This window comes from Carex rostrata, chromosome 5 (genome assembly GCF_964058835.1).
Source record: "Carex rostrata chromosome 5, lpCarRost1.2, whole genome shotgun sequence".
In the NCBI taxonomy this organism is placed as follows: Eukaryota; Viridiplantae; Streptophyta; class Magnoliopsida; order Poales; family Cyperaceae; genus Carex; species Carex rostrata.
The window spans coordinates 5,412,039-5,513,964 of NC_135922.1; the positions used below are offsets into that span (position 1 = coordinate 5,412,039).

Below are 101,926 nucleotides of genomic sequence, written 5' to 3' on the forward strand. Positions count from 1 at the left end.
CCAATCAAGTCCAAGTCTATTGTAGAAGTATTTGTAGCAACTAGCAAGCACGCAATTCGAGTTGCTTTAGTGAAACATCCTCTATTACTGCCTGTCAGAGACAAGATTTTAAAAGAGAAATATATTAGTTCAAATTTTGTTGGTATTGTTTTACCTTCTTTCATTTTATGTATAAATTTATTGTAGAATGATGAACGTAACAGGAAAATTATGTACCGAGTAAATAAAGAAAAAGATTAGAATAATATTCCTAAGAGAGCCTATGGTATTATGCATAGCGCAGATGAGTCCATACTATGGATCGATATCTCCATGTTTAAAGTCTAAAAAGTCGATCCAAGTAGCTTAACATGATATCCATATTAAAATGTACTTGGAGACCAAATTTTATATTTTTCAGAATTATTTTAGTATTTTTTTATATAGGTTAAGAATCACTACTTTCGAACGGTCCAAAATTCTTTAGCTCAAGTGACTTTCTACCTATCTAAACAAATTGTAAAAAAAAAAAATGTTAAATTTGGTCTCCACATACATTTGAATATGGAGTCATGATGAACAGTTCAAATCGACTGTTTTGACTTTGAAATGGAGATATTGATCCATAGTACGGACCAATCCGTGCTATGCATAGTATCATAGCCTCATTCAAAGAACAATACTAGCATTGGGCTGGTTCTGTTGCATGTGAATCTTTCTATGCAATAATTATAATGGGTATATATGCGAATTGTTCAGCTATAGAGAATAATAAATGATACATTTGTAGTCTACACTTGCCACACTAATGACCACACAATGTTGTAATTATTCTCTGTTGCATGTGAACTGATACAGACTGCTTGATGCATTATTCAATGTTGTAATTTCATCTGGTACAGAGTACTACAAACTGTTTGAACCAAAAAAACAGAATCTAATTTCAATGTTTTGTGGCTTTACCAGCATTAGTAGCGCAATTGGTATTGTACTGGTACGAAGTGGTATGAGAATCCTTGAAGCAATTACCGAATTCCAGTGGTTATTTGGGAATTGCATCTATACATTCTTTACTGAATTAAAGAATGGCATTTAAAATAGAAGTACAATTCAATCAATAGGAAGAATATAAAATTGGGCATTGCTAGTTCATAGGGGCACTGTTTTGAAAACCCAATTTCATTTAATTACCAGCATTCTCTTGCAGTGAAGTAACCCTTTAGCTTGCAAACCTTCCTCGCTACACAACAAACACAAAAATAGATGGAGTACTTTAGAATTTGAATGTACTAGAAGGACCACGATAATTTATTTATTTACTTAGAAGTAACTTTTGAACCGGAATCAATAACTCAGATTCAAAACATTTTATATTTTTTCCAGAACATAGAAAGAAATATTTTAATTTTTCTTATAGCCGCAAAAAATCCTGACTGCAAAATATTAATCCGAGTTATTGGTCGCAGTATTTCTAATAAATTCTATTCTATTGTATTTCATCTAATTTCAAAGAAATATAAAAATATTTCTAATATCTCAACAGAAAAAATAAAAAGTCATAACACCTTCTATTTAATTAAAATAGAAAAATCAAAAATCTTAAATTTAATCTTCGGTTCTGTCGAATGATGTCAAATCAAATAAAAAATTAGAACCGCCATGATTCTCGGTGGTTTGGCCATTTTTAAAATTCCTCAAAAAACGTGGGCAGTTTTGTAATTTTCTATTTAATGTTGGATATTAATAAAAAAATCGACAAAATTACCATTGTTAAGAATTTGTGGATTGATTGTTTTACATAACAGAAATTTTTAATCCCATCCTGATTTTCTATATAGATAAAAAGTAACATTGGTTGTATGGTTGATGGGGATACTTTACTCAAATTTATAATAGCCCACTATTTCCAAATAGCAAATTAAATAATAGAAAGTACCTTGTAGATTATACCGTTCCCTTAACCTAGGGCCAGTGCTATCAAATCTTGATTCATAGTCGTGAACTACCATAATTCTTCCGGGATATATATCCTTGTCTAGATCTCCTAAATTAAGATTTGAAATTTGAAATTTGAAATTTTGATTAAGAATTGGCACCATGACAACTCGAATGTAAGAGTACCGTATGACATGACTACCAAAAAATGTATTTCCTGAGCTGAATGGTATGCGTGGAAAGAAAAAACATAGTAAAAAATATATTCTGGTTCAAACTTTGTATTCGAGTAAAAGAAATAAAGCTTATAAAGTAGATATTGACACTTATCAATTATCTACCAACAATATTATATAATAATAGGAACTTGGAAGTACCTTGTAGAGTATTCCATGTTGCAAGCACCACTCCTTTAATCCAGGGCAATCACGAACCTCAACTTCGCAAGGCTCTGCAGGAAGCAACTCATGCACCAATACTTGCAATTTTGTACAGAATGAAATCTTCAAACTTCTGAGTGAAGGAAGGTTTGTCAACCCCAACAATGAGGTCCAATATGAACCCACCCCTACTCTCATTGTCAATTCAAGAGATGGTTCCATAAATGAGCACAAGTTCTGACAATGATGGATGGAAAGTTTGACCAAGGATTTCAGGTTTTGTACTCCAGGCATAGATACTAGCTGATGGCACTGCCAAATTTCCAACTGTTCAAGTTCTAATGGCAGGGACTCTGTTTTTAAGATCTGCAAACTATCCCACTCTTCAATTTTCAAATACTTTAGCTTGCATAGGCTGTCAATCCATTCTGGAAATGGAATGCCATTGCAACCGTTTATTTCTAGCTTGGTAAGATTAGGGTGAGGCTGGAGACTAGCCATCACCAAAAAACAACTCTGTTCTTCAAGAAATATGTTCTCACCTCTTTTGATGTTTAACTCAAATATATTCTCACCTCTAGTGTCAATCCAGTCTGGGATGCCATATAAAAACCGCTCATTCCAGTTCAGTGCCAAGTGTTCCAATTTATGCATACTCATAAGGTTAGCACATTGGACATCCATTAAATTGGAAATATTTTTCAATCCACTTAGACAGAGTTTTCCGCACATATCATGAAAATCCTTTAACCATCCTATTGTCTTGCATTCGACCAACACCTCTAGTTCTTGAATTTCTACAAATTTGCTCAAGCTAGGTAAACAACTCACACCAGTATCCCAGATTTTCAGAGTTTTAAGATCTGTAAGGCTCCCCATGTCACTAGGAAGCTCTCCAAGAAGCCTGCATTCACTAAGACAGAGTTTCCTCAAGGCCTTTAATTGACAAAGGAAACCAGGCAACACCCGGAGGCCAGAGCAACGTTCAATTCGGAGCTCTTCTAAGTTAACTACATTTCCTATGTTGTTTGGTAACTCATTAATTTCATGGCAACTACTAATAAAGAGTTTCCTCAAGGCCTTTAGTTGACAAAGGGAATCAGGCAACACTGTGAGGTTAGAACAGCGATAAATTATCAACTCTTCCAGGCTAATTAGATTTCCTATGTTGTTTGGTAACTCCTTAATTTTAATGCATGAACAAATAGAGAGTTCCCTCAAGGCCTTGAGTTGGCAAAGGGACTCAGGCAACACCTGGAGGCAATGACAATCAATAGTAATCTCTTCCAATTTAATTAGATTTCCTATTTTTGTTGGCAACACTATGAGAGAACTTCCCTTAAGAGAGAGATTTCGCAAGCTGTAAAGGGAGCATATGCATTCAGGTAACGTTCCAACATTACCAAGTGAAAGATAACGAAGATGTTTCAAATTACCAATGGAGGAAAGAGATTGATCATCTAATTCATTATAAAGGGATTCCATTTGTAGAGCTCTTAATTTGGATGCCATTGAAAAGTCAAAAGTATAGATAAAGTTTTCGATATGTATTATGAGTGTACGCAGAGTAGTGAACTTGTCAGAGGGAATAGGATCTTCTAATATCACATATTTAGCGATATACAGATGATGTAATAAATTAGGAAAAATTGGGAGCTTACTAAACTCAATTGAAAGGCAACCATTTTCTGAATTACGCCGTGCTAAATCGTGAACTATATCATGCAACTTAAACTTCCGGCAAACCAAATCATTCCTCTCATACATGCCTTCTCTTTCAAACAAGGACCTTTGGCACAGCTCCTGTGCATATTCAAAACCAATCTTTTTTGGAGTCTTGTTTCCTCTAGACTCAATAAAACCCTGATACATCCATAATTTCACCAAAGCTTCTGCATCGTACACGTGATCTTTAGGAAACATGGAACAATATAGAAAACAAGACTTCAGGTATGTGGGAAGGCGTGAATAGCTTATTTGAAGAGGTGGAAATATCTCATTGCTAGCATCTGTATCCCATAGCTCGCTTTCCAAAATCTCTCTCCAACTCTCTTCTTCCGCCTCATGCCTCAAAAGGCTAGCAATTGACTTCACAGCCAGGGGCAACATTCCACACTTTTTCATGATTTGCTTCCCAATTCCTACCAACTTCGGGCTCTTATTCTGATCTACGCCACCAAATGCATAATGTTCGAACAATTGCCAACATTGTTCAGTTGACAAACAACCAATTTTGAATGTTGGCTCTGTTTGCATGATTCGTGCGACAGAATCGTTCCTTGTAGTAACTAGAATTTTTGCAAATTTTGCTGACGTAAAAGGAGTCTGAAATGAATCCCAAAAACTCTTCTTCTCATTCCAGACATCATCAAGGACCAAAAGGACCCTTTTCCCACTTATCTCCTCATGAATTTTATCTTGCAAAGCGCCTAAATTTGTAATACCACACACATCTTCTGTAATAGACTCCAGTGATTCTTTGGTGAGCCTTTCAACATTGAAATCGTCTGATACGCATATCCACCCAAATTTATCAAACCGTTGTCGGATTCTTTTATCATTATAGGCAAGTTGTGCAAGGGTTGTCTTGCCAATGCCCCCCATGCCAACAATTGCCACCACGGAAACAACATCACGTTCAGAGGACAATACTTCAATCAGCTTCTCCTTTTCACTCTCTCGCCCAAAGATATTCGACTCAACTACAAAGTGGCTTGTTGGAGCTATTTGCAATTCGTTGTTGTAACGCATGGGCCCATCTCCCTCTGACAATTGAAGTGCTATCCGATCTTTCATAATCTCATCAAATCTGCTCCTTATTTGCTGAATTTGATCAAGCATGCCGTATGGAACCTGGAGAATTATAATTACCTTGAGAATGTATGACCTACTATAATGTTCTTGTACACAAGAACTTTTATCCTTGTAAAATAATTGGTACCATACACTGGTACTTAACAACTGGTTTACATTTTTTCAGAAATGAACCCAATTATTCAATGACAAAACAAACTCAAATCTCAATAAGTTTTAAGTAAACAAATCCAAAGAGGTTGATTTGCCCGCTTCATATAGTCCATAACTAGCATGCAGTACATATTAATACCATGACACAAATATAATGGACTTCCAAAAATAAATATGTTTCCAACTTAAACAATGACTCACAACTTAAAATTCAATACATAAACTAGCATCAAGAGTTCAGTCAAAAGTACAACAAACATCCATTTTCCTTAAAAGGACTTGCACAGCTTTTTCGCGGTCAATGGAATAAAAAATGCTAACAAATGAACTTTATTTTTTTAGGGTTACTGACAAATGAATTTAACCAGGTTGACATATACAGCCATACAGTGATACAGGCTTTGCATTTCATAAGCAATTTCATTTACTCTTTGCAATTCTTGAACAGAAAACCCTTTGCAAAAGTAAATTAAATTAAATTAATTACCTGAATTAGCTTCCTTTTACGAGAATCTTGTGAAGAAGAATCTCTTGCCTCAACTTCTGCCTGTAAGACTTCGTAGTGGTACTGACCCAGTACATCCTCTGCATCATACGCAACACCATTGAGCTCCTTCAACCAAAGCTTGACTGACTTGTCTCTGATCTCCCTCTGCTCAACATCGTACAGCGTGGCTTTGATCCGCTCCAGCATCCCCTTCAGTTTTTTCAATTCAGCCTCAACTTGGTGGTTTTGATCTGCTGGAGGACAGTTGGAAGAAGATGGAGCTTGTGCAGATGCAATGACAGAGGGCAGCAATTTGGTGAGAAGGTTGTTAATCACTCCACCTAGACCCATCATGGTTCTACAATTGCAAACTTTTTTTTCTCTTGTGCTGTTGATATGTAAATGAAACAATAGATATGTTAGAAAAACAAATTATTGGGGAGTCGGAGAAGACTGTGAGTAACTCCGTAAATTAATTATTTCAAATTAAGTCTTTTGGTCGGTGGTGTGCATGTGCTGTCATTATGATCATTGTGACTTTTATGAGTTGACTCCATATTGAAATTAGTGCAAAACAATATTTAAGAAAAAAAAAAAAAACAGTTTATCAATTTAGGGGTGTAAACGTATTCGGAAATATGCATCCAAATCGCCGAAACTTTTTTTTGTTATCATCTCAATTATTCAAAATTAAACAAACCAACGGTAGGGGTGAAAATGGAGCAGATTCGGAGCGGATAATGCTATACTAAATCCTCATCCACATTTCAATGAGCGGATATGAATACGGATACGGATAGTAAACGGATATCAAAATTCAAAACCAAATTCACCTTAAACAGATATAGAGTGAATAATTCACGGATACGGATTCGAATATGGATACAAAACGAATAATTGTCGGATAATATAACTTTAAGATACAAATACTAATTAATAAAATTCAAATATGAAAATGAATAATGTATAGTAATTTATTTAAGTTTACAATTTAAATCTATGCAAAAAAACAAATTAAAACATAAAGGAAATTTCTGCAAAACAAAGTAATTTATTTGGGCCAAACAGCAGCCCAATGTTTAGCACTCAACGTCTCAGCAGCCAACCCATAGAATTCCGGTTTGTATTTCAAAAGAAAAGTTTTCAATGTGTTGGAGTCCTTATAAAAAAAAACCGGGGAAGCTGATTTTTTAACTGGACAAATTTCGAAACTCAGAAAATAGGTTCTGGATTCAGATCTGACTCAGATAATGGGTTATGGATTCTGGTTTGAAATTCCTTTAATGGGTTTTGAATATTGAATATGTTTTAATATTTTTAATTTTAAAACATTGATCCGGATACATACGGATATCCGATCCGTTTATACATTTCTATCCGAATCCGTATCCGTATTTGGATAATATTGCACTCTTTTAAAAATTATCCGGATCCGTATCCGGAATTATCCAGATCCGTTTAATTAGGATTCGGAGTGGATTATCCATGGACAAATTATACGCTCAGTCGGGACAGCATTTTTGACATGGTGTGTATTGAAGAAATGTCCGATTCAGATTTGTACGTAAACAATGATCACATCAGATCCAAACAGATCAAAGAGTTGTATGTACAGCTTGAAATTTGAGCCATATATAGAAATTAAAAGGCATTGAGCGGTGTTCTAAATAATTAAACAATTTTGGATAGACTTTTGAATGCATGGGAATTATACAACTTTGACTGCACGGAAACTGTATAAACTTTATTAAAACTTTCCTTGATCAACTAAAACTTACAATTAATAGCATTTCTAATTTCAAGGAGAGCTTTTATTTTCTTTACTTTAAATATGTATCAAGACCTCTTATGAGGCAGCGTTGTTTAATTGAAAAGTTTGATTGGTTGTTGTTTTATTTTGTTTGTAACTCTTTATGCTTCTCTTTACTACTTAACCGATACGTAAGCTTAACGAGCAAAATCATAACGGGACTACTTTGCATCAGTTTTGTACTAAGTGCACAAATTACTACAAATTATATGCACAATATAATTAACGTTTTTATACTACAAATTATATGGATAACATAATATAACATAACTAAAAATAATTATTTGGTGCGCTTCTTACCAAAAACAAGTATTTAATTTAATGCGCATCCCCAGCTGGCGCATCAAAATATTTGATACGCGGCCCCCAGGATGTGTGGGTGGTAAAATTTGAAATATGAAGTTTTAAATGGTGGTTGTTTAATTTCAAATTATTGAATTATTGGAGTGCTAACTAAAAAATTTTGATCCAAATCCGCTCCGTATTCATTCCAGAAAAATCTATTAAAAAAGACATTATTTATAAAAATGGGTGCCTACAGTGAGTACGTGTTCTCCCAAGAATTTCCAATATTAATATATTTCGTCTATTCATCTAAAAAAGACTAAATTCAATATTAGCATCTTGCCAATATTAAATGTTTGTTTTTATTTTACTTATATAAGAGTTAAGCCTACAACCAATTTGGCAAATAAATACTTGTGTAAGAGTTTGCCATTGCTGCATGCTAAATATAATTAATTACAGCATTTGGATTGTATCATTAATTGTCCGATTGACAATAATTCTAGAGGGAATCATAGAAGCAATGGCAAGCCTTTTTGTGTATCTCTGGGCACTGGGCCCCATTAATTAAAGTATTAATAAAAATTAAGTACACCTCTTATGTTAATTATAAATTAAGTACCCTCGACAATCAAAATCATTGCTCTTAATAAATTAATATAAAAGTAAATTTTCAAGTTAAAAATAATGTCAGAGTAGATCTCGATCTACAGATGAATTTTTTTTGACAATCTTCACAAAAATGGGCAAAATGAAAATTTTCTAATTGTAGACAAAAAAATTCTAGCCTATATATTTTGATAGGCAAGTTATATATCAAATGCATCCACTTCAAAGATTTAAAATCCACTCCAAATGCAGATAATTTTGTGGATTGGGTAATGGAGAAAAAAATTGGGGTCGGTATGTGAATGTGTAATTGAGCGAGGAAGTGGAAATTGGAGGGATGAAGCAAGTAATCTAGTTTTCTAATTTACAGTGGAGTTTAAATAAATAAAAAATTTCATGCATTTGAGTAAGTTGCAAGAAATGTTGGTGAAAATAGGTGTATGGTGCTTTTTCAGTTATGATGTGAGAAAAGAGTATAAAATAGTTTTCAGTTAGTCTACGTCTTTTTTCCAGGCAACCAAAAATGGAAAAAGAAATTAAGTTCCTACAAATTTAGGCTAACTTGGTAAAGCTTGCTATTTCTCAAAATCCCTACAAAGAGAATAGAAAGCTTTTGTAATAATTAAATGGATAGAGATGGTGATAACCTGTGCTTCAAGCAAACAGATTTCAGTACAATCCAGTGAACGAAAGAGGAAATAATTTCAGAAAACAACAACAACAACAACAACAACAAAAAAGGAGCTCAAGAAAAATTCACAGGCAGTTTGGTTAGGAGTAATTGCTGAAATTCATTAAGATCAAAAAGAGAGAACCAAAGGATGCATTTTCTTGCAAGATCGTTGAAAATATAATATAACCGAATTAAGTAGAAATTGTTTGCATGCAAGATTTTGGGTAGAAAAAACTTAAAAATTAGAGGGGGGAAAATACCTGTTTGGGTCTCTGTGGGTTGTTCAACAGTCAATCTCTTAAAAGTGGGTTTTAATTCGTCGGCAGCTGTATCGATCTCTTTGTCTGTTTTGGCTGCATGGATTTGGAACAAGTCTTTTATGAGAATGAGAATGAGATACACATACAGTGGCGAGATGTGGAGAAGAGTGTGAGAGTGAAAGTGGCAAAAGGGAAATTAAATGAAATGAAATGAAACCCACCATTGCCATAAGGTGCAAACCTAGCTCTGATAAGAGAGAGAATGCATAGAGAGAGAAGCATGAGAGCGATGAGGCTGACATTTCCAAACCTCCTTGCCTCTGTCCTCAATGGAGTCCTTGATCCTTTCATTGCTCCTTGCTCCTTGTTCCTTGCTCCTTGCTCCTTGCTCCTTTCTCCTTTCTCCTTTCTCTTCTCACTTAGTTATATCTGTCTCTCTTGGGGTTTATTTTTATTTATATTTATATTGTTTATTTTTAATTTTGGGAAGGTTTGAATGGATCTATTCTATTCTATATTTCTATGGTATGGGTAATGGGTGTAATTAAAATATAGAATAATTAAGTTATGAGTTATTTTAGTATCAAATCAAGCGGTAAAAATATTGAAAAATGAATGTATTAAAATTAACTTAAAAAATCACACATTTAACCGCTTGACTTGATATCCAATAAATTCAAAAGGTTAAAAATTTTACATGTAAATGTACAACTAATGAATTAGATTGGTTTGAACGGTTTGAATTCATCATTTGAAGTCGATTCGATAGATCTTAGAGTTAGTGTTATATAGATTGAAATGACACTGATGTTCCAAACTCCTTTGTATATTCTGATAGGCAAAATTGGGTGAATATTTAAACAGAGGAGTTTTAGTTTCATGCAGTGCAAATAACATGTACAACTCTGTTTTGATTCTATAGTACAAGCGCTGTATGAAGCTAAAATTGTTCTGTTAAAATATTTACCCGTGCATTTCCTGTAACCATTTATGTTGTGGGAAATTGTGAATTGAACCCGCAGCAACACCGTAGCACACGGAAAAGTCGCCGCAAAGTAATCAGAGAAAAATGCTTTTATTCACGTGGTGGGACCTCTGGCTCTGGGTCCGAAGCTACTCTGACGAATAATAGTGCACCACGTGGCCATGACGAGAAAAAAAAATGGAAACATGAGGCGTTGTAAGTGGTAATGTTTGGAAGGCGCCATTTGTGTGGTCAACTATGTAATATAATACAAACTCAAACGAGGAATGGGTTGAGTCATTCGTTGCACGTTGCACATTGCACATTTCCAAACATAAAATATTGCGTGCATATTTTTAGAGTATATCCGTATTGTATGTTTAGGTGCCTTAAAAAACTATAGAAAAATTCGATTTTTTTTTTTTGTTAAATAGAACTTTTTTTAATCATTTTAACGGAACAAACATCTTATGTGGGATTTTTATAAAAATAGCCTCCACCGATCTCTAGAATCAGTGTAACAAGAACATTATTTTCCCACTGTATGGATCGATGGAGCCATTTTTGCACATGATTCTAGTAATAAATGTGAAGTTTATTATAAAAATGGCTCCACCAATCTCTAGGATCAGTGGAAGCTATTTTTATAACAATCCCGCACACCATGCTTGTTCTGTTAAAAAGGTTAAAAAAAGTTTTATTTAAAAAAAAATCGAAAATTCTCCTGTTTATTTAAAAAAAAATTCTATTTCATGTGTATCAATTGTTTTCTCTCTCTCAAAAATCATCATATAGTATTGCAAAATATTTTCTTTGTATAAACCTTTTAATTTTTGTGAGTTGTCATATACTAAACAACATAACAAATTTTATCTTTGCGTTAGATATTAATATGTACTTATTTTTGCGTCTAATATTAATATTAAAGTGATTACCTGACGCTGATAGGCGGCTCCAGAAAATGTTATTTTCATAAAATATTTGTACAAATTAAGTGATTTTTTTTTTTTTGCTGATAAGCTTTGTAATCATCTCATATTTTATAATTGTCAACGATTGTTAAAAAAAGTTACAAATTTAAAAATATTGACAAATGACACCATTTATTTCTTCTTAAATATAAATTTTTAGGTATATACATCTGTTGAAATTAATCTAACTTATTTTTAAACTTAATCTTGAGTTATAAGATAAAAAAAAAAAACCACAACTATATAACTAAAATAATAATTAGACATTGTATCTCTACTTCTTTAACTAACTTTCAAAGAAAAAGAATAATATTAGATATGTTTGCACCAATATCAGGAGATAAGGATGGCAAGGGATCGAGACAAAATTTTAGGAAGTCTCAAGGAGGCCACCATCCCCATTACTTTAATAACATGCTTTTCATAATATAAAGTTAATACCAAACTATTAGGGATAATATTTCAAAAGTGCCTCTGTCAAATCAGTTTATTTATTTATTACCTTGGGATAACAAAAAAAAAAAATTATAGTTGAAACCTCCTGTTAGCTAGTGATCTGTCAAGATTTGGGAGGATATAAATACTTTCATTTTTTTTTCTTTATTTTTATTGCTCTCCAATCATTTGGTTTTTAAGTCAAATGTTGATTTTTTTTTCTTTTTCAAATTACTAACAATTAATAAAGTGTTTATTTATATTTTGGTAAGTGTGTTGGATCAGCTGTCAAGATTATCAAATAAGTTTGTAGTCAATTTAATTTTTATAATTTTTATTTAATAGTATAAACTATTATCTTAATAGTTTAATCAAGATGATCTAAAAAATTATTTGTATAAAAGAGATCTCATTGAAAGTCACAAGATTCATGAATTATATATATAAAGAGAAGGAATGTTAGTTCATGAGAAAATATATTTCATGAAAATCATGTGGTATATGTGCTTCTCTTTATATGCTTCTTTAGCTATTTGCTGTTTTAAGAGAAATTTGCACGCACCTTTATCTCATTTATTCTAAAGTTATTTCACCTTTGTATATAATTTTATTAAAAACAATATCTACTTCTAATTTTATCAGTAGTTATCTCATTTTTTTTTTATATATTAGTAATACTAAATGTATGCATATATGCTAGGAGTCGGAGAGTTCATCTGTACAGATGAAATCTCGGTCGTCTATCAATTAATCATGACCGTTGATCAGTAAGTTAGGCTTTTATACATTTGTTGCATGTTATTAACGGTGGAAAAGTTTATATTTAGTAAAACCGAATCCGTCAAAAACAAATAATTTTTTTTCTTTTCACAAAACAATACTGTCATCCACTACCTCTCTTCTGTCATTCACTATTTCTCTGTCGGTTACCTCTCTGCTGTCATCCACTATCTCCCTGCCGGTGACGTATTGCGTCTTTCGATAAAAAGAATGCGAGTGCATTTTCACATTTCTAATGGTGGGCCGCGAGCATAAAAGAAAAGAAAAAAAAATGAAAGAATATGTAGATTTCACATTTTCTATTAGATCTATTTAATGACTAAGTCTAAATAGTTTTCAAATTTTATATGGTGAAGACACTGTAACTAATTAAAAGCTACTAAGATAAAATCACTGATTCGGTCCCAAAAAAGTATATAGTGTGATCAAACTATTGTGTTTCAGTCTCATCTATGGAATGAAAAAAAGAAATAATTCATCTTTTTTCTGAAATTAATTTTATTTATTTCTAAAAATAAAAATAAAAATTGTGACTGAACTATGTTGATAAGGTCCGTTGATCATGGAAAAAGCTAAAAAAATGTTAGGTATTTGTTTGCTTTAAAATATATGCATGTGGAACAACAATCCTTAAGTTGTGAAAATGATTTAATATTCTGGAAGAATCTATTATCTTTTATGATAATACTCTTAAGGATTGCTTCCTTTAGGTATTTGATGTTTGAAGAGAAATTTGCAAGGCATCTTTATCTTATTTATCTTTAAAGCTGGCAAGGCATCTTTCTCAACAGACAGTAAAAAAAAAAAAAAAATTATACTTACAACTTTCTGTATTTTTGTCTTGAATTAAATCACCAATATTATACTATCACATCATTCCTATAATATTATTTACAATTAGTTAATTTCACTTTTGTATATAATTTTAATAAAACCAATACCTACCTCTAATTTTTTTTAAGGCCAATACCTACCACTAATTTTACCAGTAGTTACTTATCTCATTTTTTTATGTATATTAAAAAAATATAGCCGTAGGTGAAAATTTTCCGACGAGCAAAATTATATTTTTTATACAATTCCATTGTGTTCATGACGAAGCCAATTCAAATTTAAACCATTTTATGTACATAGAGAAAAAAAATTATATGAAAAAATAAAACCGTCAAACTTGATTTATGTTTTTTTTTTTTCTATATGCACATAAAAATTAGGATCATGATAACAATCTCCGTAGGTCTATCCCCGCAAAAAACCTCGCACAAACTGCCAAAAAAGTCATGGGCGGGACCGCTCAAATCATTAATACTCCGCAGAAACTGTTAGTATTTAACTTGAAGCATCAAAGTATTTATCGTGGATTTGCAAAGTATTAATCCCTATGCAATGATCTCTATTTATGACTGAATAAATCAATCCATTAATTGTCCCCGCACAAAATTTTCTCTTTTTTTTTAATTGTCCCCGCACAAAATTTTCTCTGTTTTTTTAATTGTCCCCGCACAACTGGGGACCATTAAATAAACAATCACCTCATAAATACTTGTCAGTTATCCCCGCACAAAATTTCCTTTTTTTTTAATTGTCCCCGCACAACTGGGGACCATTAAATAAACAATCCCATTACCCAATGATAAATACTTCTCACACATAATGATAAATACTTTATGTTACATAGATAAATACTTTATGTTACATAGATAAATACTTTATGTTACATAGATAAAAACTTTTCAGACATAATTGCAATTTTTCAGTAAAACATCAATGATAAATACTCTAAGACATAATAATAAATACTCTATGTTACATAGATAAATACTCTATGTAACAAAGATAAATATTTTATGTTACATAGATAAATACTTCTCAAACATAATTGCACTTACAGTAAAACATCAATGATAAATACTCTCATGTATAATGATAAATATTTTATGTTACATGGATAAATACTTTATGTTACATAGATAAATACTTCTCAAATATAATTGCAACTTACAGTAAACATCAATGATAAATACTCTCAGACATAATGATAAATACTTTATGTTATATGGATAAATACTTTATATTACATGGATAAATACTTCTCAGAAATAACAAATAAATATTTATTAATGGGGATTGTTATTAGATAACAGTATAATTAATGCGGGAATTGTTTTTAAATGAATAATTAATGTGGGAATTGTTATTAGATGAAAGCATAATTAATGCGGGGATTGGTATTAAATGACAGTCTAATTTAATGCGGGGATAAATGAAAATTTTTAGTGAAATAAGTGAGGAGATATATGGCAGTTAAGGAAGAGAGAGAGAGTGCGGGGATAAATGGAGGGACAGAGGTGGGGGGATTAGTATAATTATTCTAAAAATTAATATCTTCTGGTTTCACTTTTATGTGACTCAATAAGTTAAAAAGTTGACATTAAAAATTATTCATATCAGTGTATTTTTGCAAGCTCATGATAACAATCAAAATCAAGTTGAAATGCAATAATCTTTACATGTACATAGAGAAAATAATATAGATCATATCTAACATTTTATTTGGACATTAAAATTTTAAATTTTGAGTTATCAAAATTAAAAAAAATAAAGACATGACGGAGACATTTCAACTCTCCTTATTGTTTTTAGGTTACATCCAAAGAATATAATTTAAGACTTAGAAAGCTAAAAGAGCAACATCATTACTTATTCTTTCGCTTCTATTTGAATTAACCAAACACAAAGAGGAACAATTTTAAACCCCTTGGTGCCGTTCCGCAAGGGCCTCCTTAAGGCTAAAGGAGCCTTCTTTAGCTTACTTAGCTGCTTAATCTTGCTGAACACCGGTTCCTTAGCTTGGATTAAAACAACCTATAGTATAGTGCCAATCCGAGCTCCCTGCACAATTTAAATTTAAATTAGTGTAAGTTGCAAAAATAAGTAAAATACAAAAAAAAAAACAGATTTTATACAGTCCCTATAGTATAGTGCCATTTTTACAAAATACAAAGCCAAGAAAAAATTACTTTAAACCTTAACTGAACTGAAGAACACAGAGTACCATGAAATTTTCAGTATTTTGTATTTATAGAATTAATATTAAATTAATATAGGATTCTAGATGGATTACATGGGCATTTCAATTCGGTAGGAAAGAACCAAAATTTTGTTTCGGTTCTTTCTACCGAATCGAATACCCATGTAATCTGTCTAGAGCCCTGTATTATTTTAATATTATTTCTATAAATAAAAAATTATGTGAAATTATTGGTCATATGGGTCAGATTTGTGCAGTTTATTCAGTGCTGCAATGGAAATTTGCAACATAAAGATGCAGGATATTATTTCATGCATCAAAACTGTAAACCCACAATAATAAAATTTTAAAAGATTGCTTCTTACAAGAGATAATACTCTAATTACTCTCTCTACTAGATAATCGCATGGCTTGAAAAATCCACCATATAATTTGCACCAAGTCATCAGTCTACTATACACATAATTTGTTCCCATTGTATCAGCCCAAAACAATATTCCTCCCCTGATATATACAAAAAATATATATATGATATCGGTTATGGGTCAATATATGGAAAGTAAAACATCAGTAATGCCCTTGTAAAAGAGCAAATTTACAAAACTTGAAGGGTTTTAATAAAAAGTAACCTGTAAGAAGGAAAACTCATGCCCATGATTGATGCAATATCTAGGTCAGGACATTTGACTGAAATACCCTCATCAAGTATCCGGCATGCCTCATTCACAACTGGGAAAAACAGCATCTCTACTATATCCTTATCTGTTAATCCAGCAATCTGTTATTGGGCAAGTGTGAATTGCATTAGAAGGGTAAAATTGGTACTTCTATAAATTTAAAATGAGAATAGTAAATAAATTGGGTAAAATGATATTATGAATTTTAGAGGGGTAATACGTAATTTTGAAGTTTTCGAGGGGTATACATGAAATTCGTCAGCATATTTATACATCTGCCTACTTTTGCTGCTAAAAGCATATCTGTTCAAGGAACGGTTTCAGGAGTGCAACAAGAGGCCAATTTATCACAATTTTGATCACTTCAATTATTTTAGAATCCGTCGGCTCATTGATTTGTTTCACTAATCCATAAAATATTAAACGAAATAAAAAGAATGGAAGAATATGGGTAGAAAGAAAAGAAAACAGTATATGTTAACATGGAAAGATACCATGGAATCAGGGGCAAAACCAGATAGCCTTCTTGATTTTTCAACATATTTTGCAAGTTCAGGATCTATGCTTGCCTTTCTCTTATCATCATAAATGTAAAATCCCTTGCCAGAAGCTTCTGCTGGCAAAATTTATCAATAGACTTTAGTACCAGTTGTACCAGTTATACCAGTTATAACAGTACTGGACTAAATTGGATTTTCTTTAGGGTTTTAATTAGCTTGGTTTATTTTGTAATTATTAAAACACATGGTAGAAGAACATATAAGTACCAGTTCGTTTATCTTGAAGCATAGATGGAATGAGCGAGGAGTTATAGCATCTTTCAGGATAACTCCAGAGGCATTGTGTATCAGTTGCTGCAGCAACACCAAATCCTACCAGATCAACCAGTCTAAAGGCATAAAACAAGAATTAAAAATCAAACTTTGTTTTGAAAGTTCTTCATTGTTTTCAACTAAACTCTCTTCCAGAAAAAGAATAGAACCACAGCTGAATGTGTCACAAGTAATTAGATGACGTGACATTTTTCTTATAAATTTAAAATGAGTTTTAATTGAAAAGTCAATAAATTGATTAAATTTGTAAGTTTTGGAAATTTAGAAAGTTAAATATGATGTTATGAATTTTAGAGGGGGAGATACGTAATTTTAAGGTTTTTGAGGGGTATATATGAAATCCCCCCAATATAAAAAACATCACAATTAGAAAATACCTGAAGGATCCCATGGGCATGCCGAACTCAACCATGGCCCGGTCAATTTGGTACAAATCGACACCGTGATCAATCAGAAGGAAAGCTGCCTGAGTGTAAGGGAAGAACATGCGATTAACAGCAAAACCAGTACAGTTTCTGACAACTATTGGAGTTTTGCGAATTTTTTTGGCCAAGTCGAGCAGGTCGACCACGACCTGAGGAGAGGTGTTGCGGGTGCGAACTATTTCCAAAAGCAGCATCACCTGTGCCGGGCTGTTGATGAAAATGATAAATGATTTTACTGCAGTAAGAACCTGTAGGGATAATAGTAATATTCTTTGTTTAACCAGAGAAGGTGAAATCTATACCTGGTTGGTTTGGACCTGACTTGATAGTGGTTAAGATGAGGTGGGCTACCATGCCTTGGGAAGTAAAGCTCTTGTTTTACTTCCTGCCCTTATTTTGCGATATAAAAGTTCAATCTGTCAATTGGTGACCAAATTTTACATTTTTTGGAACTTTTGACTATTTTTAGAATTTTTGAAAATCATTGTTTCTTTGTGGTCCAAAATTTTCTAATAAACAGTTGACCCAATTAAAACTAAAATAGGTGCAAAGTAGTGAAGGCAGTAAAATCAAGTGTACAATTGATAAACAACCAACTGATTAATGACAAAATGAGTGGTTTCCTGAAAAAATGTGCACCAGCTATGCGATCTTGTGAGGCAGTTCTTTGGCCAATCAAGTCCAAGTCTATTGTAGAAGTATTTGTAGCAAGCACGCAATTCGAGTTGCAGTATTTCTCTAGGTCACAGAATATCTGTTGCTTTAGTGAAACATCTTCTGTTACTGCCTGTCATAGACAAGGTTTTAAAAGAGAAATATATTAGTCCAAATATTTTTGGTATTGATTTACCTTCTTTCATTTTATGCATAAATTTATTGTAGAATGATGAACGTAACAGGAAAATTGTGTACCGAATAAATAAAGAAAAATATTAGAATAATATTCCTCAGAGAGGCTATGGTATTTTGCATAGCATAGATGAGTCTGTACTATGGATCGATATCTCCATGTTTAAAGTCCAAAAAGTCAATCTGAGTAGCTTAACATGATTTCCATATTAAAATATACATGGAGATCAAATTTTACACTTTTCAGAATTATTTTAGTATTTTTTTTATATAGGTTAAGAATCACTACTTTCGAACGGTCCAAAATTCTTTAGCTCAAGTGATTTTCTACCTACCTAAACAAATTGTAAAAAATAAAAAAATAAATAAAAAATGTAAAATTTGGCCTCCACGTACATTTTAATATGGAGTCATGATGAACGGTTTAGATCGACTGTTTTGACTTTGACATGGCGATATTGATCCATAGTACGGACCAATCCATGCTATGCATAGTATCATAGCCTCATTCAAAGAACAATATTAGCATTGGGCTGGTTCTGTTGCATGCGAATATTTCTATGCAATAATTATAATGGGTATATATGCAAATTGTTCAGCTATAAAGAATAATAAATGATACATTTGTAGTCTACACTTGCCACACTAATGACCACACAATGTTGTAATTATTCTCTGTTGCATGTGATCTGATACAGACTGCTTGATGCATTATTCAATGTTGTAATTTCATCTGGTACAGAGTACTACAACTGTTTGAACAGAAAATCAGAATCTAATTTCAATGTTGTGTGGCTTTACCAGCATTAGTAGTGCAATTGGTATTGTACCGGTATATGAAGTGGTATGAGAATTCTTGATGCAATTACCGAATTCCAGTGGTTATTTGGGAATTGCATCTATACATTCTTTACTGAATTAAAGAATGACATTTAAAATAGCAGTACAATTCAATCAATAGTAAAAATATAATATTGGGCATTGCTAGTTCCTAGGGGCACTGTTTTGAAAACCCAATTTTATTTAATTATCAGCATTCTCTTGCAGTGAAATAACCCTTTAGCTTGCAAACCTTCCTCGCTACACAACAAACACAAAAATAGATGGAGTACTTTAGAATTTGAATGTACTAGAAGTACCATGATAATTTATTTATTTACTTAGAAGTGACTTTTGAACCGGGATCAATAACTCAGATCCAAAACATTTTATATTTTTCCAGAACACAGAAAGAAATATTTTATTTTTCTTATAGCCGCAAAAAAATTCTGACTGAAAAATGTTGATCCGAGTTATTAGTCGCAGTCTTTCTAATAAATTATATGATATGGTATTTCATCTATTTTCAAAGAAATATAAAAATATTTCTAATATCTCAACAGAAAAAATAAAAAGTCATAACACCTTCTATTTAATTAAAATAGAAAAATCAGAAATCTTAAATTTAATCTTCGGCTCTGTCGAATGATGTCAAATCAAATAAAAAATTAGAACCGCCATGATTCTCGGTGGTTTGGGCATTTTTAAAATTCCTCAAAAAACGTGGGCAGTTTTGTAATTTTCTATTTAATGTTGGATATTAATAAAAAAAATTGACAAAATTATCATTGTTAAGAATTTCTGGGTTGATTGTTTTACATGATAGAAATTTCTAATCCTATCCTGATTTTCTATATAGATAAAAAGTAATATTGGTTGTATGGTTGATGGGAATACTTTACTCAAATTTATAATAGCCCACTATCTCTAAATAGCAAATTAAATAATAGAAAGTACCTTGTAGTATACGATTCCCTTAACCACTGCGTTCATGAGCCAGTGTTGTCAAATCTTGATTCATAGTCGTGAATTACTCTTGCTGCAGTAAATCTGAGTAACCACTACGTTCATATAAATTTGAGCAAATCATCATCATCATCATCATCATCATCATCATCATCATCATCATCATCATCATCATCAAATTCATAATCATCATAACCATATATATTCTGAATGGTATGCATAGAAAGATTGATTAAGAATTGGCACCAGATCATATAAATTTCATCCGATCGAGGTGGTTTAATTTAGAGGATAAACAAATTGCAACCATGACAACTCGTATGTAAGAGTATCGTATGACATGACTACCAAAAAATGTATTTTCCTAAGCTGAATGGTATGCGTGGAAAGAAAAAAACAAAGTAAAGAAATATATTCTGATTCAAACTTTGTATTTGAGTAAAAGAAATAAAGCTTAGAAAGTAGATATTGACACTTATCAATTATCTACCAACAATATTATATAATAATAGGAACTTGGAAGTACCTCATTGTAGTTTATTCCATGATGCAAGCACCACTCCTTTAATCCAGGGCAACCCCAAACCTCAACTTTGCAAGGCTCTGCAGGAAGCAACTCATGCACCAATACTTGCAATTTTTGACAGTATGAAATCTTCAAACTTCTGAGTGAAGGAAGGTTTGTCAACCCCAACAACGAGGTCCCATATGAACCCACCCCTGCTCTCATTGTCAATTCAAGAGATGGTTCCATAAACGAGCACAAGTTCTTACAATAATGGATGGAAAGTTTGACCAATGATTTCAGGTTTTGTATTCCAGGCATAGATACTAGCTGATCGCACTCATCAATTTCCAACTGTTCAAGTTCTAATGGCAGGGACTCTGCCTTTAAGAACTGCAAACTATAAAAGGAGGTAATTTTCAAATACTTTAGCTTGCATAGGCTGCCAATCCATTCTGGAAATGGAATGCCATGGCAACCTTCTATTTCTAGCTTGGTAAGATTAGGGTGAGGCTGGAGACTAACCATCACCGAAAAACAACTTTGTTCTTCAAGAAATATGTTCTCACCTCTTTCGATGTCTAACTGAAATATATTGTGCAGTCCAGTGCCATAATCATCATCCTCATCCTCATTCCAGTTTAGTGCTAAGTGTTCCAAGTTATGCATACTCATAAGGTTAGCACATTGGACATCCATTAAATTGGAAATATTTTTCAATCCACTTAGACAGAGTGTTCCGCCCATAACAGAAAAATTCTTTAACCATCCTATTCTCTTGCATTCAACCCTCACCTTTAGTTCTTGAATTTCTTCAAATTTGCTCAAGCTAGGTAAACAACTCACACCAGTATGCCAGATTTTCAGAGTTGTAAGATCTGTAAGGCTCCCCATGTCACTAGGAAGCTCTTCAAGAAGCACGCATTCCATAAGACAGAGTTTCCTCAAGGCCTTTAATTGACAAAGGGAACCGGGCAACACCCAGAGGCCAGAACAACATTCAATTTGGAGCTCTTCTAAGCTAATTAGATTTCCTATGTTGTTTGGTAACTCCTTAATTTTATCGCATGAACAAATAGAGAGTTCCCTCAAGGCTGTGAGTTGACAAAGGGAAGCAGGCAACACCCGGAGGCCAGAACAACATTCAATTCGGAGCTCTTCTAAGCTAACTACATTTCCTATGTTGTTTGGTAACTCCTTAATTTCACTGCATTCACCAATACAGAGTTCCCTCAAGGCCTTGAGTTGACAAAGGGAATCAGGCAACACCCTGAGGTCAACACAACAATAAATTCTCAGCTCTTCTAGGCTAATTAGATTTCCCATGTTGTTTGGTAACTCCTTAATTGCACTGCATTGACCAATAATGAGTTCCCTCAAGGCCTTGAGTTGACAAAGGGACTCAGGCAACACCTCGAGTTTATCACAATTATTAATTATCAGGTCTTCCAGGCTAATTAGATTTCCTATGTTGTTTGGTAACTCCTTAATTTTATTGCATAAACGAATAGAGAGTTTCCTCAAGGCCTTGAGTTGACAAAGGGATTCAGGCAACACCTTGAGTTTCTTACATGTAATAATTATCAGCTCTTCTAGGCTAATTAGATTTCCTATGTTGTTTGGTAACTCCTTAATTTTATCGCATGAACAAATAGAGAGTTCCCTCAAGGCCTTGAGTTGACAAAGGGACTCAGGCAACACCTCGAGTTTATCACATTTATTAATTATCAGCTTTTCCAGGCTAATTAGATTTCCTATTTTTCTTGGCAACACTACGAAAGAACTTCCCCTAAGAGAGAGATTTCGCAAGCTGTAAAGGGAGCATATGCATTCAGGTAACGTTTCAAAATTACCAAGTAAAAGATAACGAAGATGTTTCAAATTACCAATGGAGGAAAGAGATTGACCTAATCCATAATCATCGGATTGCATTTCTAGAGCTCTTAATTTTGGTGCCATTGAAAAGTCAAAAGCATCTGAAAAGTTTTCAATAGTTATAATGAGTGTACGCAGAGTAGTGACCCTGTCAGAGGGAATAGGATCTTTTAGTATCACATTTTTAGCGATATACAAATGATGTAGTACATCAGGAAAAATTGGGAGCTTATCACACTCAATTGAAAGGCAACCATCTTCTGAATTCCGTCGTGCTAAATCGTGAACTATATCATGCAACTTAAACTTCCGGCAAACCAAATCATTCCTCTCATACATGCCTTCTCTTTCAAACAAGGACCTTTGGCACAGCTGCTGTGCATATTCAAAACCAATCTTTTCTGGAGTCTTGTTTCCTTTAGACTCAATAAAACCCTGATACATCCATAATTCCACCAAAGCTTCTACATCGTATATGTGATCTTTAGGAAACATGCAACAATATAGAAAACAAGACTTCAGGTAAGTGGGAAGGCGTGCATAGCTTATTTGAAGAGGTGGAAATATCTCATTGCTAGCATCTGTCTCCCATAGCTCGCTTTCCAAAATCTCTCTCCAGCTCTCTTCTTCCCCCTCATGCCTCAAAAGGCTAGCAATTGACTTCACAGCCAGGGGCAACATTCCACACTTTTTCATGATTTGCTTCCCAATTCCTACCAACTTCAGGCTCTTATTCTGATCTACGCGACCAAATGCATAATGTTCGAACAATTGCCAACATTGTTCAGTTGACAAACAACCAATTTTGAATGTTGGCTCTGTTTGCATGATTCGTGCGACAGAATCGTTCCTTGTAGTAACTAGAATTTTTGCAAATTTTGCTGACATAAAAGGAGTCTGAAATGAATCCCAAACACTCTTCTTCTCATTCCAGACATCATCAAGGACCAAAAGGATCCTTTTCCCACTTATCTCCTCACGAATTTTATCTTGCAAAACACTCAAATTTGTGAGATCACACCCCTTTTTTGTAATAGACTCCATGAATTCCTTGGTGAGTCTTTCAACATTGAATTCCTCTGATACGCATATCCACCCAAATTTATCAAACCGTTGTTGGATTCTTTGATCATTATAGGCATGTTGTGCAAGGGTTGTTTTGCCAATGCCCCCCATGCCAACAATTGTCACCACCGAATAAACATCACGTTCAGTGGACAAGACATCAATCAGCTTCTCCTTTTCAGTCTCTCGCCCAAAGATTTTCGACTCAACTACAAAGTGGCTTGTTGGAGCTATTTGCAATTCGTTGTTGTAACGCATGGGCCCATCTCCCTCTGACAATTGAAGTGCTATCCGATCTTTCATAATCTCATGAAATCTGCTCCTTATTTGCTGAATTTGATCAAGCATGCCGTATGGAACCTGGAGAGTTATAATTACCTTGAGAATGTATGACCTACTATAATGTTCTTGTACACAACTAGTTGTATATTACAGGTGTTTGCATTTCATAAGCAATTTCATTATTTACTCTTTGCAATTCTTGAACAGAAAAGCTTTTGCAAAAGGTAATTAAGTTAAATTAAATTAATTACCTGAATTAGCTTCCTTCTACGAGAATCTTGTGAAGAAGCATCTCTTGCCTCAACTTCTGCCCGTAAGAATTCGTAGTGGTACTTATCCAGTACATCCTCTGCATCATACGCAACACCCTTGAGCTCCTTCAACCAAAGCTTCACTGACTTGTCTCTGATCTCCCTCTGCTCGGCATCGTACAGCGTGGTTTTGATCCGCTCCAGCATCCCCATCACTTTTTTCAATTCAGCCTCAACTTGGTGGTTTTGATCTGCTGGAGGACACTTGGAAGAAGACGGAGCTTGTGCAGATGCAATGACAGAGGGCAGCAATTTGGTGCCCAAAGAGAGAAGGTTGTTAATCACTCCACCTAGACCCATGATGGTTCTACAATTGCAAACTCTCTTTTCTCTTGTGCTGTTGATATGAAAATGGAACGATAGATATGTTAGATAGAAAAATAAATTATTGGGGAGTCGGAGAAGGCTGTTAGTCAAGTCAAGAAATGATTGCAAATTACAAAAAATTGAAGTAAAGAAAAGTCAAGTCAAGTCATTATACCCACGCGTTTTCCTCAAAAAAATAAAAAAGTAAAGTAATTATTGCAAATTAAGTCTCCCTTGGTAGGCGGCGTGCATGTGCTGTCTCTTTTGGGGAACATTCTTAGAAAGTGCACCGTCAGTTTTTCTTATAAAACCACTTTGAATTTTAGAGGAATGGAGAGCCTATCTTTCCAGAGAAAATCACAGCCTCACATTGAATTAGTCTCATCGATCCATTAATTACTGTTTGATTTTATAATTTCGATTGTCATATAATCTTACGTATAAAATCATAAAATAAACTATAAGTCTATCCGTTTCAGTATAAGATATAATCTTAACTATTAATACACGCCACAAATCTACCCGTGGAGAATAACGCGTTTCTGCGTTCACATTTCTTTCTTTTCTTCCCCAGCACACGCCTTCCCCAACACACGCCACAAATCAGAAACGGGTTTTCCTCAAAAAAAAAAAAAAATAATAAAGTAATTATTGCAAATTAAGTCTCTCTTGATTGGTGGCGTGCATGTGCAGATGTGCTGTCTCTTTTGGCGCACATTCAATTCTTAGAAAGCGCACTATTTTTTTTTTAAGCTCTATTATGTTTTGTTTAAATTTTTTGGACTAATTAAATTTTTTACTTGTTCTATTCTATTTGTTCTGTGATGATTAGAATTATACGTATAATCTCATTTGATGGTGAAATTATAAAAAATAAAACGTACGTACATGTTCAACAAATAAAATTTTGTACTAAATTTTTACCAAAAAATTATCACAACAAATTATACACATAATCTGAGTAGTGTTTTGTACTAAGTGCGCAAATTATTACAAATTATATGCACAATCTAATCAACATTTTATACTACAAATTATACGCAGAATAGAGTAGAACAAAACTAAAAAAATTATTTGGTGCGCTTCCTAAAAAAAAAAAATTTGGTGCGCTTTCCACCCAAAAAAAATTAATTTGGTGTGCATCCCCAGCTGGCACACCAAAATATTTGGTGCATACCTCTAGGGTACGTGGGGTGGTAAAATTTGAAATATGGAATTTTGGATAGTGGTTGTTTTATTTTAAATTATTAAATTGCTAACTAAAAAAGTTTCAGTCTAAATCCGCTCCGTATTCGTTCTAGAAAAATATATTAAAAAAATATTATTTATAAAAATGAGTGCCTACAATAAGTGTTCTCCTAGGAATTTCCAATATTAATATGTATCGTCTATTCATCTAAAAAAAATACTAAATTCAATATTACTTATTTTATTTATTTATTTTACTTATATAAGAGTTAAGCCTACAACCAATTTGACAAACAAATACTTTCTTTAAGAGTGTCATTGCTACATGCTAAATATAATTAATGACCGCATTTGGATTGTATTATGTACGATTGACAAGTAATTCTAGAGGGAATCATATATAGCAGCAATGGCAAGCCTTTTTGTGTCTCTCTGGGCACTGGGCTCCACTAATTCAGGTATTAATAAAAATTAAGTACCATCCTTAGCTATCACTAGATATGCACCACCTATGTTAATTATAAATTAAGGAGGGTTAAAATGCACCCTCACTTTTGTGTTCCTAATGTGCACACTTTTCTTATATTTTCATTTTTTAAGTTTAAATAGTCGATTCGAACCTTTCAATGTGTTCTTCGTATTAAAATGTGCTTGGAAAATCATCACTTTGAAAATCATCACTCTGCTGAATTTTTTATTATCACTTTGCTGGAGGGGTATTTAAAGATGAGGCAAGAAGGATTTTGAATAAGATATGTGCTAGCTACTTAGTACAATCGCTTATTTTTTTTTAACCGTCCCGCTATATCGCTATAATCGCTATCTAAACCATTGAGTATAATTTAAAGAATATTTATGAAACTTGTAATAATTTTTCATGTTTGTCTTCAAGTATCTTATCTAATACAATCGTATATAATAAATTCTAGTGATATATGTAAAAGTAAGAAATTTGACATGTAAAAAAGGTTATGAAAATAATAATTTTGTAAAGGTAGTAATGCAAATGATATTATATTGTGGACATTCATGCAAAAATAAGTTGCGTGTATGGGAACTTGCAGCTATATTGGCTGGAATGAATCACATGTTGTTTTATTGCAATTTCAAATGGCAAAATAGCAATTATCTTTCCAAAATCAATCCAAAAGAAAAAAAAAATAAGAAAAAAAAATATGTCGACCTTTCAAGACCTGAATCAACACCATGCATGCTTCTACGGGTGCAAACGAATCGACCGAGTCAAAATTACTCCAATTTAAATTTGATTTGAATTAATTTCAAATTAATCGAATTTTTTACGAAATCAATTTCGAATTATTTACAAACTTTTTTTTACGACAAGAGTGATCGTAATCGCTGAAAGCGAGATGTGAAAGTCGTCCAGGATTTTAGAACTGAAAACGAGAGTTACGACTTATGATTGGATGGGCTTATATTTTAACTTTTAAGTCATCAGCGGAAATCAACGGTTCACATTACTTTGAGATTCGAACTACAATATTTCGTTAACCTATTTTGAATGAATAGGATTCAGTTTGAATTTGGTTTGAAATAATTTCGAACTATTTCGAATCAAATTTTTCACGAACTTTTTCGAATCAAACTCGAATAGAATCACGAATTACAAATTTTTTGTGCAGCTCTACATGCTTCCCTTCCATCCTTTTTTCCTTCCTTTTATATTATTATTATTATTATTGGAAATAATTGTTATCCACAGGATAAGAATCTCCAACGTCCTCAATTTTTGTTAACAGTTTACCATCATTCAATATTTTTGGTGGTTTTCAAAGTATCTAATTTCTTCTATTCAATGAGATGTAAACACTTAACAGTTGTTGCTAGGTCAGGGCAATGACTTTAGTTTGCATCTCTCTTGCATTTTTTTTAATCAAAATATGTTTAATGATATACTAAACATTTTTTTTAAAATAAAAAATCTGATTTGTCATGAAACATATTGATTATTTTTTATTTCAGAAATAATATAGATAGGGGGACACCACACAAATTCTCCCCCATCCTAAACTAAATCAATAATTCGGTCCTTACTATTTTTTTTTTTATAAAACAAACATCAATTCAGAGGTATGACAAATTAGTTTTTTAATTTCTATAAAAAAATGTATAGTGAATGTAAAAAAAACAAAGTTCAGTAATAAAGCCTACGGGTAGTTGTGTCAAATAAGAATTTTGATTAATAAAAAAAATTTATGTTTCTGAGCAATTTTGGTGCAACATATTTCAAAGTCAAATTTCTTAATTATCCCTGAAAAGAATGGAGAAGCTTCAGTGCAGCTCAGACCCAGCATCTGCGTTCTTCATCCAGCTGTTCTAAATCTAATCAACCAGCTTTGTATATTCTGATGGTCAAAATTGGGTAAATATTTGAACAGATGAGTTTTAGTTTCATGCAGTGCAAATAACATGTGCAGCTCTGTTTTGATTCTATAGTACAAGCGCTGTATGAAGCTAAAATTGTTCTGTTAAAATCTTTACCCGTGCATTTCCTGTAACCATTTATGTTGTGTCGAATTGTGTATTGAACCCGCAGAAACACCGTAGCACACGGAAATGTCGCCGCAAAGTAATCAGAGAAAATGCTTTTATTCACGTGGTGGGACCTCTGGCTCTGGGTCCTAAGCCACCCTAACGAATAATCGGACACCACGTGTCCATGACGAGAAAAGGGCGCTATTTGTGTGATCAATTATGTAATATAACGCAAACTCAAACGCGGAATGGGTTGAGTCATTCGTTGCACGTTGCACATTTCTTAACATAAAATATTGCATGCATATTTTTAAGGGAAAATCTGTGTTGTCTATTCAAACTTTCAAAATAGTTTATTTTTCATGAACAGATCATAATAGCTAATTTTTCTATATAAACTTAAATTTCTTTTTTCTATATCCTTCTATTTATTTGAATTTTTATTTAATTATTTTAATAAATAAATTAACAAATATATCCTTTCATTTTAAATGGAAGGTCTTTTAAGTCAATTGAATAAGAAATAACATAATTATTGAATAACAAAATCTGTGTTTCATTTCGATAAACTCTTTTGGTATTCAAAATAAAATAGGTACCAATAGCCAAATTCGGACCTGTTAGCCATGGCTAGAGTTCAAGCTCCTTCTTATGTTATTTCTTACTCAATTGAATTAAAAGACCGTCCATTTAAAATGGAAGGATATATTTGTCAATTCATTTATTAAAATAATTAAATAAAAGTCAAATAAATAGAAGGGTATAGAAGAAAGAAATTTAAGTTTTTATGAAGAAATTGGCTATTATGATGTGTTAATGAGGAAATTGACTATTTTGCAGTGTTCTAAATAGCGCGCTATAGCGTTTTTGGACCCTAAACGCTAAACTATACAATTAAAACACGTTATTTGAGCTATAGACGCTATAGCGGTAATAGCGGTCCGCTATAGCGCATAGCGTGTAGCGCAAATAGCGCCCGCTATGCAACATGTTGTTTTTTTTTTTCTTTTCAATTTATATGGGCTTTAAATAAAGGCTCAGATTGGATTTTAACCGTGATTTTTTTTATAATTGACGTACTAAGCTTTATATTAAATTATTAATTATTATTTTGATAAAAAAATTATTAATTATTAAATGAGAGATCCATCAAACGAAATCAAATAAGGAAGCTACAGCGCGCTATGCAACATGAGCTGTTTTTTTTTTTTAATTTATATGGGCTTTAAATAAAGGCTCAGATTAAATAAATTTAAGATATTTTTTGAAGTAACAAAATGATACTTACTATATGGTAGTTTGAATATTTTGAATATATTAAGATAATTAATTATGCCATGATGTCTAGGTTATTTTGAAATTTAAATAGAAAAAAGATAGATTATGTCATGATGCTGAATATATTTTGAATAGAAAAAGATCGATAGTTTATGATATTAGTAATACTATGGATATTTTGAATCGCAATTTGGACTTTGTATTGGTTCAATATGAATACTATAATTTTTTAATCAATTTGATATTATTTATTGTTCTATGAGACTTAGATAATGTTGATATTTAGTACAAATATATGATATAATTTTTATAAAAATAAAAAAACGCTATGTGGCATAGCTTTCGCTATAGCGACGCTATTCGCTATAGCTTTTTTTTTCAGCTTCCCGCTATGACGCGATAAACGCTATTTAGAACCTTGCTATTTTGAAAGTTTAAATGAACACACCGAAAATTTTCTCTATTTTTAAAGTAAATCCATATTATATATTTTGGTGCCTAAAAACACTATAGAAAAATTCTCCTGTTTATTTTAAAAACTTTCTATTCAAGTGTATCAATTGTTTTCTCTCTCTCAAAAATCATCATATAGTATTGCAAAATATTTTCTTTCTATAAACCTGTTTTTATTTTTGTGAGTTGTCATATACTAAACAACATAACAAATTTTATCTTAGCGTTAGATATTAATATGTACTTATTTTTGCGTCCAATATTAATATAAAAATACCTGACGCTGATAGGCGGCTCCAGAAAATGTTCTTTTCATAAAATATTTGTACAAATTAAGTGATTTTTTTTTTTTTTGCTGATAAGCTTTGTAATCATCTCATATTTTATAATTGTCAACAATTGTTAAAAAGAGTTACAAATTTAAAAAAGTTGACAACTAACACCATTTATTTCTTCTTAAATATAAATTTGTAGGTATATACATCTGTTGAAATTAATCTAACTTATTTTTTAAACTTAATCTTGAGTTATAAGATAAAAATAAATAATCACAACGATATAACTAAAATAATAATTAGACATTGTATCTCTACTTCTTTAACTAACTTTCAAAGAGAAATAATCATTAAATGCTAAAATATTAGATATGTTTGCACCAATATTAAGAGATAAGGATGCCAAGGAGACAAAATTTTAGGAAGTCTCAAGGAGGCCACCGCCCCATTACTTTAATAACATGCTTTTCATAATATACAAGTTAATACCAAACTGTTAGGGATAATATTTCAAAAGTGCCTCTGTCAAATCAGTTTATTTATTTATTACCTTGGGATAACAAAAAAAAAAAAATTCTAGTTGAAACCTCCTGTCATGATCTGTCAAGATTTGGGAGGATATAAATACTTTCATTTTTTTTTCTTTATTGCTCTCCAATCATTTGATTTTTAAGTCAAATGTTGATTTTTTTTTTCTTTTTCAAATTACTAACAATTAATAAAGTGTTTATTTATTTATATTTTGGTAAGTGTGTTGGATCAGCTGTCAAGATTATCAAATAAGTTTGTAGTCAATTTAATTTTTATAATTTTTATTTAATAGTATAAACTATTATCTTAATAGTTTAATCAAGATGATCTAAGAAAATTATTTGTATAAAAGAGATCTCATTAAAAGCCACAAGATTCATGAATTATATATATAAAGAGAAGGAATGTTGGTTCATGAAAATCGTGTGGTATATGTGCTTCTCTTTATATGCTTCTTTTAGCTATTTGCTGTTTTAAGAGAAATTTGCACGCACCTTTATCTCATTTATTTTAAAGTTATTTCACCTTTTCTAATTTTATCAGTAGTTATCTCATTTTTTTTATATATTAGCAATACTAAATGTATGCATATATGCTAGGAGTCGGAGAGTTCATCTGTACAGACGAAATCTCTATTGTCCATCAATTAACCATGACCGTTGATCAGTAAATTAGGCTTTTATACATTTGTTGCATGCTATCCACGGTGGAGAAATTTATATTTAGTGAAAACCGGATCCGTCAAAAACAAATAATTTTCTTTTCTTTTCACAAAATACTACTGTCATCCACTACCTCTCTTCTGTCATTCACTATCTCTCTGTCGGTTACCTCTCTGCTGTCATCCACTATCTCCCTGCCGGTAATGTGTCGCATCTTTCGATAAAAAGAACGCTAGTGCGTTTCCACATTTCTAATGGTGGTCCGCGAGCATAAAAGAAAAGAAAAAAAATGAGAGGACCTACAGATTTCATATTTTCTATTAGATCTATTTAATGACTAAGTCTAAATAGTTTTCAAATTTTCTATGGTGAAGACATTGTAACTAATTAAAAGCTACTAAGATAAAATCACTGATTCGGTCCCAAAAAAGTATATAGTGTGATCAAACTATTGTGTTTCAGTCTCATTTATGGAATGAAAAAAAAAAAATTCATCTTTTTTGTGAAATTAATTTTATTTATTTCTAAAAATAAAAATAAAAATTGCAACTGAACTATGCTGATAAGGTCCGTTGACCCTGTAAAAAGCTAAAAGAATGTTAGGTATTTGTTTGCTTAAAAAACGGCCATTTTTATTAATATCCCTGAAAAAAAAGAAAATTTTAAAAATAACCCTGTTCCTCATTTTTTTTTAAATATGCCCTGACCGCCTGGACCAGGGGCGGCCCAAAACACCAAGTGAGGCGCCCCAGGGCCCGGCGGCCCATACCCCAAGTGAGGCGCCACCCCCTGGGGCGCCCCATTAGTAATTTGGATTTTTTTTTTTTTTTTTGAGAAATCTTAGTATTTTGATTTGAATAATTTTGTTGAAAAAAGTGTTGGGTTTATGTATATGTGTATGTCAAAAAATAAAATATTTTGTATATGTGTATGTGTATGCCAAAAAATATAATATTTGATATATTTACGAAGTGATGTCGTAAATTTTTATAACTTTAATTTTTATTTTTATTTCTTTGGTGAACTATATGTATAATATACACACATACACATACACACATGCACATACACATACACATACACATACACATATACACATACATATATACACATACACATACAAAAAAACTCACATATACACATACACATACACATACGCATACGCATACGCATACGCATACGCATACGCATACGCATACGCATACGCATACGCATACGCATACGCATACGCATACGCATACGCATACGCATACGCATACGCATACGCATACGCATACGCATACGCATACGCATACGCATACGCATACGCATACGCATACGCATACGCATACGCATACGCATACGCATACGCATACGCATACGCATACGCATACGCATACGCATACGCATACGCATACGCATACACATACACACATACACATACACATACACATATACCAAATAAATCAATTCGCATAAGCAAAATAGCAAGTTTATCTGCCACCACGTCTGAATAAACCTAACAAACGACTAGTTCTTCTGGTACCAGTGGCAGGTGCGGCATTACTTGTAGAGGCTTGGCTACTAGATGATTGGCTTACAGGAGGAGGGGGTTGTGTTCTACCGGTTGCTTCAGCAACAACTTTGGCATTTTCTCTTTCGTTGTGTTCGTTTATTGCATCTAAATGTAACAATGCAATTCAGTTAGTAATATAATTAAAGCATAAATAAATTTTGTACAATTCTACGTACCTGCCCTGCGCCTGTCGGAAACAGAACGGCGAGCCCGATTTCCCGACGGTCGCCTACCACCCATCTCGTCCATGGTCATTACAATACGCTTGTGTCTCCTCCTTCCCTTTCTTATCCATCCTTCTGAAGGTAATATTCTATCTCCGACATATGCAGGCCACTCATGCTGATCAGGATAAGAATGGAAAGATCCACCCCAAGTGGAAGCAAGGTAATCGGTACGGTACATGTCAGCAACATAGTGATCCTCACAGTAGTTCCTCACTCGGCATACCGCCATCACGTGACTGCAGGGTATGTGACTTAGCTGGGGTCCTTGGCATGTACAGGTTACCGCCCTGGCATCTCCGAATTTAACCACGTACTTGCAAGCCCTCTTGACAAACGCCATAGTGCCGTCTGGTTTACGGGTGGTAGGAACGTACTCATTTGGATTTTGCACTTCGAATTCTGTTCCATCGTTACCCATCGGGATCACGGTCATGGTTGCACCTTTGTCTCTGTGTCGTCTTAGTTTCTCCTCCACCCTTGTTGAAAATGACTGGTTCATCCTTATTAATTCTGCGGCCTTAGCACGCCGTTCCTGAAACCAGGCATTTAACTTGTAGAATGTGTCCTCTACAACTGCAGCCACAGGCAACATCCGGCTCTGCTTGAATACTGCATTCAGCGACTCGGATCCGTTGGTGGTCATAATTCCCCAACGCCAACCTCCATCCCGGGATTGATATATTTTCTCGTATGCTGGATCTTCGTTGACATCTCGGGGATTATTTTTCCCCACCTTCATTAAGTAGAGATTTGCCTTTGGCATGTACTACATAGAAAATAAGGAAATAGAATAATGTAAGTAAACAATTGTAGTAAAAAAAAATTGTTTTCTTAAAGTACAATAATATATGTAAACAATTGAAATGCATGTACCCTTGCAAAACTGCTAGTCATCTCTACCACCCTTCTCGGCTTTTTCTTTCTGCAATTCCATCTAAATGTATCAGTAACCCACGTGTCGCCTCCGGTTGCCTTGGAAAGGTTCTCCGCAACGTGTTGCATACACAACCTGTGCACACACTGGCCAGTACGTGTTGACCAACCGTAATCTTCACGATCAAAAACATATTTTATTCCTTTGTGCTGGTCTGATATCACACAGAAAAACTTCCCTTCCCCAATCACCCGTCTTCTTAAAAACTGCATAAAGAATCCCCAGTTCTCGCCGTCCTCTTTACGAACAATTGCAAACGCCAAAGGCAACAGCTGGTTCTCAGCATCATATGCGCATGCTATGAGTAGTCTCCCCTCGTAACGGCCAGACATGAAGCATGCATCAATGCTGATAACAGGTCTGATGTATGGCACAGCCTGGATACAAGGACCAAAAGCCCATGCTATGCCCTTGAATTGTTTAGCTCCCTCTATTAGTACACCGTCTTTATCAAAAAAAGGGCCATGCCATCGCTCATATACGGTGCCGACATTTGTACTTGCCATGGCCTGGAGCAATGGTGCCAGATAGCCATATGAGTCCTTCCAACTACCAAATATCCTGCAAATCGCAAGTTCACGACCTCTCCACAGCCTGTTGTATTTTGGGATTACATATTTGTATTTGTGTCTGACGGTCATAGCCACCGCCTTGATGCTCATCGATGGATCCAACTTAATGTCCTCCTCAATTGCATCGGCAATTAGTGATGCTGTCAGATTTGAATGGTCTGTCCTTGTGGACGCAGACTTGCATGTATGAGGTGGTTCGCACTTCTTAATCATCCATGCTTCCCCTGAACCCGCAGGGGTTGCAAAAAGGCGGAACTCGCAGTGCGGGTGAGTTGAACAAAGCACAACTAACCTTGTTCGGTCCCTTTTGTGTATTATACATTCCCAGTTGCCGTGAACATGAGTCTCATATATTTTCTTTACAAGCTCGTCTACGCTGGTATAAACTTGCCCTGCGGCAAGTTCTTTGTTGTATACAACACGAGGACCAAAGAAACTAATGTCTGCCTCTTCGAAAGCTGTGGTGTCGTTGAATGTGGCAACCAGATGCTTATTCCCCCGACCTCTAATCGGGAATTTTTCTGCCCTGGACAACCCTGCTACATTTGCATCACCATCTGATAAGTCATCATCTTCCCAAACCCCTTGGTATTCATCCCCCGTTTCCATTTCTCTTTCTGGTACGGCATCAATAGCATCAACATCAACATCAACATCATTTCGATTAACGGGTACCGGTCCTGACTCTGGCATAGTTGGAAATCTAGGGATTATGGGTGTCTGTCTGGGTGGTAGTGGTAACTCTTCAGTATTTTCTGGGGAGTTGTGGTACCCCTGGTTGTCATTACCGGGGCTGTGATACTCCTGGTGGTACCCCTGGTTGTCATAAGGGGATTGCTGGTGGTACTCCTGGTGGTCATAAGGGGAGTGCTGATGGTACCCCTGGTTGTCATAACCTGAAGGTCCAGCCCCAGCCGAACTTGAAGGTCCAGCCCTCGTGCGGGGAACCCTCTTCGAATATATGTCCATTACCGGGACCCCACAAGCTACAAATTGAGTATACACAACTCTCCACAAATTGGCATCTGTTATTGGAAACTTAACAAAGTAAGGTCTACCCCCCCCCCACGTGAGTTGTCAATCCGTGTAGCCAACTCTATTTCATACCTGTTGGGGTTTACAGATGTCTTTTCGTATATTAGCTGCTTCAGTTCCTCAAATGTGGTATTTTCATTAATCTCGAAGCCAAATGCGACTTCTTTCGTGTAATGCACGCCATCTTCATCCCTTTCTAGCTTGCCGCCGACATACAGTGCAACTAACATCTCTTCTTTAACAAACTACATTTTAAAAAAAAAATTTACAAGTATTACATGACATAATAATGGGTACATTAATAAATGACTAATTGAAAAATAAATAAACAAAATTAAAAAAAATTACAATTTTTCTACAGTAGGTGTACAGCAATTGCTACAGTAATTGTACAGTACGCTGCAGTAAATACCAACAATAATGTACAGTACGATACAGTACAGGTCAACAGTAAATGTACAGTACGCTACAGTAAATGTCAACAGTAATGTACAGTACGCTACAGTAAGTGCAACAGTAAATTTGGAACAGTAATTACTAATTATTATAATTATAATTACTAATTATTATAATTAAAAAAACATACCTATTTTCCCCAGTTATCGCCTCCAGAGAAGGTCTGAGATCGGGAAGTGACAGAGGCAGAAAATGCGTTTAAATCACAGGACTAGTGGGGCGCCCCAGGGGGTGGCGCCTCACTTAAGGTATGGGCCGCCGGGCCCTGGGGCGCCTCACTAGCTGTTTTGGGCCGCCCCAGGCCCAGGCGGTCAGGGCATGTATGAAAAAAAATTAGAGAGAGGGGCATTTTTAAAATTTTCTATTTTTTTAAGAATATTAATAAAAATGGCCGCTTAAAAAATATGCACGTGGAACAATCCTAAAGTTGTAAAAAAGATTTTATATTCTAGAAAAATCTTTTATGATAATGCTTTTTAAGGATCGCTTCTTCTAGGTATTTGCTGTTTCAACTTTTAAGAGAAATTTATATGGCATCTTTATCTCATTTATCTTGAAAGTTGGCAAGGCATCTCTCTCAACAAGTAAAAAAATTATAATTACAACTTTCTGTATTTTTGTCTTGAATAAATTCACCAATATTATTATGCTATCACATCATTTCGTTAATATTATTAACAATTAGTTAATTTCACCTTTGTATATAATTTTAATAAAAAACAATACCTACATTTAAATCTATTAGTAGTTTATTTTATGTATCCTCCTCAAAAGTTTCAATATTATGTATTTTTGCTTCAAAAATTTATAATATCGTATTTACCCTTCAAAATTGTAGAATCAGATATTTACCCAATTCATAAATTTATTCATTAATTTTAAATTCATCACCCTTCCAAATTCATAATTCTCATTTTACCCTTATAAGAAAAGCAAGCTTTTACTGTATCTCTATTAAGAGATAAGGATACCAATTACTATTGCTCTCCAATCATTAGGTTTTTAAGTCAAATATGTTTTTTTTTTAAATCACTAACAAGTGTTTATTTATTTATATTTTGGTAAGTGTGTTGGCTCAGCTGTCAAGATTATCAAATAAAGTTTGTAGTCAATTTAATTTATCTTTTATTATTATTTAATAGTAGAAACGATTAGCTCAATAGTTTAATCAATATGATCTAAGAAAATTATTTGTACAAAAGAGATCTCATTAAAAGCCACAAGATTCATGAATTATAAATATAAAGAAAAGGAATATTAATTCATGAAAAGATATATTTCAGGCCAAAAAAAATATATATATAAGTGTGTCTCACACTGGTTCTATCTTGGTTGGGTATATATGCTTCTTTTCTTGATAAACATCATGTTGTTTGTACGAGAATAAAGTATTAAGTATGTCTTATATGATATGCAAGAGACGAGTGAACCGATTGTTTTTTACCCTATACCCTTGTAAGAAAAGCAAGCTTTTACTGTATCTCTATTTTAATTGTTGCCCACCCAGATATTTTAATTCAGAAACAAGATGAATTCTTTTATTTTTAGATAAATGGATGAAATCGAACTAATGGTTCGATTCCTATTGGAGAGAGGCTAGCATGATCAAACTAATTTACTATACTAATGATTACACAATGTGAAAAATTGATGGGGCTAGTTGGCCTCATTCCAATGGTAGACCGGGTGTAAAAACGAAAAGAAAAGAGAGGAGAGGATCTGCAAATTTTACAGTTTTTATTGGAATTGAATCAATAGTTTAGTCTCAGTAGTTTTTGAATTTTCTATGATAAAGACACACTGCAACTAATTAAAAACAACTAGAACAAAAATGATTGATTCCGTCCCAAAAAATATTTAATGTGACAAATCGTTGTGTTTCGGTCTCATCTATGGGATGAAAAAGAGAAACAATTCATCTAGTTTTTGAGAATTTGATTTTTTTTATTTCTAAAAAAAAAAAAGAAACGACTGAACTATGTTGATAAGGTCCGTTGACCCTTGGAAAAAGCTAAAAAAATGTTAGGTATTTGTTGGCTTTAAAAAAATATGCATGTGGAACAATTCAAAAGTTGTAAAAAGAATAGCGCTGTTCCGATCCATCCAAACATATTCAGGAACAACGAGAATAGCGCTGTTCTCGTTATTCCTACAAAAACATGGAATAACAAATGAACTCTCTCAAAGCCTCAATCCCTACAGTAACTATTCTAAATGTTCAATCCAAACAACTTCCGAATAGCTTTGAGTTAGCGCTATTCTTAAATAGTAGCTGTTATTGCTATTCTTAATTTACTATTCTCAACAGTAGTTATTCTCACTATTCTCTAGTGCATCCAAACGCACCCTAAGAATTGCTTCGTGTAGGTATTTGTTGTTTCAACTTTGAAGAGAAATATGCAAGGTATCTTTATCTCATTTATATTGAAAGCTGGCAAGACATCTCTCTCAACAAACAGTACTTACAACTTTCTGTATTTTTATATTGAATTAATTCACCAATATTATTCTAGTGTCACATCATTTCGTTAATATTAATTATAATTAGTTAATTTCACCTTTGTATATATAATTTTAACAAAAACAATACCTAGCTCTAATTGTATCAGTAGTTATCTCATTTTTTTATGTATATTAGAAAAATAGTCGTAGGTGAAACTTTTCCGACGAGAAATTTTTTTTTTTTGACGATACAAAAAAATTGACATTAAAAATTATCCATATCAGTGTATTTTTACAAGCTCATGATAGCAATCAAAATCAAAGTTAAAATGTCATAATCTTTACATATACATAGAGAAAATAATGTAGATAATATCTAACAATTTTATTTGACATTTTAAGTTTTAAATTTTGAGTTATCAAAATTTTGAAAATAGAAACATGGCATTTGAACTCGCCTTATTGTTTGCAGTATATAACTGGGTTACATTTAAAGAGTATCATTTAAGACTTGAAAGCTAAAAGAGCAACAACATTACTTATTCTTTAGCTTCAGCTTGAATTAACCAAACACAAAGAGGAACAATTTTAAACCCCTTATAACTGAGATTTCACCTGATCAATCTGAGCTCCCTGCACAATTTAAATTCAAATTAGTGTAAGTTTAAAAAATAAATTAACAAAAAAAAAGATTTCATCCAGGCCCTATATGATATATCCGTTCCGTATCCGCTTAAGGCGGATATGGTTAATTTTGATTTCTATTTACTATCTGTATCCGTATCCGCTCATCGAAAAACGGATACGGATATGATATTGGCATTATCCGCTCCGAATACGCTCTGTTTACACCCCTACATATATCAGTTATTCTCGATGGATTACATGTGCATTTCAATTCGGTAGAAAAAACCGAAATTTTTATTTGGTGAAAAAACAAAAGTTTCTAAAAGGACGGAAACCTTTTTTTCGGTTCTTTCTACTGAATCAAAATACCCATGTAATCCGTCTAGATTCTCTAGAACCCTATATTATTTTAATATTATTTCTATAAATAAAAAATTCCGTGAAAATATGGGTTATATGGGTCAGATTTGGGCAGTTTTTTAAGGTGTGGCCAGATTTTGTCAGTGCTGCAATGGAAATTTGCAACATAAAGATGCTAGATATTATTTCATGCATCAAAACTATAAACCCATAATAATAAAATTTTAAAAAATTGCTTCTTACAATAGATAATCCTCTAATTGCTCTTTCGCTAGATAATCGCATGGCTTGAAAAATCCACCGTATAATTTGCACCAAGCCATCAGTCTACTATACACATAACTTGCTCCCATTGTATCAGCCCAAAACAATATGCCTCCCCTGATATATACAAAAAATTTATATATGATATCGATTATGGGTCAATATATGAAAAGTAAAACTTCAGTAATGCCATTGTAAAAGAGCAAATTTACAAAGCTTGAGGGGTTTTAATAAAAACTAACCTGTAAGAAGGAAAACCCATGCCCATGATTGATGCAATATCCAGGTCAGGAAATTTGACTGAAATACCCTCATCAAGTATTCGACATGCCTCATTCACAACTGGGAAAAACAGTATCTCTACTATATCCTTTTCTGTTAATCCAGCAATCTGTCATGGGGAGGTGTGTCAATTGCATTAGAAGACGGAACATTTTTCTTACGCAAACGACACATCCTTATTTTCTAATAAAGGGCAAAATTGGTACTTCTATAAATTTAAAATGAGTCTTAATAGAAAAGTCAATAAATTGGGTAAATTTGTGAGTGTTTTAAATTTAGAAGGGTATATATGGAAATACGTAATTTTGAAGTTTTTGAGGGGTATACGTGAAATTCCCCCTTGGCATATTTATACATCTGCCTACTTTTTCTGCTAAAAGCATATCTGTTCATGGAATGATTTCAGGAGTGCTACAAGAAGCCAATTTATCACACTTTTATTCACTTCAATTATTTTAGAATTCACCGACTCATTGATTTGTTTCACTAATCCATAAAATCTTAAACAAAATACAAAGAATGGGAGAATATGGGTAGAAAGAAAAGAAAACAAGTATATGTTAACATTGAAAGATACCATGGAATTGGAGGCAAACAAAGATAGCCTCCTTGATATTTCAACATATTTGTAATCTCAGGATCTCTGCTTGCCTTTCTCTGATCATCATAAATGTAAAAACCCTTGCTAGAAGCTTCTCCTGGCAAAATTTATCAATAGACCTTAGTACCAGTTGTACCAGTTATACCAGTACTGGACTGAACTGGATCTTTTTTAGGGTTTTGATTAGCTCGGTTTATTTTGTAATTATTAAAACATATGGTCGAAGAAAATATAAGTACCAGTTCTTTCATCCTGAAGCATAGATGGAATGAGTGAGGATTTATAGCATCCTTCAGGATAACTCCGAAGGTATTGCGTACCAGTTGCTGCAGTGACACCAAATCCTACCAGTTCAACCAGTCTAAAGACATAACACAAAAATCAATAATCAAACTATATTTGAAAAGTTCTTCATTGTTTACAACTAAACTCTCTTCCATAAAAGGAATAGAATCACAGCTGAATGAGTGTTTGAATCCAATTTGTACAGAATTTTTCTCTGTTTAATAAAATTTGTAGATAAATGCCACTTTGTATGCATCACAAGTAGAGAAATAAATTATTTATCCTCGGAAGCCGATCAATTAGATGACCGAACTGGGTAAATTTGTGTGTTTTGGAAATTTAGAAAGGTAAATATGATATTATGAATTTTAGAGGGGGAGATACGTAATTTTAAGGTTTTTGAGGGGTATATATGAAATTCCCCCAATATAAAAACATCACAATTAGAAAATACCTAAAGGGTCCCATGGGCATGCCGAACTCAACCATGGCCCGGTCAATTCAGTACAAATGGACACCGTGATCAACCAGAATGAAAGTTGCCTGAGTGTAAGGGAAGAACATACGATTGACAGCAAAACCAGTACAGTTTCTGATGACTATCGGAGTTTTGTGAATCTTTTTGGCCAAGTCGAGCAGGTTGACCACGACCTGAGGAGAGGTGTTGCGGGTGCGAACTATTTCCAAAAGCGGCATCACTTGTGCCGAGCTGTAGATGGAAAATGATAAATGATAAATGATATTACTGCCATATTTTGTTAGAGGAGGGATCCAATTACGCTAATTTATGATGACACATCTTGACATTATATTTTTATAAGTTAATTTTGTGATTTTAAAATTCAAACAGACGATCCGAACCGTTCTACATGATCTTCATATAAAAATGTGCTTGGAGACCAAATTTTACATTTTTTGGAATTTTTTTAGTATTTATTAAGATGTGTACAAAATTGTTATTTTTAGGCAATTTTGAATCATTGAAAAACAACATTTTAAAAAAATTCTAAATAAATAGTAATAAATTTCCTAAAATGTAAAATTTGGTCTCCAAGTACATTTTAATAAGGACATCACATTGAATGGTTCGGATTGACTATTTAAACTTTGAGATCGCAATAATAACTTAATAAAAATATGGTGTCAAGATGTGTCACCATAAAATGGTGTAATTGGATCCCTCCTCATTTTGTTATTTCAAAGTTCAAACAGTCGATCCAAACCATTAAATATGATCTCCATATTAATATGTGCTTGGAGATCAACTTTTACATTTTTTTGGAAATTTTTTACTATTTTTAAAAAATTTTGAAAATCAATGTTTTTGTATAGTCCCAAATTTTCTGATAAACAGTGACCCAATCAAAACTAAAATAGGTGCAATGTTGTAAAGGCAGTAAAATCAAGCATACAATTGATGCAGAACCAACTAATTAATGAGAAAAAGAGGCCTTTCCTGAAAAAATGTGCACCAGCAATGCGATCTTGTGAGGCACTTCTTTGGCCAATCAAGTCCAAGTCTATTCTAGAAGGATTTGTAGAAGTCCAAGCAAGCACGCAATTCGACTTGCAGTATTTCTCTAGGTCACAGAATATCTGTTGCTTTAGTGAAACATCCTCTATTACTGTCTGTCAGAGGAGAAAGGTGTAGGTCCGATGTCCATCGGACCTAGTTTGGTTCCGATGGACAGATATACTGTATAATTTGCTTCAGGATTTGTGCGCACGAATATTAAAGCACACGCGAAAGTTCTGGCGCGAATCCTAAAGCCAATCAGACGGTTAGGAAACCCGTTGGAACCAAAAGTAGGTCCGATGCCCATCGGACCTACTCTGTTTCCCTGTCAGAGACAAGGTTTTAAAAGAGAAATATATTAGTCCAATTTTTTTTGGTATCGTTTTACCTTCTTTCATTTTTATGTATAAATTTATTGTAGAATGATGAACGTAACAGGAAAATTATGTCCTGAGTAAATAAAGAAAAATATTAGAATAATATTCCTAAGTGTTACATTCAGAAATTTTAAAACTTGATTAAATTGATAAATCAATCTTTTGGCTTCAATAGAAAGTTAATTAACTAAAACGAAACTAAAATTTTGAAAAATAAATGAATCATAAAATTATGTACATTAAAAATTTAGAGGGTTAAAACATAAAATAAATAGTTGTATTGAGTTCTAATTAGGAGAATAAATATACAAAATTATTGTACCAATAAGATTAATATAAAACTTATGAATTTCATTCAATTATGAATTTTAGATATTTGATTTGATATATATATATATATATATTGTTTGATAATGCATTATTTAGATTTTAAATTGACAAATAAAGGTCCGAAATATACATACGAATTTAATTGTAAAATTTTATGAAAATTCGATTTGAATTTATGAAAGAAACGGAATTAAAACCAATTAAAAGAAACCATAATGAAATGCTGAATTATTGGGACCATCCGATTAAATCTAACACGGATCTTAAAGATTGTAATTTAAAATTTGAAATTTATATCAACCCTTGGATTCCACACAGCACGAATCTCAAAGCAACCCCACTTAATAGCCCCTCTCCCTTCTCTCTTTCTCTCCTCTCCCTCCCTCTACGTGACCAAACAGAACCCCCCCTCTCCATCCGACCCCTTCCCTCTGTCTACGCCAAAACCCAAGAGGGGGCTCCGCCCCCCTCCGCCCTCCCCTCTCCCGTCGCCGGCGAAACCACCAAACCCGCCCCCCTTGCTCTCCTCTCTTCCTCTCTGCCGTGACAGCCCCAAACCCGCCCCCTCTCCTCCCTTTTTCCGCCAAAAACAGGGCCCCACCCCTCCCCTTCCGCTGCTGCCACGGCCAGCAGCCGCTGCCCCCACTCTCTCCTCTCTGTCCTTCTCGGTCTGACCCGCCAGACCCACCAGAGCCCGCCCCTCTCACTCTTTCCCGCTTCTCCTTCTCTCCCATGAAACCCTAGCTTTTAGGGTTGCGGTGTGAGTCGTCTCGGTTTGATTGGTGCTGTCTCGGTGCTTGATTGGTGCTATTATGATGCTTGATAGTGCTCGAGTGAGGTGGCCGCAAGGCGAGACGAAACCCTCGGACCCGATCAATTTCTTTCGACATTTTCTCCTTCGGTTAATTTCTAAAATTCTTGATTTGTGTTTTGATGAATTGAATAATGTCGTAGGAAGTGATTTATTAATTATCAAGTACGGGTTGTTGATTTTCCCGACTCGATCGAATTGTTAGAATAAATTAAGTATAAGGGGCTATGTTGCAAATGATTTTTATTAAGGGTCGGAAATGTAAAAGGTATAGCCATTGTGATTTGTATGAATTAAAGGAGCTAAAATGTAAGAAATGATTTGTTTGAAATGGTGGCCGGCCATATGTGAAATTATATGAATTGGAGTGGATTTATTGGACGTGATTTTAGACTATTAGATTAAAATAAATATAAAGGAAACAAATAATATAATAATTGATAAACCATGTTCTTATTTATAATGATGTATTGTTATTAAATAAATTAAATTGAGGGTTGTTTTGTGCAAAATACAAGCCTTGGGAAATTTTATTTTAAATAAAAGGGTTGAATTGCAAAGTAGACACCAATGTGTGAAATTAGATTAATTGAGGACCAATATGAAAAAGATGTGAATTTATATGGAATGATGGCCGTGACTTTATTGTTGGGCTATACTTGAATTAAAATGAAATAGTTTAAATAACTTTGCCTTTGAATTGGTTTGATTAACGACATGATATATATATATATATATATATATATATATATATATATATATATATATATATATATTTGTGCATACTTGGGTCCAATGCTAGAATGTAAAAGAAACTGAAATTTGATTTAGCTTTTAAATAAGATTATGATAAGGAAAGTATAAAGAAAATAATATCACTCAAGTACGCAGATAAATTGTCGAACAATGATTTAAATTAAGTATACGTATAATATAGGTGTAGGCTCAGTCGAGCCAGATTTCGCGAGGCAATTCGAGACGCCTGATCTTTAAATTAAGCGGTACGCTCGTCATAATAAGGTGCGGGATTCTTGGACTTGTTTGATACTTTATTTTCAGGAATTAAACTGTTTATTCGTTTGTCATGTTGAATGATTGATTGTGGCATATTTTGGAATTCATACTGCATATTGATTCTTGCATAACTGAGAATGAATTGAATTGTTAGGTTAAGATTGATTGGCATGTTGGTACGGCATTTATTTGATTAGTTCTATTAATTGTTCTTGATGTGAATGAATCTGCCAGACCGACCTGTTTAGGTGGCTGGATGAGGTAACGGTGACCTATCCGTTGACCTGTGTTTATGAATTTGCCAGGCCGACCTGTTTAGGTGGCTGGATAGGGTGACGCTGCTGACTTATGCGTTTGACCTGTTAGAATTTGCCAGACCGACCTGTTTAGGTGGCTGGATAGGGTGACGCTGCTGACTTATGCGTTTGACCTGTTAGAATTTGCCAGACCGACCTGTTTAGGTGGCTGGATAGGGTGACGCTGCTGACTTATGCGTTTGACCTGTTATGATTTTGCGAGACTGAGCTGTATGTGTGGCTGTGATATATATTTGCTTGAGATTTAGCAAAGTTGACCTGTATAGGTAACTTTGATTCCGTGTGATTGCATTTGTGTCAAGTTGACCTGTATTGGTGACTTGTAACCGGACCTTAGGAAACAGTTAAGCCAAACAGCAATTGCAGATGGGTGTCTGATAAAGGGTCCAGCGGTTGGCCATCTGTAGGCATCTGTAACCCTACAGATGTGGGTTTGATAACGGTTCAGCTCGAGAGAACATCTGTAATTGCTACAAGCCCAATTGAACTGAGTTAGGAATCGAGTTAAGCCAGAATATATGTTGTGTTTTGAAATCCATATTGAAATTCCGTAAACTGTGTTGCAGGTTGATTTAACTGTTGTCGTGCATTGGCATTCTGTTATTTATGTTTATGAATATATATCTGTTTGAACTGTTATTGGTTTGGGTTTCATTTTTGAATATAGAGTTTGATTGCAAGTCCAATAATTCAAATGTGGCAAATTTCGCACTGAGAATTTATTCTCACCCCCACCCTCCCGATTATTTTCAGGTTTGTTGCTCGGACGCAGCGAGTGAGGATATTGGCAATGCATATAAAAGATCCACTGCCTTGCGTGTATATGTGACGCTTGATTTATACACGCGGCAGGCTGTCAGACCCGGTGGATTTGGGGTGTGACAGTTAAGATGGTATCAGAGCATGAATATGCAGTGCCAATAACTCATTCGCTGTCGAGTGAACGTCTATGAGATCCTATCGTACTATTAGTGTCGTTTATGAATTGATTATCTAGTCTATTAACCTAGTTCTTAATTACTGGCGTGGAACAATAAACTATAGACTGAAATTATGTATAAATAAGTGACTGGTTGATGATAGATTAAATGTTATGATCTTAAGTTATTTTGAATTGATACAAGGTTAAAAACAAAGTTGAAAATTTAGTTTTAGTATTGACCTATTATAGAAATGAAATAACCGTTAAGCAAATGATAAGGGAAGAAATGGGAGTTCAGTTTTGAATGATGCTATAATATGTAGTTAATTTTCTTTGAATACAACATAAGCCTAATATTGTTTTTATTTTTCATTTTTGTTAAAAGCAAACAGAAATAAGGTGATAGATACATGGGCACAAATTAAACGTAGAACATATTGATAACAATATTTTCTCTGTTAACTTGAGCGTGATCGATTTTTATGAAAATATAAAAGTGATTCTTGAAGTGTTAATTAAGGAAAATTTATTTTTATGTTTATACAATTAATTGATTGAGTGAGTGGAATTGAGTTCGTATTTGCATTGGTATGGGACAGTAGTGGCTGTCCGTTAATTGAAAATAGAGTTGTCAAACTAAAGATATAAGTATGCTTATGAATTGTTAAAGTAAATTATTACATATATTGAGAATGAATGTAAACAAAATTTAGTTTTGACGATTACTTATAACTATCAATGACATAGGTATATTTCTATGAAAATATATTATAGACTAGACCGTGTTATAATGGTTGATCTAAATGTAAATAGTAACGTTCTAGTGAATATGTATATAAAAGAAGAGATTGTCAAAGTACAAATACAAGGAAATATATAAATATATTGAAATTGAATCTCTAATGATTAAGCATGAATCGAAAATAATTTAATTATGTGACTCAAAATTTTGATTTCCTTGAATCCATTAGTTTTCTTTTGTGATTGTGAAATCTGTTCAAAATTGTTGCACCGTTTATTGATACTGAGATTAGTCAACATTTGTTTTATTCTTGTTCTCCAGATGTGAATTGAAATCTGTTTAAGATCTAACCATGGAACTTTAAAGTTTTAAAAGTTATTTTATATAGCATTCTTCAAATGGACTTGACATGTTCAAAGAAAAATACTGATATTCCTAGGAATAAATACTGATCATTCTCGTTAACTTTGAAGTGATAGTTTTGTAATGTTAACGGAATTAATCCCTACAAACAAATGGAAAGGAAATTATCTAAGTATATAAAATCATGTAGCTACTGTAGTGTTCACAAATGAATTGATATTATTTAAAATGTGAAAATTCTAAAGTTAATGGAGCAAAGTACTTCTAGTTGGAAACAAATATATATATATATAACGAGTGGTTTATAAAATTCTATGCATATATGCATCAAGAGTGTTATTAGTTGAATATGATTTTTAAGGATTTATTGGTAATAGAGAAATATGGTAATCTATACTGTACTTAATATTTTTGAATAATGGTAAAAGAAAAAGACTAAAGTATTACATGATATGTTAATTAAACCATTATGTTTATATGTCGATTAAGTACGGAATATAAGTATTGACCTTACTATTAAACTATATATGTAAAATTTCAAAATGAAGTATATACCGCTGCTATAGGGTAATAAATTGTTAAAGTAAATTGTTACATGTATAAAAGAAGAGGTAGAGAAAGTTAATAAAAGTTAAGCGAACTTGGCATGTTTCAAGAAAAGAATCTTGATAATTTTGTAGAATGAGAGTTCATCATTATTGCATGATAAGATGAAAATAATTAATGTGTGCATAAGATAATGTGATTATTTAGTGATTCAAATAAATGAACGTACTTAAAACTGTAAAGATTTTTAATATTAGGAAGTTAATTGTTTCTAATTAATATAGAAAAGCAAGGGAATGAGTAATATTAAGTTTTATATTACCTACACATCTAAAGTTTTTATTTTATTTTAGTGATACGAAATTGTTATCGTGTGTACGCAATATATTATAATTCTATAATTGAGATGAACTTGTAATAATAAATTAACAAGTAATTATTTTAGAATAATCTTAATGTTGTGGTACCAGTTAAATAATTCTTGAATAAAATTATAATTCTTGTCGAATGGCAATCATTAGAAATTATTTTGAAAGTTCTTGATAAAAGTTTTCATACAAAATATTACAATCAGAGTAGCGCAGCGGAAGCGTGGTGAATTTATACAATTAATTAAAGTGGTTAAACTATGCACCTAAATTTTTGGTCTGACTATTTTAGAGGAAGAAAGATATTATTTTCTATTTTGAGTTTTTAATTTCGAGGACGAAATTCATTTTTTAGGGGGGAAGAAATGTTACATTCAGAAATTTTAAAACTTGATTAAATTGATAAATCAATCTTTTGGCTTAAATAGAAAGTTAATTAACTAAAACGAAACTAAAATTTTGAAAAATAAATGAATCATAAAATTATGTACATTAAAAATTTAGAGGGTTAAAACATAAAATAAATAGTTGTATTGAGTTCTAATTAGGAGAATAAATATACAAAATTATTGTACCAATAAGATTAATATAAAACTTATGAATTTCATTCAATTATGAATTTTAGATATTTGATTTGATATATATATATATATATATTGTTTGATAATGCATTATTTAGATTTTAAATTGACAAATAAAGGTCCGAAATATACATACGAATTTAATTGTAAAATTTTATGAAAATTCGATTTGAATTTATGAAAGAAACGGAATTAAAACCAATTAAAAGAAACCATAATGAAATGCTGAATTATTGGGACCATCCGATTAAATCTAACACGGATCTTAAAGATTGTAATTTAAAATTTGAAATTTATATCAACCCTTGGATTCCACACAGCACGAATCTCAAAGCAACCCCACTTAATAGCCCCTCTCCCTTCTCTCTTTCTCTCCTCTCCCTCCCTCTACGTGACCAAACAGAACCCCCCCTCTCCATCCGACCCCTTCCCTCTGTCTACGCCAAAACCCAAGAGGGGGCTCCGCCCCCCTCCGCCCTCCCCTCTCCCGTCGCCGGCGAAACCACCAAACCCGCCCCCCTTGCTCTCCTCTCTTCCTCTCTGCCGTGACAGCCCCAAACCCGCCCCCTCTCCTCCCTTTTTCCGCCAAAAACAGGGCCCCACCCCTCCCCTTCCGCTGCTGCCACGGCCAGCAGCCGCTGCCCCCACTCTCTCCTCTCTGTCCTTCTCGGTCTGACCCGCCAGACCCACCAGAGCCCGCCCCTCTCACTCTTTCCCGCTTCTCCTTCTCTCCCATGAAACCCTAGCTTTTAGGGTTGCGGTGTGAGTCGTCTCGGTTTGATTGGTGCTGTCTCGGTGCTTGATTGGTGCTATTATGATGCTTGATAGTGCTCGAGTGAGGTGGCCGCAAGGCGAGACGAAACCCTCGGACCCGATCAATTTCTTTCGACATTTTCTCCTTCGGTTAATTTCTAAAATTCTTGATTTGTGTTTTGATGAATTGAATAATGTCGTAGGAAGTGATTTATTAATTATCAAGTACGGGTTGTTGATTTTCCCGACTCGATCGAATTGTTAGAATAAATTAAGTATAAGGGGCTATGTTGCAAATGATTTTTATTAAGGGTCGGAAATGTAAAAGGTATAGCCATTGTGATTTGTATGAATTAAAGGAGCTAAAATGTAAGAAATGATTTGTTTGAAATGGTGGCCGGCCATATGTGAAATTATATGAATTGGAGTGGATTTATTGGACGTGATTTTAGACTATTAGATTAAAATAAATATAAAGGAAACAAATAATATAATAATTGATAAACCATGTTCTTATTTATAATGATGTATTGTTATTAAATAAATTAAATTGAGGGTTGTTTTGTGCAAAATACAAGCCTTGGGAAATTTTATTTTAAATAAAAGGGTTGAATTGCAAAGTAGACACCAATGTGTGAAATTAGATTAATTGAGGACCAATATGAAAAAGATGTGAATTTATATGGAATGATGGCCGTGACTTTATTGTTGGGCTATACTTGAATTAAAATGAAATAGTTTAAATAACTTTGCCTTTGAATTGGTTTGATTAACGACATGATATATATATATATATATATATATATATATATATATATATATATATATATATATTTGTGCATACTTGGGTCCAATGCTAGAATGTAAAAGAAACTGAAATTTGATTTAGCTTTTAAATAAGATTATGATAAGGAAAGTATAAAGAAAATAATATCACTCAAGTACGCAGATAAATTGTCGAACAATGATTTAAATTAAGTATACGTATAATATAGGTGTAGGCTCAGTCGAGCCAGATTTCGCGAGGCAATTCGAGACGCCTGATCTTTAAATTAAGCGGTACGCTCGTCATAATAAGGTGCGGGATTCTTGGACTTGTTTGATACTTTATTTTCAGGAATTAAACTGTTTATTCGTTTGTCATGTTGAATGATTGATTGTGGCATATTTTGGAATTCATACTGCATATTGATTCTTGCATAACTGAGAATGAATTGAATTGTTAGGTTAAGATTGATTGGCATGTTGGTACGGCATTTATTTGATTAGTTCTATTAATTGTTCTTGATGTGAATGAATCTGCCAGACCGACCTGTTTAGGTGGCTGGATGAGGTAACGGTGACCTATCCGTTGACCTGTGTTTATGAATTTGCCAGGCCGACCTGTTTAGGTGGCTGGATAGGGTGACGCTGCTGACTTATGCGTTTGACCTGTTAGAATTTGCCAGACCGACCTGTTTAGGTGGCTGGATAGGGTGACGCTGCTGACTTATGCGTTTGACCTGTTAGAATTTGCCAGACCGACCTGTTTAGGTGGCTGGATAGGGTGACGCTGCTGACTTATGCGTTTGACCTGTTATGATTTTGCGAGACTGAGCTGTATGTGTGGCTGTGATATATATTTGCTTGAGATTTAGCAAAGTTGACCTGTATAGGTAACTTTGATTCCGTGTGATTGCATTTGTGTCAAGTTGACCTGTATTGGTGACTTGTAACCGGACCTTAGGAAACAGTTAAGCCAAACAGCAATTGCAGATGGGTGTCTGATAAAGGGTCCAGCGGTTGGCCATCTGTAGGCGTCTGTAACCCTACAGATGTGGGTTTGATAACGGTTCAGCTCGAGAGAACATCTGTAATTGCTACAAGCCCAATTGAACTGAGTTAGGAATCGAGTTAAGCCAGAATATATGTTGTGTTTTGAAATCCATATTGAAATTCCGTAAACTGTGTTGCAGGTTGATTTAACTGTTGTCGTGCATTGGCATTCTGTTATTTATGTTTATGAATATATATCTGTTTGAACTGTTATTGGTTTGGGTTTCATTTTTGAATATAGAGTTTGATTGCAAGTCCAATAATTCAAATGTGGCAAATTTCGCACTGAGAATTTATTCTCACCCCCACCCTCCCGATTATTTTCAGGTTTGTTGCTCGGACGCAGCGAGTGAGGATATTGGCAATGCATATAAAAGATCCACTGCCTTGCGTGTATATGTGACGCTTGATTTATACACGCGGCAGGCTGTCAGACCCGGTGGATTTGGGGTGTGACACTAAGAGAGGCTATGGTATTATGCATAGCGCAGATGAGTCTGTACTATGGATTGATATCTCCATGTTTAAAGTCCAAAAAGTCGATCTGAGTAGCTTAACATGATCTCCATATTAAAATGTACTTGGAGACCAATTTTACATTTTTCAGAATTATTTAGTATTTTTTTATATAGGTTAAGAATCACTGCTTTCGAACGGTCCAAAATTCTTTAGCTTAAGTGATTTTCTACCTATCTAAACAAATTGTAAAAAAAATATATACATATATAATTTGGTCTCCACATACATTTTAATATGGAATCATGATGAACGGTTTAGATGGACTGTTTTGACTTTGAAATGGAGATATTGATCCATAGTATGGACCAATCCGTGCTATGCATGGTATCATAGCCTCATTCAAAGAACACTATTAGCATTGGGCTGGTTCTGTTGCATGTGAATCTTTCTATGCAATAATTATAATCGGTATGTATGCAAATTGTTCAGCTATAAAGAATAATAAATGATATATTTGTAGTCTACACTTGCCACACTAATGACCACACAATGTTTGTAATTATTCTCTGTTGCATGTGAACTGATACAGACAGGGGCGGACCCAACATAGATCAGGGGGGGCAGCCGCCCCCCCTGGATTTTGAGTTTTAGTGGTGATTTATCGATACCGATCGACTTTGCCCCTTCTGGAAATTTTTTTGCTCCCCTCTGAATGTTTGATTTGTAATTCGGGTTAAATTTAGTGTTAAAATCAAAATAAATTTCTTGAATTATGATTGGTTATTAGAATTATAAGTTAAAACATTAGAAATTACAAGTCAGATCATTAGAAAATACAAGTCAAAGTATTATTTTTTATCGAGTACCCAATTAGTTAATGGGTTTAAATCCGATAAGCTATTTAAACCCGATTTAATATTTTTTTGCCCCCTAACGAAAATCTTGGCTTCGCCCCTGGATACAGACTGCTTGATCCATTATTCAATGTTGTAATTTCATCTGGTACAGAGTACTACAAACTGTTTGAACAGAAAATCAGAATCTAATTTCAATGTTGTGTGGCTTTATCAGCATTAGTAGCGCAATTGGTATTGTACCGGTACGAAGTGGTATGAGAAATCTTGATGCAATTACCAAATTCCAGTGGTTATTTGGGAATTGCATCTATACATTCTTTACTGAATTAAAGAATGACATTTAAAATAGAAGTAAAATTCAATCAATAGTAAGAATATAATATTGGGCATTGCTAGTTCATAGGGGCACTGTTTTGAAAACCCAATTTCATTTAATTACCAGCATTCTCTTGCAGTGAAGTAACCCTTTAGCTTGCAAACCTTCCTCGCTACACAACAAACACAAAAATAGATGGAGTACTTTAGAATTTGAATGTACTAGAAGGACCACGATAATTTATTTATTTATCCAGAAGTGACTTTTAAACCGGGATCAATAACTCAAATCTAAAACATTTTATATTTTTTTTTATAACACAGAAAGAAATATTTCATTTTTTCTTACAGCAGCAAAAAACCCTGACTGAAAAATGTTGATCCGTGTTATTGGTCGCAGTCTTTCTAATAAATTCTATTCTATAGTATTTCATCTATTTTCAAAGAAATATAAAAATATTTCTAATATTTCAACCGAAAAAATAAAAAATCATAACACCTTCTATTTAATTAAAATAGAAAATCAGAAATCTTAAATTTAATCTTTGGCTCTGTCGAATGATGTCAAATCAAATAAAAAATTAAAACCGGCATGATTCTCGGTGGTTTGGGCATTTTTAAAATTCCTCAAAAAATGTGGGCAGTTTTGTAATTTTCTATTTAATATTGGATATTAATAAAAAAATCGACAAAATTACCATTCTTAAGAATTTCTGGATTGATTGTTTTACATGACAGAAATTTCTAATCCCATCCTGATTTTCTATATAGATAAAAAGTAACATTGGTTGTATGGTTGATGGGAATACTTACTCAAATTTATAATAGCCCACTATTTCCAAATAGCAAATTAAATAATAGGAAGTACCTTGTAGGTAATAGTATTCCATTCCCTTAACCTAGGGCCAGTGTTGTCAAATCTTGATTCATAGTTGTGAATTACTCATCATTATCTTCATCATCATCATCATCATCATTATCTTCATTATCTTCATCATCATCATCATTATTCTGGAGGTTAGGGAACCAGATCATCTCCTCCGGGGCCAGTGAATCTGAGTAACCATTATCTTCATCATTACCATAGGGCCAGGGAATCGGAGCACTACTAGAATCAGATTTTTTTACATGACAAGGAAAATGGCCTTTTGCAAGAAGATACGCTTGCAACAAGCCCAAAAAGGCTATTTTTAAGGAGATACGCTTGCAAATGTACCATTGGAACTGCATTCGTCACAAATACTCAGTATTTGCAAGGCCTCCCTTGAAAATACGCTGTTCTGACCTTTTGCAAGAGATTTGCCTTGCAACAACTACGCATGAAAATACTTTCAGAGTTGGCCCAGTTTGGAGTATTTGCCAGGGAAGCGAAGGTGGGTCCCACCTGACTATTTGCAAGCGTGGAAAACGTGGGTCCTACTTGACTATATGCAAGGCTAACACAAGTGGGTCCCACGTGACTATTAGCAAGACTAGTGGACATGGATCCCACCTGACTATTAGCAAGGCAAGGTAACGTGGGTCCCACATGACTATTAGCATGGGAGATGATTATCTTTTTACATGGTTGATTATTTTCAAGGATATGATTTACATTTTTTGCATGCACTTCAGTTCACACTATTTGCGTGGAAGTAGCAATGGATATATTAACAAGAAGTAGCTGTAAATTATTATGCTTCAATTCTACCACCCTCTCCCTGTACCAATCTGGTACCAGCCCAGTGCTGTTTTACAATTCTCAGTCCCATTCATCAAGATTTACATAAAACACAATGAGAAATGTGTAGAAAGTAACTTACCACCCTCTCCCTGTACCAATCTGGTACCAGCCCAGTGCTGTTTTACAATTCCCAGTCCCATTCATCAAGATTTACATAAAACACAATGAGAAATGTGTAGAAAGTAACTTATAAGCATTGAACCATAGTATAATCATCTTACATAATACCAGATCTTAAAAGTAATAAAACAACATAGCCAATAAAGACTTATACTTTTAAATATACCCAAAATGTACCCACCTATCAAGCATTCACAAAAAGAAATCATCCCCATGAGTTAACAATGTATACCCAAAATGTACCCACCTGTCAAGCATTCACAAAAAGAAATCGTCCCCATGAGTTAACAACGTATACCCAAAATATCACCAAAAGACTTTAACCAAAATACAGACAACCCAACTAGAACCTGCTTGTTCATGTCCTTTTTTGATTGGCCATCCAAGTGTTCATTGCGGCATCATGCACTGCAAACTCCACTCCATTTTGAGAACTCAGCAGTGCTTGGAAAGGCCCTTCCATATTTGGTTGTAAAGGACCAGCAACATCCTATGTAGACCAAATAATACTGTTAAAAACAATAATTATGTAGTTGAAGCATGTCAGAAATTTGTTATTATTGATCATACAGTATTACTACCCATTGTTGTCATACAGTATTATTACCCATTAATGTTGAACCCAATTGTGTTGAACATCTGATTATAACAATTGTACACTTGACTAATTATATGTTCTTTTCATAAGAATTTAATTATTCAACATACGTAGACTAGAAGTACTTACCTGATTGAATTCCATATTCCCTAGAATACCATCTTGGGGTATTTCGGGGCTGCTATATGGTACCTAAGTTTAACATGTGAAAAAACCAAGGTTAGTATTGGCTGTTGTTATTGAAGCATTCATCTCAAGTGTGTACATGTGAAAATCTGTGAACACAACAACCCATTAATTTTAAAATCCCAACATAACCCCGAATTTGCTAAGACTAACCTCTGGAGGAGGCAGTTGATGCCCAACCATTTTGAATAATTGGGAGAACATTAATTGATTTTGTGCTTGCTCTCTTTTCATCTCAGCTAACTCCCCGGTGATACGGCCCTCACGTTCTTGCACGATCGCTAATACTTCTGCCCTAGAGAAGTTCTCCTGCTCCCCAATATTTGTCAACCCAGTTATAGAAGAGGCTATGTGGCTCGACCTTTCTCGGGTGGCTGCTGTTTTCACCTTTTGTTGAAGCAAGCTTCCAAAGCCTAAGACACGGCCATGGCTTGGTCCACCAAGAGCTGTCAGAAATAAGGTGTCGTCATCCAATCCATAATTTGCATGATCAGCCCTCATTTCCTTGACCTTCCTCTATTAGATAATTAAAAGAATGAGAAATGTGTATCATAGTGGAATTAGAGAAGTAAACTAATTTCATGAATAGGCGGAAAAGAGGGCAAAGGCACTATAGCCAAACCACATCTTCATGAAAAAATGGAGAAGGGCTGCACTGCCAACACAAGAGGCAAGCCAACTGTCCAATTTTCTTCTCAGGAATGGGACTGTGGGTTTGGTACCTACGTTACTGACTGGGGGTGTGGTACCTATTTTAGGTACCGATACTTGATCATTTACAAATCTTTTGGTACTTGGTTACCATTGTACTTATAAAATAAAAATGTACACTAGTAAAATTAAACTTACATAAACTTCCTCTTTTCTCGTGCTTGTGAATTGCAAGGAGTTGATGTCATACTCGTGAACCTGCTCACTTGTCTTGTCGGCTGTTGGATTCACCCCCCCATTACCATCACTGTTTTCATTAATTGCAATCGAACTATTCTCGGACGCTTTTATTTGGGCGACAACTGGTGATACTCCATTCTCTCTTGCACAGTGCATATGGATGTAAAGGTCCTCCATGGTTGGCTCCTTCCCATTGTTCAAGTTTGTCTCCAGATGTAACGCAATAATGACAATTAAAGGTTAGATTAGTGGTTAATGTTGAAATAGAGGTAATATTGAAACATAAGTATTAGGAAGTCTACCAGCATCCGAAAATGTTGGTGAGCACTAGCCGATCCAGCGTAGTGGGAGACTGGATTTCCATCGTTCTTGCGGTTTATTTGGTTTTGTTTACTGACCATTTGCCAATCTTCTGTGAAGACTATATCGCAAAGACCTCGCCAATGTTCCGGGGTCGTACACCAATGCGGCACATCGGCCTTCCATGAGGCAAGGTTCCATTTATATTTTGTGATGCGATTCTTCCTTGCTGTACTCAGCTCCGTACAATACCTTTTTCCTGCTATGGCCTCAAGCACTTCACGACAACGGTCAGGATCTTCATCTTTTGCATATCTATATCTCTCCTACACATCCAAAAATTAGGGAGTTAACATCCAATTATACCTGTACAATATTTAGTTAAATCCTACAAGATACATTTACTGCAAGACATTTAAATCATGGATATATAATGCAAGGTCATCAGTTCATCATTTTCTGTCCTTTGTTTGTGAATTATATTCTTAGCATTTGGCTGCAATAATTTTGGATTTCTTTTCATGAAAAGGTTCATTTGGACTTGAATTACTTGTGTGATTTAATTGGTGATTTTATAGCTTCCCTACAGTGTTACCATAGGGCCAGGGAATCGGAGTAACCATTCTGGCCAGTGAATCTTCATCACCATTATCTTCACCATTATCTTCATCATTACCATAGGGCCAGGGAATCGGAGTAACCATTCTGGCCAGTGAATCTTCATCACCATTATCTTCATCATTACCATAGGGAATCAGAGTAACCATTCTAATCGCCTCCTAAATTAAGATTTGAAATTTGAAATTTTGATTAAGAATTGGCACCAGATCATATAAATTTCATCCGAGGTGGTTTAATTTATAGGATAAACAAATTGCAACCATGACAACTCATATGTAAGAGTACCGTATGACATGACTACCAAAAAATGTATTTCCTGAGCTGAATGGTATGCGTGGAAAGAAAAAACATAGTAAAGAAATATATTCTGATTCAAACTTTGTATTCGAGTAAAAGAAATAAAGCTTAGAAAGTAGATATTGACACTTATCAATTATCTACCAACAATATTATATAATAATAGGAACTTGGAAGTACCTTGTAGAATATTTCATGTTGCAAGCACCACTCCTCTAATCCAGGGCAATTCCAAACGTCAACTTTGCAAGGCTCTGCAGGAAGCAACTCATGCACCAATACTTGCAATTTTTTACAGTCTGAAATATTCAAACTTCTGAGTGAAGGAAGGTTTCTCAAGCCCAACAATGAGGTCCCATATGAACCCACCCTTGCTCTCATTGTAAATTCAAGAGATGGTTCCATAAACGAGTACAAGTTCTGACAATCATAGATGGAAAGTTTGACCAAGGATTTCAGGTTTTGTATTCCAGGAATAGATGCTAGCTGATAGCAATGACAAATTTCCAACTGTTCAAGTTGTAATGGTAGGGACTCTGCTTTTAAGAACTGCAAACTATCAAAGGAGGTAATTTTCAAATACTTTAGCTTGCATAGCCTGCCAATCCATTCTGGAAATGGAATGCCATTGCAACCTTCTATTTCTAGCATGGTAAGATTAGGGTGAGGCTGGAGACCAACCATCACTGAAAAACAACTTTGTTCTTCAAGAAATATGTTCTCACATCTTTTGATGATTAACTGAAATATACTGTGTAGTCTAGTGCCAATCAATTTTGGCACACCATCTCTTTTCCAATTGAAATCGTCATTCCAGTTTAATGCCAAGTGTTCCAAGTTATGCATATTCATAAAGTTAGCACATTGGACATCCATTAAATTGGAAATATTTTTCAATCCACTTAGACAGAGTTTTCCGCCCAGATCACGAAAATCCTTTAACCATCCTATTGTCTTGCATTCGACCAACACCTCTAGTTCTTGAATTTCTACAAATTTGCTCAAGCTAGGTAAACAACTCACACCAGTATCCCAGATTTTCAGAGTTTTAAGATCTGTAAGGCTCCCCATGTCACTAGGAAGCTCTCCAAGGAGTACGCATTCAATAAGACAGAGTTTCCTCAAGGCCTTTAATTGACAACAGAAACCAGGCAACACCTGGAGGCTAGAACAACGTTCAATTTGGAGCTCTTCTAAGCTAACTACATTTCCTATGTTGTTTGGTAACTCCTTAATTCAATAGCAACGACTAATAGAGAGTTTCCTCAAGGCCTTGAGTTGACAAAGGGAATCAGGCAACACCGTGAGGTCATAACAGCTATCAATTATCAACTCTTCCAGGCTAATTAGATTTCCTATGTTGTTTGGTAACTCCTTAATTTTAAAGCATGAACAAATAGAGAGCTCCCTCAAGGCCTTGAGTTGACAAAGGGACTCAGGCAACACCTCGAGTCTACCACATTCAAAAATTATCAGCTCTTCCAGGCTAATTAGATTTCTAATTTTTGTTGGCAACACAGAGAGACAATTTCCCTCAAGAGAGAGATATCGCAAGCTGTAAAGGGAGCATATGCATTCAGGTAACGTTTCAACATTACCAAGTGAAAGATAACGAAGATGTTTCAAATTACCAATGGAGGAAAGAGATGGATGAACTTCACGATAAAGATAAGGGGGTTCCATTTGTAGAGCTCTTAATTTTGGTGCCATTTGTAGAACTTCATCACGATAAAGGTTTTTGGTAATGAGTGTACGCAGAGTAGCGACCTTGTCAGAGGGAATAAGATCTTTTAGTCTCCCATATGTAGCGATATACAAATGATGTAGTACATTAGGAAAAATTGGGAGCTTACTAAACGTAATTGAAAGGCAACTATTTTCTGAATTACGTCGTGCTAAATCGTGAACTATATCATGCAACTTAAACTTCTGGCAAACCAAATCATTCCTCTCATACATGCCTTCTCTTTCAAACAAGGACCTTTGGCACAGCTGCTGTGCATATTCAAAACCAATCTTTTTTGGAGTCTTGTTTCCTTTAGACTTAATAAAACCCTGATACATCCATAATTTCACCAAACCTTTTACATCATAGACGTGATCTTTAGGAAACATGGAACAATATAGAAAACAAGACTTCAGGTATGTGGGAAGGCGTGCATAGCTTATTTGAAGAGGTGGAAATATCTCATTGCTAGCATCTGACTCCCATAGCTCGCTTTCCAAAATATCTCTCCAACTCTCTTCTTCTGCCTCATGCCTCAAAAGGCTAGCAATTGACTTCACAGCCAGGGGCAACATTCCACAATTTTTCATGATTTGCTTCCCAATTCCTACCAACTCTGGGCTCTTATTCTGATCTACGCCACCAAATGCATAATGTTCGAACAATTGCCAACATTGTTCAGTTGACAAACAACCAATTTTGAATGTTGGCTCTGTTTGCATGATTCGTGCGACAGAATCGTTCCTTGTAGTAACTAGAATTTTTGCAAATTTTGCTGACATAAAAGGAGTCTGAAATGAATCCCAAAAACTCTTCTTCTCATTCCAGACATCATCAAGGACCAAAAGGACCCTTTTCCCACTTATTACCCTCAAAAGTTTCTCTTGCAAAGTGCCTAAATTTGTAATACCACACACATTTTCTGTAATAGACTCCAGTGATTCTTTGGTGAGCCTTTCAACATTGAAATCCTCTGATACGCATATCCACCCAAATTTATCAAACCGTTGTTGGATTCTTTGATCATTATAGGCAAGTTGTGCAAGGGTTGTTTTCCCAATTCCCCCCATGCCAACAATTGTCACCACCGAAACAACATCACGTTCAGAGGACAATACTTCAATCAGCTTCTCCTTTTCACTCTCTCGCCCAAAGATATTTGACTCAACTACAAAGGGGCCTACTGGAGCTATTTGCAATTCGTTGTTGCAACGCATGGGCCCATCTCCCTCTGACAATTGAAGTGCTATCCGATCTTTCATAATCTCATCAAATCTGCTCCTTATTTGCTGAATTTGATCAAGCATGCCGTATGGAACCTGGAGAGTTATAATTACCTTGAGAATGTATGACCTACTATAATGTTCTTGTTCACAACTAGTTGTATATTACAGGTCTTTGCTACATATTTGCAGCTTGGAATGAGGTTTTATATGGACTCATCAAATTTCTGATGGCATGCCATATGTCCAGCTGGTACTTTGTACTTGTATATGGTTCTAGCTCGACCTGATAGTGAGACTATGGGTAAATGTGCATTTCAGAATGCAATAGACTATGAAATGCTTATATACAATGGAATAAATACTATGAGCCCATTTCATTACTGAAATGCTTAAATACAGTGTATCTAGATCAACTAATAATAAAAGAAGGCCCTGTAAACAAAACTCAACCCAGCAAAACTCAGAATGGAACCTACAACCTCTGTGACTCAAGAACTTTTATTCCTTGTAAAATAATTGGTAACATACACTGGTACTTAACAACTGATATACAATTTTTCTGAAATGAACCCAATTATTCAATTACACAACAAACTTAAATCTCAATAAGTTTTAAGTAAACAAATCCAAAGTGGTCGATTGACCCGCTTCATATAGTCCACAACCAGCATGCAGTACATATTAATACCATGACACAAATAGAATGGACTTCCAAAAAATGAATATGTTTCCAACTTAAACAATGACTCACAACTTAAAATCATAGTAGGAATTATCGGTATCGGGATCGGGAACGGTCCCGGCCGATACCGATATGGGATCGGGGTATCGGATCAGTATCGGCTCAGGATCGGCCTAGGAACGGGTTTTTTTTTTTTCTTTATGATTTGCTACGTGAGGATCGGCTCAGGATCGGATCGGGGTAGGCCGATACCGATCCGTATTGGCCGATCCGGATCGGTATCGGCCGATAATTCCTACTATGCTTAAAATTCAATACATAAACCAGCATCAAGAGTTCAGTAAAAAGTAGAACAAACATCCTTTTTCCTTAAAAGGACTTGCACAGCTTTTTGGCGGTCTTGGAATAAAAAAACTGCTAACAAATGGACTTTATTTTTTTAGGGCTACTGACAAATGAATTTATAGTTTTTTTAGGGCTACTGACAACTGATACAGGCTTTGCATTTCATAAGCAATTCCATTATTTACTCTTTGCAATTCTTGAACAGAAAACCCTTTGCAAAAGCAAATTAAATTCAATTAAATTAATTACCTGAATTAGCTTCCTTTTACGAGAATCTTGTGAAGAAGCATCACTTGCCTCAACTTCTGCCCGTAAGACTTCGTAGTGGTACTCATCCAGTACATCCTCTGCATCATACGCAACACCCTTGAGCTCCTTCAACCAAAGCTTGACTGACTTGTCTCTGATCTCTCTCTGCTCGGCATCGTACAGCGTGGCCTTGATCCGCTCCAGCATCCCCATCATTTTTTTCAATTCAGCCTCAATTTGGTGGTTTTGATCTGTTGGAGGACACTTGGAAGAAGACGGAGCTTGTGCAGATGCAATGACAAAGGGCAGCAATTTGGTGCCCAATAGAGAGAGAAGGTTGTTAATCACTCCACCTAGATCCATGGATCTACAATTGCAAACTCTTTTTTCTCTTGTGCTGTTGATATGAAAATGAAACCATAGATATGTTAGATAGAAAAACAAATTATGTCGACCTTTCAAGACCTGAACCAACACCATACTTCTTACATCTCTTTTTCCTTCCAGTTATTATTATTATTATTATTTGAATTATTATTCTTGGAAATAATTGTTGTCCACAGGATAAGAATCTCCAACGTCCTCAATTTTTGTTAACAGTTTGCCATCATTCAATATATTTGGTGGTTTTAAAAGTATCTAATTTCTTCTATTCAATGAGATGTTGACAGTTGTTGCTAGGTCAGGGCAATGACTTTAGCTTTGCATCTCTTTTGCGTTTTTTTAATCAAAATATGTTTAATGATATACTAAACATTTTTTTATTTTTTAAAAAATAAAAAAATCTGATTTGTCACTGAAACATACACTACTAGAATTCACTCTTTTTTCATGCTCCCAAAAATGGCTTTTTCCAAGAGATTATCCTTGAAAAAAGCCCAAAAATCGCCATTTTCAAGCGCTACCCTTGAAAATACTACCGTTGATAATACCCTCCTTGGAAATAGTCAGTATTTCCAAGGGGACCGTTGGAAATACTCTTTTCTAGCTTTTTTCAAGAGACTACCCTTGAAAAAAGGGCCGTTGAAAATACTTTCAAATTTGGCCACTGTCTACATTATTTTCAAGGGAAGCATCGTGGAGCCCACCAGATTATTTTCAAGGGGAGCATCGTGGAGCCCACCAGATTATTTTCAAGGGGAGGGAACATGGGTCCCACTTGAACATTTCCAAGGGTGACACCCCTGGGACCCACTTGAGTATTTTCAAGGGCAGTTTATGGAGGACCCACCCCAGCAAATTCATGGCCAACAAAAATGGGCCCCACCTGGTCAGATGTTGGTGCTATTATTTGAATGGATTCATGTATTTTTTTCATGGATATACCTCTAGAAATACTAGCCTCCTTTTTTTTGTACCAAAATGTTTTCATTGGATAATTCTCCATGTACCAACCCAATATTCCTTTACAATCCCCAATTTACATTCAAACTGATAACACATCTTACAAATCAATAGAAAACACATTGAGAAAAGAGATTGCAAAGCATTTAATAAGCATAAATAATTAATATAGTATAATCAACACATTGTATCAAAAGAAGATGAAAAACCCTTTACAACACAGTATTGTGCGCTTGCACACTACTAATATACTCAAAATATACTCACTATGCTATGAGTTAACAAAAATTCACATAATAAGTTACCACCTAGTTTGTTGATATGCTAAAAGTTGTAAATTCACCAAAATGTGCACTTTCGGATACTAAAAGGTCTGGTTCAAGTTGAAGGTAGATTGCCACCTACAATATTAAGAAAACATCCATGTGAAATTATCAAGTCTGACACCTACAATATTAAGAAAATAAATCATGAGAATTATTAGTTTGGAAATGCATTTTGCAAAAATGTAATAAGTTACTAAAAATTGTACTCTACCTTGCTGCAGACATAATAAAATCTTGAATGTAAAGTACATATTGGTACCTAGGACTAACATGGCCATACCATTGTAAATAGACAGTAGATTGAGAGTGAGTCTATGATACTATGCATATTACGATTTGGCACCGTGCTACGGCTCTATATTCAAGTTTTCAAATCCTAATGGTCGATCCGAACCGTTCATCTTGTTCTCCATATTAATATGTGTTTGGAGACCAAATTTTACACGTTTTGAAATTTTTTTACTAATTTTTTAGATATTTAGAAAATCACTTGATCTGAAAATTCTGAACCATCCAAAAACATTAATTATTTATGATTCGTAATATATATAAGCACTTGACACAAAATTTGAATTGAGCTTTAACAAGTACACATATATATACCTGTGTTGGGTGGTGACATATCAGTACAACTTACGGTATTGCCTCTTTGTTTTACCCATTTATTTGAATTTGGGGTTTTCTTATCCACATTACAAGGTTTCGTTGCTGCATAACAAATGTATACTAAAATTAGCAAATTTGAATAAAAGTATAGGTTAATGAAGCCAAGATTTATCTTACTTCACACTGATAGCCTGATATCAATTGTATCTGCGCGCTATTATTACACAATGTCTCACCATAGTTCGTATAAGCACCACTTCATTTATTTGAAATGCAAAAAGGAAACAATGAGCAATTAATGTCTAAATTAAATGTTTATATAACTTGAAATAGCATATTTTTCAAATAAAGTTTGAAGTACCCGAATCATGTGCCATACACATATCTGTGCATCTCTAGAAAATACAGGTGTCATTATCTCTATGAACCTATGGATTAATTAGTTAATTGCCAAAGCTTAGATCCAAAAAAAATATAAAGGGCCATACGAGAGTTAAATGTCAGTCAGTTTTCAACAAGTTGAATTTATATCAAGATAACTAAAAGCAACTTGATATAAATCACCAAATTGAGAACTTGATACAGGAGTTAAATACCAGGAAGTGAGAACTTGATCTGGAAATCACCAAATTGAAATAGCATGAACTTGTGTAGCACCAACTCCTGTGTCAAATTGTTCTTTTGCTAATCCCACTACCTTTCCTGAAACAAAAATTCACCAATTGTGACTTAGTCACTGATAAAAAAAATGCTATAACAGTTGTAGTTGTAAAAATGTATGAATGAAAGCCAAAAATTAAAAATTAGGTGCTATAACAGAGATAATTAAACAAACACAAACCTGGATTGGATGTTAATGGCCTTAGGGTAGAGGACGCTTTGAGATTTGTGCCTCAAGAAATTAAACGATTGCCCACCTTCCTCCTCGGTGCTGCTCATTTTCCCCACTATTATACTGGAGTCAAAATTGCAATTATATATATAAAAGTAAACTTGTAATTGTATAAATAAAAGCAAACTTCAGCTGTAATGAATTATTGTGATCCTATTATTTTAAAAAGTTCAAAAAAATAATGCTATTGTTTGATGTAACTAATAAAAAAGTCAGCACCAAATAGCAATTTGTTTAGAGTTTAAAACTGTTGTAAATCCTCAATTTGAAACTATATTTATCCTGATATTTATAAATTATTTGAAACTTATGTGGTGTTTGTATCACATGGTCCATTTGGATTTATGATAATCTATTGACTTTCTATACCGTTTCATATGAAGATTAAAATTTTACCAGTGGGAAAGATATTAGAGAGGAGTAGAGACCAACAATAGTGAAGGAGGAGTTTGTACTTCTTACTGATCCTGCTGAAATTGATGTTGAGAAAAAAAAATTGAGCATTTAGATTAGATTTACAATTGGAAGATACAATATTGATGGAGAAATTCTGAGATCATAGGAATTTAAGATTTGGACAAATATCCCCCCCCCCCCCCCCCCCCCCCCCCCTCTGTATAACTATGCTGTGCAAAAATTATGATACTTAGAAGCCATTGAACTTTGTAGAAATCAACATTCAAATGTAACTTCCTCATAAAAAAAAAAAAAAAATTCACAGTGGTATGAGACTGATAACACTCTTAAAAATGGTGGAACATAGAGGTTGTTACTTTGTAGAAATCATGATTTTCAAATGACATAAGCCAGATATTGTAACCTATATTCTTAAAAAAGAGTTGTGCCGGAAAGGTGATATTGAGAAGGCATCATCTTTTTTGGATGTGATGTGATCTACAAAAGGCATGTACCTATAAGCTGAAAAACTAAAAATAGTAATTTACGTACCAGACATGTATCTTTCTTGCACAAGAAACCGCTCTAACCAACAGTCATAATTTACCGACAATTCAATTTAAGGCCTAATCGCTCGATTTCAAACAACATGGAGAAGGAGAAATAACTTAGAAAAAAGTCAATTTACCGGATAGGTTCCAACTTCGGCTCGGCAAGGCTTCACGGTGCCAAGACGGTCTCGATTGGTCTCCTCCGCCTTGCTTCTGAGGCCGTTAACTGAGGACCCAATGAAACCCTAACTGGGTTTGAGTAGTTAATGGAGAAATGAGGGGACCGCATACTGCAAAATCGCACAAGAAAGAGAGACTGAGAGGGAAGGGAGACCGATCTAGGTTACTCTCTCGTGCTTGCTTTGTGGGCTACGGGGTAGATTTGAATTTGGGTGCGGCTTCTATTTGGGAGAAGTTGAAGAAGGCGGTTTCAAAATTCAATTTGTGTTGCTTGGAGAGTACAGGGAGGAGAGATTTCGCTAAGTCCAGGAGAAATAGAAAGGAAAGATATTGTATTTATTGGGAGTATTCATGTGCTCTAAGGTAGCATAATATTTCTGTTTAGATCAGAGTCGTCTGATCATCATTACGCACTAATATTAAAGAACTATATGCATCGTCTGGCGTCGGATCTAAAGAGAAATACTATGTTACCTCAGAGAAATAAACTCCCTACCCACAAATTCTAAAATGAAGATATCGAGACCATTCATTATCTATCGAACGGCTCAGAGTTTGATATTTACTGATTAGCTAATGAATGTACAACAAATAATATAAAAAATATTTTAAAATTATTTACATCTCCTATGACCAAATTATACTTATAATTTTCAATTTGATAAACTTTTGTTATTATTTGCCTCTTCGAATTTAACAAATATTTGCGGACTGTTCATTTTCATGTGCATAATCGACGGTCAATCTGCAGTGAAATGATTCCAAATTTATTTTGAAAATGATCAAGAAAAAACATTGAACAAAACCAACGTAAAAATTATGAAATTTGATTGTGTCTGAGTTTCTATCCAATGTGAAGTATGTATGGCCCTTCGATCTTCCGATATTCCGTCGGCTTGATGGATAGATAAATAAAAATAAAATTTCATCAAACTTTGCTGCAGGAAAATAAATTCAGTGCTCTTTAATTTCAACGGTTCCGATCGACCAACAGACGAGGTGTTTACGTGCGCCTTCATTAATTCACGATGCAAGAGTTTATGTTCTATGTTTCACAAACTCTTGCATCGTGAGTTAATGAAGGCGCACGTAAACACGTCATCTGTTGGTCGATCAGAACCGTTGAAATTAAAGAGCACTGAATTTATTTTCCTGCAGCAAAGTTTGATGAAATTTTATTTTTATTTATCTATCCATCAAGCCAACGAAATATCAAAAGATCGAAGGGCCATACACACTTCAAATCTGAACCGTTTGATTCAAATTAAGATGCGTGCACTCTACTTCAAAATCCATGAGTGAATGATCAATTTTCGTGCACACATATCTTAATACAGATCGGACGGTGTAGCAGCTTATTGGACTCAAAAACTCTGTTCTCTTTTTCCCTACCTTAGCGTCGGCATAAGTTGTGAACTTGTGATAGCTGTTTTCTGCTTTTAGCAGCATGTGCTTGCCCAAATTCTAGCGGGAGTCTTCCCGCTAATTTATTGCCAAAATCCCCTCTTACGTTGAAGTACCAAAAAAATCTATGTGTTGTCCGCTTCAATTTATTTTTAATGAAAGGCAAACATCTAAACCCTCTTCTCCTCAATATTTCCTCTTCTCAAATACTCTATAAGCGGGAAGAAAGCCGATCGTCGGAAATGCCAAAGCAAACCCGATCATCGAAGGGCAAACCGTACCCATCGGAGAAATTCTCAAGCAAACCGAGAACCTTCTAAGACACTGGTACGTAGAATGGTCTAATATGTGCGGTAGAACCCTAAACCGTAATTAAGCATTATAGCATTAGAAATTAGAAATTGGTCTAATTCGGTTGCTTTATGCCATTCAACTCTTAATGAGCACCGATCTGCTCTTTTTGAGATTGGCTCATTAATTAACTCGTTTAATTGGGGATAAGCTGATGTCAGTCAATTCAATTCAAATGCATATTGTACAACACGTGTATAACCAATGTTAAACCAGCGAGCACCATATGTTTGTTGAAATTCCCAACTGAAGCTCATATATATTTTTGTCACAACAACTGTTTGCTGAAATACTTAACCCTTGTTGTTATTTATTTGATTATCATCTGACTAATAATTTTGCTGAATGCATGATGTAGACAGTACCTTTCAGACTTCTGGAAAAACCAAAGGACGACTTTAGTCTAGAATTGTAAGCAAGGTTTTGTTACTTTGTAATTGTTGAGAGTAAGACTGTAAGAATATGTGTTCATCTATATGAGTGCCCAATGATATTTACTAGTGCAAAAGCAACCCCATATATGCTGAGTTGGCAAAGAGAATCAAAGGGTAGATAACAAGCATTCAGCATGTTATCTACCCTTGAAATTAATTGGATATAGGAATTAGCATGTTTATAATACCATAAACTCAAAAAATTAAAAGTATATCAGGTCCATGCTAAGTTTTCAGAATGAAAGAGACTAAAACCGGTACTAAAGAACGGGTGCCGATACTGACACGGACCTTGGGCAATTTTACTAAAAAACTCAAAATATTAGAGTTAAATTGTGGTATAAGCAATGGGACTTAATTCATTTATTATATTTCATGGATTGCATTTTAGTAATTATTTTATATGCTTTGGGCAATGTAAAGAGATCAAGGTTTCTTGCTATCACAATTTAGGTAGAGGCAACATCTAATGGAAGGTCTCGACTGGCAAGGTGCTTTCAAAGACATTCGTGTTTCAGTTAACTGGCTCAAGGCTAATGGCTCATCCAAGGTAATTATTTTTCACCATTTTCAGATATATCCCCATAAGCTTGCATATTTTATGTTTTTTTCTCTTTAAAACAAATTTTCCATTCTTCAGTAAAATTTCCCTTCTTTTAGACATAAATTTGGATTAATGCTTCTTGTATGCCAACTAATATTTTTTGGGGGCTTCTTGTTTGTACTCCTTTGGTTGAGAGGGTCATATACAGTACCTGAAATCGGGGGCTTGCCTTGTAAGATCTGATGTACTGGTTTAGGATTCGGAGGTGCCAGTTCTGGTCGATTTTGCGGCCCCACCGAGGTGTTGGTTTCAATTAATTTCAACCAGAACATAAAATTGATTGGTAATATCTAATATGGACCATTATTAGAAGTAAATTTCTGTGTTACATATATATTACCACATGGTGCTACCATACATGAAGTTACTGTTAATAATGGTTGATATAGCCCCATCAATTTTATAGTGTCACATGGTGCCACCTCACAAAATCAAAATATAGATTTCATATCTCTTGGTGTAGCCATAATTTTTTTTAATTATTCTTTAATGAAATTTACTCTTGATTATGCAACCAGGAAAATGGGTTTTGAAGATGCAAGTCAATGCCCACAATTTGGCAAATTGGTCCTTGATTATTTGAGAAAGACAAACGGGCCGGTATGAAGAGAATATTTGCATATTTTGAGAGGAGCCAAATGCTGAGGCTTTCTATGTAAAACTTATGGAAGAGTTAGAAAAATGCATAGTTGGGTAGTTTGCATACCACCGGGATCAAGCCACTTTTATGATTAGCTAGGTAATTGATTGTATTGGTCCCTTTATAATTTTTTTTTATTGTCTAGGCCTATCATTAGTATCATTATGTAAATCTGCCGTCATCAGTATCATTGGTGCCAAACATCTCAATATATATATGTGTGTGTGTGTGTCTATATATATATATACACATATACATATATAGATTATGGTTTACCAAGTTATATTGAATTATAATTTACCTTTATTTCAGATTCGAAACATCCATGAAGAGATAACTGTATTGCCAAAATGCCTAAGGATAGTACCGAGCTTGACATACTGTTGCCATGGGTACCTACGGCGTCTTGAGTGCTGTAGCTCCCAGCTCGCAAATAATGCTTAATTTGTTCCAAAATAATCGGATGGAAATGTTAAATTGTCATTACTAGTGATACTTTTGAGAAAATAAAATCATGTAAAATATGAACTTGCAAGGTCATCACTTCATTTTGAGTGAAGTTATGAAGTGGGGGCTAAAGGGAGGTATAAATTTTGTTTTTAAACAAACTATACAAATCACTCAGATCTTTTTTTTATCACAATTTTTTGTATCTTAATTAATAAGATTGGTTTTATTTCAAGGATTAAAATTTAAGTTTTCATTCTAATGTTTCAGTTTATTTCAATTAAATGCTGCTTGCTGTGATTTACTTTTGTTGAACATTGAAACTGGTATCTCAAATAATAAAAAATGTTTCTGTCACTAGGAGTTAAACTTTTCCAACGGTAGCCTCATGAAAATATTATATCTAACTATAAAATAATATAAACTGAATCAATAAAATATTTTCAAGAGTGTGCTCCAGCATTTTCATGGGCCTCAGCATAAAATAATATAAACTGAATCAACAAAATATTTTCAAGAGTATTTTGCTCCAGCATTTCCATGAGCCCCACTATAAAATAATATAAACAGACTTACCAAAACATTTCCAAGGGTAGTCCCTTGAAAATAATATGGGCTATCAATAAAATATAGCATTCGTTCTGTTTAGCGGATCATGGGTCGTGCAAAAGTATTTCCAAGGGTGGATAACAAGCATTTTCAAGGGTTGGCATCAGGGATTTCCATGCGCTACTATTTTCAAGGGACTACCCTTGAAAATAGTTAAATGTGTCAGCAAACTCGATTTTATTTCCAAGAGCCCTTCTTACCCTTGAAAATACAGATGCTACCCTTGAAAAAAACGGAAATTCTAGTAGTGATATTGATAGGGGACACCACACAGATTCTCCCCCCATTCTGAACTAATTAATCATTGATACGGTCAACACAGACGTTCAGAGCGAATCAATAATTCAGTCCTTACTATTTAAAAAAAAAAAAAACATCAATTCAGTATTATGACAAATTAATTTTTTTAATTTCTATAAAAAAATGTATAATGAATGTAAAAAAAAAAAGTTCATTATTTAAGCCTACGGGCAGTTTTGTAAAATAAGAATTTTGATTAATAAAAAAAATTGATGTTTCTGAGCAATTTTGGTGCAACATATTTCAAAGTCAATTCCTTAATTACCCCTGAAAAGGGGGCCAGAACCCAGCTTCTGCGTTCTTCATCCAGCTGTTGTAAATCTAATCAATCAGCTTTGTATATTCTGATGGGCAAAATTGGATAAATATTTGAACAGAGGAGTTTTGGTTTCATGCAGCGCAAATAACAAGTACAGCTCTGTTTTGATTCTATAGTACATGCGCTGTATGAAGCCCAAATTCTTCTGTTAAAATCTTTACCCGTTCATTTCCTGTAACCATTTATGTTGTGTGAAATTGTGAATTCAACCCGCAGCAACACTGTAGCACACGGAAATGTCGCCGCAAAGTAATCAGAGAAAATGCTTTCATTCACGTGGTGGGACCTCTGGCTCTGGGTTCTAAAGCTACTCTGACGAATAATAGTGCACCACGTGGCCATGACCGAAAGAAAAAAAAGGAAATATGACGCGTTGTAAGTTGTAACGTTTGGAAGGCGCTATTTGTGTGGTCAACTATGTAATATAATGCAAACTCAAACGCGAAATGGGTTGAGTCATTCGTTGCACGTTGCACATTTTTTTTTTTTTGGTTCTTACGTGGCCCGTAGGCCTACAAAATTTCTTCCAAGTTAAACACTGGTTCACTAGATCCCCTTCTGTCGCAACCATATAATTTCCCTTGCTTAGCTAACCTATGAGCTAACATCAGGTTATGCTCTTCCCTGTTACAATGAACTGTTATCAAATTATGGTTTTCTTGCGTCTGAATCTTCCAAGCCAACCATATATCTTCGTAGGATCTCCAATCTGTGATGTCTGGTAAACGGTTCTTTAGAGCTAATACCATTTCCATAGAATATGAGTATAGGACCCCTTCCCCGTGTGCAATTTCCGCCAACAACTTGTAGCCAGCAACCACTGCCTTGGCTTCAGCTTGTACCGAGTTGACTGCTTGGATTGCACTTGAAATCCAACAGACTATGGATCCTTCCCGCATCACACATGCCCCAATTCCGGCTTTCCCTCCCTGGTCCCATGCCCCATCCACATAACATTCATATCGAGATACGTGGTTTAGAGAGTGTTCTCGTTGCACTCGGTGATCAGCTGAGCTGTCGCTTGGCCTTGGGACTTTTGGAATACCTGCAGCGATTGTGCTATACTTGCAAGAGTCACTCTCCTTATTGAAAAATGCTTTACATGCCCCCACTGTTTGCACCTTTGCACCATGCACTGCTTCATTCCTCATACGCCAAATTGCCCACAAATTACACACAAAGGAAGTGAGCTCAGGTTCTGACAATACCTGGGCCATTTGCAGAATCGTTTCCTTAAAACCCAGAACCATGTTTTCAGTCCTCAATGGTACCACTGAAACTAGCCATGCCCTTCTTGCAAAGTCGCAATGAAAAAGAGCATGCATGATTGACTCCGGTTCTAGTCTGCAAATAGGGCATAATGGGGACAAGTGTCTCATTCTTGCTGCCAGTACATTCATTACAGGGAGAGCACCATGGACCCCTCTCCAGAGGAAAAGCCTCAACTTTGGAGCTAACTTAGCACCTGACCACACCCATTCCCAGAATTTCTTATCGGGGAAATTGGTTAAGCCTCCTCTCAGGAGCTGATAAGCCTTTTTGACCGAAAATTTTCCGTTTTTGGAGAAAGTGAATATCAGGGTGTCTGTTGCCGGGCTTGGGGAAGGTTTCACTGTTTCTAGAGTAGCTATCATGAGTGCCCGGCTGAAACCAAGCAGTTGTTGGAGAGCCTCAAAATCCCAATTTCTTGATATCAGGTCTATTAAGGAAGCCACAGTGATCCGCCTTTGCACAGCCATGGTTGCCCTAAGTTCCTGCCAACCCGGGAACCATGGCTGTGAGTACACTGGGATTCTTTCACCACTTCCAATTTTCCAGGCAATGTGCAGAGATAAGAGTGGTCTGAGTTCCATAATTTGCTTCCAAAGCTTTGAGCACCTGTTTCTTCTTTGAGTTGTCCATAGAGCACCTCTCGGAAAATACTTAGCCCGTATGATGCCAGCCCATTGAGCTTCCTCCCCCATCGCCAACCGCCAAATTGTTTTGAGAACCAGAGCCTTGTTTGTTTCTTGGAGACTCCTAAGCCCTAGCCCTCCCATACCCTTTGGAGTAGTGACCGTATCCCATGCCACATATGCTAAAGATCTTCTATCATGCTTACCACCCCAAAAGAAGTTTCTTGCTATGGCCGTCAATTTGACAATCACTTTTTTCGGGATAAGAATCGTACCCATCGCATAAATTGGCAGACTGTCCAGCACCGATTTGATAAGCACCAACCTCCCAGCATGTGTTAAGAAGTTTGCTTTCCAATGGTTTAATCTCTTCTCAAATGTCTCGACCAAATAATCAAAAGCTTTGGTACCTTCCACTGAAATTGGGAAACCCAGATATCTCTCTTCTGATCCCGCTTCACTGATTTGCATTCTGATCCCGCTTCACTGATTTGCATTCTATTCATCAGAATAGCCTTCTGATCCCGTTGCACATTTCCTAACATAAAATATTACATGCATATTTTTAAAGGAAATTTTTTTGGTGTGTCCATTCAAACAGTCAATTTTTCCATTAATATATCATAATAGTCAACTTTTTTATATAAACTTAAATTTCTTTCATCTATACCCTTCTATTTATTTGACTTTTTTTTAATTATTTTAATAAATAAATTGACAAATATACCCTACCATTTTAAATGATAGAATAAGACAAAACTTGAACTCTAGCCATGACTAACGAGTCCGAATTTGATTATTGGATCCTATTTTATTTTGAATACCAAAAGAGTTTATCGAAATGAAACAAAATCTCTACATAAGATGTTTCATTTCGATAAACTCTTTTGGTATTCAAAATAAAATAAGACCCAATATCCAAATTCGGATCGTTAGTCATGGCTGAGTTCAAGCTCCTTCTTCTTATGTTATTTCTTATTCAATTGAGTTAAAAGACCCTCCATTTAAAATGGAAGGGCATATTTGTCAATTCATGTATTAAAATAATTAAATAAAAAGTCAAATAAATAGAAGGGTATACAAGAAAGAAATTTAAATTTATATGGAGAAATTGACTATTTTAAAAGTTTGAATGGCACACCGGAATTTTTTTTTTTAAAGTAAATCCATATTATATGTTTAGGTGCCTAAAAACACTATAGAAAAATTTTCCTGTTTATTTTAAAAAATTTCTATTCAAGTGTATCAATCGTTTTCTCTCTCAAAAAATCATCATATAGGATTGCAAAATATTTTCTTTTGTATAAACCTTTTTATTTTTGTGAGTTGTCATATACTAAACAACATAACAAATTTTATCTTTGCGTTAGATATTAATATGTACTTATTTTTGCGTCTAATATTAATATAAAAGTGATTACCTGATGCTGATAGGCGGCTCCAGAAAATGTTCTTTTCATAAAATATTTGTACAAATTAAGTGATTTTTTTGCTATAAGCTTTGTAATTAATCATCTCATATTTTATAATTGTCAACAATTGTTAAAAAAAGTTACAAATTAAAAAAAAATGACAACTGACACCATTTATTTCTTCTTAAATATAAATTTGTAGGTATATACATCTGTTGAAATTAATCTAACTTATTTTTTAAACTTAATCATGAGTTATAAGAAAAAAAATTCACAACGGTATAACTAAAATAATAATTAGACCTTGTATCTCTACTTTAACTAACTTTCAAAGAGAAAGAATCATTAAATGCTAAATTATTAGATATGTTTGCACCAATATTAAGAGATAAGGATGCTAAGGGAGACAAAATTTTAGGAAGTCTCAAGGAGGCCACCGCCCCATTACTATGACAATATGCTTTTCATAATATACAAGTTAATACCAAACTGTTAGAGATAATATATTTTGAAAAGTGCCTCTGTCAAATCAGTTTATTTATTTATTTATTTATTTATGACCTTGGATAACAAAAAAAAAATTATAGTTGAAACCTCCTGTCAGTGATCTGTCAAGATTTGGGAGGATATAAATATCATAGTATGAATTATCAGTATCCGTATCCGTATCGGCCGATATTTCCTACTATGATAAATACTTTCATTTTTTTTCTTTATTGCTCTCCAATCATTTGGTTTTTAAGTCAAATGTTGATTATTTTTTAAAATCACTAACAATTAATAAAGTGTTTATTTATTTATATTTTGGTAAGTACGCTTGGATCAGCTGTCAAGATTATCAAATAAGTTTGTAGTCAATTTAATTTATCTTTTATTATTATTTAATAGCAGAAACGATTAGCTGAATAGTTTAATCAAGATGATCTAATAAAATTATTTGTATAAAAGAGATCTCATTAAAAGCCACAAGATTTATGAATTATATATATAAAGAGAAGGAATTATGTGCTTCTCTTTATATGCTTCATTTAGGTATTTGCTGTTTTAAGTGAAATTTGCAACACATCTTTGAATCTGCTGAAATTCCCTTTATTCCAAAGAGAATTTCAGAATCCCTGCAATCCCTCTCTCTCCATATTTCTCTCCTCTCTCTCTTCTTTCTCTCTCATCAAAGAGTTAATGAGAGAGAAAGAAAAGAGAGGAGAGAGATAGAGAGAGAGGATTGTAGGGACTCTAAAATTTCCTTTGAAATTTCAACGGATCTAAATTCCTCATTTATTCTAAAGTTATTTTACCTTTGTATATAATTTTAATAAAAACAATACATACTTCTAATTTTATCAGTAGTTATATCATTTTTTTTTATATATCAGTAATACTAAATGTATGCATATATGCTAGGAGTCAGGGGAGTTCATCTGTTCAGATGAAGTCTCAATCGTCCATTAATTAATCAGGATCATTGATCAGTAAATTAGGCTTTTATACATGCGTTACATGTTGTCAACCGTGGAGAAGTTTATATTTAGTGAAAACCGGTCAGAAAAAAAGAAATTTATTTTTTCACAAAACACTACTGTCATTCACTACCTCTCTACTGTCATTCACTATCTCTCTGTCGGTTACCTCTCTACTGTCATCCATTATCTCTCTGCCGGTGACGTGTCACGTCTTCCAATAAGAAAACGCTAGTGCGTTCTCACATTTTCAATGGTGGGCCGGGAGCATAAAAGAAAAAAAAATAAGAGGACCTGCAGATTTCGCATTTTCTATTAGATCTATTTAATGACTTAGTCTCAATAGTTTTTAAATTTTTTATGGTGAAGACACACTGTAACTAATTTTTTATGGTGAAGACACCACTGATTCGCTCCCAAAAAATATATAGTGTGATCAAACTATTGTGTTATAGTCTCATCCATGGAATGAAATAAAGAAATAATTCATCTTTTTTCTGAAATTAATTTTATTTATTTCTAAAAATAAAAATAAAAATTGCGACTGAACTATGTTGATAAGGTCCGTTTACCCTGGAAAAAGCTAAAAGAATGTTAGGTATTTGTTTGCTTTAAAAAATAAGCATGAGGAACAATTCGAAAGTTGTAAAAAGGATTTTATATTATAGAATAATCTTTTATGATAATACTTTTTAAGGATAGCTTTTTTTAGGTATTTGCTGTTTCAACTTTTAAGAGAAATTTGCATGCCATTTTTATCTCATTTATCTTGAAAGTTGTTGAGGCATCTCTTTCAAGTTTCAACAGAGTAAAAAAATTAAACTTATAACTTTCTGCATTTTTGTCTTGAATAAATTCACCAATATTATTATACTATCACATCATTTCATTAATATTATTTACAATTAGTTCATTTCACCTTTGTATATAATTTTAATAAAAACAATACCTACATTTAATTCTACCAGTAGTTAATTTCACGTATCCTCCTCAAAAGTTTCAATATTACGTATTTTTTCTTCAAAAATTTATAATATCTTATTTACCTTTCAAAATTGTAGAATCAGATATTTACCCAATTCATCAATTTATTCATTAATTTCAAATTCACCCCCCTTTCAAATTAATTCATAATTCTCATTTTACCTTTGTAAGAAAAGCAAGCTGTTACTGTATCTCTACTAAGAGATCGATAAGGATACCAATTACCAAGGAGACAATTATAGGAAGTCTCAGAGAGGCCACCGCCCCATTAGTATAATAATATGCTTTTCATAATATATAAGTTATATGATGTTGATTATTACAATACAAGTAATAAATCCTAGTTGATACTCAATTCGGTTGCAAGTGTATAACCTTGTCAAGTAGTACTTAGGGATCGTCTCCACATGGACAAGTTGGAATATTAACTCTAACCTAACAATTTAATTTAGTAAAAGAAAGTAAAAAGGTTTTGTGTTTGTTCAAGTGGTTTGGTTTCGATTAAAATGAATTAAACTAAAGTCTTTAAAGCAAAATTAGGTTTTTAACAAGAATGAGAAATTAGGGTTTCTTAGGGTTCCTCTCCACAAATGTCATGACTAATTGGTTTATAGATTTTGTTCTTATATTTATGAAGGCACAGTTGGATGTTGTAGGTACAAAGTGATATCTCTATATTAATACCATCTTTAAATTAGAATAAACGTCACCTCTCGGTACTTGGCTACTCTAATCTAAAGTCATTAAGTTATTACTGTCCCAATTGATCTAGAAAACTATCTTTCACCTCTCGGTACTTAACACAATTTTCTAAACTATTAGGTAAAGCCCGTATAAGACAAGCGTCACCTCTCGGTAGTTAGCCTATCAAATACTCTATTCCTTATGGTCTGGACCTAATATTCAATTTCTCAATTGCAAATACCAAATCCTAGGGTTTCATGTGATTTCGATTAAGTCTTCACAATCAATTAAAATAAAGAATAGATCATAACAAAGAACAAGAATATATAAAATAAAACCAACTAAATCATAACAAAAGTTTCAAGTACAGCCCTAATCAACCCTAGAAAAGCCTTTAGCCAGTCATGGCTAAAGCACAAATGAAATCAAAAGAATAAAAGAGTCCAAAGGAAAGAAATTAATAAACCGGTTGATCAATGATGTTCTCTCCTTCCTTCTTCTCTCTTCCTTGCTTTTCCTTGCTTTTCCTTGTTCAAAACTAGAAATTCTGCCCTAAAAAACGTCATTAATCTGTTCTACAGGTCCCCTTTTTATACCCCCTCTAAAACCTAGAAATAACTAACCAAAAATAGCAAATTCGGGCTTTGAACCGACCTAATTGCGAGCCGCAATGAATGGAGCCAGTTAACAGACTATGCAGAAAAATATGGAGAGGTCATTGCGGACCGCAATATAGGTCCTTGCGGGCCGCAATAAAAGTTCGGGAAATGCTGTCTGGAAGCTGGCTCTGTCTGATAATGTTGCGGCCCGCAATAACTTCATTTCGGTCCGCAATAAATGTGAAAGATACTCCAAATTTCGTGTTGACTTGCTACAGATCTCCCGTTTTGCTCCGTTAAGCTCCAAGCACTTGATTACCTGCAAAATAAACATAACTAGGGCAGTAACTTGAACTTTTGGACATTTCTAACCTAATCAAACTAATTTCAACAAAACTTGGCTTAATTTACATAACAAACCCTAGGTTTCAATAGATACAATTTCGGCTTATCATTATATCATACTATTAGGGATAATATTTTGAAAAGTGCCTCTGTCAAATCAATTCATTTTTAGTTGAAACCTGTCAGTGATCTGTCAAGATTTGGGAGGATATAAATAGTTTTCTCCAATATGGCTCTCCAATCATTAGGTTTTTAAGTCAATTTTTTCTTTTAAATCACTAACAAGTGTTTATTTATTTATATTTTGGTAAGTGTGTTGGCTCAGCTGTCAAGATTATCAAATAAGTTTGTAGTCAATTTAATTTATCTTTTATTATTATTTAATAGTAGAAACAATTAGCTCAATAGTTTAATCAATATGATCTAAGAAAATTATTTGTACAAAAGAGATCTCATTAAAAGCTGCAAGATTCATGAACTATAAATATAAAGAGAAGGAATATCAGTTCATGAAAAGATATATTTCTGGCCAAAAAAATATATATATAAGTGTGTCTCACACTGGTTCTATCTTGGTTGGGTATATATGCTTGTTATCTTGATTGAAACATCATGTTGTTTGTATGAGAATAAAGTATGTCTCATATGATATAAATGGATGAAAACATCATGTTATCTTTTATTATTATCTTGACTGAACCAATTTTTTTATTAATAGAAACTAAAAATAATAATTTGTCAAAAAAAGATGAATTCTTTTATTTTTAGATAAATGGATGAAACCAAATTAATGGTTCGATTCCTATTGGAGAGAGGCCAGCATGTGAAAAATCGATGGGGTGAGTTGGTCTCGTTTCAATGATAGACCGGGTGTAAAAATTAAAAGAAAAGAGAGGAGATGATCTGCAGATTTCATAGTTTTTCACAATTTTTATTGGAACCGAATCAATAGTTTAGTCTCAGTAGCTTTTGAATTTTCTATGATAAAGACACGCTGCAACTAATTAAAAACCACTATAACAAAAATCATAGATTCAGTTCCAAAAAATATTTAGTGTGACCAAATCGTTGTGTTTCGGTCTCATCTATAGGATGAAAAAAAGAAACAATTCATCTAGTTTCTGAGAATTTGATTTTTTAATTTCTAAAAATAAAAAATAAGCAACCTAACTATGTTGATAAGGTCCTTTGACCCTGGAAAAAGCTAAAAAAAATGTTAGGTATTTGTTTGCTTTAAAAAATATGCATGTGGAATGGAACAATCCTAAAGTTGTAAAAAAAAAATTATATTCTGGAATAATCTTTTATGATAATGCCTTTTAAGGATTGCTTCCTTTAGGTATTTGCTGTTTCAACTTTTAAGAGAAATTTGTATGGCATCTTCATCTCATTTATCTTGAGAGTTCGCATATTTCTCAACAAACTGTATATAAAATTATACTTACAACTTTCTGTATTTTTGTCTTGAATAAATTCACCAATATTATTCTATCACATTATTCCGTTAATATTATTTACAATTAGTTAATTTCATCTATGTATATAATATTAATAAAAACAATACCTACCTCTAATTTTATCAGTAGTTTACTTATCTCATTTTTTATGTATATTAGAAAAATATAGCCGTAAGTGAATTCAAATTTTCAGACGAACAAAATTATTTTTGTAGGTGATTCCATTTTTAAACCATTTTATGTACATAGAGAAAAGAATATATATGACAAATTAAATCCATAAAATATAATAAATATTATTTTCTCTATATGTACATAAAAATTATCTTTTAGTTTTGTTTTTACGTGAATCAATAAGTTAAAAAATTGGCGTCCAAAAATTATTCATATCATTGTATTTTTGCAAACATGTGATAACAATCAAAATCAAGTTAAAATATCATGATCTTTATATGTATATAGAGAAAATAATGTAGATCATATATAATAGTTTTATTTTGATACTTAAGTTTTAAATTTTGAGTTATTAAAATTTTAAAAATGAAGACATGACAGAGAGATTTCAATGTCTCCTTATTGTTTTTAGGTTACATCCAAAGAATATCATTTAAGACTTGAAAGCTAAAAGAGCAACAGCATTACTTATTCTTTAGCTTCAGCTTGAATTAACCAAACACAAATAAGAACAATTTTAAACCCCTTATAACTGAGATTTCACCTGATCAATCCGAGCTCCCTGCACAATTTAAATTGAAATTAGTGTAAGTTTAAAAAATAAATAGATAATCCTCTAATTGCTTTTTTTGCTAGATAATCGCATGGCTTGAAAAATGCACCGTATAATTTGCACCAAGTCATCAGTCTACTATACACATATAATAATTTGTTCCCATTGTATCAGCCCAAAACAATATGCCTCCCCTGATATATACAAAAAATATATATATGATGAAGAGGGATCTAATTACATTCTTTTTTGGTGACACTGAATTACATTCTATATTTTCAAAGTCCAAACAGTTGATTCAAACCGTTCAACATTATGGATATGTTAAAATGTGCTTGCAGATCAAATTTTACATTTTTTTGAATTTTTTTTACTATTTATTAAGATGAGTTAAAAAATTCAATGGTTTAAATATAGCGATTTTGTTAAATACTTAATAAATAGTAAACAAAATTTAAAAAATGTAAAATTTGATCTCCAAGCACATTTTAATATATCCATTATATTAAACGGTTTGGATCGACTATTTAAACTTTGAAAACTTTGAAAATCAAGAGTGTAATTCGGTGTCACCAAAAAAAGGTGTAATTGGATCCTTCCTCATATATGATATCAATTATGGTCAATATATGAAAAGTAAAACAGCAGTAATGCCCTTGTAAAAGAGCAAATTTACAAAACTTGAGGGGTTTTAATAAAAAATAACTTGTAAGAAGGAAAACCCATGCCCATGATTGATGCAATATCCAGGACAGGAAATTTGACTGAAATACCCTCATCAAGTATCCGACATGCCTCATTCACAACTGGGAAAAACATCTCTACTATATCCTTATCTGTTAATCCTGCAATCTGTCATGGGCAAGTGTGTCAATTGCATTAGAAGACAGAACATTTTTCTTATACATACCACATGATTTTATTTTCTAATAAAGGGTAAAATTGGCACTTCTATAAATTTAAAACGAGTCTTAATAGAAAAGTCAATAAATTGGGTAAATATGATACTGTGAATTTTAGAGGGAGGATACGTAATTTTAAAGTTTTTGAGGGGTATATGTGAAATTCCCCCTTAGCATATTTATACATCTGCCTACTTTTGCTGCTAAAAGCATATCTGTTCAAGGAATGGTTTCAGGAGTGCTACAAGAGGACAATTTATCACAATTTTGATCACTTCAATTATTTTAGAATCCATTGGCTCATTGATTTGTTTCACTAATCCATAAAATCTTAAACAAAATACAAAGAATGGGAGAATATGGGTAGAAAGAAAAGAAAACAGTACATGTTAACATTGAAAGATACCATGGAATCGGTGGCAAAAACCAGATAACCTCCTTGATTTTTCAACATATTTTGCAATCTCAGGATCTATGCTTGCCTTTCTCTTATCATCATAAATGTAAAAAACCTTGCCAGAAGATTCTCCTGGCAAAAATTTATAAATAGACCTTAGGACCAGTTGTTTTTACTGCCTGTCAGAGACAAGGTTTTAATAGAGAAATATATTAGTCCAAATTTTTTGGCATTGTTTTTTCTTTCATTTTATTTATAAATTTATTGTAGAATGATGAACGTAACAGGAAAATTATGTACCGAGTAAATAAAGAAAAAGATTAGAATAATATTCCTAAGAGAGGCTATGGTATTATGCATAGCGCAGATGAGTCCATACTATGGATCGATATCTCCATGTTTAAAGTTCAAAAAGTCGATCCGAGTAGCTTAACATGATCTCCATATTAAAATGTACTTGGAGACCAAATTTTATATTTTTCAAAATTATTTTAGTATTTTTTTATATCGGTTAAGAATCACTACTGTCGACTGGTCCAAAATTCTATAGCTCAAGTGATTTTCTACCTATCTAAACAAATTGTAAAAAAAAAAAAATGTAAAATTTGGTCTCCACATACATTTTAATATGGAGTCATGATGAACGGTTCAGATTGACTATTTTGACTTTGAAATGGAGATATTGATCCATAGTACGGACCAATCCGTGCTATGCATAGTATCATAGCCTCATTCAAAGAACAATATTAGCATTGGGCTGGTTCTATTGCATGTGAATCTTTCTATGCAATAATTATAATGGGTATATATGCAAATTGTTCAGCTATAAAGAATAATAAATGATACATTTGTAGTCTACGCTTGCCACACTAATGACCACACAATGTTGTAATTATTCTCTGTTGCATGTGAACTGATACAGACTGCTTGATGCATTATTCAATGTTGTAATTTCATCTGGTACAGAGTACTACGAACTGTTTGAACAGAAAATCAGATTCTAATTTCAATGTTGTGTGGCTTTATCAGCATTAGTAGCGCAATTGGTATTGTACCGGTAAGAAGTGGTATGAGAATTCTTGATGCAATTACCAAATTCCAGTAGTTATTTGAGAATTGCATCTATACATTCTTTACTGAATTAAAGAATGACATTTAAAATAGAAGTACAATTCAATCTAAGAATATAATATTGGGCATTGCTAGTTCAAAGGGGCACTGTTTTGAAAACCCAATTTCGTTTAATTACCAGCATTCTTTTGCAGTGAAGTAACCCTTTAGCTTGCAAACCTTCCTCGCTACACAACAAACACAAAAATAGATGGAGTACTTTAGAATTTGAATGTACTAGAAAGACCATGGTAATTTATTTATTTACCTAGAAGTGACTTTTGAACCGGGATCAATAATTCATATCCAAAACATTTTATATTTTTTTCCAGAACACACAAATAAGTATTTTAATTTTTCTTACGGCCGCAAAAAATATTGAGTGAAAAATGTTGATCCGAGTTATTGGTCATAGTCTTTCTAATAAATTATATTCTATAGTATTTCATCTATTTTCAAAGAAATATAAAAATATTTTTAATATCTCAACAGAAAAAATAAAAAATCATAATATCTTCTATTTAATCAAAATAGAAAAATCAGGAATCTTAAATTTAATATTTGGCTCTGTCGGAATGATGTCAAATCAAATAAAAAATTAGAACTGCCAGGATTCACGATGGTTTGGGCATTTTTAAAATTTCTCAAAATATATGGGTAGTTTTGTAATTTATATTTAATGTTGAATATTAATAAAAAAAATTGACAAAATTACCATTGTTAAGAATTTATGGATTGATTGTTTTACATGACTGAAATTTCTAATCCCATCCTGATTATCTATATAGATAAAAAGTAACATTGGTTGTATGGTTGATGGGAATACTTTACTCAAATTTATAATAGCCCACTATCTCTAAATAGCAAATTAAATAATAGAAAGTACCTTGCAGTATACGATTCCCTTAACCACTGCGTTCATGAGCCAGTGTTGTCAAATCTTGATTCATAGTCGTGAATTACTCTTGCTGCAGTAAACCTGAGTAACCACTACGTTCATATAAATTTGAGCAAATCCTCATCATCATCATCATCTTCATCATCATCATCACTATATATATTCTGACTGGTATGCATAGAAAGATTGATTAAGAATTGGTACCAGATCATATAAATTTCATCCGAGTTGGTTTAATTTAGAGGATAAACAGATTGTAACCATGACAACTCGAATGTAAGAGTACCGTATGACATGACTACCAAAAAATGTATTTCCTGAGCTGAATGGTATGCGTGGAAAGAAAAAACAAAGTAAAGAAATATGACCAATAACTCGAGTAAAAGAAATAAAGCTTAGAAAGTAGATATTGACACTTATCAATTATCTACCAACAATATTATATAATAATAGGAACTTGGAAGTTCCTCGTAGTTTATTTCATGCTGCAAGCACCACTCCTTTAATCCAGGGCAATGACGAACCTCAACTTCGCAAGGCTCTGCAGGAAGCAACTCATGCACCGATACTTGCAATTTTTTACAGAATGCAATCTTCAAACTTCTGAGTGAAGGAAGGTTTGTCAACCCCAACAATGAGGTCCCATATGAACCCACCCCTGCTCTTGTCAATTCAAGAGATGGTTCCATAAACGAGCACAAGTTCTTACAATAATGGATGGAAAGTTTGACCAATGATTTCAGGTTTTGTATTCCAGGCATAGATACTAGCTGATAGCACTGACAAATTTCCAACTGTTCAAGTTCTAATGGCAGGGACTCTGCTTTTAAGAACTGCAAACTATAAAAGGAGGTAATTATCAAATACTTTAGCTTGCATAGGCTGCCGATCCATTCTGGAAATGGAATGCCATTGCAACCTTCTATTTCTAGCTTGGTAAGGGTGAGGCTGGAGACTAGCCATCACCGAAAAACAACTCTGTTCTTCAAGAAATATGTTCTCACCTCTTTTGATCTTTAAATGAAATATACTGTGCAGTCTAGTGCCAATCAATTCTGGCACATCAAATATTTCCCCTAACGAATCCTCATTCCAGTTTAGTGCCAAGTGTTTCAAGTTATGCATACTCATAAGGTTAGCACATCGGACATCCATTAAATTGGAAATATTTTTCAATCCAGTTAGACAGAGTTTTCTGCCCAGATCATGAAAATTCTTTAACCATCCTATTGTCTTGCATTCAATCCCCACCTCTAGTTCTTGAATTTCTACAAATTTGCTCAAGCTAGGTAAACAACTCACACCAGTATCCCAGATTTTCAGAGTTTTAAGATCTGTAAGGCTCCCCATGTCAATAGGAAACTCTTCAAGAAGCACGCATTCCATAAGACAGAGTTTCCTCAAGGCCTTTAATTGACAAAGGGAACAAGGCAACACCCGGAGGCCAGAACAACATTCAATTCGGAGCTCTTCTAAGCTAACTACATTTCCTATGTTGTTTGGTAACTCCTTAATTTTATCGCATGAACAAATAGAGAGTTTCCTCAAGGCCTTGAGTTGACAAAGGGACTCAGGCAACACCTCGAGTTTATCACATTTATTAATTATCAGCTCTTCCAGGCTAATTAGATTTCCTATGTTGTTTGGTAACTCCTTAATTTCACCGCATTCACCAATAGAGAGTTTCCTCAAGGCCTTGAGTTGACAAAGGGACTCAGGCAACACCTCGAGTTTCTTACATTCATTAATTATCAGCTCTTCCAGGCTAATTAGATTTCCTATTTTTCTTGGTAACACTATGAGAGAACATTCCTCAAGAGAGAGATTTTGCAAGCTGTAAAGGGAACATATGCATTCAGGTAACGTTTCAACATTACCAAGTGAAAGATAACGAAGATGTTTCAAATTACCAATGGAGGAAAGAGATTGACGTATTCCATAACAATGGGAATCCATTTGTAGAACTCTTAATTTTGGTACCATTGAAAAGTCAAAAGTATCACTAATGTTTTTACTATGCAAAATGAGTGTACGCAGAGTAGTGACCTTGTCAGAGGGTATAGGATCTTCTAATATCACATATTTAGCGATATACAAATGATGTAGTACATTAGGAAAAATTGGGAGCTTACTAAACGTAATTGAAAGGCAACCATTTTCTGAATTACGTCGTGCTAAATCATGAACAATATCATGCAATTTAAACTTCCGGCAAACCAAATCATTCCTCTCAAACATGCTAACTTCTCTTTCAAACAAGGACCTTTGACACATCTGCTGTGCATATTCAAAACCAATCTTTTTTGGAGTCTTGTTTCCTTTAGACTCAATAAAACCCTGATACATCCATAATTTCACCAAAGCTTCTACATCGTACACGTGATCTTTAGGAAACACGGAACAATATAGAAAACAAGACTTCAGGTATGTGGGAAGGCGTGCATAGCTTATTTGAAGAGGTGGAAATATCTCATTGCTAGCATCTGTCTCCCATAGTTCGCTTTCCAAAATCTCTCTCCAGCTCTCTTCTTCGGCCTCATGCCTCAAAAGGCTAGCAATTGACTTCACAGCCAGGGGCAACATTCCACACTTTTTTATGATTTGCTTCCCGATTCCTACCAACTTTCGGCTCTTATTCTGATCTACGCCACCAAATGCATAATGTTCGAACAATTGCCAACATTGTTCAGTTGACAAACAACGAATTTTTAATGTTGGCTCTGTTTGCATGATTAATGCGACAGGATCGTTCCTTGTAGTAACTAGAATTTTTGCAAATTTTGCTGACATAAAAGGAGTCTGAAATGAATCCCAAAAACTCTTCTTCTCATTCCAGACATCATCAAGGACCAAAAGGACCCTTTCCCCACTTATTACCCTCAAAAGATTCTCTTGCAAAGCGCCCAAATTTGTAATACTACACGCATTTCCTGTAATAGACTCCAGTGATTCTTTGGTGAGCCTTTCAACATTGAAATCCTCTGATACGCATATCCACCCAAATTTATCAAACTGTTGTTGGATTCTTTGATCATTATAGGCAAGTTGTGCAAGGGTTGTTTTGCCAATGCCCCCCATGCCAACAATTGTCACCACTGAAACAACGTTACGTTCAGAGGACAATACTTCAATCAGCTTCTCCTTTTCACTCTCTCGCCCAAAGATATTCGACTCAACTACAAAGGGGCCTACTGGAGCTATTTGCAATTCGTTGTTGCAACGCATGGGCCCATCTCCCTCTGACAATTGAAGTGCTATCCGATGTTCCATAATCTCATCAAATCTGCTCCTTATTTGCTGAATTTGACCAAGCATGCCGTATGGAACCTGGAGAGTTATAATTACATTGATAAATGTATGACCTACTATAATGTTCTTGTACACAACTAGTTGTATATTACAGGTGTTTGCATTTCATAAGCAATTTCATTATTTACTCTTTGCAAAAGGAAATTAAATTAAATTAAATTAATTACCTGAATTAGTTTCCTTTTACGAGAATCTTGTGAAGAAGCATCTCTTGCCTCAACTTCTGCCTGTAAGACTTCGTAGTGGTACTCACCCAGTACATCCTCTGCATCATACGCAACACCATTGAGCTCCTTCAACCAAAGCTTGACTGACTTGTCTCTGATCTCCCTCTGCTCAGCATCGTACAGCGTGGCCTTGATCCGCTCCAGCATCCCCTGCAGTTTTTTCAATTCAGCCTCAACTTGGTGGTTTTGATCTGCTGGAGGACAGTTGGAAGAAGACGGAGCTTGTGCAGATGCAATGACAGAGGGCAGCAATTTGGTGAGAAGGTTGTTAATCACTCCACGTAGACCCATCATGGTTCTACAATTGCAAACTCTGTTTTCTCTTGTGCTGTTGATATGAAAATGAAACGAAAGATATATGTTAGATAGAAAAATAAATTATTGGGGAGTCGGAGAAGACTGTGAGTCAAGTAAAGTAATTATTGAAAATTTAAAAAAAGTAAAGTAATTATTCCCACGGGTTTTCCTCAGACTACTGTAATAGATAGCCGGATTATGTGTATATATTGCCTCAACTTCTAATTATTCCCACGGGTTTTCCTCAGACTACTTTAAAAAAAGTAAAGTAAAGTAATTATGTGCAACTTTCAGTGAAGCCAACTTGACTCAATTATTTGATCCACTTTCCTCACTTTTTTCAAATCTTGACATTTTAAATTTATCACTGTCGATGCACTAACAAAAAAAAGGTGACACCACATGAGATGTTCAGACGCACAAAATGATATAGAATTAATTATAATATGTAAATCCGAGACACTTAGCACTATCCCTATCCACTCATTTCTACCTTTATTATATTATTTTATTATTTTTTATATAAGGTCTATCTATTTTGTAAAGCAACCATGTATAGGGTTGCACAAAAAGTTTGTAGTTCATGATTGATTCGCAAAAAAGTTCGCTATTAATTCAATTTGAAATTAGTTTGTTCTGAAACAAATCAAATCACTTCGGTTCGAATCTTATTCAAATCAAACTCAAACTGGATATAATTCGTTCGAAATTGTCGCAAATTATTTAAATTCGAATCTCAAATAATGCAACTAATGAATTCAACAATAAATTTTTTAACAATGCAAGAACAAAATTTATATCGGAGCTCAAAATTGTTAATATAATGATAACTTATAATAGAAAAATTATTTTAGCAGTGTAACAAATTAACAATGGAATAAGTATCATTTGACTAGGTCCATGCCATGATTTTAATCAATCCAGTAGCGTAAAATGTAAGGAAATCTTAAGCTGGCTCATAATCCATCAGTGTGAATTTGTAAAAGGTAAAATGAAACCGTGTGAATTTTGTTCCGCGAGAAGAAAACTAATGCATAAGCTACCAGTATAACTAGAGCTGCCAAAAAAATTTGTAGTTTGTAATTCGATTAACTTCGATTCAAAAAATTTATAGTTCGCAATTAATTCGACTCAAAATTAGTTAGTTCTGAAACAAATCAAACCAGTTTGGTTTGAATTTTATTCAAATTCAAACTCAAACTATGGTAAGTTCGATTCGGTTTGATTCGTTTGCAGCCCCAATCATTATCATCATTATTCTGGGGAGGTCCTCCGATTTTGGATAACTACTCTTATCTCTTCTTCGGGGGTATCTCCTAAATTAATATTTAAAATTTGAAATTTTGATTAAGAATTTGCACTAGATCATATAAATTTCATGCGAGGTGGTTTAATTTAGAAGATAAACAAATTGCAACCACGACAACTCTTATGTAAGAGTACCGTATATGACATGACTACCAAAAAATGTATTTCCTGAACTGAATGGTATGCATGGAAAGAAAAAAAACAAAGTAAAGAAATATATTCTGATTCAAACTTTGTATTCGAGTAAAAGAAATAAAGCTTAGAAAGTAGATATTGACACTTATCAATTATCTAGCTACCAACAATATTATATAATAATAGGAACTTGGAAGTACCTTGTAGAATATTTTATGTTGCAAGCACCACTCCTTTAATCCAGGGCAATCACAAACCTCAACTTCGCAAGGCTCTGCAGGAAGCAACTCATGCACCAATACTTGCAACTTTTCACAGTCTGAAATCTTCAAACTTCTGAGTGAAGGAAGGTTTGTCAACCCCAACAATGAGGTCCCATATGAACCCACCCCTGCTCTCATTGTCAATTCAAGAGATGGTTCCATAAACGAGCACAAATTCTCACAAGCACGGATGAAAAGTTTGACCAAGGATTTCAGGTTTTGTATTCCAGGCATAGATACTAGCTGATAGCACTCACAAATTTCCAACTGTTCAAGTTCTAATGGCAGGGACTCTTCTTTTAAGAACTGCAAACTATCACAGGAGGTAATTTTCAAATACTTTAGCTTGTATAGGCTACCAATCCATTCTGGAAATGTAATGCCATTGTAACCGTCTATTTCTAGCTTGGTAAGATTAGGGTGAGGCTGGAGACTAGCCATCACCGAAAAACAACTCTGTTCTCCAAGAAATATGTTCTCACCTCTTTTGATCTTTAAATGAAATATATTGTGCAGTCTAGTGCCAATCAATTCTGGGATACCATAATTGTCATCCTCATCCTCATTCCAGTTTAGTGCCAAGTGTTCCAAGTTATGCATACTCATAAGGTTAGCACATTGGACATCCATTAAATTGGAAATATTTACCAATCCACTTAGATAGAGTTTTCCTATGTTGTTTGGTAACTCCTTAATTTTACCGCATTCAACAATAGAGAGTTTCCTCAAGGCCTTGAGTTGACAAAGGGACTCAGGTAACACCTCGAGTTTATCACACATATTAATTATCAGCTTTTCCAGGCTAATTAGATTTCCTATGTTGTTTGGTAATTCCTTAATTTTACCGCATTCACCAATAGAGAGTTTCCTCAAGGCCTTGAGTTGACAAAGGGACTCAGGCAACACCTCGAGTTTATCACACATATTAATTATCAGCTTTTCCAGGCTAATTAGATTTCCTATGTTGTTTGGTAACTCCTTAATTTTACCGCATTCACCAATAGAGAGTTTCCTCAAGGCCTTGAGTTGACAAAGGGACTCAGGCAACACCTTGAGTTTATCACATTTATTAATTATCAGCTCTTCCAGGCAAATTAGATTTCCTATTTTTCTTGGCAACACTATGGGAGAACATTTCTGAAGAGAGAGATTTCGCAAGCTGTAAAGGGAGCATATGGAGTCAGGTAACGTTTCACAATCCTGAATACTAAGTGAAAGATAACGAAGATGTTTCAAATCACCAATGCAGGAAAGAGAGTCACAATAAAGATAAAAGGATATCATTTGTAGAGCTCTTAATTTTGGTGCCATTGAAAAGTCAAAAGGATTGAAATGGGTTTTGGCAAAAGAGTGTGTAATGAGTGTACGCAGAGTAGTGAACTTGTCAGAGGGAATAGGATCTTTTGCTCTCACATTTTTAGCAACATACAAATGATGTAGTACATTAGGAAAAATTGGGAGCTTATCAAGCTCAATTGAAAAGCAACCATTTTCTGAATTATGTCGTGCTAAATTGTGAACTATATCATGCAACTTAAACTTCTGGCAAACCAAATCATTCCTCTCAGACATGCCTTCTCTTTCAAATAAGGACCTTTGGCACAGCTTCTGTGCATATTCAAAACCAATCTTTTTTGGAGTCTTGTTTCCTTTAGACTCAATAAAACCCTGAGACATCCATAATTTCACCAAAGCTTCTACATCGTACACGTGATCTTTAGGAAACATGGAACAATATAGAAAACAAGACTTCAGGTATGTGGGAAGGCGTGCATAACTTATTTGAAGAGGTGGAAATATCTCCTTGCTAGCATCTGTATCCCATAGCTCGCTTTCGAAAATCTCTCTCCAACTCTCTTCTTCTGCCTCATGCCTCAAAAGGCTAGCAATTGATTTCACAGCCAGGGGCAACATTCCACACTTTTTCATGATTTGCTTCCCAATTCCTACCAACTTTGGGCTCTTATTCTGTTCTATGCCACCAAATGCATAATGTTCGAACAATTGCCAACATTGTTCAGTTGACAAACAACCAATTTTGAATGTTGGCTCTGTTTGCATGATTCGTGCGACAGAATCGTTCCTTGTAGTAACTAGAATTTTTACAAATTTTGCTGACATAAAAGGAGTCTGAAATGAATCCCAAAAACTCTTATTCTCATTCCAGACATCATCAAGGACCAAAAGGACCCTTTTCCCACTTATCTCCTCACGAATTTTTTCTTGCAAAACACTCAAATTTGTGAGATCACACCCCTTTTTTGTAATAGACTCCATGAATTCTTTGGTGAGTCTTTCAACATTGAAATCCTCTGATACGCATATCCACCCAAATTTATCAAACCGTTGTCGGATTCTTTGATCATTATAGGCAAGTTGTGCAAGGGTTGTTTTCCCAATTCCCCCCATGCCAACAATTGTCACCACCGAATAAACATCACGTTCAGTGGACAAGACATCAATCAGCTTGTCCTTTTCAGTCTCTCGCCCAAAGATATTCGACTCAACTACAAGGTGGCTTGTTGGAGCTATTTGCAATTCGTTGTTGTAACGCATGGGCCCATCTCCCTCTGACAATTGAAGTGCTATCCGATCTTTCATAATCTCATCAAATCTGCTCCTTATTTGCTGAATTTGATCAAGCATGCCGTATGGAACCTGGACAGTTATAATTACCTTGAGAATGTATGACCTATAATGTTCTTGTACACAACTAGTTGTATATTACAGGTCTTTGCATTTCATAAGCAATTTCATTATTTACTCTTTGCAATTCTTGAACAGAAAAGCTTTTGCAAAAGGTAATTAAGTTAAATTAAATTAATTACCTGAATTAGCTTCCTTTTAGAAGAATCTTGTGAAGAAGCATCTCTTGCCTCAACTTCTGCCCGTAAGAATTCGTAGTGGTACTCATCCAGTACATCCTCTGCATCATACGCAACACCCTTGAGCTCCTTCAACCAAAGCTTGACTGACTTGTCTCTGATCTCCCTCTGCTCGGCATCGTACAGCGTGGCTTTGATCCGCTCCAGCATCCCCTGCAGTTTTTTCAATTCAGCCTCAACTTGGTGGTTTTGATCTGCTGGAGGACAGTTGGAAGAAGACGGAGCTCGTGCAGATGCAATGACAGAGGGCAGCAATTTGGTGCCCAATAAAGAGAGAAGGTTGTTAATCACTCCACCTAGACCCATAATGGTTCTACAATTGCAAACTCTCTTCTCTTGTGCTGTTGATATGAAAATGAAACGATAGATATGTTAGATAGAAAAATAGATTATTGGGGAGTCGGAGAAGACTGTGAGTCAAGTAAAGTAATTATTGCAAATTAAAAAAAGTAAAGTAAAGTTAAGTAATTATTCCCACGGGTTTTCCTCGAAAAAAGGTATAGTAAAGTAATTATTGTAAATTAAGTTTCTCTTGGTTGGTGGCGTGCATGTGCTGTCGGTGCATAAATTAAGATTAGGTATTATGACCATTGTTACTTTATTAGTCCAAAACAATATTGCTTTAGGGGTGTGAACGAATTCGGAAATATCCATCCAAATCCCTGAAATTTTTTAGTTATTACCTCAATTAATCAAAATAAAACAACCATCACTCATATCTTCAAATTTTAATTTTTACCACCCACTCAACCTCATGATGCGTACTAAATTTTTTAATACACCAAATGATCAAGATGCACATCAAATTAATTTTTTTTTTTTAGTTTTTTCATTTTTTGGCGCACAACCTTATTAGAAAGCGCACCATTTTTTTTAAGTTCTATTCTATTTTGTTTAAAATTTTTGGACTAAATTTTTTTCCTATTCTATTTTATTTGTTCTGTGGTGATTAGAATTATATTTATACATCAAATTTGATGGTGAAATTATAGAAAATAAAATGCACATGTTCAACAATTAAAATTTTGTACTAAATTTTTACCAAAAAAATACTACTACAAATTATATGCATAATCTGAGTAGCGTTTTGTACTAAGTAAGTAATGACGCAAATTACTACAAAATATAAGCACAATCTAATCGACGTGTTATACTACAAATTATACGCAAAATAGAACATAACAAAACTAAAAAAAAAATTATTTGATGCGCTTCCTACCAAAAAAAATTAATTAATTTGGTGCGCATCGATCCCCAGCGGGTGCACCAAAATATTTGGTGCGCACCTCCAGGGTACGTGAAAAATTTGAAACCTGGAGTTTTGGATGGTGACTGTTTAATTTTGAATTATTAGAGTGCTAATTAAAAAAGTTTCAGTCCAAATCTGCTCCGTATTCGTTTCAGAAAAATATATTAAAAAAAAACATTATTTATAAAAATGAGTGCCTATAGTAAGTGTTCTCCTAAGAATTTCCAATACTAATTAATACTAGAAAAATGCCTCGCTTTGCTTCGGCAGTAATAATAATTGAGATAAGTTATATGACAACAATAATTTTTGGAGATGAACCACAAAAAAAAACATACATATCAGGTTACTGCTAAACTAAAGAGTGCAATTTTCATGTTATCCATAATACCTGTTCGAAGAGTAAATGAGATTCTTCATTGTTAACTAAACCATTTCTAATAATTTTTCATCCTTGTTAATTTGTAACAAAAAATGAACTTTAATTTTTCACCCTTATTAATTAATTTGTAACAAAAAATGAACTTACTTTATATGATACCTGAATAACATTAGAGATTAAAACTGATAAGGCATTTTTTTTTTCAAGGAAAGGAGATTGTTGAGTTGAAGAAGTAAAACATTTTACGGCTAGAGAAAAAAAATACAAATATTCATTCTCACTCTTTTTGAACTAACATAAAACTTTAAAGTATCATCTATCTCTGCCACCAAAATACTAAATTGAATGAAACCTTTAATAGCATTCTAAAACACAATATCAACTAAAAGCAATGGGAAAATATTATTGCAAATAGACAAAGTAACATACACAAACACTACATGTAAGACCTTTAAACAGTATTGTCGATTAAGAAGAAAATCTCATTATCTTTAGGGATTGTGAAATATATTAGTCCAAATATTTTTGGTATTGTTTTACCTTCTTTCATTTTATGTATAAATTTATTGTAGAATGATGAACGTAACAGGAAAATTATGTACCGAGTAAATAAAGAAAAAGATTAGAATAATATTCCTAAGAGAGCCTATGGTATTTTGCATAGCACAGATGAGTCTGTACTATGGATCGATATCTCCATATTTATAGTCCAAAAAGTCAATCTGAGTAGCTTAACATGATCTCCATATTAAAATGTACATGGAGATCAAATTTTACATTTTTCAGAATGATTTTAGTATTTTTTATATAGGTTAAGAATAACTACTTTCATCCTTAGCTGTGTATCAGTCAAGTTATCTAAAAAAAAAAGAATCACTACTTTCGACCAGTCCAAAATTCTATAGCTCAAGTGATTGTCTATCTATCTAAACAAATTGTAAAAAAAAAAAATTGTAAAATTCGGTCTCCACATACATTTTAATATGGAGTCATGATGAACAGTTTAAATTGACTGTTTTGACTTTGAAATAAAGATATTGATCTATAGTACGAATCAATCCATGCTATCCATAGTATCATAGCCTCATTCAAACAACAATATTAGCTTTGGGCTGGTTCTGTTGCATGTGAATCTTTCTATGAAATAATTATAATGGGTATATATGCAAATTGTTCAGCTATAAAGAATAATACATGATATATTTGTACTCTATACTTGCCACACTAATGACCACACTATGTTGTAATTATTCTCTGTTGCATGTGAATCTTTCTGTGCAATAATTATAATGGGTATTTATGCAAATTGTTCAGCTATAAAGAATAATAAATGATATATTTGTAGTCTACACTTGTCACACTAATGAGCACACAATGTTGTAATTATTCTCTTTTGCATGTGAACTAATACAGAATATAATATTGGGCATTGCTAGTTCATAGGAGCACTGTTTTGAAAACCCAATTTCGTTTAATTACCAGCATTCTCTTGCAGTGAAGTAACCCTTTAGCTTGCAAACCTTCCTCGCTACACAACAAACACAAAAATAGATGGAGTACTTTAGAATTTAAATGTACTAGAAGGACCACAATAATTTCTTTATTTATCCAAAACTAACTTTTGATCCGGGATCAATAACTCAGATCCAAAACATTTTATATTTTTTTCAGAACACACAATGAAATATTTTAATTTTTTTTACAGCTGCAAATAATCCTGACTGAAAAATGTTGATCCGTGTTATTAGTCACAATCTTTCTAATAAATACTATTCTATAGTATTTCATCTATTTTAAAAAAAATATATAAAATATTTCTAATATTTCAACCGAAAAAATAAAAAAGTCATAACATCTTCTACTTAATTAAAATAGAAAAATCAGAAATCTTAAAGTTAATCTTCAGCTCTATCGAATGATGTCAAATCAAATAAAAAATTAGAACCGCCATGATTACCGGTGGTTTGGGCATTTTTTGAATTCCTCAAAAAATGTCAGCAGTTTTGTAATTTTCTATTTAATGTTGGTTATTAATAAAAAAATCGACAAAATTACAATTGTTAAGAATTTCTGGATTTATTGTTTTACATGATAGAAATTTTTAATCCTATCCTGATTTTCTATATAGATAAAAAGTAACATTGGTTGTATGGTTGATGGGGATACTTTACTGAAATTTATAATAGTCCACTATTTCCAAATAGCAAATTAAAATAATAGAAAGTACCTTGTAGGTAATAGTATACTATTCCCTTAACATGACATTTTGATTCATAGTCTTGAATTACTCTGAGTAAATCTGAGTAACCATTATCTTCATCATCATCATCATTATTTTGGGACAGTCTTCTTCGATTTTCGATAAAATCTAAGGTTCCACAGATTATCTATATCCTAAATTAAGATTTGAAATTTGAAATTTTGATTAAGAATTGGCACCACATCATATAAATTTCATCCGAGGTGGTTTAATTTAGAAGATAAACAAATTGCAACCACGACAACTCTTATGTAAGAGTACCGTATGTGACAATGTGACATGACTACCAAAAAATGTATTTCCTGAGCTGAATGGTATGCATGGAAAGAAAAAACAAAGTAAAGAAATATATTCTGATTCAAACTTTGTATTCGAGTAAAAGAAATAAAGCTTAGAAAGTAGATATTGACACTTATCAATTATCTACCAACAATATTATATAATAATAGGAACTTGGAAGTACCGTGTAGTTTATTTCATGTTGCAAGCACCACTCCTTTAATCCAGGGCAATTAAAAACCTCAACTTTGCAAGGCTCTGCAGGAGGCAACTCATGATCCAATACTTGCAATTTTATACAGGCTAAAATCTGCAAACTTCTGAGTGAAGGAAGGTTTGTCAACCCCAACAATGAGGTCCCATATGAACCCACCCCTGCTCTCATTGTCAATTCAAGAGATGGTTCCATAAATGAGCACAAGTTCTTACAAACACTGATGGAAAGTTTAACCAAGGATTTCAGGTTTTGTATTCCAGGCATAAATACTAGCTGATCGCAACCCCAAATTTCCAACTGTTCAAGTTCTAATGGCAGGGACTCTGCTTTCAAGAACTGCAAATTATAACAGGAGGTAATTTTCAAATACTTTAGCTTGCATAGGCTGCCAATCCATTCTGGAAATGTAATGCCATTGTAACCGTATATTTCTAGCTTGGTAAGATTAGGGTGAGGCTGGAGACTAACCATCACCGAAAAACAACTCTGTTTTTCAAGAAATATGTTCTCACCTCTTTTGATCTTTAAACGAAATATACTGTGCAGTCTAGTGCCAATCAATTCTGGCATATCAAATATTTGCGAAACAAAACCCTCATTCCAGTTTAGTGCCAAGTGTTCCAAGTTATGCATACTCATAAGGTTAGCACATCGGACATCCATTAAATTGGAAATATTTTTCAATCCAGTTAGACAGAGTTTTCCGCCCAGATCATGAAAATTCTTTAACCATCCTATTGTCTTGCATTCGACCCTCACCTCTAGTTTTTGAATTTCTACAATTTTGCTCAAGCTAGGTAAACAACTCACACCAGTATCCCAGATTTTCAGAGTTTTAAGATCTGTAAGGTTCCCCATGTCACTAGGAAGCTCTTCAAGACATTCCATAAGACAGTTTCCTCAAGGCCTTTAATTGACAAAGGGAACCAGGCAACACCCGGAGGCCAGAGCAACTATCAATTCGGAGCTCTTCTAAGCTAACAACATTTCCTATGTTGTTTGGTAACTCCTTAATTTTATAGCATGAACAAATAGAGAGTTTCCTCAAGGCCTTGAGTTGACAAAGGGACTCAGGCAACACCTCGAGTTTCTTACATTCATTAATTATCAGCTCTTCCAGGCTAATTAAATTTCCTATTTTTCTTGGCAACACTTTGAGAGAACATTCCTTAAGAGAGAGATTTCGCAAGCTGTAAAGGGAGCATATGCATTCAGGTAACGTTTCAACATTACCAAGTGAAAGATAACGAAGATGTTTCATGGAGGAAAGAGATTGACCTAATCCATAATCATCGGATTGCATTACTAGAGCTCTTAATTTTGGTGCCATTGAAAAGTCAAAAGCATCTGAAAAGTTTTCGATAGTTATAATGAGTGTACGCAGAGTAGCCACCTTGTCAGAGGGAATAGGATCTCTTAGCATCACATATTCAGCGATATACAAATGATGTAGTACATTAGGAAAAATTGGGAGCTTACTAGATGTAATTGAAAGGCAACCATCTTCCGAATTACATCGTGCTAAATCGTGAACTATATCATGCAACTTAAACTTCCGGCAAACCAAATCATTCCTCTCATACATGCCTTCTCTTTCAAACAAGGACCTTTGGCACAGCTGCTGTACATATTCAAAACCAATCTTTTCTGGAGTCTTGTTTCCTTTAGACTCAATAAAACCCTGATACATCCATAATTTCACCAAATCTTCTACATCGTATAGGTGGTCTTTAGGAAACATGGAACAATATAAAAAACAGGAAACATGGAACAATATAAAAAACAAGACTTCAGATATGTAGGAAGGCGTGCATAGCTTATTTGAAGAGGTGGAAATATCTCCTTGCTAGCATCTGACTCCCATAGCTCACTTTCCAAAATCTCTCTCCAACTCTCTTCTTCCGCCTCATACCTCAAAAGGCTAGCAATTGACTTCACAGCCAGGGGCAACATTCCACACTTTTTCATGATTTGCTTCCCAATTCCTACCAACTCTGGGCTCTTATTCTGATCTAGGCCACCAAATGCATAATGTTCGAACAATTGCCAACATTGTTCAGTTGACAAACAATCAATTTTGAATGTTGGCTCTGTTTGCATGATTCGTGCGACAGAATCGTTCCTTGTAGTAACTAGAATTTTTGCAAATTTTGCTGACATAAAAGGAGTCTGAAATGAATCCCAAAAACTCTTCTTCTCATTCCAGACATCATCAAGGACCAAAAGGACCCTTTTCCCACTTATCTCCTCACGAATTTTATCTTGCAAAACACTCAAATTTGTGAGATCACACCCCTTTTTTGTAATAGACTCCATGAATTCTTTGGTGAGTTTTTCAACATTGAAATCCTCTGATACGCATATCCACCCAAATTTATCAAACCGTTGTTAGATTCTTTGATCATTATAGGCAAGTTGTGCAAGGGTTGTTTTGCCAATGCCCCCCATGCCAACAATTGTCACCACCGAATAAACATCACGTTCAGTGGACAAGACATCAATCAGCTTCTCCTTTTCAGTCTCTCGCCCAAAGATATTCGACTCAACTACAAAGTGGCTTGTTGGAGCTATTTGCAATTCGTTGTTGTAATGCATGGGCCCATCTCCCTCTGACAATTGAAGTGCTATCCGATCTTTCATAATCTCATCAAATCTGCTCCTTATTTGCTGAATTTGATCAAGCATGCCGTATGGAACCTGGAGAGTTATAATTACCTTGAGAATGTATGACCTACTATAATGTTCTTGTACACAACTAGTTGTATATTACAGGTCTTTGCATTTCATAAGCAATTTCATTATTTACTCTTTGCAATTCTTGAACAGAAAAGCTTTTGCAAAAGGTAATTAAGTTAAATTAAATTAATTACCTGAATTAGCTTCCTTTTAGAAGAATCTTGTGAAGAAGCATCTCTTGCCTCAACTTCTGCCCGTAAGACTTCGTAGTGGTACTCATCCAGTACATCCTCTGCATCATACGCAACACCCTTGAGCTCCTTCAACCAAAGCTTGACTGACTCGTCTCTGATCTCGCTCTTCTCGGCATCGTACAGCGTGGCCTTGATCCGCTCCAGCATCCCCATCACTTTTTTCAATTCAGCCTCAACTTGGTGGTTTTGATCTGCTGGTGGACAGTTGGAAGAAGACGGAGCTCGTGCAGATGCAATGACAGAGGGCAGCAATTTGGTGCCCAATAAAGAGAGAAGGTTGTTAATCACTCCACCTAGATCCATGGATCTACAATTGCAAACTCTTTTTTCTTTTGTGCTGTTGATATGAAAATGAAACGATAGATATATTAGATAGAAAAATAAATTATTGGGGAGTCGGAGAAGACTGATTGTGATAACTCCGTTCGTAAATTAATTATTGCAAATTAAGTCCCTTGGTTGGTGGCGTGCATGTGCTGTCGGTGCATAAAGATTAGGTATCATGACCATTGTGACTTTATGAGTAAAGACATTGAGTCCATATTGAAATAGTTCAAAACAATATTTAAAAAATAAAAAACAGTTTATCAATTTAAGGGTGTGAACGAATTCGGAAATATCCATCCAAATCCTCGAAATTTTTAAAACCAGTTACAATCAGTCAGAATCAACCAAATAATTAAGGACAATAAAATCTGTTAACTTAATTTTGTATAAACCGTCTGATTTTATGGAAATAAATCTGCTACGATCCTAAGGGATTGTAGGGTCCCTACAATTTCAAATCTAACTTTTCATTTGTTTTCAGATTCATATATAAAAAAACAATATCTCTGAAATGCTGGATTTGTAATTGTAGGGACCCTACAATCTCTTAGGATCGTAGTAGATTTATTTCTTGATTTTATTTCCGACCTCCTAAATTTAGTTTGATTTTCTAATAGAATTTTTTCTAATGATTTGTTCTAAATTGTTTCCATGGTTTCATCTGAAACCTTTTTTATGTAATTAATTGTGGTTAAAAAAATATAAAAAAAGAACTTGCTACATGGAAATAATTTAACAGTATTTAGTTATCAGTTATATTTATTGATTACAATTTTTATTGTAATCAATAACAAAACTTTGGAAGAGCAGATTTTTTTCCTTTTGAGAAATGGTAATGATAATTTTCTAAAACAAAAATACAAATCAAATTATATTATGGACCTATATGCAAAAAGCAGATTAAATGTATGGGGACTTGCAGCTATATCCCTGGAAAGTGTCACTCAGTCACGGGTTGTTGTTTTTTGTCATATCTGAGGTCCACCTAGCAAGTAGCAACTATTGTTGTAATATATATTATATTGTCAACATCTCATTCGATATAAAAAACCAAATACTTTTTATGTTTTAACACCACCAAAAATATTGAATGATTGTAAAATAAAATAAGTGAATGATATACTAAACATTTTTATTTATTTTAGAAATAAAAAAAATCCGATTTGTCATGACTTATGAATCATATTGATTTTGTTGTTTTCTAACAATAATAATAAGGATCGAATTATTGATTTGAACTAAGTAGGAGGGCAACCGAATTAATGGCTTGATCCACTTTTGTTTATATTTCCACATAACAAGCTCCACATATTTTGTTTACGGAACCATTGAATCGGTCCACCACCTTGAATCAATAATTCAGTCCTCCTTAGCGTTATTTGAGGATTTGAAATCATGGATGGATTCAAGAAATAGTTCAGTCAGTCTTTTTCGAAATTTCTGTGTTATTTATCTTGTAAAGATGTGATAAAAAGTGGTGATTTGATCACAAGATCGAATAAATTAGGCCCCGTTAGGTTGCTTGGGTTTTGATAG

The 101,926-nt window shown here is 34.0% G+C and overlaps 9 protein-coding genes and 1 pseudogene across 10 annotated transcripts; all 10 read right to left on the reverse strand.

The window, feature by feature from the left end:
- Positions 1-1,981: 1,981 nt before the first annotated feature.
- Positions 1,982-6,099, reverse strand: LOC144553754 (putative disease resistance protein RGA1). The gene is made up of 4 exons (XM_078301954.1): positions 5,749-6,099; positions 3,618-5,147; positions 2,292-3,476; positions 1,982-2,014 (listed from the first exon to the last, which is right to left on the reverse strand). Exons 1-4 carry the CDS (start codon positions 6,097-6,099, stop codon positions 1,982-1,984), a joined length of 3,099 nt encoding a protein of 1,032 aa, XP_078158080.1.
- Positions 6,100-15,743: 9,644 nt separating this feature from the next.
- LOC144554325 (glyoxysomal fatty acid beta-oxidation multifunctional protein MFP-a-like) lies at positions 15,744-41,419 on the reverse strand. The gene is made up of 4 exons (XM_078302656.1): positions 40,957-41,419; positions 16,738-16,859; positions 16,196-16,344; positions 15,744-16,070 (listed from the first exon to the last, which is right to left on the reverse strand). The coding sequence occupies exons 1-4, from the start codon at positions 40,976-40,978 to the stop codon at positions 15,794-15,796; spliced, it is 570 nt and encodes a 189-aa protein (XP_078158782.1). The 5' UTR covers positions 40,979-41,419; the 3' UTR covers positions 15,744-15,793.
- LOC144554306 (uncharacterized) lies at positions 17,695-24,718 on the reverse strand. Its single transcript, XM_078302631.1, has 6 exons — positions 24,114-24,718; positions 20,662-23,940; positions 20,127-20,341; positions 18,747-19,430; positions 18,141-18,288; positions 17,695-17,917 (listed from the first exon to the last, which is right to left on the reverse strand). Exons 1-3 carry the CDS (start codon positions 24,471-24,473, stop codon positions 20,237-20,239), a joined length of 3,744 nt encoding a protein of 1,247 aa, XP_078158757.1. The 5' UTR covers positions 24,474-24,718; the 3' UTR covers positions 17,695-17,917; positions 18,141-18,288; positions 18,747-19,430; positions 20,127-20,236.
- LOC144554381 (uncharacterized) lies at positions 31,917-35,128 on the reverse strand. Its single transcript, XM_078302702.1, has 3 exons — positions 34,018-35,128; positions 33,242-33,910; positions 31,917-31,940 (listed from the first exon to the last, which is right to left on the reverse strand). Exons 1-3 carry the CDS (start codon positions 34,861-34,863, stop codon positions 31,917-31,919), a joined length of 1,539 nt encoding a protein of 512 aa, XP_078158828.1. The 5' UTR covers positions 34,864-35,128.
- LOC144553755 (uncharacterized) lies at positions 39,549-98,823 on the reverse strand. The gene is made up of 8 exons (XM_078301956.1): positions 98,071-98,823; positions 89,799-90,911; positions 87,799-88,203; positions 84,311-87,649; positions 83,564-83,612; positions 81,965-82,446; positions 40,077-40,272; positions 39,549-39,951 (listed from the first exon to the last, which is right to left on the reverse strand). The coding sequence occupies exons 1-4, from the start codon at positions 98,821-98,823 to the stop codon at positions 85,163-85,165; spliced, it is 4,758 nt and encodes a 1,585-aa protein (XP_078158082.1). The 3' UTR covers positions 39,549-39,951; positions 40,077-40,272; positions 81,965-82,446; positions 83,564-83,612; positions 84,311-85,162.
- On the reverse strand, positions 54,984-59,054 carry LOC144554314 (uncharacterized). Its single transcript, XM_078302641.1, has 7 exons — positions 58,005-59,054; positions 57,527-57,685; positions 56,909-57,232; positions 56,565-56,813; positions 55,869-56,231; positions 55,659-55,721; positions 54,984-55,421 (listed from the first exon to the last, which is right to left on the reverse strand). Exons 1-7 carry the CDS (start codon positions 58,893-58,895, stop codon positions 55,290-55,292), a joined length of 2,181 nt encoding a protein of 726 aa, XP_078158767.1. The 5' UTR covers positions 58,896-59,054; the 3' UTR covers positions 54,984-55,289.
- Positions 59,054-62,519, reverse strand: LOC144554312 (putative disease resistance protein RGA1). The gene is made up of 2 exons (XM_078302640.1): positions 62,053-62,519; positions 59,054-60,869 (listed from the first exon to the last, which is right to left on the reverse strand). The coding sequence occupies exons 1-2, from the start codon at positions 62,413-62,415 to the stop codon at positions 59,061-59,063; spliced, it is 2,172 nt and encodes a 723-aa protein (XP_078158766.1). The 5' UTR covers positions 62,416-62,519; the 3' UTR covers positions 59,054-59,060.
- On the reverse strand, positions 90,983-93,055 carry LOC144554382 (putative disease resistance protein RGA3). The gene is made up of 3 exons (XM_078302703.1): positions 92,690-93,055; positions 91,103-92,519; positions 90,983-91,020 (listed from the first exon to the last, which is right to left on the reverse strand). Exons 1-3 carry the CDS (start codon positions 93,050-93,052, stop codon positions 90,983-90,985), a joined length of 1,818 nt encoding a protein of 605 aa, XP_078158829.1. The 5' UTR covers positions 93,053-93,055.
- LOC144554321 (uncharacterized) lies at positions 96,955-98,036 on the reverse strand. The gene has a single exon (XM_078302650.1). The coding sequence runs from the start codon at positions 98,019-98,021 to the stop codon at positions 97,053-97,055; it is 969 nt and encodes a 322-aa protein (XP_078158776.1). The 5' UTR covers positions 98,022-98,036; the 3' UTR covers positions 96,955-97,052.
- LOC144554318 (putative disease resistance protein RGA3) lies at positions 98,787-100,451 on the reverse strand (annotated as a pseudogene). The gene is made up of 2 exons (XR_013511599.1): positions 100,004-100,451; positions 98,787-99,830 (listed from the first exon to the last, which is right to left on the reverse strand). The product of XR_013511599.1 is annotated as a putative disease resistance protein RGA3 (transcript).
- Between the last annotated feature and the right edge of the window lie 1,475 nt (positions 100,452-101,926).

Coding starts and splice junctions, on each gene's coding strand:
- LOC144553754 (XM_078301954.1), bottom strand. CDS start 6,099: ATGGGTCTAGGTGGAGTGATTAACAACCTTCTCACCAAATTGCTGCCC. Junction 5,148..5,748: donor GTAAAAGGAAGCTAATTCAG/GTAATTAATTTA, acceptor ATAATTCTCCAG/GTTCCATACGGCATGCTTGA. Junction 3,477..3,617: donor TTAAGGGAAGTTCTCTCATA/GTGTTGCCAACA, acceptor ATTAAAATTAAG/GAGTTACCAAACAACATAGG.
- LOC144554306 (XM_078302631.1), bottom strand. CDS start 24,473: ATGGGTCTAGGTGGAGTGATTAACAACCTTCTCTCTTTGGGCACCAAA. Junction 23,941..24,113: donor GTAGAAGGAAGCTAATTCAG/GTAATTAATTTA, acceptor ATAACTCTCCAG/GTTCCATACGGCATGCTTGA. Junction 20,342..20,661: donor ATGGAATAAACTACAATGAG/GTACTTCCAAGT, acceptor CATACCATTCAG/AATATATATGGTTATGATGA.
- LOC144554381 (XM_078302702.1), bottom strand. CDS start 34,863: ATGATTAAGAAGTGCGAACCACCTCATACATGCAAGTCTGCGTCCACA. Junction 33,911..34,017: donor TGACTAGCAGTTTTGCAAGG/GTACATGCATTT, acceptor TTTTCTATGTAG/TACATGCCAAAGGCAAATCT. Junction 31,941..33,241: donor AGCATGAGTGGCCTGCATAT/GTCGGAGATAGA, acceptor AGCTTTTTACAG/GGTCAACGGACCTTATCAGC.
- LOC144554325 (XM_078302656.1), bottom strand. CDS start 40,978: ATGCTTCAGGATGAAAGAACTG. Junction 16,860..40,956: donor GCTTCAGGATGAAAGAACTG/GTACTTATATTT, acceptor AAATTTTGCCAG/CAGAAGCTTCTGGCAAGGGA. Junction 16,071..16,195: donor ATGAGTTTTCCTTCTTACAG/GTTACTTTTTAT, acceptor TGTATATATCAG/GGGAGGAATATTGTTTTGGG.
- LOC144554314 (XM_078302641.1), bottom strand. CDS start 58,895: ATGGGGAGCCTTACAGATCTTAAAACTCTGAAAATCTGGGATACTGGT. Junction 57,233..57,526: donor AAGATTCACTGGCCAGAATG/GTTACTCCGATT, acceptor TTGGATGTGTAG/GAGAGATATAGATATGCAAA. Junction 56,232..56,564: donor CGAGAAAAGAGGAAGTTTAT/GTAAGTTTAATT, acceptor ATTATCTAATAG/AGGAAGGTCAAGGAAATGAG.
- LOC144554312 (XM_078302640.1), bottom strand. CDS start 62,415: ATGGATCTAGGTGGAGTGATTAACAACCTTCTCTCTCTATTGGGCACC. Junction 60,870..62,052: donor GTAAAAGGAAGCTAATTCAG/GTAATTAATTTA, acceptor ATAACTCTCCAG/GTTCCATACGGCATGCTTGA.
- LOC144554382 (XM_078302703.1), bottom strand. CDS start 93,052: ATGGGTCTAGGTGGAGTGATTAACAACCTTCTCTCTTTATTGGGCACC. Junction 92,520..92,689: donor CTAAAAGGAAGCTAATTCAG/GTAATTAATTTA, acceptor ATAACTGTCCAG/GTTCCATACGGCATGCTTGA. Junction 91,021..91,102: donor TGACTCTCTTTCCTGCATTG/GTGATTTGAAAC, acceptor CTCCCTTTACAG/CTTGCGAAATCTCTCTCTTC.
- LOC144554321 (XM_078302650.1), bottom strand. CDS start 98,021: ATGGAATGTCTTGAAGAGCTTCCTAGTGACATGGGGAACCTTACAGAT.
- LOC144553755 (XM_078301956.1), bottom strand. CDS start 98,823: ATGTATCAGGGTTTTATTGAGTCTAAAGGAAACAAGACTCCAGAAAAG. Junction 90,912..98,070: donor ATAGTTGCTCTGGCCTCCGG/GTGTTGCCTGGT, acceptor GATAAACTCAAG/GTGTTGCCTGAGTCCCTTTG. Junction 87,650..87,798: donor GTAAAAGGAAACTAATTCAG/GTAATTAATTTA, acceptor ATAACTCTCCAG/GTTCCATACGGCATGCTTGG.